This window comes from Quercus robur, chromosome 2 (assembly GCF_932294415.1).
Source record: "Quercus robur chromosome 2, dhQueRobu3.1, whole genome shotgun sequence".
NCBI lineage: Eukaryota > Viridiplantae > Streptophyta > Magnoliopsida > Fagales > Fagaceae > Quercus > Quercus robur.
Window position 1 is genome coordinate 20,040,766 of NC_065535.1, and position 121,896 is coordinate 20,162,661.

At 35.1% G+C, this 121,896-nt stretch overlaps 3 protein-coding genes and 1 non-coding gene across 5 annotated transcripts; 3 read left to right on the forward strand and 1 right to left on the reverse strand.

The window, feature by feature from the left end:
* Window positions 1-19,146: 19,146 nt before the first annotated feature.
* LOC126712807 (phospholipid hydroperoxide glutathione peroxidase 1, chloroplastic) lies at window positions 19,147-99,411 on the reverse strand. Of its 2 annotated transcripts, none has more exons than XM_050412282.1 (6): window positions 99,026-99,411; window positions 98,268-98,344; window positions 98,085-98,146; window positions 97,107-97,225; window positions 96,854-97,021; window positions 19,147-19,201 (listed from the first exon to the last, which is right to left on the reverse strand). In XM_050412282.1, exons 1-6 carry the CDS (start codon window positions 99,281-99,283, stop codon window positions 19,172-19,174), a joined length of 714 nt encoding a protein of 237 aa, XP_050268239.1. In that variant the 5' UTR covers window positions 99,284-99,411; the 3' UTR covers window positions 19,147-19,171. The 2 variants fall into 2 exon arrangements, with proteins under 2 accessions (XP_050268239.1, XP_050268238.1); XM_050412281.1 differs by lacking the exon at window positions 19,147-19,201 and adding an exon at window positions 92,514-92,712 and having other exon boundaries at window positions 99,026-99,408.
* Window positions 99,412-104,003: 4,592 nt separating this feature from the next.
* Window positions 104,004-110,437, forward strand: LOC126712808 (eukaryotic translation initiation factor-like). The gene is made up of 9 exons (XM_050412283.1): window positions 104,004-104,352; window positions 106,412-106,483; window positions 106,680-106,775; window positions 107,028-107,210; window positions 107,605-107,702; window positions 107,911-107,998; window positions 108,093-108,443; window positions 108,530-108,772; window positions 108,968-110,437. Exons 1-9 carry the CDS (start codon window positions 104,212-104,214, stop codon window positions 110,006-110,008), a joined length of 2,313 nt encoding a protein of 770 aa, XP_050268240.1. The 5' UTR covers window positions 104,004-104,211; the 3' UTR covers window positions 110,009-110,437.
* LOC126716247 (small nucleolar RNA snoR103) lies at window positions 105,109-105,212 on the forward strand. Its single transcript, XR_007652059.1, has one exon. It is a non-coding gene; the product is annotated as a small nucleolar RNA snoR103 (small nucleolar RNA).
* A 71-nt stretch (window positions 110,438-110,508) lies between the features above and the next one.
* Window positions 110,509-112,170, forward strand: LOC126712809 (pentatricopeptide repeat-containing protein At3g29230-like). Its single transcript, XM_050412284.1, has one exon. It carries the CDS (start codon window positions 110,527-110,529, stop codon window positions 112,060-112,062), a length of 1,536 nt encoding a protein of 511 aa, XP_050268241.1. The 5' UTR covers window positions 110,509-110,526; the 3' UTR covers window positions 112,063-112,170.
* Window positions 112,171-121,896: the final 9,726 nt, after the last annotated feature.

The following is a 121,896-nucleotide window of genomic DNA, read 5'->3' on the forward strand; positions in this document are numbered from 1 at the left end:
AGGTTGGAGTGGATTTACGCTTAGGTGCCATAGACACGACTAACGTAAACTAACAGAGAGGGAGAGAAAGAATGACAATCAGAAAAGTCCCAAACAGTTTCAAATATATCAAATATATTGAAAAGAAGTACGTATGTATGGGAAATGCATGAACATGGGATATGCAAAAGAAATTGCATCATGGGCTCAGCCCAATCCAAATCTATCAGCACACAAACATATAGCACACATCTAAATACATGGCAATACCATTATAATGCTAATGTGATGCAATGTATGAGGTTTTAAACACATTTAAGTGAAAACCCAACCCAAAATTTCAATGAAAGCTTATCAATTTTGAAAAACCCCAAATCCTAGGTTTCAAAACATGAAATGCATGAATGAGAAAGGATTAGAAGCTTAACAAGTGAAGAAAAACTTGAAAAACCTTGTAAAATCCTTGAGAACCAAGATTGGAGTGTTTTTGGGAGAGAAACAGAGAAGTATCGAGAGAGAGAGATCGATGGAAATGAGAATCGGATCGCGCAGAGGCCTTATATAGGAAAGCCAGTAAATCTTGACAGATGCAGGTATCGAGCGATCTGTCGAGGAGGTGTCGAGGAAATGCTCGTCGATAGCTGAGGTGTCGAGGAGGTATCGAGGATCAACTCATCAGAATTAAGAACAGAAGCTCGATCGATCCACCAGGTATCGAGAAGCTATCGAGCATACAGACCCATTCTCAGTCGATCCACCAAGTATCGAGATGTAGGCGAGATTGCGATAAGAAAAAGTTTTAGGAAGCTCGACAGATAGCTAGCTATCGAGGAGGTATTGAGGAGGTGTCGAGCCAGCTTTTAAAAAACAGTTTTTCGAGATGTGAAAAATACAGACATGAATGCAATCCAACATGCAACTCAACTAACGATCCAATCAACATATTAAGCTCTCAAAAACATCTCTCAAATGAAAATTTAAGCACATGGATCTCCAAAAACACACACACACACACACACTAAACAAGTCTAACCAATTTTATATTTCAAAAACAAGTTTAGACAGTTTAGTGAGCATACATTAATACATGTAAAACCTCGTGATGGCCAAATCACATTGTACCTGCACATGTATCAAGAATAGCAAAGAATATTGCGTGTTGTGTGTGAAAAAATATCGCAAGATTGCATAAATGTATGCATGTTATAACGATTTGAGAAATGAGAAAATCACTTTAACTCACACACAATCATAACTGCTTGATGGGGACTATCACCTTTGAGGTACATCCTATAACTTCTACATCTCCTAGAATACACACTTGCAATCATATTTAAAGCATTTTGATCTTTTTGCTTTTGATTTTTTTTTTGCATATTTTTCTTTTAAACATATCATGCATGGGCTTATTAGGGAGAGAAAAGAAATACCTAATGATATTTGACATTTAAATTTTTGCTATGCCTAAGCACACAAATGTCATTGACACTGCACTTTTGCTATGCCGAAGTATACAAGTGTCATATTATGATTGGCCAGCAACAGTGGTAAGATGGTTATTTATACCTTTCTCTCAGGATTTTTTAGTCCTTCCCGTCAAAAAGAGTGATTTGCGTGTTAAGTTTAAGAGACAACTTAATCGTACTCATCACAAACACGTGTCACAAAACTCACTTGCTTAGTTGTGCATAGAGATGCTCATCTAAGCTACAAATGATACAAAGTTTAGAAGACTTTGTTTCAATGGCCATCCAAGGTACACAAGTACCAAAGTACACAAAACACACTGTTTTTGTATTTTTCTGATTTTTCAATTTTTTATTTATTTTTATAAAGAAAAACAAAACAAAGCAAAAACTGAAAAAAAAAAACCAAACAAAAACATGTTAAACAAACAAAGCATAAAAACTAGACTGACTCAAAACATGAAAGCAAAACACATAAGTAATGCATACACAAAAACAAGAAGAGAGAGAGAAAAGTGACAGAATCACTTGGAGTCCTTTTCCTTCTATACCTTGGAAGAACCTTTCCGTCAAACAAATCCTTGAACTGGCGGTAAAGGGGAAGAATTAAAACCGTTCAAGTTCAAAAGGAACATGAGGGCTTTGAGAAGATCACCAAGGGGAGCGAGAGAGGATTGAAGCTGAATCTGGTTCCCAGATGCTATCATGCCGTTGCTCTGTTGAGTGGCAAGCCACTTGTAGCAATATGGTTGAGTATGACCGGCAGCTCCACAATGATGACAGAGATGCTGCTTCTTTTGTTTAGGCTTTTGAGAGTTAGCCTTCTTAACTCTAGGGTTTTTAACATCTTTCTTCTCAAACTTAGGGGGTGCTCCTAAGATAGATTTACCCTTGTCTAAGTTCTCACTAGCTAATTCAGTTTTAATCTCATTTTTCTCAGTTTTAACATTATTAGTAGGAGGAACAAAAACAGTAGTACTAGAAGAAGCAATATTAGAGGAAGAAAGACCATACCCTAAACCTATTCGATTTGAAGTAGATTTCTGAATGCTTAGCCTCTCATCCAGCTTTGCGCTTGAAGTCCTTTCCAGTTGAGCTCTGACTTGACATAGCTCTGCTTCAAGCTTTTTGGTATTCTCAGTCAAGAAATTGTTCTCAAACCTCAGTGCCCCAATAGTTTGATTAGCCTCATCAAACTTTGTGGAAAGCTCCTCACGATCAAGTTCTACATAACTGAGCTTCTTGGTGGTTAGCCTATACAGTTTCTCATGCTTCTCAAAAAGCTTGTACAGTTTCTCATAGGCTGTATGGATGTCATCTTGATCATCCATCTTCTCAAATTTGGATTCCACCAGTTCCTCTTCTTCAACCACATCTTCAACAATCCCATCAGTAGGATTAACCGTGGCCATGAAGGCATTAAAGATTCCGTCATCCTCATTGTCGGAATCATCCTTAGGCTCAGTATCACTCAAGGTAACAGCAAGTGCCTTGCTCTTTCCAATGCTCTTGAGGTATGTAGGACACTCATGCTTCATGTGACCGAAGCCTTGACACCTAAAGCACTTAGGTCCTGAGGGAACAGTGTACTGACCACCTTCCTTAGCATCATTCTTCCCTTTGTCTTAGCCTTTAAACTGAGAAGAATTAGATTGCCTGTGGTCCTTGTCGAAACCCTTTCCATTGGCGTTCTTCATAAATTTCTTGAACTGCTTGGTAATGTAGGACTTCATCTTGGAATCTTCATCATCAGAAGATTCATTTGTTTCACTGCTCTTGGCCTTCAGTGCCATACTCTTGCTTTTATCCGACTTGCCTATTCTTGTCAACCCTAGCTCGTAGGTCTGCAAGTTTCCAACTAGCTCAGTCAGAGGAATCTTGTCAATATCCTTTGATTCCTCTATTGCCGTAATCTTGGCATGAAATCTTTCGGGTAGAGATCTGAGCACTTTCCTCACAATCTTGGGTTCAGGAATGGTTTCCCCAAGATTGAAGGCTGAGTTCACTATGTCCTTTAGCTTGGCATAGAACTCATCGAAAGACTCATCCTCCTCCATCTTTATTTCTTCAAAACTTGTAGTGAGCCTCTGAAACTTTGAGTCCTTGACAGCCTCAGTACCCTTATAGGTTGTCTGGAGAATGGTCCAAGCCTCCTTGGCAGTTTCAGTTGAGGATATCTTCTTGAACTTCTCATTGGTGACAGCACTGAATAATGCATTCGATGCTCTGCTGTTGAAGTTTGCCGCCTTAATCTTGGCATCATCCCAGTCGGCTGGCGCTTCTGCAGGCTTAGTCCAGCCTATCTCCACAGCTTGCCACACTTTCTTATCTAAAGACTGCAAGAAAGCTCTCATGCGTACTTTCCAGTATGCATAGTTAGTGCCATCAAATAAAGGAGGTATGATTAATGACTATCCTCTATCCATGACAAACAGGGATCAATGGATCAATATAGCAAAGATTAAACCCTAATCAGAGTGTGCCCGCTCTGATACCACTTGATAGGCCACAAACTGAATGACCCCTTGTCACCTTGTGATAGAAATTAATTAATTAATTAGCAAAGTTATTAATTAATCAATTTATCATGCAAACGCATGGTAGCACAAACAAATTACCAATAAACTAATAATGCAGCAGAAAATAAATAACACGGTGATTTGTTTATGAATGGGGAAAACCTAACGGCAAATACCCCACTGGGTGATTTTCAGGTCATCACTCCTGAAACTCCACTATTATCACAACAAGCGGTTACAAGTAAAGGAATCCAAGTACCTTATCAACCTACAGTTGAACCCTTACCCCAATACCCAATTGGATTTGTTCTGTAGTGACAGTTCCCCTTTCAGATGCACGACTCCCAGTACGTGACTAACCAATTGCGTGGATCCCAGTACGCGACTTCAATCACCAACTAAGAAGGTTATTGGTTGCAAAGTTCTTCAGTTCATCCACACGATGAAGATCAAGAAGATACTTGGTCACAAAACCTTACGGTGCACATACACAGCAACTTCTTCAAAAGAAAGAGATGAACTAGGGTAAGAACTTCGTCTCCGGTCACAATTTGCTTGAACAGAGTTTGCTTAAAGCTTGTGCAACTTGTGAACACTTTGACGGCCCTTAAACTGATCCTTTTATATGTCTAGGGTTAGGAGAAAAGAAAGTCTAAAGACACATTCACGGATCCCAAGAAAATTAGATTGGAATTTTGACAATCTTAAATCTTGACAGATAGCAGGTGTCAAGCAGCTGTTGAGCAGGTGTCGAGCACACCGAATGAAGAACAGCTTCCTTAAGCTTGATAGATACAGCTGTCGAGCTTTAATGATTTTGAACTCTGAACTTGTTTTCTTGAACAGACTTGAAGGCTTTAATACTTGATCTTGAAATAAGGTTTCTTGAAGTAGTTAAAGACATCCTAAATCTACCCAAATACAAGTAAGGTGCGTTTTGTCAAAAGATAAGTCAGTTACATAAAATCATGACATATGTTTTTAACATGTGAAACACATATGTCTTAATAGAGTTTTTTATCCTGTTTATGTTATTTTGGTGGGAAAAGATAAAGACAAGGGAAAAGATATTGATGATTTATTTTATATTTTATCTTAATTGCTTAAATGATAAGGAAAAATGGTTAAAATTTTCAATTTATAAAAAATACAATTTCCTTTAAACTTGGGAATCTGGATACTCACCTGTTTTAAAGGAATCCACATTCCTACTGAGAGGAGTTTAAAGGGGGAATCCAGATTCTCTTGGCATTTGATTCCCTGGTGTGATTTGCAACCAAACATGAGAATTTTTAAACATTCTTGGGAATCTTAAAACATTACCCTGTACCAAATGTCACATAAAGGAAAGCATTCAGAATGATCACATCATTGATACCATATCATGATGGTTGGAAATAACAATATTATTATTCATGATTACTAGATGAATAATGAAATTGTGAATTAACAATTTAATAATTCAAATACCAAGTTTAAACTACAACAACACATATACAGAAGACTCCAAATATTAGAACATACTTCTTCTGCCATTTTCATTATTCAATCAAAACCAAAGTTTCAAAGATAATTCTAATTCAATTAAACCCAATACATGCATACACATGGTCGTAAATAATTCCAAAAATAAAAACAACAATCTCCAAAAGCCTCTACCTAATATAATCACTATTTTTTTTTTCTAGATTGTGCGTTCTTTAGTTTTTTTTTTTTTTTTTCCTTTTATGTTTCATCAAACTTTTTCTAATTAACCAAAATATCTCTCATATATGTTAACATTAAAGCTGATAAGAAAACTTTACATACCTTTTGTTTTGAAGGTACTCTAAGAACCAAAGTCAATGTAAGAGACTGTACAATAGAGTAGTGTTGGAAGAATAATCCCAAAAAAAAAAAAAAAAATTTAAAAGTATAATATAGAAATGAAAAGCTGAGTTGAAATTGTAACAAATAATCCCTAAAACAAACTATTTATAATCTAATATAGGGTTATGGATTCCTAATCAAATTTTGTTATATAATTTTTTTTTAAAGGATGAATATGTTGGTAGAGTCCATTTGATATAAAATTTAAATCCTATTGAAATTAAAAATTATATATATTTGTTGAGTCTCATTTGATATAATTATAGAGTCTAAATCCTATTGAAATTATAATTTCTAATCAACGTTAATATAAAAAAATGAAAAAAGAAGAGAAAAAAAACGTGATTGATAAATATAAGGAAATATGATAGATTAAAAAAAAAATTTCATCAACGTATAAATGATCACATTAATGGAGATATATTCCGTTTTTTCAGATAGATTTATATTAATGGAGTTATTATATAATTTGTTAGGATTATCTAAAAATTCCCTGATTAGGTGATAATTTAGGTTTCCTTTAAGTTTAGTGGTTATATGGCATCAAACAACTAAATTTAATTTTTTAAAAGAAATTTAATAAATTTTTTGCAATTTGATACTATAAAATCAAAATAATTAAATCAAATTAAAAAAATTCAAATAAAAAATGCTAATGTGGAAAATTATGGAGAGGTCAACCAAAAGTCAAAGACTTCGGTTTTATATAATAATAATAATAATATGATGATCCCATTGTTTTCCCAAATTTGATGATAATTCTAAAGTACTAAATATGCGTTGTAACGTTTATTTATTTATTTATTTTTCATTCCATTTTGTGGCCATTAAGTTAGTATATCCATAACTATTACTTTGTTTATGTTATGTTTGGTTTGATATCCTATTAATTTTTTTTTTTTTTTTTTTAATTTAGTGCTTTTGAATTGGCATATGTTTTGTATTACATTTTTCTTTTGATGTATTGTAATTGTAGGGTCTTGTTTTTCAGCCCAATACCACACGGTGGGTGGGATCTTGGACTAGCGGGCCCAATACAATGAATTTGTAGAGAGTGGGCTAAAAGGCTAGGCCTTGGTGAACAGACAGTCGTTAGTCATGGTGTTCCTTATGATCGTACGGAGGTGAACAGAGCTTATCCAAGAAGACTTTCTCCTCGGCACGGCTTGGGTGGCTCCGGTTCTTGGACCTGGTCCCAGTCCCCTTTCTGGACTGTTTCTTCCTCCTTTTATACTAGCTTTTTCCCTCCCCCCAACGTCCACATGTAGGTTCAGCTTTATAGGGTTGATACTTGTCCCATCAGCCCATACCCAAAGTGGTTGGGGGTGGTTGTAAAATCTGAAAAGTATGGCTTTGTCAGGTGCAGAGTACTTGATTGCAGTAATGGCAGCCTTTCCCTTATTCTTTGTTGTTTTAATACTTTTCTTGTTCGGTGAAATGACCCGGAATGTCATCACCAGGACCGAGTTGCTCCCTTTGCCCTCAGCTACATTTATGGTCCAGGAGGGTCCTTTCCATGACTGAGGAGGATCCTTCCCATGGCCAAGGGGTGGGCTTCCCGGTTTTATACCCCTCCACAATAGTCCCTTAAAATCCTGCTGTCCGGCTCCTCGGACGGAGAGGAGGGTTTTGGTGTCGTCGGGCCTATGTCACGGCTTGCCAAGTCTTGTCCTTTATTAATGTCGGAGCCTCTTCGTTTGCCAAGGGCACGTTCCTGGTTGTGAGACATTCCTTTAGTTTACCCATGCCGAGTCCCTGACGTTTCGGTACATGAGGCGCGCCTTCATTAGGGTCTCTTTATGAGGCGACGCAAATTCAACGGCTGAAGATTGCTTTGGAAATTGAGCGGGACTTATCTCGTTTGTAGTTTTTCTTGGAGATTTGTACAGATTAAATGCCACCAGGCTTAGCCCCATATAAGAAGCACGGTGGGAGGTCATTCCCTTTATTTGCAGACCCTTCAAGCCTCTTAAATTCCTAACCCTCCAATTGTGCCCAAAGTTCCCATTACCAATGTGACTAAGACTTAGGAGGTGACATGGTCAAGGCCAGAAGGAGGGTGAAGGGACCACACCCTCTTCAGAAGCCTTGGGTATCTTCGAGATTCAAAATGGCCACGTCAGGGTAAGGGAGACAAAGACTCAAGACATTTCTTCTCATCGATAGGGCAAGAAAGGAGCCTCTTCTTCCTTCAGCCAAAATCCGAAGCAAGTGGAGGTCGCATCAGATTTTTGGTGTGGCAGCACTGAGATTTCCCATCGTTGGTACCATCGTTCTCGCTCGATTGTTGCTAATACGATGCTTGATTGCGGTTAGAGCTGGTATGGGGATTGGCATCCCCGCTTCTTCCTCTCTTCCATCACTGGTGCCATCTAGACTTGCTTAGTCGCTGCTAGAGCAAGGTTGTGGACCAGGTGCCTCTGCTTCTTCTTCTCTTCTATTACTGGTGCCATCCAGACTTGCTTAGTCGTTGCTAGAGCAAAATTGAAGGATCTATCGTTCCCATGTATCCCTTTTTTTTTTTTTTTTTTTTTTTTTTTTTCTATAGTTAGCTTCTGGTATAGGCTTGTCTAAGCCCCTTTTTTATATGCTGTACTACTTCTTTGTCTAATAAAAGATGACTTTATCCCATTTCGCGTGTTCTTTCTTTTCTACAATAATTTTTTTGTGAATGGATGTTCTGGTGTCCTTTTCTTTTGAACAGTACTTAGGGCCGATGCCTTTGTTAGCAAAAAGTTATCACTTTAAACTCATCAAAACTGACAGGCACAACAATGCCGACTTCAAGTAGGTTAACCATATGAGACTAACTGGGATAACAGCTGAATGTTCTGTATTGCGTATGGAGTGATCACCCGAGGACGTGTAACCTAAAGTGAATTGTCCGAGGGGGTCGCCGGGCACTAGGGTGCTTTGCCACGTTTCAGATGATATTCATAGCCTTAACTTGTTTTGGGTATCCGGTCCGAGGACTGAGGCATGACTGCACCGAGTCTAAACACTTGGTTGTGTTAGTTTCCTTAGATCTGGGGGTCTGAGGATCGCGCAGGATTTCCATTCTGTCTAGGACTTAAGCCTTTCTTGATGTAGTTAGTTTCCCGTAGGTTTGAGTCCGAGGACCATGCAAGACCTTGGTTCTGTCCAACACTTGTATTTTCTAGTGACTAGTTTTCCCACAGGTTTGAGTCCGAGGACTATGCAAGACCTTGGTTCTATCTAGCACTTTCTTCTTGAAGTAGCTGGTTTCCCCATAGGTTTGAGTCCGAGGACTATGCAAGACCTTGGTTCTGTCCAACACTTGTATTTTCTAGTGACTAGTTTTCCCATAGGTTTGATTCCGAGGACCATGTAAGACCTTGGTTCTATCTAGAACTTGTATTTTCTAGTGACTAGTTTCCCTATAGGTTCAAGTCTGAGGACCATGCAAGACCTTGGTTTTGTCTAGCATTTTCTTTTTGAAGTAGTTGTTTTCTCCATAGGTTTGAGTCCGAGGACCATGCAAGACCTTGGTTCTATCTAGTTTTCCCATAGGTTTGAGTCTGAGGACCATGTAAGACCTTGATTCTATCCAACACTTATATTTTCTGGTGACTAGTTTCCCCATAGGTTTGAGTCCGAGGACCATGTAAGACCTTGGTTCTGTCCAACACTTATATTTTCTGGTAACTAGTTTCCCCATAGGTTTGAGTCTGAGGACCATGCAAGACCTTGGTTCTATCTAGTACTTTCTTCTTGAAGTAGTTGGTTTCCTCATAGGTTTGAGTCCGAGGACCATGCAAGACCTTGGTTCTGTCTAGCACTTTCTTCTTGAAGTAGTTGGTTTCCCCATAGGTTTGAGTTCGAGGACCATGCAAGACCTTGGTTCTGTCCAGCACTTTCTTCTTGAAGTAGTTGGTTTCCCCACAGGTTTGAGTCCGAGGACTATGCAAGACCTTGGTTCTGTCTAGCACTTTTTTCTTGAAGTAGCTGGTTTCCCCATAGGTTTGAGTCCGAGGACCATGCAAGACCTTGGTTCTATCTAGCACTTTCTTCTTGAAGTAGCTGGTTTCCCCATAGGTTTGAGTCCGAGGACCATGCAAGACCTTGGTTCTGTCCAACACTTATATTTTCTGGTGAATCGGGCTATTGGACTCGCGAGGATCAGCCCCTTGGCAAATGTGTGAGGCATAGACTTGATGTTAGAAGCCCCTAGAACTGCCCGTGCCATTGGCACTTCGAAGTGTAGCACTGAGTGGGGGCTGAGTTAGGGCAACAACCGCGTGCTGCTGGAAATGATGGAGAGGCTTTCGCATAGCTTGCACCACTACCAAAATTATTTCTTTCGAGGGACCCTTGTTGACAGGGGCTTGATCCTTCCATGACTAACCGCCGCCTGCACCAACGCACAAGCCTCCTCACAGACGACGCCAATTGTAGGGTCTGATTTTTCAGCCCAATACCACACGGTGGGCGGGATCTTGGACCAGCAGGCCCAATACAATGAATTGTAGAGAGTGGGCTAAAAGGCTAGGCCTTGGTGAACAGACAGTCGTTAGTCATGGTGTTCCTTATGATTGCACGGAGGTGAACAGAGCTTATCCAAGAAGACTTTCTCCTCGGCACGGCCTGGGTGGCTCCGGTTCTTGGACCTGGTCCCAGTCCCCTTTTTGGACTGCTTCTTCCTCCTTTTATACTAGCTTTTTCCCTCCTCTCAACGTCCACATGTAGGTTCAGCTTTATAGGGTTGGTACTTGTCCCATCAGCCCATACCCAAAGTGGTTGGGGGTGGTTGTAAAAGCCGAAAAGCATGGCTCTGTCAGGTACAGAGTACTTGATTACAGTAATGGCAGCCTTTCCTTTGTTCTTTGTCGTTTTAATACTTTTTCTGTTTGGCGAAATGACCCGGAATGTCATCACCAGGACCAAGTTGCTCCCTTTGCCCTCGGCTACATTTATGGCCGAGGAGGGTCCTTCCCATGGCCGAGGAGGATCCTTCCCATGGCCAAGGGGTGGGCCTTCCTTGGATCGGGCCTTGGGCCCAGCACGGACATCGACATGCGCTTCCTGATTTTATACCCCCCCCCCCACAGTAATGTTTCATGAGAAGACCTTATGAGAACAATTTTTATTTATTTGAATTTAGGTAAAATATTATGTGTTTAGTTTATTTAAAATAAAAAAATACGAGAAAATGTAAATAATTTAATGATATTGTGGATTTGGCTTAATTTAAATATTGAATAAAATAAGATAAGAAGAAAAATAGTAAAAATATAATATTTAACAATAAATACCAAATTATTCAAATCATGCTATGTAATAGAATAATGTTATATTCTTATATACCATCACTATAATGGAATAGGATAACATTTAACAATCAAATAGAACAAAAAAATATAACAACTTAAAACACAAAACTAAATCACATCAATAGAAAGTGTTGGGTTATAAATTGACCCCAGTTAATTAATTTAATTACTTAAATTGATTAATTATGTTAGATTACATGCAATATCGTGGAGGTATGAACAAATCACCAAATAATCTAGAGTGCAGTGTAAAGTAAATTAACACGGTGATTTGTTGACTAATGGGAAAAACTTCTCACAAGGCAAAACCTCACCGGGTGATTTTTAGGTCACCACTCCAAGAATTACTAATCAAAATCAAGAGATTACAAGTACAAGGAATATTACCACAAACCTAGTCTATCCCAAAGTACCTACCTATAGTAAAATCTTTATGTCAATCCCCAATTGATCTTGATTTTGTAGAGACTTCTTCCATCTACACGAATCCTAGTACGTGACTAACTCCCAGCAACTTTAAACTTGTTGTTTGATGCAAAGTTCTTCAATACACTTGTAGAGAATGAAGCACTTGGTCACAAAAATCTAAAGCGCATAATAATGAAGTAGCTTCACAATAAGTGTATAGATTCTCTAATTGAGTCTTTGTATCTTGTGATGTCTTTAAAATAAACCTTTTATGTACCATAAAATTTTAGTGAATGAAACCTTAGAAGTCCAAGTAATCATGGGCCAATAAGCTGATCTGGAAATTCTAGATTTGCGAAACTCGATAGATTAAGAGGTACCAACCTTGTATCGAGGTTCCTCATTAATTCTCGATAGAAGCTAGGTATTGAGTGGGTGTCGAGTTAGTGTCAAGGTCCCTTTTTTTTTTTAATCTTTTCTCACTTGTTTCTTTGTGTAGTCTTCATGTTTTCAATAATACCACTTGACATATCAACAAGACATACTTCATCAATGGCAAGTCTATAAATTTTTTTCAGGGTGGTCACTAAGAAATTTAAATTATAAAAAAATTTAATAAAGATATAACTTGAATATTTGCTAAACCTATGAGTTGAGTCACTAAGGAGAGCAAAATTGTTGTGACTGTTGTCGGGGATGTTTTTGCGACAAGGGCCGAAAATGCGAGAAAGGCCCAAATCTCCCCTTGAGTTCTTTAGAAGTGTTTATTTGTGGAGAATCAAGCCCAAAATTCCAAATGTATAATGAACAAAAGGATAATGGTGCTTTGACAAAAGAAAATCAAAATGCTAATAATGAAAGCGCAGAAAAAGCATAAAAACATAATAGGTCTGAAATTTCGACCCACAGTCACACAGAAGAAGAAATTGAGGAAGGTCATGAGGAAGAGAGGGAAGATTCCCCTGTACCCATATTTCCACCCCTAAGGTTCAGAATTGTGAGAATGTCTCTTGACTAAGTGGGTTTTTGCTCTCAAGTTTCAGCTCTATAGGGAAAACGTGGTTTAACAGGTTTGAAATTTCGACCCACAGTCACACAGAAGAGGAAATTGAGGGAGGTTGTGAGGAAGAGAGAGGAGGTTCCCTTGTACCCATATTTCCACCCCCAAGCTTCAGAATTGTGAGATTGTTGACTGGCTGAATGGGCTTTTGGTCTAAAGTTTTAGGTCTTTAGGTAGAACGTGGCCTCACCTTTTATGAGCTGAAGAGATAGTTTTATATTAAGTTTGGGGTGTTGCTCTTGACTGGTTTTTGAGTAGTGGAAGAGTTTTTTATCCCCTATGATACCAATTTGGTGTTTTGGCTTGGGTTGCTTTTGTTTAGGGAAGAGTTTGGTAAGCTTTTTACATAATTTTGGAAATAAAGGGGGTTTGCTCTAATTGGTTGCCTTTGGTCAGACATTTTAGACCATTGAAAGGCTCACCTAAGTGAGGCCTAGCAAATGGAGTTGGCCAATGAGAGCCAACTATGTTTTAAAGGTAAAAGTGGGTTAGGGCAGAAACTTTAGGCCACAGTCACCCAGAGCATAAAAGCTATTTTGGGGTGGAAATTTTGGATACAAGACCTCCTCCATGAGCTTAAGGTGCTACCAGTGTCCCTTGCCCACTTGGTAGCACGCATGGGCTAGGCTCATGCAAAAGGTTCAAAAGGAACCAACCCATACCCTCCAAACCACACTTTCTCAATTTCCCCCATATTGTCACATGGGCTTGGACCATGCTTAAAAGAATAAATAAAATATAATACATGAATCTAGTCCATAGGAAAGTCGAGCTTGGTTGAATCGGGCTTGTATGAAATGTGTCGCGAAAATGGGTATCAACAACTGTAAAGCCAAAAAGAGTATAATTGTCGTCACCATCAAGGAGAACTCAAAACCAAAATATTTTTCTTACTACCATATTTGAAGGAAAAATAAAATTAGAGATTATTTTTATTTAATAGGTTGAACAAGATACAAATTTGAATGATTAGTGATTTTTATCTTTTTGTTTATAATAGGCTTTTTATTGAATAATTTGTTCACTTATTGTTTGGTATTGTCTTGTTTTTGTTTGGTTTATACTTGTTGTTATTTGAGCTAATATTTGTTGTCGTTGTTTAATCTTTTTTTTTCCCCTTAATAAAAGGGATAAAGGATTATATTTGGGGGGCAAAATTAATTTCGAGTAATGTTATGTCTACAACATTTTTATAATAAATCTTATGTAAAAAGCTATTATTGGTGGGTAAAAAAATAATATTAGTATTAGGCCCAAATTAAAATTAGTAACAGTTTATCACATTGGATTTGTTGTTAAATTATTGTGAAAAATATTGTGAATGTAGCATTATTTTTATTTTTATTAAACCTTTTGTAATTCTCAAGTCAGGATGTTCAACATTTTTATTAGGGTAGTCACAATAGGTTAGTTTAGCATATAATTTTTTTTTGGCAAGTGTATATATACATTTTTTTTGCAAGTTAGAGTGGTCCTGTGACCACCCTGACTTGCATGTGGAGCCACCAGTGTACTTCATGATATTCTAGAATCCACTTAGAATTATTTAGATATAAGTAAAGTGCGTTTTGTCAAAGGATATGTCAACACATGAAAAATATGACCCTATTAGAAAGTTGAGTTTTAAAGAATACAAAAATTCATCAACTTAAAGTAAAGATGTGTTGAGGACTCTTTTTTCATGCCACATGGCATCATTTCATTAGTAACCCGTGCCACGTCAACATTATCATGGATTTTGGGTAAATCTCCTTTAAAGCCCAAAAGGCCCATATTTTATTCAACTATAAGGATTGGGCTCACATGGCCCACAAGATCTTCACTTCAAGAGGCGAATTCATGATCGACATTTCCTCTTCATCAACTGGGTTCATAAACCACGACATCATCAACATCAATATATGGATCAGGCTTAAGCAATGAATCAAAGCTCACGACCCATAATACCTATCTCATACTCATGGGAAGCAGCTTCTTCAATGAAAACCCATATTTACACAAAATGACATCAAAACCCAAGGTAAATCATCTCATTTTATGCTCATGAGTCTCTTTGGGAGGTGTTGTTTGGTGGGCCAAGAAGTTATGTTCGATAAAGCTCCAGCAGTTTAAAAATGATAAAAGAAACATGTTGCATGACATGTCTTCTTCAACTCCTTGAACTCTGGCGGGTCAGTGTGTAGCAAGCAACATCTAGTAAGCCTCTCTTATCACATAACACTTAAAATGATAAAAACTCTCCATTGCTCTTTGACTAAAACTTAATACTCATTATATATAATAAATACTCAAAAATTTTAGTAATCTAAATGCTAACCAAATAACTATTCATTCAATCTCCAGCTATTCATATACCAATTTAGAAACCTAATCATATTATTTCACATAAACTACATTTTTATTTAAGCTAAAATCCAACTCAAACATATGGCTAAATCTGATTGGTTATCTTTAATCTTCAAATATAAAATATTCATAATATCTTTAATACTCAGTTGCCATCTGACATAATTAGAACAAATATTCCCTTGTTAGCTGCCTGAGTAGAGCATTAAATACTCTTCCTGCTCACCAAGATTAAGTCACAACACAATGAGACCTTGACTAGATCTGTAAATCTTCCTTAACTATCAACCAAACATCTTTTTGCTTACTAAAAATGTATTATAATAGAATCATGGACCAAATATATAAATACCCAAAAAAGGAAACATTTCCAGCAAAACACCAGCAATGTATTCAGCAGAATTTACTACATACCTGTAAAGTAACCATCTAATAGTGGTTTTAACTTTTCTTATTTAGCTTGGCATGAGATAGAGTTGTTTTGTACATTTAGAAAACAAATGAAAAAAAAACCCTTTCTCACTTCAAGCTAAAAAAAGGTAATTCAAATATAGATAGAGTTGTTTTCTTTTAAAAAGCAATTCTATCTCCACCAAGCTAAATATAGGAAATAAAATGATAATTTTCCAACTCATTTTAAGGTTGTTACCAAATATTGGAAAATGAGATAATTTTCTAAAAAATAAAGCTTTTTGGGAAATGATTCATTTTCCAAAAATTTTAATGTTGCTTATTTCAATGGTTTTCCGCATTTTCTTGTGTCTAGTAGTATTTTAAAATAGTGGGTCAAAAGAAAACTATCTTTTAACTTCTCTTATTAACTTGTTGTAAAATAGAGTTGTTTTCCAAAAATATTTAGTGGAAAATAACTTTATCTCATCCCAACCTAATATACTACAAAGAGGAAGCCAAAAGATACATAAATCAACAATATCATTCTTGACAAAGAACTTAGAAAAAAGAAAAAGAAAAAGAAATTGGCGTCTCCAATTAGCTGCCTATCAATCTTGGTAATCCCTCTACTAGTCACCTCTCTCTTCTACCAAGTTTCTAATGCATATCGAGCCTTGATTGAAAGCATTTGCAAAAATTCCATGGCCTATGAGTTTTGCATGTCAGCTTTACTTGCAGACGGACGTAGTATTAGAGCTAGTCCAGCTTTCCTGGAACTCATTTCTATTGATTTAAACTTGAATGCAGTAGAAGCTGCCCTTAGGTGAATCCCAGATCTTCTTAAAACACTCACAAACCCACTGGATAAGACTCGAATTCAAAATTGCCAAGCCGATTTAGATTATGTACATGGGAAATTGAATGATGCAAACACGGCTACAGGGAAACACTCGTTTTTGGAAGCGAAAGATTTACTTATAGAAGAACTTATTAAAATTGGAGAATGTTATGATGAATACGATCGCCCTCCAAAACGTGAATCGCCAATATCAGATCTCACTTTCAAAATGGGGGGGCTAATTGATATTTCTTTCATTATAATTTCTATGTTAATGTTTTGGTAAGATATTGTCAACTTAATCTTATGTGATCTATAATAAAAATAGGTTTGCCAAGATCTTTGTAGCTTAATTGCAACTTCATGGTGTTATTATATATATATATATATATATATATATATATATAAACAAATAAAGACTTGCTTGTATTAATATTTACTAGCTTGTAACTCCGTGCATATGCACGGATACATTTAAAAATAACCATAATTACATATATATAATTTAGAATCTAATTAGATATAAACTCTTCTGTTTTTGCATTCAATATACTTAAAAAATACACATTAAGATGCATAGTATAATAATCTTACATATATAATTTAAATATTATTGATAGTCATTCTTATATATATATAAATATATTTTTTTTAACTCTTTAAAAAGTCTTGTAAGAATGTTATTAGGTAAAAAATGTAAATTGTTCATTTAAATTTTTTTTTTCTGTTAATTAATTGTAGACTCTTTGGTTTTTGTACACAATAACTCACTTGAATAGATATTCATGATATAGTCCCACATTTGATTCCAAAATTATAAATAAAATCATTCAAACTTTAAAATATAAAATCATTCAAACTCTCTCTTCCTCTAATTTTATATATCGTGTTAGATATATGATTATATTTTTTATGATTTATATATGTTGGACTCGTCGTTTTCTACTCTAAATTAACTCATTTAGTACAAGAATTAAAAAATTTCGATTAGATGGAACACGTGTCGTAAAATTAAACTCTAATTGAAATTTAATTTTTACATTGAACTAACTAACTTGGTTCAAAAATTTAAAAATTTGATTAGATGGGACACATGGCACAAAATTAGACTTTAATTGAATTCCAATGTAAAATCTAATTGGATTTTCTCTCAATTTTACTTATTAATATATATATATATATAGAGAGAGAGAGAGAGAGAGAGAGAGAGAGAGAGAGAGAGAGAGATGACTTATAAACTTGAATTGTTTTTAGTTCTACAAAAAAAAAAAAAAGACTCATAAATAGAAAATCATTCAAATATTATGTTTTTTATGGTTTACTTATATTGGACTTCTCATTTTTTTACACTAAATTAACTCATTTGGTATAAAAATTAAAAAATTTAGATTAGATGGGACACATGTTGCAAAAATAAACTCTAATTGAAATTCTTTTTACATTGAATTAACTCACTTGGCACAAAAATTAAAAAACTTAGATTAGATGAGACATGTGACGCAAAATTAGATTCTAATTGAATTCCAGTTTGAAATCTAATTGGATTTTCTCTCAGCTTTACCTATTATTATATATATAGATTTGTAATCATCTCTCTTTCTCTCAATCAATATGGTATTATTGCTTTCATAAAAAAAAAAAATGGTATTATTGCGTTATATTCAATACATCTTTGTGTTAATGTTATTTCTTTTTATTTTTATAATTTTCTTTATCTTTTTCACTTGTATACCATATTTTATCACATATATGTGATGAATTTAATTTTTATATATCATATATTTTAATTAGGAGTGACTTCTGTCAATATTGACTAAAAAAAAGGTGTCGTCCCTATTATATACAGGTAACATGGTCCCTACAATATTCATGCAAATGTTTAAAAAGATGGGCAAACATTTGTTAGAAATCTGAGGACTATGACTAACATCGTCTTGCCTTACTCTCAATTGCAATAATCATTGACATAGTACAAGCTACTTATGATTGAATCCCATTAATTCTTAAAAAACTCAAGGATCTAGTGGATAAGGAACAAACTAAGGTTTACTGCTCTGATTATCGTGATGCACTACAGAAATTCAAAGGTGCATACATGGCTTCAATTGCGAGGTCTTACTGGGAAGTGATAGATTGGGTTAGGGATGAAGCTAACAAAGCTATAGATTGTGAAGATATATATCGAAGGAGTCCCCCTATATGTGAATCATTGATAACAGGAGAGAATCAAAAAGTGATTAAGCTAGCAAAGATTACTTTGATTATCATTGGTACTCTCATTTCAACATAATGTATTTTCTTAGTCAGGTAATCCACAATAAAAATGGCTATCAATTCATATTATTTGTGTATTAGGACTAGGAGATCCAACCGTACAAATTCACTAAACTATAGTACTTTCTAATGGGTTCAAATTACACCTAGTGTAACTTTAAGGTATGTTGGACCACCAAAATTTTTTAAATTGAAAAATCTTCCATTGGATTACATTATCTTCGTATATTCTCTATGCTTGCCAAATTTTAAGATGATCAAAGATTAATAGCTATGTCATCAATCAATCATTTAAACTCAAGATTTTTTGTAAATTAAAATAATGCAAAAAGATGAGTTTATTGATTGAATAGTATATAGCATCCGATTGACATGAATTTTGACATGCATATTAAGAACAAATAGAACATGTAATCCAATGGTGAGATTTCTAAAATATGAATTCAATAACATGTTATTGGGTTGTGTAAGATTTCTTAAAATTACACCAAGCTAAATTAAAGATCTGAATTAAAGCAATTTTAACTAATAACACAGCAGAAATTTGGGGATAGGGAAAGGAAAGGAAGAAAGCAACTCTATAAATTGTAAGATATGTATATCACCAATAGTTCATAGAGAAAATACAACTATGAGAGGAATGACTAATCTAGATATCTACATATACCCATACATTCTTTTGCCCTTGATTCAGTAGATAATGCATGCATGCCTTTGCAGCTCTATGTTCATGCCGCGAGAAGCCTTTGGATATCCTTCTTATGCAATGAATTAGAGAAGCATACAACAATTCCTTCCAGTGCTCTTTACATATGACAGGACACACACTTATTATCAAAAACTAAACAACTGATTTGAAGTTTCCATGCCAATTAGTCTTAGAAACACAAAAAACCTTTATGTACACATGCCATCACATGATACCAATCATTTATTGGCCTTTGCATCTTAAAATCTCGCATAATATCATTGATATGTCACAAAAGAACAAAAGGTTTCAATTTCAGAACTGATTCTACTTAAGGGTGCTGCTTTGATAACTATGTTAGTGAATTAACTGCCTTTAGCATCAAAACAAACTCCCCCCCCCCCCCAAACAAAAAAAAGAGAAGAAGAAAATAAATCAATGGCGAGTAACAGCCTTAGTAAATGTAAACTAACCCAGAGAGTTTTGTGGTGGCATAAATCTCAATCTTGGTTGACTACATAAATTATGAAGTTCTAAATAATGTGTACTTTTGGATTGAAGGTTATTAATACTTCCAAACTTATACTTGGTAAACCACAATTCTAACACAAGTCAACAATTCATACAAGATCCCAAAAGGTTCATCCATTTACTAAAAGTCAACTTGGCAGAGTGAAATGTCATCAATAATCATATATTTTGAATGTGCAGTGAAAAGCAAATGTAACCACCTGACCTGACCATCATTTTAGGGATATGAAACCTTAATATATACTAGAATACTAATAAAATTTCCTCGGCCAATAAATTTGAGAAACCATTAGATGCAATTGAAACATATGTTTTTAAATTTAGTAAAACTCTTTTGTTAGGTTCTAAGTAATTAGGAACAAATGTATTAGAACTTCATTTTGTAATGTTGGCAAATCATGATCAAAACAGGTTTTAGTCTTGTTTTAGACTTACTCAAAGTGTGTTTATGTGTAATGTTGGAATCGAGTGTACTGCAGGATTTATTGGTTAAATCTGTCTGGCTCGATCGATCGAGAATTAGACTTGACTGATCGAAAGTCGTGCAGATTGTTTTTTCTGCAGAATTTCCAACTCAGCCTGAGCCCATTTGACGTGTAGGGTTTTATGTTTTGTCTTAAGTATAAAAGGGAAAACCCTAGCCACGTTTTTATGTTGCTCCTTATGCTATGTGTGTGAATCTTTTGTGAGATCAAGAGGTGTTTACCTTTACACATACTTAGGGTTTCCAAGATTCAAGATTATGTCAAGAACTTGGTGATTGATTCAATTGCTGCAATAAGAGCTTAAAGTTACACAAGCAGGAGTGCTTGTATTTGTTGGGAATTTAAGAAAGAAGTAGTCCGTGGACTCGAAGCTGTCATGTGGTCGTGGTAGTAAGTTTCCTACTCGAGGTAGCAATAGGATGTTAGTGGTCTAAGTTGCTATTGTGTAAACTTCAATTCTTTCCTAGTGGATTTAGTTTTACCTTGAGGATAGTTAGGTTAAATCCTCCCCAGGTTTTTACTGGTTTGGTTTCCTGGGTCATCATATCTTTATGTTCTTTATTTTCCGCACTTTACATTGATATGATATATTTGTGTTAACCTAGATCTGAAATTTGACTAAGTAATCACTTGGCTAATTTACTAGGTTAATTTGAGTGTGTTTTAAGGGGTCTAAAAACAAACAAGTGGCATCAGAGCAGATAGCTCTCTTGTTGTAGATCTTTTGATCTAAGAGCTAATCCTTGACCCCTGTTGTCATGGATACTTGGAAGATCTTATTGCTTATATGCCATCTTGTCTACTTGTTGATTTTGTCTCTTGTTGTTTTTGTTGAATCTTTCCTTGAGCATTTTGGTATAATTACTTGTGATGATAATTATGTGTGTTATACTGCTTTAATCGCTTTAAAGGCACGTGATTCTTGTCTTTGGTATTTGGATAGTGGTTGTTCCAAGCACATGACAGGAAATAAAGTTTTGTTCAAGACACTCTTTGAAGGAAAGATTGGGATAGTCACATTTGGAGATGGAAGCAAATCTGTGATCAGAGGCATTGGAACTGTGGACATTCCAGGGTTGCCTGTTTTTGAAGATATCTGGTATGTAGATGGGTTGAAGGCTAATTTACTTAGCATCAGTTAGATTTGTGATAATGGTTTGAATGTTCTTTTCACTAAGTACGAGTGTGAGATACTTGATAGAGGAGGTGACTGTATGTGTATTGGTGTAAGGACAGTTGACAACTGTTATGGTATAACACCAAGTATAAGCAACAAGTGTTTTAGTGCAAAAATCAATCAAGTTGACTTATAGCATCAACGGTTGGGACACGCAAGTCACAAGCAACTTGAGAAGATTTCTAAGTGTGATGTAGTTATTGGTTTGCCCAAATTTGAGAAGATAGAAAAGTGCATATGTGGACCATGTCAGATGGGTAAACAAGTGAAGTCCATGCATCCGTTTGTAACTGAGGTTCAAACTTCCAGACCTCTTGAGTTGTTGCACATTGATCTCATGGTCCTGCCAGAGTTCAGAGTTTGGGTGGAAAGAAGTATATTCTAGTTGTTGTAGACAATTTTACTAGATATACATGGGTTGTGCTTTTGAGAGATAAAGCTGAGGCTCCTGATAAGATGATACATTTGTGCAAGAAATTGCAAGTTGAGAAAGGTACTTTGATAGCCAGAATCAGAAGTGATCATGGAAGAGAAATTGAAAATACAAAGCTGGCTACCTTCTGCAATGATCAAGGCATGCATCAAGAGTTCTCATCTCCTAAGACACCACAACAGAATGGAATAGTGGAACGGAAGAATAGGGTTGTTCAGGAGATGGCACGTGTCATGCTACACAATAAAAAGATGCCCAAATCCTTCTGGGGAGAAGCAGTTAACATTGCTTGTCATACACTCAATCGAGTGTATTTCAAACCTGATTCCAAGCAAACTCCCGATGAACTCTGGAAAGGAAAGAAGCCTGTGGTAAAATATTTTAGGATATTTGGCAGTGACTGTTACATTCTATGAGATAGAGAGAACCTAGAAAAGTTTGATGCAAAGAGTGACAAGGGATACTTTCTAGGATACACTTCCACTAGTAGAGCATATAGAGTGTACAATCTGAGAACCAAAACAGTCATGGAATCTTCCAATGTTGTGATCAATGATGAATTAAGTTCTGAAAGTCTTTCAGAAAACAATTCTCTAGTTCAAGAAAGGAATATAGAAGTTGATGATTCATTTCCTGCTGATTATGTGGGAAAGCATAGTGAGGAAGAGTTGCTATTGTTGAATGATACAGTTTCAGTACCATCAAGTTTAGAACCATCCACACTGATTTATGAAACTTAACAAGAACAAAGTGAGCTTAGTCCTCCATCAGAACAGAAAGGTACCTCCACATCTCTAGTTAAAGGTCTATCTTCTAGAGTTAAGTTGAATCACCCTGCCACAAATATATTGGGTAGTCTAAATGATAACATGAGATTGAGATCAAAAGTCTTGAATGTGATTACTCACTCATGCTATCTATCCTAATTTGAACCAAAAAAGGTGGATGAAGCACTTCAAGATACTGATTGGGTTAATTCCATGCATGAAGAACTTCACTAATTTGTTCGGAATGATGTGTGAGAATTAGTTCCTAGACCTAAGGGAGTAAATGTGATTGGAATTAAGTGGATTTTTAAGAATAAGTCAGATGAACATGGTACAGTTATTAGAAATAAATCAAGACTTGTTGCTCAAGGGTACTCACAAGTGGAAGGGATTGATTTTGATGAGACCTTTGCACTGGTAGCAAGACTAGAATCCATTAGGATACTTTTGGCCATAGCAAGCCATCTGAATTTCAAGTTGTATCAAATGAATGTCAAGAGTGCTTTCTTGAATGGGATGTTGCAAGAAGAGGTATATGTTGAACAACCAAAGGGTTTTATTGATCCTCACAGACTGGATGATGTTCACAAGCTCTCAGGGCTTAGTATGATAGATTGACTGCATATCTCACTGAGCATGGATTCAAAAAGGGATTTGCAGATACTACTCTCTTCATAAGAAAGGATAAGAATGGTTTTGTTGTAGCTCAAATTTATGTTGATGATATTGTACTAATGATTCTCTTGCTCACTCTTTTGCAGATAAAATGAAGGCAATGTTTGAAGTGAGTATGATTAGTGAACTAACTTATTTCTTGGGATTGCAAGTGAAGCAAACGAACTCAGGAATCTACATTAACCATGCAAAGTATGCAAGAAATCTAGTTAAGAGATCTGGACTAGACAAGGCTGCCCATGCTAGAAAACCAAAGGTTGTAAATGCAAAATTAACTAATGATCCATTAGGTGAGTCGGTTGATGTTACATTATATAGAAGCATAATTGGATGTCTTTTGTATTTGACTACAAGTCGGCCTGATATTGCTTTTAGTGTTGGTGTCTGTTCTAGATTTCAATCTAATCCTAAGGTTTCACATTTGAATGCTGTTAAAAGAATCATAAAATATGTTGGTGGAATTTGTGATTATGGATTATTTTATAGCAAAGAGTCTAATCTGTCTCTTGCTGGATTTTCTGATTCTGATTGGACCAGTAATGCGGATGATAAAAAAAGCATCACTGGTGGGTGTTTTTATGTAGGAGCCAATTTTGTTCCTTGGATGAATAAAAAACAAAATTCTGTGTCTTTGTCTACTGTAGAGGCAGAATATATTGTTGTTGGAAGTTGTTGCTCACAGTTTCTTTGGATGAAAAAACTTTTGAGTGATTATGGGATATCACAAGATACCATGATTGTTTATTGTGATAATTCTAGTACTATTGATATCTCTAAGAACCCTGTTCAACACTCTAAGACTAAGCACATAGAGATTAGATATCACTTCATTAGAGATCTTGTTGAAAGAAAGATTGTGTCTCTTGAGTATATCCCTACTGAATGTCAGAATGCTGACATTTTCACCAAACCTCTTGATAGAAGTAAGTTTAAGTCACTTTGTCAAGTAATTGGTGTGATTCTGTGTCCCTGATCATCCTTAGCTTTCATGGTCCTTGTGCTTCATCGCTCTATTCTTAGTGACCATTCTTCTTTGTTTTTTTGTTTTGTTTTTTGTTTTATTTTGTTTTTGTTTTTCCTTGTTTTTTCTAGGATTTGCATTGCATAACACTCATGCATTTCTATCTAGGATTGATTTTGTTTCTTCTTTTCACAAAAAAAAAAAAAAAAAAGATAAAAGGAAGCAAGATGTGTTTTTGTATTATTTTCTTGGTTTTGAAAACAAGGTTGGTCAATTTATTTTCACATGACATGTTTTTGTACCTTGTTTAGCTTGGATGAGCTTATTTATTGCACCTTACTAGTTGAAGCCTTGTAGTGCATGTTGTGTGGGATGATATTTATAGTTTTTGATCACATGATCTTGATCTTAAAGTCACATACTTTTGATTGTTGGACTTGAACTTTTTGAGAAAGGATAAATAACCATCTAACCAGTGTTTACTAGCCAATCATGAACACCTTAGTGCATATCGTAAGATTTTGTGCTCGAGAAAGTGTAGCACATGCACAAAAAGAACATAAGGTGTAGCTTCAGTTTAAATGCTAAAATTGGTGTGTACATTATTGGGCTTTAATAACTTCACAATCAAATAAAATTGGTGTGTACATTATCCTGGCTATTATTGATAAGTTTCTGATCAAATAAAATTGGTGTGCATACTATGAGGCAAATCAAGAAACTCACATGATTGCAAGCTTTTATTCTAGGAGATGTGAGAGTTATATGATGTAACTCTTTAAGTGATAGTCTCTTTCAAATCTATGTGATGAATTTTGTAGAAATTGTGCTTGATTTATATTTTCATATCACCTCATATATATCTCAAGTTTTTGCTAGTTGCACACACTACACAAGTTACTCTTTGCTAAACTTTGTACATGTTATTGTGTGTGTTTTTGGTTTGACCAACCAAGTTTGAAAATTCCTTGAATCTTATGCAAAACAAGTTTAATGTTTGAGAATTTAAGTAGAATTGACTGAAAATCTTAATTTTAGGAAAACTAGGTTCAATTCATGTGTTTTTGAAAAGATTTCATCTCATACTCATGCATTTTATTCCTAAAATTCAATACTTTGAGGAGTTTCTGCATAAAATTGCTTTGTTTTTCAAACCTTTGATTTTTCCAGAATTTCGATCGATCAAAATTACGTTTAAAATTTTGGTTAGCCTTTATCTGTTTCAATCGGTGCTTGATTGCTAATGGATCAATCGAAGCATTTTCAATTGATCGAATCTATTTTTCGATCAATCGAAAATTGCGATGAGAGTTTTCTTAAAAACTTATGCTTTCACGTGTTTTTCACTATTTCAAACTTTTTCAAAACACTTTTCTCTCTCATTCGATCAGTCAAGGCGACCAAAGCAATTTTTTGTTGTTTTCCTCCAAAATTTTTGCAAGGTTTTTCTCCTCTAAGGCCTATAAGACCTTTTTACCCTTCCTTTTGCATTTATTTTCATGTTTCATGCATTGAATCATGCAATTTTGGGAAAATTTCAAACCAATGGATTTTTGGGATTTTTGATGATTTTAAGCTGTTTTTCTTAAAATTGATCAATGGGTTTTTGTTATAAAATGTTATATAACTGTTCTTGTTGGTTTAATTTGATCAATTTGGTGATTTGTGAGAAATTGAAAATTCTAGGGCTTGAATATACCTGAATTGGGAATATTGTTCAATTAGGTTTAAATTGATGAAATTGGCTTGTTGAATTGATTCATATGATCATTAGTTTGTGTTATTTATATTGTCTAATGATCAATTGGTCAATTTCTTTAAAATTGAACAAGTGGTTTTTCAAATTTTGGGGTTTTTGTTATAAACTCTATGCTTAAGCCAATTTTGTGATTTTAAACTTCAATTGAACTTATTCTCACTGCATTAGACCATGCATCATGCCATTATACTGTTCACGCATCATATAGATTGTTATTTCTATATTTTTTGTGCTAACTTGTAGTCTGCCCTTGGTTTTTCTCTTGTTTCTTTTTTTTGGTCCCTTTCTGTGTGTCCTTCCTATATGTCTAGGAAGACTAGAGCCAATAGGAAAGCTTCCTCTTCATCTTCTCTTTCCTTTGAGAGTGAGTGTTTCCTGAGTGAGAAACACCAAGAGACTTTTGAGAAGCTGAACCTTAAGAGAAACATTTGGGTTGAGAGAAAGGTTTTGTTAGATGAGCTTGATCCTGCCATTAGGCTAATTTTGAGCGTAAGGGCTGGCTACCATTGTTGGATATTGATCATCCATCTCCAGCTACCCTAATTAGAGAGTTCTACTCGAACCTCTCTATCCACGTCTATGATTCCAACACTTTAGTAAAGAGTTGGATATGAGGTGAATAGTACACCATTACTCCTTCGGTAGTGGCTGCTGCTCTTGGGGTACCTGTGGTCCAACATCCTGTCTACCCCTATGATGAGTCTCCACCCCTTGATGACATCATGTCGTACATCACTGGTTCTTCTATTCGGTGGGGTTCTGATCCTCAGATCACTACTGCTGAGCTCACTGAGGCTCATTATCTCTTCTATAGGATTGCCTGTCATTCCTTATGGCTTATCTCTCATCTGCACACCATTCATTTGGATCGTTGTGCATTTTTGTACGCTCTTGTTATTGATGCTCCTATTAGTTTCCCTCATCTGTTTCTTCGTTCTGTGAATGAGGTTTATAGGAGTTCTTCTACAAGGTGAAGAGTACACCATTACTCCTTCGGTAGTGGCTGCTGCTCTTGGGGTACCTGTGGTCTAGCATCTTGTCTACCCCTATGATGAGTCTCCACCCCTTGATGACATCATGTCATATAACATTGGGTCTTCTATCCGATGGGGTTCTGATTATCGGATAACTATTACTGAGCTCACCGAGACTCATTATCTCTTCTTTAGGATTGTTTGTCATTTCTTGTGGCCTATCTCTCATCTAAACACCATTCCTTTAGAGCGTTGTGCATTTTTGTATGCTCTTGTTACTGATGCTCCTATTAGTCTCCCTCATCTGTTTCTTCGTTCTGTGAATGAGGTTTATAGGAGTTCTTCTACTGCTCATGCTCTTTTCTTTCCTGTCTTTATCCATAGGATTTTGTTACATTTAGGGTTAGAGGATTTCCCCGCATTTGAGCCTGTTCACATAGTCACTCCTATAGGTGCCACCTTTCTTAGGCAGAGGGTTGCTCAGTTGAGAGCTAGCTCTAAATGTCCTAGGGTTGAGCCTTCCGGTGTTGCACCTCCTCCTCCCTCTTCTACAGGTGATACTATGGCTGAGGAGTCTATAGATTCTGCTGCTGCTGCTACTATTGTTCCTTCACCCTCTACCTCTGATGATTCAGACATTCAATGTATGTTGGAGACTGTCATGATCGTTCAGGCAGCTCATGGTTAGATTTTGGTGGACATGCTTGATGAGTTTCGTGCTTTGCGAGCGGATCTGGAGTATTTGAGACGGTCGCCTCCGCCACCTCCCTTTGATGATGGATTCTGATTGCCCTTTGGCATTTCGTTGCAAAAAGGCGGAGTACATTTGTAGAGGATTTTGTAGTTAGGGGGAGATTTTTGTATTTGTGGAGCTTGTGGAGCTATTAGATTGTATCTAGGTGCTTCATTGTGTATTTACATTTTTGGCTCTTGATGTAGTCATTGTTTTGATTGGATTATTCATGATACGGGGAGATACATTGATTATATATGTTTCTTGTTTCACATTGCTTATTAAGTTATATTTATGAGGTTGTTCATGATATATGTCTTTATTTTGTATTATGTGAAATCAAGAAGTTATTTATGTTTTACTTGTATTTTCCATACATGCGTTTATGCGTTTGTTGAGTGTTTCAGGAAATATACAGGTTGATTCAATCGTGCTGCTGTCTATACTTGCAACTGATAGATAATAGTTAGGTTGAATATGTTGTAATGGCCAATATTTGCTATTATGGGCTGTTCTTTGTAAACTTTGAGCTTTTTGTTAAGTTTGTGTTTTGTCACGGATTGCCAAAGGGGGAGTTTGTTAGGTTCTAAGTAATTAGGAACTAATGTATTAGAAATTCATTTTGTAATGTTAGGAAACCACAATCAAAACAGGTTTTAGTCTTGTTTTAGACTTGCTTAAAGTGTGTTTATGTGTAAAGTTGGAATCGAGTGTACTGTAGCAGTATGGTTGAATTTAATCAACCATATTGTTGGCTTTATTCCGTGCCAAATTTGCTTGTATTTCAGCAATTAGGAACCCTGTATTTAGGTGGGATTCTTGTAAGGGTAGTGAGTGAGATAGTGTGAAGAAATGCTCAAGAGTGTGCAAGAAAAACAGAGACTCGCTACTGTTTACAGAAATACAACCCAACATGTTTAACTGAACTCCACATCCATGAACATTAAAGGTAAACATAGTTGACAGCCATTGAAAACTTGCTTGATTTTGTTACACTAAAATATGCACTTGGATGTTAAGGATTAATTATAATAAATGCCTACAAATACTAGGAGACTTTATCAATGTTGTCCTGTTTATACTTGAAGAGTTTCCTCCATCTTCAATTTGATTGCTATGAATATGGAGAAAAAAGAAGAAACTTAAAATTTATGGGCATCTTTGGATACATACTCAGGAAGACATTTCTGAAAAGTACATAGACAGCCAGACACATCAATTATGGTTCAATTGGGTGTAAGTACCAACTTTTTAAAGATCTTTACAATAATTATAAACACATCTGGGAACTATCTCCAATTGCCACTGGATACCTTGAGTTTTGCACTTTTTATATATATGAGACAATTCTGAGTAATTTGCAGTCGTCAAACCACTGTGATTAAAAAAAAAAAATCCAGTTATATCACAAATTGAAATGACTGACATAGAGACAGGGATTTTCAATAGTTTAAACAAAAGAGTTTCAAAGCTGCATATCATCAATTAGGCGTGCATACCATTTTGAAGCAACATTGACAATCAAGAGAACCTTTCCCTTAAACTTGCTAAGAGAAACATCCTTCCCATCGATATCCTGCATCAACAACCTCCATGCATAAGCACGATATACTATTTTACACGTTCTTCCCGAAATTTAATTGTCCTAAATTTTTTTGAAGATATAACCAGCCCCCATGGGAGAGAGATAGAGCAGCCTATGAATCTTATAATTGTAAGTCCAAGCTAGAGTTCACAACACTATTTTCCTTTCTAAACAAACAACATTAGAAACCACATGTACGTATTCTTTTTTAAATCAATAAAGAAATTAGCAATGTAATGAATTGAATTCACTTTAAGTCATTGATACCAATTCACATATACACCCATCCAAAACAACTAGACTTTTTTGCCTAAAAAACACACACACACACACCAACTACTAGACTTTCGTTTCACAGTGAGCCAGCTATAAAGTTGGTTATTTCTTCCTTACTTGTCTAAGTGCACCAATTCAAAATTTTAGATATTTTCCATTTGTCACATCTATTCTATATATTACTAAGAGCTGAAGTAGCATTTATTATTGCTATGCTCCTATTGAGCCATATCAGCAGTTACGTCATTCATTTATATATATATATATATATATATATATATTTTTTTTTTTTCTTTATTTAAACTTTTCTTCCCCCTATTTTCAAAAAAAAAAAAAAAAAAAAAAAAAACTCTTCTTCTCCCTATTAGTTCACATACCTACTGTTACACTTCTTCCAACCTTTCACTTTCCTTTTTGCGTCTTTATCTCTTCACTACTTTACTGTTATACTTCCTTCCTTTTTTTTATATTTCGGCTCTTCTTCTACCCATTTTATTTTGTATAAATTTGATATTGTTTTCCCATTCAATCTATATTTTTTCTACACAAAACTGTGAGTACTCTATCTCTTTCTCTCTTGGTGAGTTTTTGTTTTTTCTTATAACTCTAATTAAGGTTGATGGTTTTTTTTTTTTTTTTTAATATGTGCTTTGGTATTTTGTGTGTGTGTGCTTTTTTTTTTAGAAAAAAAAAAAAAAAAAAACCCAACAGAAAGTCTTCTCTTTCCCTTTTATAGCTTTGATTGAATTTTAGTTTGCGTTAATATTTAATTTTTTTTGGAAACAGGAATTTGAATATGCCTACCAATTTTTTGAGTAATAAATTATTAAAAAGCCTATTATTTATTCCTTTACTTTCATTTTAATTTTGGCTAAGATAACATTGTAATTTTGTAATGAGTTTTGATTATTATGATAATTTCCTTATTCCTTAAGAGATGAGAAATTTGATTAATAAATTTGAAACATATAAAGTTTAGTTGTATATTAAGCAAATATAATACACTACAATAGAAGTTAGATGAATATGGTTCACCTTACAAAAAAATATTAGTCAAACATAAAAAAAATAATAATAAAATGATATATTTGTAGAGATAAAAAGATAAAAAAAATATTTGTAGAAATATATATATATTTTTTAAATAGACAATACTTAAAATAATGGTTACTTTTTATATATTACATTTCATTACATAATATTTATATTCTCACGCATTGCGTGGGTCTGCAATTAGTCTAATTAAATGCTTGAAACTCCTATACATACACACACATTCAATTACATGGCATAAATACTCTCAAATGTTTGTAATTCATTTGACACCCAATAATAAACCAAAACTCAAAAACCTCAAAGAAGAGTCAAAATTCAAACAATAACCATAGTTTTAAAACCAAAAAGAAAGAAAAAAAAAGTGAAAGGGAACAAGCAAAAAATGAGTTCTTTTGTTCCTCAAAACACTTAACTCTGACATTGAAATCATAGATAGTCTTCTCTATAGCGGCTTTGGTGTTGATTGAGAAAGAACGAGAATTGAGAAGAAAGGCGGACCTAGAATTTCAAGCTAGGGGGCCGAAGTGTAAGAAAAAAAAAATCCAAATAGGTATCCATACAGTATTAACAAAATATCAACCAAGATATATACACAAAATCATTGTTTCTTAATACACTAAGATGTATGTTAGGTTCTAAGGATTTAGGATCTAAATGTATTAGAACTTCAATGTGTAATGTTGGCAAACTATGATAAAAACTTAGAGTCTAGAATTAGGTTGCTCAAAGTATGCTTATTGTAAAGTTGGAATCGAGTAATTGCAGAAAATTACTGTTCACTTTCTGCAAGGCTCGATTGATCGAAAATTAGACTCGATCGATCGAAGCTTGTGCAGATTGTTTTTCTTTAGAATTTTCCAACTCAGCCCAAGCCCATATGACGTGTAGGGTTTTATGTTTTGCCTTAAGTATAAAAGGAAATACCTTAGCCATGTTTTATGGTTGTTGTTCATGCTGTGTGTATGAATCTCTTGTGAGATTTAGAGGTGTTTGCCTTTATACATACTTAGGGTTATCAAGATCAAAATTGATGTCGAGAGCTTGGTGATCGTTTCAGTTGCTGCATAAAGAGCTTAAAGAAAAACACAAGTGGGAGTACTTGTGGTTGCTGTGAATCTAAGAAAGAAGTAGTCCGTGGACTCGGAGTTGTCACGTGGTCATGGTAGTAAGTTTTCTACTTGAGATAGCAATAGGATGTTAGTGGTCTAAGTCGCTATTGTAAAACTTCAACTCTTTCATAGTAGATCTGTTTTACCTTGAGGGTAGCTAGGTTAAATCCTCCTCAGGTTTTTTACCGATTTGGTTTTCCTAGGTTATCATATCGTTGTATTCTTTATTTTTCGCACCGTTTCAATGATATGATTTACTTGTGTTAGCCTAGATCTGAATAATTTACCTAAGTTAATCACTTGGCTTAATAACTAGGTTAATCTGTTTGTGTTTAAGGGGTCTAAAAACGTACAATGTAATCATCTACCAACAAAGACAAAACAATACAAAATAATATTGTTTCTTAAGAGCATTAGATTTAATAATTAACAGTGAGTGTCATATGATGGATGGAATTACAAAAGACTAGGCAAACTTTCTCACTTTCTTTATCTGAGTTGGAGGTTAGTTGTCCTAATTTGGCTGTCAATATATACTTTTCCACAATGAAGAAGTTTTTCACTAACGTTGAAGTTATGGCGAGAACTTTTCATTCGAAGAGAGGCTTATCAAGTTAGGGATGCAGGTGATCATAAAACAATGCTTTTTATTTTTGAGTTAGAATGTGATGTAGAAAAGGTTCTTTGGTGTGAACCATGGTCTTTTGATTAGTCCCTGGTGTTATGATGGTGTTACTCCCTTGACAGATGACATTCAGTTTACTTTAACACAATTTTGGGTTCAAATCCATAATCTACTGATACCAAACTTGTCCTATAAGACTGCTGAAGAGATTAGTGTGGTTGCAATAAGGATTGCGAACGGAACCGTGGATTCAAAGTTATTTGCGGATCAACAACAATTTGGTCCATGCATGGATTAGGGATGGTTCTCCAAGAGGTAATTGTTATGGTCATATTTTATGTAATTGATTAATCCTTTAACAAAATGCACTTTACTTGTACTAAGGTAGATCTAAGTTGGGTTTAATACTTCAAGAAATATGTTGTTCAAAGCATATCAAGTGTTTGTATTGAAAGTCATGAAGATTGGTCCAAGAAAAAAGTGAAGAAAAGCCATTCATTAAGTCTCGACAAATAGCTCAATAGATGTTTGCTATCGAGACTTAATGTGCAGCTCAATAGATAGTTCAATAGAAGCTTGATCAATCGAGAACTACGATTTTCAGTTTTCCAGATTTGAATTTCAACCCAGGCTTATGGATTTGTTTAGGGTTTCTTTTCTCATAATCCTAGATATATATAAGGCTTATTATAAAAGCCGTCAAACACGAATACAGAGACCAAGAGACTTATTTTCTCTGTGAAAAACTGCTACATTTGTACGCTATTGGGTTTTGTAACCAAGTACTTCCAGACCTTCATTATTGATGAAGTGAAGAACTCTGCAGCCAACAACATCTGTATAAGTTGCTGGAGTTAGTCATGTACTCGGATCCATGCAAAGGGTTAGTTATAGGTTTGAGATTTGTGCATCAAGGGAAAGAAGGCTACTACAAGATCAAGTCCAATTGGGTATTGAGGTGAAGGTTCAACTGTAGGTTGGTATTTCAGGATATGTCAAGGTAGTTGGTAAGATTCTTTATACTTGTAAGCGCTTGATTGTTGATTAGTAGTGGATTATTGGGAGTGGTGACCTTAAAATCACCTGTTAGGGTTTTTGCCTTATCAGAGGCTTTTCCCACTTGTCAACAAATCACCGTGTCTAATTTATTTTTATACTGCACTTAGTTTATTTGGTGATTTGTTGGTGTCTTCATGATTTGCATGCAATTGAACCTAATTAATCAAATTGGGTAATTGAATTAATTATCCGGGATCAAGCTATCTCAACCCAACAATAATCAAAATTCAATGGCTAATGAGTTTGAGCAACCTATGAAGGCACCAACACCAGTGGACTTATCTGTTCAGGATTTGCATATTAGAAACAACTGGTGGAGGAGATGGCCATGATGGATAACCGTAGTGGGTTGCTCACAGGTAAGGTAAGGGAAGTTACTACTTTTTCGGGTTTCAAATTTGGAATTTTGAGGAGGTCTTGACAATGATATTCGTAGGGGCAGGAGGCCAAGAGGTTCTCTCTTTCTCAAATGGGAATCTTCCTAATCCAATTATAATGGTCTCTAATAATTCATCGTGAAAGTGGCAGCGGTTTCAGGAGTTCTTTACGCATCTACTGATAATTGCCCCACTATTTCTATTTCTTCTACTGTAGGCTCTTTTACTATGGGTAAGTCTTTGAGTGGTCCCAAAAAATCTGGGGATAATGGAAACAAAACCTTTCTCATGTCAAGCTAAAAAAAGGTAATTCAAATATAGATAGATTTTTTTTTTTTTTTTTTTTGAAAAACAATTCTATCTTCACCAAGCTAAATAAAAGGGAATTAAACCACAATTTTCCAACTCATTATTTTAAGGTTGTTACCAAATATTGGAAAATGAGATAATTTTCTAAAAACAATGCTTGTGTGGCGTTTGGTACGTGGTAATGTATTAAGATTCTCAGGCCTGTTTAAAAATTCTCATGTTTGGTTGCAAATCACGCTAGGGAATCAGAGATGTCAGGGAAATCTGGATTCACTCTTTAAACCCTCTCAGTAGGAATGCGGATTCCCTTTAAACTAGGTGGATATCCAAATTCCCAAACTTAAAGGAAATTGTATTTTTTATAAATTGAAAATTTTGAACCATTTTTCCTTATCATTTAAGCCATTAAGATAAAATATAAAACAAATCGTCAATATCTTTTCCCTGGTCTTTATCTTTTCCCGCCAAAATAACATAAATAGGATAAACAACTCTATTGATATATTCTTTAACAAAGTTCTATTTAGGTTTCACATGTGGGAAAAAAAAAAGGTTTGAAGGAGACCCTCCATTATTGCCAAGTATTCACTTTTGCTGTTGTGCGTGTGTGGCTCAACAAATTATTAATAGTTTATATTTTGTTTTTCATTATTTATTTAGAGGAAGATTTTTTTAAAGGACATGGTAGTTCATATTCAAATCGAAGGATAAAATGGGAAAAATAAATAATTCATTTAAGATTCCTGAGAATAAACTAAACATTATTATCACATTCCTATGAATCTTAAGAGATTCCCAATGAAACCAAACATTGGAATAGCTACATTCCTAAGCATCCAGATTGCAAGAAATTACATTCCTACGAATCTAGATGCCAGGGATAATGTGAATTCCCCCATACCAAACGCTACATTAGGGAAATGATTCATTTTCTAGAAATTTTATTGTTGTTTATTTCGATGGTTTTTTTTTTTTTTTTTTGGGTGTGTTTTCTTGTGTCTAGTAGTATTTAGAAATAATGGGTCAAAGGAAAATTATCTTTTAACTTCTCTTATTTAACTTGGCACAAAATAGAGTTGTTTTCCATGTCAACCTATCTTAGTGAAAAATAATTCTATTCATGCCAACCTTTATAGCTCTAGTGAAGGAGGTATTGTTCGATTGGCATTAGGATCACCTTCTCTCAGAAGTCCTAACAAGAAAATATAGTTAGAAGTCCCAACAAGCAAATTTAGTGTCTAATGGCTGATGCCTATGAGTCTTTGACAGTCTTAGTTACGAATTCCAATTATAGTTAGTGTCTCCATGATATAGTACTAATCCAAGAGGAAATTTCAAACCAAGCTTTGCATCCCAAGGTGGTTGCAGAAGAGACAATGTCTGATGATGGTGACATTAATGTTGTGAAAAAGCAACTGGGTTCTTGCGAAGGACCCAAGAACAGTTTGTTATGTTTGATCATGAAGACCAAAATTAAAATTTTTTTTTTTTTGGATATGTTTGGCGATGTGTTTGATAAATTAACCAATTAATTAAGTTAATTAACATGCAATACGCGCGGTAGCACAAATAAATCACAAACTAAGTTAAATGCAGCAAAAAATAAATTTGACACAGGTGATTTTTTTACGAATGGGGAAAACTATTGAGGCAAAACCCCATCGGGTGAATTTAAGGTCACCACTCCTGAGAATCCACTATTATTAAAATAAGCGGTTACAAGTAAAGGAATCCTAGTACCTTATACCGGCCTATAGTTGAACCCTTACCCCAATACCCAATTGGACTTGTAATGTAGCGGCAATCTCTCATTTCAATGCACGGCTCCTAGTATGTGACTAACTAATGATGCACGGATCCTAGTACGTGACTAACTCCACAACAACCCTTTGACTGTTGTAGTTGATTTGCAATAGCTTCCCATAGAAACACCAATAAGATCTTCAATGTTGGTGCAAGAGATTTTGCTTGGTTATAGAACCCAAAGGCGTACAAGAGATGCAGCAAGAACTCTTTCTTCTATAGGAGGAGGCTAGGTTTCAAAAAGAAAACCTTATGAAGCTCTCTAGGGTTAGGTGTTTCTTTTTCCACCTCCTTTTAAATAGGAGCTTAATGGGCTCTCCTATTCCAAATAGGTTTACACAAACCTTGGGTTTTCCTAGTCCAATAAGGATTATACAAACCCACAAACCTTGGGTTCTCCTAGTCCTATAAGGGTTATACAAACCCATAAACAAATAGCCTTTTAAAATAAAAATGTTACTGGCTATAGTCTAGATCCCGTAAGCTCGATAAATCGAGACATGTGTTGAGCTTTAATGAATCTCGACAGATCAAGCTTCTGCCGAGGAGGTCTCGAGACCTATAGATTGCACTTTTCTTGAACTGTTCTTGAGTAATCTTCATGTCTTCAATTTAACCACTTGTAATGATCATCTTGAACCTTCTTAGATTTACCCAAATAAAAGTAAAGTGCGTTGTGTCAAAGGATATGCCAATTGCATAAAATTATGTCCTTAATAGTGTTGAATAATTTGTGTCCTTGATTGTGTAGGATGGATTTTCTTTGGGAAGTCACAGACCCACCACGAGGTACTAACTCATGAGGTTGAGTCCTTGTTTTAATTGAAGCCTAATTTCATATCAAAATCGACTCTCCATTAATTCCAATAGTTGTAAGACATAGAAATTAGGGACCACACATGATATGATATTGAGTTAGCCTTGGTGTTGGGAAGTTGGATTCATTTTGGGTTGAAATTAAAGTCCATTTTCAAGAAGAAGCTGGATTCGTTTTGGGTTGCAAGCAAGCATGAAGAGAAGCAAAACCTTTCTCACGTCAAGCTAAAAAAAGTTAATTCAAATATAGATGGAGTTGTTTTCTTTTGAAAAACAATTCTATCTCCACCAAGCTAAATAAAGGGAATTAAACGATAATTTTCCAACTAATTTTAAGGTTGTTATCAAATATTGGAAAATGAGATAGTTTTTTTAAAATAATTATTTTTGATAAATAACTCATTTTCTAGAAATTTTAATGTTATTTATTTCGACAGTTTTTCGCGTTATCTTCTGTCTAGTAGCATCTAGAAATAATGAGTTAAACGAAAATTATCTTTTAACCTCCCTTATTTAACTTGACATGAAATAGAGTTGTTTTCGATGTCAACATACGCTTTGTTTGTTTCAGCAATGATGTTTTCTAGAAAACGAGTCATATTCTAAAAAGCATTTTCTATAAAACTATCTCATTTTCCAATGTTTGGTAGAAATAGAAACTTTAAATGAATTGAAAAACATCCTCCTAACTTCCCTTATTTAGCTTGCTATGAGATATAGTTGTTTTCCAAAAAAATTTAATGGAAAGCAATCTCTAACAATAAGTCATATTATTTATGTTGATCAAAGATAGTTTTCTTTTAACTCATCTTTTTTTATGCTACCAAAAACTAGAAAACACAGAAATCTATCTGTACACATGGTTTTCTATCGTGCCACCTAATATATTATAAATAGAAAACCAAAAGATACATGAACCAACAATATCAAACGGATTTTTCTCTTTCTTGTTACGTTTCCACACGTCTTTGACTCATTAAATTCTTTAAAAGCCACTTCTCAATTGAGTTGTTTTCCATACCAACAATATCATTCTTGACAAAGAACTAACAAAAGAAAAAGAAAATGGCATCTCCAATTAGTTGCCTATCAATCTTGGTTATCCCTCTACTAGTCACCTCTCTTTTCTACCATGTTTCTAATGCAGATCAAGCCCTTATTGAAAGCGTTTGCAAAAGGGCCACGAACAATTCGTTTTGCTTGTCAGCTTTATTATCAGACCCACAGAGTAGTACAGCTTCTCTATATTTGCTGGGAATTATTTCTATTGATTTGAACTTGAATGTATTCGAAGAAGCTGATAGTAAAATCCTAGATCTTCTTGACTGGGTCACAGACTCAGTGGATCATTCTCGACTTTCGAATTGCGAAACCAATATAACTCTTGCACACGAGAATTTGAAAGCTGCAAGAAACGCTGCGGGAGGACAATCTTATAAGGAAGAGGAAAATTTACTTTTGAATGTATATTCGTACGTTGGACATTGTAAGGCTCGATATTACGACCCCCCAGTACGTGTATCACCAATAGAAGATCTCACTTCCAAAATGATAGCCCTATTTGATATTTCTTCTCATATAATTGCAATGATAGATTCATCTTAAGATATTGTCAATATAATCTTATGTGATCTATAATAAAAATAGGCCTGCTAAGGTCGTTGTAACTCAATTGCTACCTCTTAGGGGTACTATATAAAAAATATAATCAATAAAGACATATTTGTATTAATATTTATTTGTAATCATCTCTCTTTCCCTCAATCAATATGGTATTATTGCATTATATTCAATACATATTTGTGTTAACATTATTTCAACCGTGGGTCACTTCCAGGTCAGTTTTGGCCTTGAAAACAACAGATTTTGAAGTTTTGATAAACTATAAAGTTTTATATCATTAAGTCCTTTTTCCGTGGCCACTAGAATCAAATCAATCCAATATCGGAGTAAAAAGATATGGCCAAAATACCAAAACTGGTCAAAATATTTCCATGCTAGGATTTTTTCTATCTTTGGCTCAAATGAATTTCTCTCTTTCCTTTTATGTTTCCACACATCTTTGACTCATTAAATTCTTTAAGGGTCCGTTTGGTTGGAGGGGTGGAAAAGTGGGAGGATAGAAAATTATTGGAGGATGGAAAAGTAGGAGGATAGAAAAGATTTTATTTTCTCTCATTTTTGTTTGGTTGGGAGTGGAAAAGTGGAGGGATGGAAAAAATGAGTTTGAAAATTTACTCATATACCATTGTTAAAGAATGATACCAAATTAAAAAAAAAAAAAAAAAGTGACAAATAACCACACAAAAAAGAGCAATCACCCAAAATTTTTTATAAAAATAAAAAAGTTCCAAAAAAAATCACATCCAGTAAAAATAAAAATAAACTATCATGCATAAGCCCTAAAAAATCAAAAGAAAAAAAAAATAGAAAAAAAAGAGAGGCAATGTTAATGCCCAAGAAAAAAGAAAAAAAAGTGACAACTAGCAACATGATTGCCCAGGAAAAAGAAAAAAAATGCAACTTAAACTGAGGGTATTTGTGTAAAGTGCATCTTTCAGCACTTTTCCCTCCTCATTTTCCTCCCAAATTGGGAGGATAAAAAAAGGAGGGCTCGGAGGGAAAATTTCCCTCCTATTTTCTGTCTCTCTTGTTTTCTCTCCTCAACCAAACTGTGGAAAATGCCATTTTCAACCCTATTTTCCTCTTCCTATTTTCTATCCTCGTTTTCATCCCAACCAAACATACTAAAAGCCACATCTCAATTGATCTTCACCCTTGGATTCTCTTGGTTTCATGTCTGCATGATTAGCTCGTTAGTTTTAATCTCCTACAAAAGAAATACATGAAATGAGATTATTTTAGAGAAACTAGAAAACTCTCATATTTATGTGTAAATGTGGGAATAAACTCAAAATAAATGTGATAATGCCTACCAAAAGTAAGATAATATTGTACTTTTAAGCTACTATCAGACGGACAAACATTTGTAAGAAATTTGAGGACTACAACTAATATCGTCTTGTCTCACTCTCAATTGCAATAACTGTTGACATAGTACAAGCTACATATGATTGAATCCCATAAATTCTTAAAAAAACTCACAGATCCAGTGGATAAGGAACAAACTAAGGTTTACTTCTCTAATTATCGTGATCCACTACAGAAATTCGAAGGTCCATTCATGGCTTCGATTGCAAGGTCTTATTGGGAAGTGATAGATTAGGTTAGGCATGGAGCTAACAAAGCTATAAATTGTGAAGATATATACCGAAGGATTCCCTTTATATGTGAATCATTGGTAACAGGAGATTAAACTAGCAAAAATTACTTTGATTATCATTGATCCTTTCATTTCAACATAATGTATCTACTTTGTTAGGTAATCCACAATAAAAATGGTTATCAATTCATATTATTTGTGTATTAGGACTAGGTGATCCAACTGTAAAAGTCCACTGAATTATAGTACTTTATAATGGGTTCAAGTTACACCTAGTGTAACTTTGCCAAGGAAATTTTTACGATAAGGGCCAAAAATGCGAGAAAGTGCCAAATCTCCCCTTGGGTTCTTCAAAATTTATTATTTTTGGTGAGTGTTAAGCCCAAAATTCACAATTGTTAGACCATATGTGATTCACTTGTTAGGAACATATGTCACTATTTTATGTAATTGGCTAATCCTTTGACAAAACGTACTTTACTTGTATTTGGGTAGATCTAGGATGTGTTCAATACTTCAAGAAATCTTATTTCAAGTTCAAGTGTTAAAGCCATGCAAGTCTGTCCAAGAATCAAGTGAGAAAGTACTGAATTTTAAAGCTCGATAGCTGCTTGACACCTCTTCACACTTGGCTTATCTGTCGAGCTCTTCAGTTGCTTCATATCACAATCCCGACACCTCTCGATAGCTAGGTCGATTGATCGAGCAAATTTCTGTCCCCTTGACACCTCCTCGATCGATTGAGAATTACAAAATTTAGATTTTCAGATCTGATTTTCGGCCCATGTTGACATGTATGTGTAGGGTTTCTTTTCTCACAACCCTAGACATATATAAGGTTTATTTCAGAGGCCGCCACATAAGAGAATACAAGGATAACATGTGCAAAAGGTGACCGGTGCCTTATTCTCTTTGAAAGAAGCTATTGCGTCTTTGCGCCTTAGGGTTTTGTAACCAAGTGCTTCTTGATCTTCATTGTTGATGAAGTGAAGAGGTTTGTAGCCAACATCTTCTTCTAGTTGGTGTGTTAGTCACATACTGGGAGTCGTGCATCATTGGTTAGTCACGTACTGGGATACGTGCAAAAAGGGTAGCGTTCATATATTGAAGAGTTCAGAGGTTCTGAAGCGGTAAAAGGTTTCTGCTGTGAGTTCATCTATGGGGAGTGTAGAGTCTAGGGACAAAGGTTTTGTACTAGATCTGAAACTTCTCTTTATTATAGTGAATTGCTTTTTGGGAAGGTTTTCCCCCAGGTTTTTTTATTGTGAAACTAGTTTGTTTCATTGGTTTTCCTGGGTCATCATATCTTGTCTTATTTATTTTTCCGCTGCATGTTTTTGACATGATATTGATGTTACTTTGTTTTAACAAGTTTTATTCATAATAAATCTAATTAACAACTTGGGTTTAAAACTTGTTAATTCTATCAACCGGGGTCTAAATTTCCCAACAAGTGGTATCAGAGCGGGTACACTTTAATTGGATTAATTTCTTGAGTGTGATCCTTGACCCCTATTGTCATGGATCGTGGACAATCTCTTTTGATTCCTCCTTTATTTGATGGAACTAATTATGCGTACTGGAAAGTTCGTATGAAAGTTTTTTTGCAGGCTCTAGGTGAACAGGTATGGCAAGCTATTGAAGTTGGTTGGATTAAGCCAAAGGAAGCGCCCGTGGATTGGAATGATGCGAAAATCATAGTGGCAAATTTCAACAGTAAGGCCTTGAATGCTTTGTTTTATGGGGTGACAAATGAGGAATTCAAGAAAATATCATCCACAGAAGTTGCTAAGGAAGCATGGACCATTCTTGAGACCACCTATGAAAGTACCAAGGCAGTAAAGACTGTGAAGTTTCAAAGACTCACTAGTAGTTTTGAAGAAATAAGGATGGAAGAGGATGAGACATTTGATGATTTCTATGCTAAACTCAAGAATATTGTAAATTCTACTTTCAATCTTGGAGAATCTACAGCGAAATCCAAAATTGTTAGAAAAATCCTTAGGTCCTTACTTGAAAGATTCCATGCCAAGATCACTGCCATTGAGAAAGTGAAGGACATTGATCAACTTCCTTTGATTGACCTTGTAAGGAACCTTCAAACCTATGAGATGGGATTAGGCTCAATGGGAAAAGGTGGAAAGAGTAAAAACTTGGCTCTTAAGGGTATAGAGGAAGAGATTGAGGACTCTAAAGATGAAGATGAAGATGAAGATAAGGATGAGGATCTAACTTTCGTAACTGATGAGATTATCAAGCTTCTTCAATTTAGGAAAAAGGATAAGGGTAAACCTCCTAGGAAATCTAAATCCTCAAGGAAGGGCAAGAATGAGAAACCCCTCATCAAATGCCATGAGTGCAAAGGTTTTGGTCATAGGAGGATAGAGTGCCCAAACTACCTTATGAAGGAAAAGTTCAAGGAGTCAAAAGATAAAGGATTGGTTGCTACCTGGAGTGATGCTAAGAATGACTCTTCTGATGAGTATGTGGGTGAATGTAATCACGTTATGGCCTTTGTTGCCTCAACTGATAAGGTGATTGTGGAGAGTGCTAGTGACAGTGAGGATTTTTCTGATGATGAAGTACCCAAGAAGATGACCCTTTAGGAAGCCTATGATAAGCTATGCACTGAATTTATAAAATCTGAGAATACTTCTCATATTTGTAGAAAAAAGCTTAATGAGGTAAAAACTGAAAAAACTGATCTGTTAGTCAAACAAGATGAGACTACAAGGTTAGTTGAGACACTTGTTATGGAGAACACCTCATTAGAAGAGAAGGTTAAGAATCTCGAGGTTGAGCTTAGTTAAGCTAGAACTCAAATAGAGAGGATGTCTAGTGCAAAGTTTGATGAGGTATTGAGTGCTCAAAAGCCTAGTTCTGATAAAATTGGCTTAGGATATGCTGTTTCCTCCAGCCCCTCCTCTTCCACGGCTTTTGGATCAAGGACAATCTTTGTGCCACAATTTGAGATAGGTGATAAAGGTATGAAATCCAAAACTGTTTTGGCTAATTCTAAATCCTTTGTTAGACATCATGTTTGTCACCATTGTGGTGTTTCTGGACACATTCGTCCTAATTGCTTTAAGTTGTATCCTCATAAGTAATTTTCCAAATGGTCACAGGCTTCCTCTTAAGGACCTACACCTTTGTTTGGAGAGTTTTTTAACTCACTTTTAGGAGAATTTTAATTCTTCTATATCCTTTAGTAGACATACTAGGGCACGTGCCTATTCATCTTCACGGCCAAAGACTCGTGCTGTGTATGTGAGAAAGGAGCTTAAGACTTAATTATTTTTTTTTGTTTGTCCTCTGCTTTAATTATTTCTATCTAAAGTAGGACTCCCTTTGCTTGATTTCTTATCTGCTTTTGGAATCATGCTTTCATACATCTACACCTTTCTATCATGCCTTCATGCATATGCATATTTCTTTCATGCTTTCATGTTGTTTGTTTGTTTTTATTTGGTTGTTTAGTCTTTATTTCGTTTGTTTTTCAAAATAAAAAGATAAAAATTAGAAAAATACAAAAACAATGTGTGTTTTGTGTACATTGGTACTTGTGTGCTTTGGATAGCCATTGAAACAAAGTTCTTTAAACTTTGTGTCTTTTGTAGCTTAGATGAGCATCTCTATGTACAACTAAGCAAGTGAGCTTTGTGGCTCGTGTTTGTGATGAGTAAGATTCAGTAATCTCTTGTACTTAACATTCGTATCACTCTTTTTGACGGGAAGGACTAGAAAATCCTAAGAGAAAGGCATAAATAACCATCTCACCACTGTTACCCGACAATCATGAAATGACATCTGTATGCTTCGGCATAGCAAAAGTGAGATGTCAATGACATTTGTGTGCTTCAGCATAGCAAAATTGGAAAGTCAAATGCCTAACATAATTAGGTATTTCTTTTTTATCTCTTATATGCACATGCATGATTTGCTTAAAAAGAAAAATATGTAAAGAAAAATAAAAATCAAAAAGATCAAAATGTTTTATATACGATTGCAAGCGTGTATTCTAGGAGATGTGGGAGTTATAGGATGTACCTCGAAGGTGATAGTTCCCATCAAACAGTTATGATTGTGTGTGAGTTAAAGTGATTTTCTCATATCTCAAATCGTCATAATTAGTTGATACTTATGCAATCTTGCGATGTTTTTCACACACAACACGCAATATTCTTTGCTACTCTTGATACATGTGCAGGTACAATGTGATTTGGCTATCACAAGGTTTTACATGTGTTAATGTATGCTCACTAAACTGTTTTGACTTGTTTTTGAAATATAAAATTGGTTAGACTTGTTTAGCGTGTGTGTGTTTTGGGATCTATGTGCATAACATTTTTCTTATTGAGAGATTTTTTTTTCACATGTTTTGCATCCTTCTATTATCTTGTCATCTGTAGTATCTTGTTTCATTACATTCATGCATTTATATGGATTTCTTGTGCCCCCTTGATCATTTTTATGTCTCTCGAGTAAAGCTTTCTAGTTTCTTGCACCCTTTGTCAATCATAACAAAAAAGGGGAGAAATTGTGGAGACTTTATGATTTTTTTTTCTTTTTTCTAAGATTCTACATGTTAGGGGGAGAAATACATGCCTCTGTAAGGGGGAGATGTGTTTCATCTTGATAGGGGGAGTGCTTACCCCCTTCTTCTTGTACATCGATCTTGTGACCATGTTTACATACATTGTACTTTTTCTTCTTTATATGTTTATGTTTCTTTCATCTACCCTTACATGTGTTATTTCTTTTCTTTCTTTATACACATGTTTCTTATATATTGTATGCAATTTATTATTTCTGTTTCACACAAAGATGCCTTGATGTGTTTTATTTAAAATGTTTCAGAAATACAGGTTGTCAAAGTCTACTTGCCATAAACTCTCTTCTTGCAAAGTTTTTCAAGAGTTTGGGTTAGGATAGATTTTATTGTATTCAACAAGTGAATATGAGTTAAGTGATTTATGACTTCTCTCATATATTCATTTGTTTGTTGTAGTTTTGTCACGGATTGCCAAAGGGGGAGATTGTTTGGACATATGTGATTCACTTGTTAGGAACATATGTCACTATTTTATGTGATTGGCTAATCCTTTAACAGGACGCACTTTACTTGTATTTAGGTAGATCTAGGGTGTGTTTAATACTTCAAGAAACCTTGTTTCAAGTTTAAGTGTTAAAGCCATGCAAGTTTGTCCAAGAATCAAGTGAGAAAGTGCTGAATTTTAAAACTCGATAGGTGCTAGACACCTCTTCACACTTGACTTATCTGTTGAGCTCTTCAGTTGCTTCTAATCGTAATCTTGACACCTCTCGATAGCTAGGTCAATTGATCGAGCAAATTTCTGTCCCCTCGACACCTGCTCGACACCTCCTCGATTGATCGAGAATTACGAAATTCAGATTTCCAGATCTGATTTTCGGCCCATGCTGACATGTATGTGTAGGGTTTCTTTTCTTACAACCCTAGACATATATAAGGCTTATTTCAGAGGCCGTCACATAAGAGAATACAGGGAGAACATATGAAAGAGGTGACCGATGCCTTATTCTCTCCGAAAGAAGCTACTGCGTCTTTCCGCCTAAGGGTTTTGTAACCAAGTGCTTCTTGATCTTCATTGTTGATGAAGTGAAGAGCTTTGCAACCAACATCTTCTTCTAGTTGGTGTGTTAGTCACATACTGGGAGTCATGCATCATTAGTTAGTCACGTACTGGGATCTATGCAAAAAGGGTGGCGTTTATATATTGAAGTGTTCAGAGGTTTTGAAGCAGTAAAAGGCTTCTGTTGTGAGTTCATCTACGGGGATTGTAGAGTCTAGGGACAAATGTTTTGTACTAGATCTGAAACTTCTCTTTACTCTAGTGAATTGCTTTTCGGAAAGGTTTCCCCCTAGGTTTTTTACTGTGAAACTAGTTTGTTTCATTGGTTTTCCTAGGTCATCATATCTTGTCTTATTTATTTTTCCGCTGCATGGTTTTGACATGATATTGATGTTTGTTTGTTTTAACAATTTTTATTCATAATAAATCTAATTAACAACTTGGGTTTAAAACTTGTTAATTCTATCAATCGAGGTCTTAATTTCCCAACAACAATGTATAGCAAACAAAGGCTAATGGTGTTTTAACAAGAGAGAAATCAAAATGCCAATAACAAAAATGCTGAAAAATGACTAGAAACACGGTAGGTTCAAAACTTCAACCTGGAGTCAGCGAGAAAATAAAATTGAGAGAGGTTGTGAGGAAGAGAGGGAATGTTCCCATGTACCAATATTTCCACCCCCAAACTTCGGAATTGTGAGAATGTTAGTTGGCATAATGTGCTTTTGCTCTAAAGTTTCAGCTCTAAGGGTAAAACACGGTTGGTTCTTTTTCCTCTAGTTTTGTATCTAAATAGGAGTTCATATATTGAGTTTTAAGGTACTCTATGTGATTGGTTTTTGGTCAATAGAAGAGGTTTTGAACCCCAAAGTGCTAAGTTGACTTTTGGTTCAGATTTGCTTTAGTTAGGTAAAAGAGTAGCTTACTTTATGCATGTTAGGATATATGTGAATCATGTTAGGAACATATGTCATTTAGAATTGGCTAATCCTATGACAAAACACACTTTACTTGTAATTGGGTAGATCTAGGATGTGTTTAATACTTTAAGGAATAAGAGTTTAAGTCCAAGTGTTAAAGCCATGCAAACCTATCCAAGAAGAAAGTGAAGAAGTGCTGGATTTTAAAGCTTGACAGCTAGCTCAACAGATAGCATCTATCGAGGTTTAAAGGCTTGTTTAGACCGATGCTCGATAGCTGCTCGATAGATAACCTATCTATCGAGAATTACAAAAATCAGTTTTTCAGATCTGATTTCACACTAATCCGTATATACATGTTTAGGCTTTCTTTTCTCAAAACCCTAAACATATATAAGGATTATTTTAAGGGCTATTACAGCTGATGCAAGTGAGTGTAACTTGATGCAAATGTTTTTCACAAGCATATTGTGACCGAAGACATATGCCCTAGTTCATCTTTCTCTTGAAGAAGCTGTTGCATTCGTACGCTTTAGGGTTTTATAACCAAAAAGTTTCGTGATCTTTATTGTGTTGATGAACTAAGGAACTTTGCAGCCAACAACCTTCTCAAGTTGGTGGTTAGTCACGTATTTGGATCCGTGCATCAATAGATTAGTCACGTACTGGGAGCCATGCATTGAAAAGGAGAGATTGTCTACAAAACAAGTCCAATTGGGTATTGGGGTAAGGGTTCAACTGTAGGTTGGTATAAGGTACTGAGATTCCTTTACTTGTAACCACTTGTTGTGATAATAGTGGATTCTCGGGAGTGGTGACCTTAAAATCATCCGGTGGGATTTTGCCTTAGAGGTTTTCCCCATTCGTAAACAAATCACCATGTCAACTTTATTTTCTGCTGCATATTAACTTAGTTGGTGATTTGTTCGTGCTATCATGCGTATTGCATGTTAATTGAATTAATTAATTAACTTGGCTAATTAATTGGTTAATTTATGACAAGGTGTCAATATATTCTTGGCCTATCAATGCATAATTTAGGAAAGATTTGACAAAGCCCCCGTTGGCTCCTAATTTTTAGTTGTTTCATACTCTTGGGAGGCTCACCTAAGTGAGGGCTAGCAGTTGGAGTTGGCCTATGAGAGCCATATATTTTTAAAGGGAAAAATGGGTTCGAGCAAAAACTTTGGGTCCTAGTCACCCAGAGTATAAAAACTCTTTTGGGTTAGAAATTTTAGATACAAGACCTCCTCCATGAGCCCGAGGAGCTACTAGTGTCCCATACCCACTTGGTAGCACACATGGTCTAGTCTAATACAAAAGCTCCAAAAGAAACCGACCCAAACCCTCCAAACCATATTTTATCAATTTCTCCCAATATGTCACATGGGATTGGACCATGCTTAAAAGATTAAAATATAATATAATACATGAATTGGGCCCTTAAAGAAGTTGAGCTTGGTTGAATCAGCCTCGTAAAGAATGTGAGGCAAAAATGAGTATTAACATCAACCCCAATGGCGAAGCCAGAAATTTATCTTTAGGGGGGCCATGTATAATTTTTTTTTTTGATGGAATAATTTTTTTTTTTTTTAGTAATGTACAATACTTCATAACTCAATATGTACTATAAGCAACAGCTAAATGCATGTTAATATAGTAGCATATATGGTATATGTAAGGTTGAATTTATTCAACCATCTAATTGGCTTTATTCCGTGCCAAATTTGCTTGTAATTCAGCATTTAGTAACCCTGTATTTAGGTGGGTTTGTTGTAAGGGTAGTGAATGAGATAGAGTGAAGTTTGCTCAAGAGTGTGCAAGAAAACAGAGACTCGCGGCTGGGACTCGCGGGTGGACTCGCGGCTGCAAGCCGCCAGAAGCTGCACACGTGCCAAGCATGCTGGAAGATGAACAGTCATGCTAGCTGGAGCACTACAGGACAAAACAGGACAACTGGCCATACGGTTAACTCGCGACTGGATCTCGCGACTTGGTCAAGCCGCGAGGTCAAGCCGCGAGCCACCCCTGTTTTGTAAAACCTGACGTTTCACATTCCTCTCCCACTCCAGTATAAATACCCCTTTTACCCACGATTGAAAGAGAGCTTCCAGAGAGAATTTTGAGAGAGAAACCCTAAAGAAAAACCAGATTGTTTCACCCACAATCTCTACCTTAGAGTCTCTTCAAATTCCTCAACTCTCTTTCTCTCCATTGTCAAATCCTTGAGAGGCATTATACCAAACCTGGTTCTCATCATCATCATCACTGTGAGACAGTCGTTTGGATTTCTGAGAAGCAGTTAGAAAGGAACCAATCTTCATTGGTTGATGCTATGGTATAGTAGCGGAATCCGGGAAGCTAGAAAAGAAAAAGGTTCGGCGCAACCTCGTTGGAGCAAGAAGCTTGGAGGGCTTAGGTACATCGGGTAGATTAGGCTTGGAGGGTCTATTGCTGTTCATGTATCCCAACTACATTTTCTAGTGGATTATTGACCGCTTGGAGGGCGGCGGAGAGGTTTTACGCCGAGGGCTTCGGTTTCCTCTTCGATAACACATCGTGTGTTGTCCTTGTGTTTGCATCTCTCTTCCCTTTATCTTTGCCTTTTATTTTCTGCTGTGGATGTGATTTATAATTGGCTTAGATTGATTTCCAATTCTGTTTATAGCTTATGTTCATTTTCCGCACACTAGTTGTTTGTCATAAAGCTTGAATTGGTTATTTTGTTTTTGGGGGTCTAAACGTTCAACGGTGTTTATACACGTCTTTGAACTTTCACTTGGTATCAGAGCGGGTACACTTGTTGTGGTTTAAATACCTAAGTGTGATCCTTGACCCCTTGTGTTTATTTGCCATGGATTGTGCTTTGTATGCCTCTTTGCATGATTTGGTTGGTGATGAATGTAACATGCCACATGTTTGTGAAAATGCCTCTATGAGTGTTAATCCTCATAAGTGTGATGACATGTTATTTGAATCCATGGGTGTTGTTGACAAACTCTTGAAGAAAAATGCTAAGAAGTTTCAAAAGAATTTGAGCAAGTTATTTTGTGAAAATGATGATTTGATTGCTAAGCTCAATGAATCCAACAAATTGGTTGAGAAATATAAAAAACTTGCTGAAATTTCTCTTGAAAAGCTGAAAGAGTTTGAATGTTTGAATATGGACTTGGATGCTAAACTTGTTTTGTCTAACAAACTTGTTGATGATCTTAAATGTGAAAATGAATCTCTTAAGATGCATGCCAAGTGTTTGATTGCTGAACCCATTGATAAAATGGATGATAATATTTGTTGCAATCATGTTGTGGTACCCGATTTTGTGCCTAGTGTGTGTTCTACCTTAAAGGACAAATCGACGTACATTCCTCCACATAAAAGAAATCAAAAGGTGGAGAGAAAGACTGTTAAGTCAAAACCTTCGTTTAGGTCTCAACCTAAGGCTTTGGATGGATCTAAGTTTATTCCAACTTGCCACCATTGTGGTGTGATTGGTCATATAAGACCTCAATGTCATAAGTTGAAAAGGGAACAAAACCATGTTGCTAGATCCATTCCCAAAAAGCCTAGTGGACCTAAACACATTGTTTGTCACCATTGTGGTGCCCTTGGTCATCTAAGACCTCAATGCTCCAAGTTTCATGCTTTTAAAAGAATTAAAAGAAAAGAGAAACTTGAGCTTCATGGAAGTTGTGCTAAAAAGAATAAACCGGTTTTGAGTGAAAATAACATGTTGTTAAAGAAAATGTTTAATGCTCTTAACTCCTTGACTATGTGCATCTCCGGTTCTCATTCTTCTAACCCTCGTCTCACTTCTCTTGAGACACTCATTCCAAACAATCGTTTCGTTTGGATGAGGAAGGGTTCCTATGGTTGAGCTTTTGCTCTTTTGGTCCTTGATCTAATTCTTTCGATCTTTGTAGGACCCTTCATGCATTAAATGTCATATCATCATGCATTTTGTGCATCTTGCATTTATTTGTATGCATTGTTTCGTTTTTTATCTTACTTTTATGTTTCTATTTTGTGTGAGTAAAAATCCAAAACCACATAAAAAGTGAAAAATTCAAAAAATTTGATCTTATTTGTTTGAGCACATATCACATGTGAGTTTGGCCTTGTACCTTTGTACAAATGGCTTTGTGCATTTTCGAGCTTAGCTTGTTATTTTTGCACTTATATCTTTGTGGGAAAAATCTTGACATCTTTGTGTGATTGTTGTAAATTGATCTTCAAGCTTGTCATGAATGATTAGTCAATAGTCATGTTGGTTTTGATACATGCGTAGACTTGTGCTTATATCTCTTTCCACTCTTTTATTTTTATTGCTTAAAGAGCTCAATAAATGTAAATCTCAAAATGAAAAGAGATAATGAGCTGCAAAAGCCATCGCACATACTAGTATTCGACTAGGAAAAAGGGAAAGCGACTTATATGAAAATGTATGATGCCCAAAAAGCCAAAGGCTTGTTCTTCAAAGTGAAATATCAAAAATTTCAGGCATTAATCTCAAAAATGAGATGTATTGCTCAAAATGAGTTGTATTGATTCAAAATGATCAAATGATATGAATTGTAAGAAGCCAAATGAAAAGCTTCAATCTTATGTAATCATTTTCTTGTGGGAGGTCATATATGTTCACTTCTATAATTGAGATAGACCACTTGACTTAGTACTAGTTGTGTATGACTTGATTGAATTGATCATTGAAGCTTCACTCTAGACTAAGGACTATTCCACATTTGATACACACACATAACACACTTGCCTTATGTTCAATGAATGTCTTATTCATTTGTTAGATTGTACTTGTCTAAATGTGATGTGTGTGTGCTCAATCTTATATGGATTAATCCAAAAATATTTTTGATCATTTTATATGTTTTTGGAAGTGATTTTTATCACTTTTTGTGTTTATGTTTAGTGCTTACTTTGTTTTCAATGTTTAAACATGTTCTGGTTTGAAAAACAAGTGTCAGAATTTTTGGCCACTCATTTTGGCTACTTGCGTGAGCTGCCAGCAAGCTGCCAGTTTTGGCTACTCGGTTTGGCGGCTTGCAAGCCGCGAGTTCATACAGAAAGGTTTTGCGGCTCACTCGCAACTCGCCAGTCGCGAGTCGCCCAGAATCAGCTTTTTAAAGAGCTTTTTCGTGGGAAACTTGTTTTAAACCTCTCCCATCCTCTCTAAAACCCCTCTTTCAATATTTTTACATCAAAACCCAACCAATTTGAATGGTTTTTCAATCCATTATCATCTCTAAGGTAATTATAAACTCTTTTCATTGATTTTGATCCTTAGATTATGTTTTGGAGAGTTTTGTGCTCTTGGTCGGGATTTTCATCATAGGGGTTGGGAAAACTTATTTTTTGTCAATTTTCTTCATGGGATTGGTTTCTTTTGTTGATATGCATTGGTTGTTGGCCTCTTGTGGCAGAAAGAACATGTATTAAGGGTGGATTTCATGATGTTCATGCATTATTTCACATTTTTGTTCATAGTGTGCATGCTAGGTGTTTAATAAAATGCCTCTTAGACATTTTCTCGCTTGTTTGGACTCCGATGAGTGCCAAACTTTGGGATTTCTCATGTTTCCTCATTAGGAACATGTTTGGTTCTTTGGTTGTGTATTTTAACACACTTTGCCCCATATGTGCATTTTTCATGCATTGGTCATGCATGCACTTAGCCACCTCTTGCACACACCTTTGCTACCCTTGTCATGCATTGGTCTTGACCTTGTTGTTTCATCCTAGCTTGTCATGTTTACCTTATGCTTTGTAGCATGTTACTTTGTCTTAGCTTTGAGTTTCATTTTCTCATTCATCTTGCACCCCTCATGCATCATTATCATTGTTCGTTCTTTCATCTCTTGCCCTCTTTTCTCCTTGACCCTTTGTCTATTCCTGACAAAAAGGGGGAGAGTATACTCTAGAGAGTATTCCGGAGTGTTTTGTCATTTCTATATGACTCTTGTTATGACTCTTGTGCACATCCTTAGGGGGAGAAATTCTATTTCTCGTGCACATTTGTAGGGGGAGAGATTTTCCATAGTGGAGATGCATATACCAAGGGGGAGAAGACATTGTGTTAACTAGAAAACTTTGTTATGTTTGTTTTCTTGTTGGTTTTATGGTGCTTTGAGTTATGCTTTGTTGTTCTCATTGCATCATGTTTGTGCTTTGGACATGCATATATCCCTATGCTATTGTGCTTCTTTGAATGCATGTTCGTATGATCATTTGCTTTGCTATGTGATCATTGTAGTCATTTCTATATGACTGTTTTGGTGTATGATCAAGTTGCTCACATGTTTCATATCATGTTTACTTGATCACAATTTACTTGTTACATTATACTTGTTCTTTTATTACTTGCTTTACCTTGAGGGTCTAATGTGTTTTGTGCAAGTGTTTCAGGTTACAAGTATATATGTTCTAAGTGCATCACAGCTTCTCATCATTTTGAAGGGGAGAAACTTTAAGCACTTTTAGTTTATATTGTTTAAGTTTTTATTCAATATAATGTGGTTTGTACCCATGTGCTTTTGTAAGCTTTTAGGATTAATGTTTTTATGCATAATTTGTAGGCTTTATGATATGTACCTTGCTTAATGCAGCCTTTATGCTATGTTGAAATCAGTACTTTAATCTAAATGTTCTGCATTTTGGTTTATGTACTGTCACTCTTGTGCCCTTGTAGGATTGTTCCTAGATGCATATGCCTTGTGTGTTATGCATTGGTTGAGTGTTGAGCATACAAGTGTCTTGCCTTGTGCTTGTTAACTTGTATGTCCTTGTATTCATTCCAAGTGTGAATGAGCACTGTGATCACTACCTTGTGGTGTTCACTTGGTTGATCAAGCCATGGTATGTTTATTAACTCCATCTTTGCTTGATCACATATTGCTTGTTTCATATGCATTTATAATTTTCTGCTTACGATGATCATGGTGTATTGTTGTGTTTCAGGAGTATTATGTTCATATGATTCAAGTGCTTCACAGCTTCTAGAGTTAGGTGTGAGTGAGTTTTGTTCAACTGTTCCCAACTCACATGTTAAGTCTAGAGTCTGTTTTAGGGTTTTGTCACGGAATAGCCAAAGGGGGAGATTGTAAGGTTGAATTTATTCAACTATCTAATTGGCTTTATTCCGTGCCAAATTTGCTTGTAATTCAGCATTTAGTAACCCTGTATTTAGGTGGGTTTGTTGTAAGGGTAGTGAGTGAGATAGAGTGAAGTTTGCTCAAGAGTGTGCAAGAAAACAGAGACTCGCGGCTGGGACTCGCGGGTGGACTCGCGGCTGCAAGCCGCCAGAAGCTGCACACGTGCCAAACATGCTGGAAGATGAACAGTCATGCTAGCTGGAGCACTACAGGACAAAACAGGACAACTGGCCATACGGTTAACTCGCGACTGGATCTCGCGACTTGGTCAAGCTGCGAGGTCAAGCCGCGAGCCACCCCTGTTTTGTAAAACCTGACGTTTCACATTCCTCTCCCACTCCAGTATAAATACCCATTTTACCCACGATTGAAAGAGAGCTTCCAGAGAGAATTTTGAGAGAGAAACCTTAAAGAAAAACCAGATTGTTTCACCCACAATCTCTACCTTAGAGTCTCTTCAAATTCCTCAACTCTCTTCCTCTCCATTGTCAAATCCTTGAGAGGCATTATACCAAATCTGGTTCTCATCATCATCATCACTGTGAGACAGTTGTTTGGATTTCTGGGAAGCAGTTAGGAAGGAACCAATCTTCATTGGTTGATGCTATGGTATAGTAGCGGAATCCGGAAAGCTAGAAAAGAAAAAGGTTCGACACAACCTCGTTGGAGCAAGAAGCTTGGAGGGCTTAGGTACATCGGGTAGATTAGGCTTGGAGGGTCTATTGATGTTCATGTATCCCAACTACATTTTCTAGTGGATTATTGACCGCTTGGAGGGCGGCGGAGAGGTTTTACGCCGAGGGCTTCGGTTTCCTCTTCGATAACGCATCGTGTGTTGTCCTTGTGTTTGCATCTCTCTTCCCTTTATCTTTGCCTTTTATTTTCTGCTGTGGATGTGATTTATAATTGGCTTAGATTGATTTCCAATTCTGTTTATAGCTTATGTTCATTTTCCGCACACTAGTTGTTTGTCATAAAGCTTGAATTGGTTATTTTGTTTTTGGGGGTCTAAACGTTCAAGGGTGTTTATACACGTCTTTGAACTTTCAGTATATTTTAATCAAACTAATCAAGTACATTTGTAAATTATAATGCCATACAGTATATAATATATTGATGATTATAATAACAAATAATATATTATAAGGAAATCAAAACAAAGCAAATGAAAAATAAAGGAACACAGGAGCACAACATAGGGGTAAGGGGCCTACAGAAGCTTTAAGCTTGTCTTTCACTATTTTTTTTTCTAGTCTAGTCACACAGAACTTTTACTTTTTATATTGTAAACACAAAATTGCAGCAGTGGGAAAAGGAAAAGAACTAAAAGGACAAAAGAAGAAGAAGGCAAATGCCAACGTAGACAGAGAGAGAAAGTCACCTATGAGAGCACTAAGAGCAAAATGTTCTGCAAAATGTGTGGGGGACTTGGTGGTGTGGCAAATCAACAAAACTTCTGACCTTTCAATTTTTCTATTGTTGTGGCACAAGTAAGCCCTAGATGTGTTAGGATGAAAATTAGAATTTTTTTCCCTTTTATTTGCTAAGGTAATTGTTAAAATACATACGTGTTCATTTTAAAGATGTTAAATGTTTAATTATTGTAATTTTTTGACATATATATATTTATGAACTGTATTCTATTTAAATGAAAGTTATGTTTATTTTTAGACTTTCTTAAATATATATATATATATATATATATATATATATATATATGTATATTATTGGGTATAGGGGGCCAAAATGATAAGGTTCATTTACAAATTTTCAAATTATTTAGGATAATTCCAAAAAAAATTAATTTTTTTCAAAATTTGGGGGGGGGGGGGGGGCACCAAGAGCCCCCTCAGTCCTGCTGATCATCCGCCACTGATCAACCCCTCGAGCACGCGTGACGCTTGTAGCATGCGTGTGAGTAGATGTTTCCCATTACCTGAAAATGTTGCAAGTTTGAGAATTAGTTTACCCAAATGCACCATTTTTTTTTTGGTTGGGAAGATATGGGTCGAGGAAGCCCATTTGTAGAAGTATCATGGCTCGTGGAGTCCACTTGTAGAAAGGTCACCGATTGAAGAAACCCAAGAAGAGTTGTGTAGTAACCAACTGAAGTTGTGTTTTGCCAACTTCAAGCTTCATGTCCAATTACCAATTTGGCCGATAGGCTTTCACATATAAGAATTATATTATCTATACTATTATTTAAGGGGTTTCTCGTTTGGACCAGATTTTTTTTGTTCTGAAACACCCCTACATCCTTATGTTTATGTAGAAACAAAACTAAAGGACAATCCAATAAAAATATAACTCTAACTTCTACTAAAACATTGCCTAAAAAATAGGGCCACTCTCTTGTTGATTTCAAATTTATTTATCCACTTATAAATTAGATTCTCAAAATAAAAATTATATATATAAAATAAAAAAACATAGATTTTTTTTTGCTATGACCACTAAAAAAAAAAAAAAAGCCTCATTGCACGCGCGAAGCGGGTGTGATGAAGCTAGTTCTTATATTACTTTTCTTTAGATAACCTATAGCCTCCACGCCCTTTTCCCTTTGTTTTTTATTTTTCTTTAGCTTTGCGTTTGTAATTTTGTATTGCTTTTTCTTTGTCAATGCAGCTTGTTAAAAACTGGGCTGGCTCATTAGAGGCCCAAAGTATAATGTGGACCTAATGGTTCTTGGTCGCATAGGTGTCTGAGTAATACCAAAACAAATGGGTGGCTCGCTCATTCGTTAACACTAGTGAGTGGTGGGCCCACTTATGTTCCTCTATTTTAAAGCTCTGGTGAAGGAGGTTTTGTTCGTTTGGCATTAGGATCACCTTCTCTCAGAAGTCCCAACAAGCAAATATAGTCAGAAGTCCCAACAAGCAAATTTAGTGTCTAACGGCTGATGCCTACGAGTCTTTGACAGTCTCAATTATGAATTCCAATTATAGTTTAGTGTCTCCATGATATATTACAAATCCAAGCTTTGCATCCTAAGGTGGTTGCAGAAGAGACACTGTCTGATGATGGTGACACTAATGTTGTGAAATAGCAACCGGGTTCTTGTGAAGGACCCAAGAACAGTTTGTTATGTTTGATCATGAAGACCAAAATTAAAATTTTTTTTTCTTTGGATATGTTTGGTGATGTGTTGAATAATTTGTGTCCTTGATTGTGTAGGATGGATTTTCTTTGGGAAGTCACAGACCCAGAGCGAGGTACCAACTCATGAGGTTGAGTCCTTGTTTTAATTAAAGCCTAATTTCATGTCAAAATTGACTCCCCATTGATTCCAATAGTTGCAAGACATAGAAATCAGCGTCCACACTTGATATGATATTGAGTTAGCCTTGGAGTTGGGAATAGAACAAGTAATATGCTTGGCTAACAATTCGAGGAAGCACAATGAAAGCTCGGCTTGGGTCCATATGAGAAGATTATGATGAAAGTGAGGCTATCTTGCATCTCTATGTAAATTGGATTGCATTGAGCATGTGTCAATTTATGAGCTGCTTGCTTATTGGCCAATTTGTTGATATTGTGTTCGCTAGAAAATATTTCTAATGAAGCCGTAACCATGAGCGCTAAGCGATATTTCTGGCCGCCTTAGGATAGTGCATTTGAGATGGAATGAAGCGAAGATATCACTTGTCAATGTAGTATAGAGATAAGGCGTAGCCATTATGTGGTTGTCAGCCCCTTATATCGTGTTTTTGAGACAAACATAAATGGAAGTTACAGTCACAAGTAGTTGCTTTGTGCTTGTTGTAATGATGAAGAAATAGTTGGTTGAGACACCATTGGGATGGACGTTAACATTAAGACACTTGAAGGTGTTATTGATTGTCCGGCTTTGAAAATAGGGTTCTTGGTTACTATGAAAGGGCGAGAGAGGCGCCCTCAGTGGCGGGTTCTTGGTGACTATGAAAGGGCAGGAGGGGCGCACTTAGTGGCTTTCCCTCTCTTCGCTCCAAGCATTATGCATTAAAACGTGATGTTTTTAAAGCTGAAGAAGGTAGTCGAGTGTTGAAATGCTTAGGAACTTACACATATGCAAGAAATGTCATGTTTAGAGTATTATCATTGCTTGTTTGGCCTTTTTACCATTGTAAAGCATCAAGTGTTGAGACTATTGCATAAGGCATGTTTTCCATAGCTTTGTTACTAGAGAGTGTTGGCGAAATCGAGATTGGTGATTCCATAAATTATCTATTCTTTGATCATGCTTAGAGTACTTCTCGTTTAGTACAAAGATGCTTATGTTTGTGGCAATGCTTAGGCTGCTTGTGGCAATGTTACAAGCATTATTCCTTCTATATAGTTGTCAATGAACTCGATGCTTTGCATGAGCATCAGCTCCATTTGTTTGAGTGCCAACATTGTTGCCAACCCCTTTTCATGCTAATAGGTATTGTTGAGTGTGTTGCATTATTGTATTACGTAGAATAAGTGTACTTTGGGAGAAACGCCATTGTTGAGCACGTATAATAATAACTCACTTAGTAAGTCACATATTTTCTTCATTTTTTATAGAGTATAATAGTATATTGAGTGCGTTATACTATGGTTTCTTGTAGGATGACTTCAGTATAGACAATCGTGGTGCCACCATTGGGATTTTCATTCAAAAGTCCAATATGCCAAAGCATCACCTTCTAGGGAGTACAGTACCCACTTAATCTAATCCATTAATTTATTGGTGTTCTAATCTTGACCATTCATTTAATTTCAGTAGATACCGGTTATTAGTAGAACAGGTTACATATATAAACAAAAAAGAAAAAAAAGAAGAAGAAGCAGAATTTTCTTTTGCACTCGCACGCTCCTTTCTCGTCTTCTAACTCTTCTTCCACACCCTCCTCCCTTCCAAAACAGTCGCTAGAAACCTAAACAGTGACTAAACAAAACCCTCTCTTTCTACGCTTCTTCTCTTCCAAATCAGCCTCAGTAAACCTAGACGGCTACTAAGGAAGACTCATAAAAGAAGAAATTGAGCCTTTCAATTTCGGTCGCTCTCTGGCATTGAATCCGTCAAACAGGTTTCCCTTTCTCTATTTCTCCTAGGGGTGGCAAAGTAAGTACAAACCCATTTGCCTACCCACTCTAATTAACCCAAACCCACCCAATTATTAGTTGGGTTAAATGGGCATCAACCTAATTAGACCCAATAATTATTGGGTTTTAACTAAAAAGCCATTGAACCCCATTGAACCCAAATACAATATACCCAAATTCAACCCAACCCTTTCCAAAAAAAAAAAAAAAAAAAACTAGCCCTCAAACATTTTAGTGTTCCACAGGGTTTTCATTTTCCCTCATTTTCTAGGCCTCCAATTATGTTTTAGTTGGAGAACCAGTAATCTTTTTTCTTTCTTTCTATTGACCATTTGCACTGTTTGGTCTCTGAGAAATGATCTGGCCACTGTTTAGTCGATCGATCATGCTTCAGAGCTTGGTTCCACAATCTCCAGTATCTAACATGAATCCGAAGCACGTGGACCGCGACGACAGCTCCGGTGACGAAACCACCACAGCAACGAAGTGTAGAAATCTCTTTGACGAAGCCTTTGTTTCTGGCGAGAAAACGCTCATCAAAGAACTACACTGCGACGAGAACGAGTCGAGTGCGTCTTCATGGAAAATCTCGACGACGCCACTGATCTCCCCCTCGAAATCGCCAAGCTCTCCTCTCCCTACGCTTCTTCGCCGCAGACTATAGGCGCGTTCTTCGCTCACGCGCTCCTCTGTTTAGTTGCTGAGAAAGTGGAGGTAATGGAAGGAAAATGATGTTTGCTTAATTTTAATGTTGGTGTTTTACTGGCATTTGAATAATGAGAGATCTGGATTTCTCATTTTTTTTTTTTTTCTCTTCCTATTTTCTCTATCATATTATCGGCAACCAAACGCGGAATAGAGGTTTTGTCTTCTTTTATTTTTTTTTTCATTTTTTCTCAGCAACCAAACAGTGGACCATTTTCCTACTGCTGAGCTATTAATGTGTTTATAGGCATTTTGGTAATTTTGATAATTGGGTAATTGGGTGGATTGGGGTTTACTCATTATAATTGGGTTGGGTTGGGTTGAGTTTGAGTTAGAAGCAATTAGTTAAATGGGTTTTAATGGGTGAATGAGTTTTATATACCCAACCCAATTATGCCCACCCCGAATCCACCCATTTGACACCCTAATTTCTCCTATTATAATTCTCTATTTTAGTCTACTTGATAAAAGTCTGATTTTGGGCGAAGAAAGTAACGAGAGAATTTGTGGTTACCTGAATATTTATTTTTTTCTATACCCAATATTGAAGAAATCTGATATTTGCTTTACTCTGCTTGATAAAGAATTTGTGGTTACTTGGTCTATTCACAAGATATTTGCTTTACTTTATTTAATTAATTGAACTAGGTAGGTGTGTATCTTAAGTTATATGGCCTCAATTGTATCGTTTGTGGCTATATGGATAATGTGCTGCTGGTTTCATTCCTTTTAATTAATATACATATAAATTATCCAAATCTACTGTAATCAGTATAACTAAGCTGCCTGAATTTTGTTTAACAATTAGTAGTTTAAACCCTACGCAGAGGTTAGGTTAAGTGCCTGCATTCAATGTCTGTTGTATTTCAAATATATTAGATTGTGCAGTTTATTACTCTTACAGATCCTTATTTACTACTGTTCTTGATCCACATTTTCCAAACTTGGTTCCTCTAAAATATCCATTTCTTTTACACTACGTTCCGGTTTTGTTTCACCTTTTAATTGTAGTTCCTCCATATCTTAATTTTTTAGAATCCAATTCTTCAAGTATATTTCTACAATTTCTGTCATCTTATATTGAGATTTAACATGTTTCCCACTTTTAGTTCCCGCCCCTTCTCCATTTTTTCTAGTGAATTTATATACGTGTAGATTTGGACAACTTTACTACCATAAAGAGGAACCAAAAATATAACACCTTTAATTCCTTTGTCTTTTTGTGACCCTTTTTCTTCCTTTTAGCCTTGGATTTTCCCTGTCCTTGTCTTGCCCCACCTCCTCCTTTGTGAGTACCCTTCTTGTCACTAAGATCAAGTGCTAACAACAACACTTCTGTTGCAGCCTTAGACCTCTCTTCAACATCTTTGTAAGCCAAATCCTCTAGGCGTGCCTATAAAAAAAATAATACTACTCTAAAAACATTAAATAATAGAAAGGAAAGGAGGTAACTATATAGAATTTTCAACAAAATTGCAAGGAGAATCCAACACAAACTTACATTAATGACTTCAGCAGGGGCACCATAATTGATCGGTAGTCATAAGCAGTTACTGAATCAATTTTCTTCCCTGTCTGCTGCATAGCAATAGAAGTTGTCCTGATTATAGCATTCAATTTGTAAAGCTACCACAACAAACATACTAAGATTCAATCATCCTATAGAATATAACATTTCATCAAGCAACATATTTAATATATTACAACAAAAAACTTGGAAAATTTCACATGATCAAAAGTTTGGCTATAAAAATTTGCTAAAGTTGGTTTGTGAACTGCCCTCATCTAGCTTGAAGAAGTTCTACATATTATTCGATTTCACACAATTTTTTTTTCAAATTCTACAAGACTTGTGAGTGAATTCAGTGTGATTTTTTGAATGATTGAGGAACAATATGCTTGTGAAGCCTTGTACTCTCAAATTTTGTTTTTATAGTTCTTATATCATAAGTAATGAGAAGAGAAAATTAGTTTTTTGATATTGAATTTGTAATTCTGAAGGGTGAGGAAAGGGATCCAGCAAAAACATTTCTTGTTTGCATGCTTCACTCTTGCTAGGATTGCTTGTAATTGTTATATTTCTTCCATGCCTAAGTGGGAAAAGGGAAAATGTCTTTGCAAACATAATAGGTGAATGGCACAGCTACCTTTATAGGATTGGTTGCAACATGGTTATCAATGTGTGGTTCTCTATGTGATCTAATACCTTTGCATCTGGTTTAGTTCTAGCCACCAAAAATTAGTTCTAATCTATTGCTATTGGTTGTTGTCATTTTAATTTAATTTTTTTTAACAGTTTTCATATTTCAGTCATGATTGCGGCATTTATGTTATTAAACACATGTATACACATATTTTCAACACCAATTTACATTTTTTGGTAATATATTTCTTGGAAGTAAATTTTCTAGTTGTCACATAATTTTTTTAAACCACTTCTTTATCAATAGTGTCTAATTTTTGTAGGAGAATTGGTCGAAACGTTTACGATACAAGTTGGCATCAAATTTAGTGCTTTCAATGGAGAAGGAACAATGTTCCAAAATTATAGAAAATGCTTCAACGGAAAAGGAACAACAATCCAAAATTATAGAAAATGCTAAAAAAATTCCACCACATGATTATTTTTGATCACCCAAATGACAGTGGTTTGTATAAAATGATGAATGAGAGATTTTTTATGATTTAGTGAATTGTCTTATACCTAGAAAAAATGACTTCTCATGTAAGATAATCTTTTTGCATGAATGTGCATGATTGTCCATAATATCTAGATCAATTATGAATGTCCTCTCCATTGATAATAATTATGATGGAACAATAAAATTTATTTTTAGTTATATGATAAATTCATAATTTGCAAGTCCAAGTTGTTACCAATAGCAAATTTTTAGTTTTTTATGATGACAGATTTTTAGTCATTATCTTGTCAATTGGGTTACCAATGGCTTTTTCATTATCTCAAGTAATTATTTGTGGTACTAAATATATTAGTTAAGACAAACCTCCCACACACATGCATATATTTATGCATGTGTGTGTGTGTATACTAGATAGTTTTTTTTTACAAATAACTTGTCATCTTTTATATTACAATAAGTATACAACAAAATACAACAATTAAATGACAAAAGAAAATTTTAAAAGTTCCACTGAGACTTTTAGGGGCGGAAAGCAAGTACAGTGGTTATATAAAATTTTTATTGTTATTTTGGTCTTGCAAATAAAGGTTTCAAGGTCATTTTAGTCTTTTTTTTTTTTTTTTTTTGGTTTCGATGGCATCAAGGTTATTTTGTTTCTAAGGGTATTTTGGTAATTTTTGAGGGTTTTGAGGGGTATTTTGGTCATTTTTTTAGGTTTCAAGGACATTTCGGTCAGTTTTTAAGTTTCAAGTACATTATAGACATTTTTTAGATCCTAAAGGTATTTTAGTCACTTTTTAGGTTACAAGGTCATTTTAGTCATTTTTTAGATTTCAAGGTCATTTTAGTCATTTTTAGGTTATAAGAGTATTTCGATCACTTTCTAGGTTTGATAGGCCAAAATCGAATTGACCCATTGTGATAAATTAACCAATTAATTTAACCAAGTGAATAAATTAAGTTAATTAACATGCAAATGTGTGGTAGCACAAACAAATCACCAATAAACTAATTATGCAGCGGAAAATAAATAACACGATGATTTGTTTACGAATGGGGATAATCTAACGGTAAAAACCCCATCGGGTGATTTTCAGGTCATCATTCCCAAAACTCCACTATTATCACAAAAAGCGGTTACAAGAAAATGAATCCAAAGTACCTTACCAACCTACAGTTGAATCCTTACCCCAATACCCAATTGGACTTGCTCTATAGTGACAGTTTCCCTTTTTGATGCACGACTCCCAAGTACGTGACTAACCAATTGCACGAATCCCAGTACGCGACTTCAATCACCAACTAAGAAGGTTGTTGGCTGCAAAGTTCTTCAATTCATCCACACGATGAAGATCAAGAAGATACTTGGTCACAAAACCCTACGGTGCACATATATAGCAACTTCTTCAAGAGAAAGAGGTGAACTAGGGCAAGAACTTCGTCTTCGGTAACAACTTGCTTGAACAGAGTTTGCTCAATGCTTGTGCAACTTGTGAACTCTTTGACGACTCTTAAAACAATCATTTTATGTGTCTAAGGTTAGAAGAAAAGAAGGCCCAAAGACACATTCACGGATTCCAAGAAAAACAGATTAGAAATTTTGTTTTTGTAAACCTTGACAGATCGAAGCTGTCGAGCATCTGTCGAGCTAGCTGTCGAGCCACGGGGCTGAAACAGCTTCTTAAACCTTGACACATGCTAGCTGTCGAGCTTTAGTAACTCTGCACTTTCAGCTTGTTTTCTTGGACAGACTTGAAGGCTTCAACACTTGATCTTGAAACATGGTTTCTTGAAGTATTTAAACACATCATAAATCTACCCAAATACAAGTAAAGTGTGTTTTGTCAAAGGATAAGCCAATTGTTAGGATTAGTGCCCTTAAATCCTATTGTTTGATGCTATATGTATGACATGATGTATGACTTAATATTGTAATTAATAAAGCTGTTTTATTATTATTTGAAATAATGGTAACATGAATATTCGGACATTATCATATAGTCCATGAGATGCATAGTATGTGGTTTATGTGAAAAGTCACAAAAGATATAAATCACAAGTTCTTTGTAAACTCAAAATATAAATCGTAGTCGGTGATGAAATTAGGCGTTTCATCTGCAAAGACTATAACATATCAACTAAGATGATTTATCTTGATCATGGAAGTGGTGAATTCTAGTTGATATGTTGATATGTTTTAAGAGTTAAGACATATTGAACTGGACCGCTATGAGATTTATTATTCTCGTAATGACTGTCAATTGAATAATAAATCTCACGAATTATATTTGTCACGCCCCGAACCCAAAAAGAGCTAGGCACGTGACAACAGCCACACACTTATAAAGTTTACACTCTACAAGTGTGTAAGGCCCTCTTAAACAATTAAATAATTATCCTTAAGAAAAATTTCATCAATAAATTTTTGAAATATCCTCAATAAAGAAATTCTCAAAAGATCTCCAAATAATAATCTTCTGACATCAAATAAAAATAAACTAAATCCTTTAAGTCTGAAGGATTACACAAATGGTAATCTTAAAACATAAAAGTTCAAAACTTATTCCATTAATTTCCTAAACTTCACTCATGCGCACATCCCAGCGGAAGCCCAAACATATGCTACTCTTCCTGATCAAAATCTGAAAGGAGAAAGAGGGGGAGGGGGGGGTGAGTTGACAACTCAATAAGTAACCAAAATCCAATTAAGTTCTATCCAACAATAGATCTATGAAGTAATAAGATGTAATATGAATCTTCAAAAATTATACTATGCTATGGGTTTTCAAAAATAACTAAAGAAATTTCATAGTCTTAAAATAATGAGTTGCAAATAGATCATATACTTTAATCTTACAAATATATCATAGATGGTTTAGGAAGTAGTCAGTTTTTTCATATATCAAAAGTTATAACTCACAATAGGTTCTAAAAATACATAAGCAATTTTAAAGATTCAAATTAGTTCAAATACTAAATCGTAATTCATATTTTTAACAATCTTATGACTATGGTCACGCTATATCCCCGTGACTGGGCATCAGAGTACCAATAAATAACCCCCATTGGCTGGGTATCAGAATACCAATGAATAACCCCCATTGGCTGGGTATCAAAGTACCAATGAATAACCCCTATTGGTTTGGGTATCAGAATACCAATGAATGACTCCCATTGGTTGGGTATCAGAATACCAATGAATAACCCCCATTGGTTTGGGTATCAAAATTAATTCATAGTCAATTTATCCATAATCATATATAATCATATTTTCAGTATTCAAATATATTTATGATATTTCTATATTCTGTACTTTAACTCAATATAGTTAAAGGAACAATTAAATAAATAAATCATATATTCAATGCTCATATTTATTTGTGAAATTTCTCTATTCTTTACTTGAAATCAGTAATACAATAGAAATAAATAGTAACAACTGTAAACAATTTTTAGTAGTTAAAATATGAAAATAAAACCCATTAGGATAAGGTTACTTACCTCCAAAAGAAACTTTTCCCTAACACTTCTTCTAAAATCCTTAAATATCATCTAGAACAATTTTCAAATATTTTTACTCAATAATTATATAATTTAAAAAAAAAAACTTATAACGATACCCAATCAATAAAGAGACCACTAAAATATCCAATAATTTCACTCTATTATCTCAAAATAAAATTCATTTATTCAATATATATATATATATATATTCTACTGCCACTAACAAGCCTAGGATAGCTAATATCATTTAGTGTCCAAAGCCTATACAGCCATCTATAGTTGTACACGTGTTCTTCCCTTTCTTTCTTTTTTTTTCTTTTTTTTTTTTTTATCCCTTCCTATTGCCACTGCCGCCTCTAGTTTTCCTATGCATGAAGACAAATCTCTGACACAAGATTTTATTGACTCTATTCTTCCCCTACCAAGTTAATAAACAAATAATAATAATATAATAGAAAGAAACTGACATTCCTTCTTTGCGTCAAGCATTTTTTTTTTTTTCCATCAATTAGATTCAATTCCTTTAAGAAAATTTTGTAGAACGCACCATGCGGCCATGGCTAAACAAAGTCTCACTATTGACCAAAATACTCATATAAGAAAATATTCTAATACCGTATAAAGTCTAAATTTAACAAAAGAATAAGATTTCTTAAACTTTTACCTCAAGAGTGTAGTCAAGTCTTCTCTACTTCAGTCCTTTGAGAAGTCTTCTCTCTCAAAACATCTGTTAGTATACGCTGACTTAAAATTAGACTATATAAACTAGGGTTTCAACCTTATTTTCTAAAAAACCCCTTAGTAATATTAATTATAAAAGTTGACCCCATAACAAATTTACTTAAATACCCCTCCTTTTATTTTATTTTATTTTATTTTTTTTCCGGGTATTACATTCTCCCCCACTTAAAAGAAGTTTAGTCCTCTAAACTTGACATACCTAAGTCCTCAAAAAGATATGGGTATTTCTCCTTCATTTCATCTTCTAACTCCCATGTAGCCTCTCTCACAGACTGGTTCCTCCATTGAACCTTGACATAATGTATGGTACGACGCTTCAACTCTTGCTCCTTCTTGTCCACAATATTAACTGGTTGCTCTTCATAAGTTAAATCATCTCTTAACTTTAGAGGCTCATATTGTACTACATGACTGGGGTCTGGAATATATTTCCTCAACATTGAGACATGGAAAACATTATGTACCCCTGATAAGGAAGGTGGTAAGGCAAGCCTATAAGCAACTTTACCCATCCTCTCCAAGACTTCAAAAGGTCCTACAAAACGAGGGCTCAGCTTACCTCGAAAACCAAATCTCATAACTCCTTTGGTAGGTGAAATCCTCAAGAACACATGATCACCCACTTGGAACTCTAATTTCCTTCTTCTAACATCTGCATAACTCTTCTGCCTACTCTGAGCTGTTTGGAGCCGCTCTTTAATCACTTGAATTTTATCTATTGTTTGCTGTACAATCTCAGGACCCAACAATCTTCTTTCTCCAACATCATCCCAACATATAGGGGACCTACACTTCCTGCCATACAAAGCCTCATATGGTGCTGCTTTAATACTTGCTTGGTAGCTATTATTATATGCAAACTCCACCAAAGGTAGATGCTCATCCCATGAACCTTTGAAATCAATTACACAAGCTCTCAACATATCTTCCAATGTTTGTATAGTTCTTTCTGAAAGTCCATCTGTTTGAGGGTGAAAGGTTGTGCTAAAACTTCAAGAGTTTATGTTAATATTGTAACGACCCAAGGAAAAACGCTAGCCACATCTGCGCTATACCTCAAAAGGACTAGTCACAATTAAGGCTTCTTGTAATTGTTAATAAAGCCCAGTTCAACCCAGTAAATACCCGATGTGGGACTCATCACACCCCCACACACATCACAAAATCAATCAAATTAGGGTATCACAATCTCCCCCACTTAAATCCCTAACGTCCTCGTTAGGGCCCACTTTGTAGGGTAGTGTCTCTGAGCCCACACAGGATTACTGAGCCGGCTCTGATACCATATGTAACGACCCAAGAAAAAGCGTTAGCCACATCTGCGCTATACTTCAAAAGGACTAGTCACAATTGAGGCTCCTTGTAGTTGTTAATAAAGCCCAGTTCAACCTAGTTAATACCCGATGTGGGACTCATCACACACCCACACACATCACACAATCAATCAAATTGGGGTATCACAATTTGTGTGGGTGTGTGATGAGTCCCACATCAGGTATTAACTGGGTTGAACTGGGTTTTATTAACAACTACAAGAAGCCTCAATTGTGACTAGTCCTTTTGAAGTATAGCGCAGATGTGACTAGCGCTTTTCCTTGGGTCATTACATATGGTATCAGAGCCGGCTCGGTAATCCTGTGTGGGCTCAGAGACACTACCCCACAAAGTGGGCCCTAACGAGGACGTTAGGGATTTAAGTGGGGGAGATTGTGATACCCTAATTTGATTGATTGTATGATGTGTGTGGGTGTGTGATGAGTCCCACATCGGGTATTTACTGAGTAGATCTGGGCTTTAATTAACAACTACAAGGAGCCTTAATTGTGACTAGTCTTTTTGAGGTATAGCGCAGATGTGGCTAGCGCTTTTCCTTGGGTCGTTACAATATTAACATAAACTCTTAATCCTGAGAGAATAATGGACCTGATGATGAGGTGTATGTTGCTTTGATATATTAGGAGTGAGATCTAAAGTTACGATCAAAACCTCAGTATGTTGAACAGCCACATTTAGTGTTGATGGAACATATATTCTCAAGATGGAATTCATAGTCTCTTAATGGAGATATAAAATATTCCCTTAAGATAAGTTTAATGGGTTTAGTTATTCAAAGAGTTAGGCTTAACCACTTTAGTAAAAAATTACTAAAGTATATATTTATGAAATTGGATTTCATAAATATATGGTGAATAACTTAAAAGGATTAAACCGGGTACTCAAGGATTGAGATGTAGTAATTTACAAAATGGCAGTCTACATTTATGATTTTGTATTACTACAAATATTTTATGAAGGGGTTGCATGTACAATAAAGTCTTGGGATATGATTTATAGATAAGATCTATAGTGCAACTATATTTATATAGTGGTATTAAATATAGTTAATGATAATTTTGGCCTTGTCAAGAGTTGGCAGAAAAGTCCAAGGCCCAATGGAGCTAGTGTCTTATTGGTCCCTTTTAGTCCCACTCCAAGCCACATACTAGAGCTCAATTGGAAAGGCCCAAAAGGCTAATCCAATTAGATAATCAGTTATTAAGAGAGAAACATACAGATTTTTAAGAATGAACAACTTGTATGAAATGGTGTATGTGAGTGTTGGACACTCTTTGATTCTCTCTTGAACAAATTCACATTACTGATTGAGAGACCACACATCTTGGGCATTAGTGGAATTGAAGTGAAGATTAAAAGTATTTCCAAGTATTTACAATCTTTGTTTTGAAATTCAACACACCAAGGTACACTCTCTTGTTCTCATATTATGAAATTTACATAGCACATGTTATCAATTTCGAATGAAGTAGATCCGTTAATTTTCCGCTGCGCATATGCATATTTCCATCACCAATTACATAAAATAGTGACATATATTCCTAACAAGTGAATCTCATATGTCCTAACAAGGTTTAGGGTTATTTCAGTCATTTTATTGGTTCTAAGTATATTTCGGTCATTTTTTATGTTCTAAAGATATCCTAGTATTTTTTGGGAGTTTTGGGGGTATTTTGGTCACATGTGATGTTAGTACCACCCAATGTGAGGTCAAATGTGAGAAAACAAATAAGGGAACCAATGAATGTGATAAAAGTATGGTCACATGTGATGTTAGTACTATCCATTTTGATATCGATACTGCCCAATGTGATGATGGTACTATGCATTGTGAGATTGGTACCATCAAATATGAGAAAAAAAAAGGAACCACCTAATGTGATAAAAGAACTATCAAATGTGATGTTGGAATTACACAATATGAGAATAGAACCGTCAAATGTAAGAAAAAAGTAAAGGAACCACCAAATGTGAGAAAGAACTGTCACATGTGATGTTGGAACTGCACAATGTGAGGATGTAATCGTCAAATGTGAGAAAAAAAGTAGGGGAACCACCAAATGTGAGAAAAGAACAGTCACATATGATGTTGGAACTGCACAATGTGAGGATGGAACCGTCAAATGTGAGAAAAAAAGTAAGAGAACCACCAAATGTGAGAAAAGAACTGTCACATGTGATGTTGGAACTACATAATGTGAGGATGGAACTGTCAAATATGAAAAAAAAAAAGTAATGGAACCACCAAATGTGACAAAAGAACTGTCACACGTGATGTTGGAACTGTACAATGTGATGATGGAACAGTCAAATGTGAGAAAAAAAGTAATGGAACCACTAAATGTGACAAAAGAATTGTCACATATGATGTTGAAACTGTACAATGTGAGGATAGAACTTTTAGATGTGAGAAAAAAGTAACCTGGTATAGCAGGTTACCTACTAGTGGGTACCGTACCCCCCTTTTTTTTAGGGGGGGTACCATAGAATTACCCTTGGTATGTGTTAATGTGTTAAGATTCTCAAGAATATTTAAAGATTCCCATGTTTGGTTACAAATCATGCTAGGGAATCAGATGTTAGGGGAAACTGAATTCACCCTTTAAACCCCTCTCAGTAGGAATACAGATTCCTTTTAAACCAGGTGGATATCTAGATTCCCAAGCTTAAAGGAAAATGTATTTTATATAAATTGACAATTTTGACCATTTTTCCTTATCATTTAAGCAATTAAGATAAAATATAAAACAAATTATCACTATTTTTTCCCTTGTCTTTATCTTTTCTCACCAAAATAACATAAATAGGATAGACAACTCTATTGATATATTCTTTAACAAAGTTCTATTTAGGTTTCATGTGTGGGAAAAAAAAAGTTTGAAGGGGACCCTCCATTATTACCAAGTATTCACTTTTGTTGTTATGTGTGTATTGCTCAACAAATTATTAATAGTTTATATTTTGTTTTTCATTATTTATTTAGAGGAATTTTTTTTTAAAGGACTTGGCAGTTCATACTCAAATTGAAGGATAAAATGGGAAAAATAAATAATTCATTTAAGATTCCTGGAAATAAACCAAACATTATTATCTCACATTCCTATGAATCTTAAGATATTCCCAATGAAACCAAACATAGGAATAGCTACATTCTTAGGCATCCAGATTACAAGGAATTACATTCCTATGAATTTAGATGTCAGGGGTAATGTGGATCCCCTCGTACCAAACGCCACATTAGAGAAATGATTCATTTTCCAAAAGTTTTATTGTAGTTTATTTCGATGATTTTTTTTTTTTTTTTTTGTGTCTAGTAGTATTTAGAAATAATGGATCGAAGGAAAATTATCTTTTAACTTCTCTTATTTAACTTGGCACGAAATAGAGTTGTTTTCCATGTCAACCTATCTTAGTGAAAAATAATTCTATTCATGTCAACCTTTATAGCTCTAGTGAAGGAGGTATTGTTCGTTTGGCATTAAGATCACCTTCTCTCAAAAGTCCTAACAAGCAGATATGGTCAGAAGTCTCAACAAGCAAATTTAGTGTCTAATGGTTTATGCCTATGAGTCTTTGACAGTCTCAATTATGAATTCCGATTATAGTTAGTGTCTCCTTGATATATTACTAATCCAAGAGGAAATTTCAAACCAAGCTTTGCATCCCAAGGTGGTTGTAGAAGAGACAATGTTTGATGATGGTGACACCAATGTTGTGAAAGAGCAATTGGGTTCTTGCAAAGGACCCAAGAACAATTTGTTATGTTTTATCATGAAGACCAAATTTTTTTTTTTTTGCTTTGGATATGTTCGGCGATGTATTGAATAATTTGTGCCCTTGACTGCGTAGGATGGATTTTCTTTGGGAAGTCATAGACCCACCAAGAGGTACTAACTCATGAGGTTGAGTCCTTGTTTTATTGAAGCCTAATTTCATATCAAAATCGACTCCCCATTAATTCCAATAGTTGTAAGACATAGAAATCAGGGACCACACATGATATGATATTGAGTTAGCCATGGTGTTGGGAAGTTGGATTGTTAGGACATATGTGATTTAATGTTAGGAACATATGTTAATATAGAATTGGCTAATCATTTGACAAAACGCACTTTATTTATAATTGGGTAGATCTAGGATGTGTTTAATGCTTCAAGGAACAAAGTTTCAAGATTAAGTGTTAAAGCCATGCAAGTCTATTCAAGAAACAAGTAAAGAAGTGCTGGATTTTAAAACTCAACAGTTAGCTCGACAGATAAGCTATCTATCGAGGTTTATGAAATTCAGTTTTTCAGAGCTGATTTCAATCCAATCCGTGAATACATGTTTGGGCTTTCTTTTCTTACAACCTTAAACATATATAAGGATTATTTTAAGGGCCGTCAAAGGTGGCACAAGTGTGAAACAAAGTTGTGTTCATGCAAATTGTGACCGGAGACAGAATTTGTCCTAGTTCATCTTTCTCTTAAAGAAGCTGTTGTGTTTGTACATCGTAGGATTTTGTAACCAAGGAGCTTCATGATTTTCATCGTGTGATGAACTAAAGAACTTCGTAGCCAACATCTTTCTCAAGTTTGTGAGTAAACTGTGTACTGGGATCCGCACATCAAATTGGTTAGTCATGTACTAGGAGTCGTGCATTACAAGGAGAGATTGATACTACAGAATAAGTCCAATTGGATATTGGGGTAAGGATTCAACTATAGGTTGGTATAAGGTACTGAGATTCCTTTACTTGTAACCACTTGTTATAATAATAGTGAATTCTCGAGAGTGGTAACCTTAAAATCATCAGGTGGGGTTTTTACTGTATAGGTTTTCCCTATTCGTAAACAAATCACCATGTTAATTTAATTTCCGCTGCATTTAGTTATTTGGTGATTTGTTTGTGCTACCACGCTTATTGCATGCAAATTGAATTAATTAATTAACATGACTAATTAATTGGTTAATTCATCACAAGGGGTCAATACTTTCTTGGCCTATCAAGTGGTATCAGAGCAGGCACACTCTAATTAGGTTTTAATCTTTGCTGTGTGATCCATTGACCCCTGTTTTCATGGCTGCAACCGGCTTGAAGAGATCTTTGTTTTCATATACATCTTGTTTTTCTAATCTCTACTTGTTTGAGTGTATAAGAAAATGCAAGTCTGAAAGTTATTTGAATGCTATTATGATGACTATTGGAAAAGATCTTAGCTTGACAAAGAAGAAACTAGATTGTCTCAGAATGAAAATGTGCAAAGGAGTTCGTCTAAAAAGAGTGAAAGTTAAAGGCTTTGTTAAAAAAAGGCAGATGAGAGAAAACACCATTTCCATTGATCTGTCGTCTAAGCACGAAGTGTGCTTCATGATGAAGTCCGCATTTAAGGTTATGAACATGTGTTTGTGGTACCTTGACAGTGGCTGCTCAAGACACATGATTAGAAACGGATCTCTCTTCAAGGTTTTCAAGTCTAAGAAATGTGGTAATGTCACTTTTGGTGGTGGGAGCAAATCATAGATTAAAGGAAAGGGAATCATCTCTCTACTTGGACTGCCAAACATTGCAAATGTGCTATATGTAGAAGGTCTGAAAGTGAACTTGCTAAGCATAAGTCAGATATGTGATCAAGACTTCATGGTACTATTCTCAAAAGGAAAATGTCTTGTCATGAATGAGCCTAGGAAGAAACTCATAAGTGGTGTTCGTATACTAGACAATTGTTATGGTTTGGTTCCTGATGCCAATATTGTGTGCAATAGCATTCGTTTACCAAATGAAGATCTATGGCACCAAAGGATGGGACATGCTAGTTACAAACATCTTTCAATAGTATCTAAGCATGAGTTAGTCTTAGGGATACTAAAACTCAGTAGAGTGAACAATGTGATGTGTGGACCATGTCAGCTTGGAAAACAGACGAAAGTTAAACATCCAGGCACTCAAACATCCACTTCATCCAGACCATTGGAGCTACTGCATCTGGATCTCATTGGTCCAACCAGAACTGAGTCTCTTAGTGGGAAAAGATACATCATGGTTGTGGTAGATGACTGTAAGGTTGAATTTAATCAACCATTTTATTGGCTTTATTCCATGCCAATTTGCTTGTAATTCAACACTTAGAAACCCTGTATTTAGGTGGGAATCATGTAAGGGTAGTGTGTGAGAGAGTGTGAAGAAATGCTCAAGACTGTGCATTGAAGTAGGGACTCGCGACTGGATCTCGCAGGTGGCTCGCGATTGGCAAGTCGCCAGATGATGCAAACGAGTGAATCATGCAGAGAAGCTAAACTGTCATGCAGCTGTAGCACTATAGGACAAAAAGTCTAGACTGGCCATTCAGTTAGCTTGCAGCTTGAACTCGTGACTCAGTCAAGTCGCTAGGCCAAGTTGCTAGCTAGCTCTGTTTTGAAAAACTGACTCTTCGCATTCCATTCTCACACAAGTATAAATATCCCTTATACCCACGAAATGTAGAGAGCTTCCAGAGAGAATTTTGAGAGAGAAACCCTGGAGAAAAACAAGATTAACTCATCCACAATCTTTATATAGTGACTCTTCAAATTTCTCAACTCTCACCCTCTCCATTGTTACATCCTTGAGAGGTACATTAGCCAAAACCTTTTCTCAACATACCCATATCTGTGAGAAGGCTTTTTGGTGCTTGGAAAGCAGTTAGGAAGGGACCAATTGATATTGGTTGATACTATGGGCTATAGTGGAATCCGGTAAGCTAGAGAAGACAAAGGTTCGGCGTAATCTCGTTAGAGTAGGAGCTTGGAGGGCTTAGATACACTGCGTAGATTAGGCTTGTAAGGTCTTCTGCTGTTCATGTATATCCCAACTTGATTCTCTAGTGGATTATTTACTGCTTGGAGGGCGGCGAAGAGGTTTTACACCTAGAATTTCGGTTTCCTCTTCAATAACACATCGCTATATTGTCTTTGTGTTTGCATCTCTCTTTCCTTAATCTTTGCCATTTAATTTATGTTGTGGTTATGATTTTATTTGGTTTAGATTATTTTATCAATTCTGTGTTTAGCTTATGTTCATATTCCGCACATACATTGTTTGATAATAAGCTTGAATTGGTAATTTGTAAATTGGGGGTCTAAATGTTCAAGGTATTTTACACACTATTTGAACATTCAATGACTTCACTAGGTACACTTGGGTCATCCTTCTACGATCCAAGTCTGAAGCTCCTGAGCACATTGAAGCCTTGTGTACAAAATTGCAGAATGAGAAGAGCCTGAAGATTGATTGAATTCGAAGTGATCATGGTAAAGAATTTGAGAACTCATACATGGAGTTCTTTTGCACGAGATCAGGTATATCTCAAGAATTCTCTGCTCCTATTACTCCTCAGCAGAATGGTGTAGTAGAAAGAAAGAACAGGGTTATTCAAGAGATGGCTAGAGCCATGTTGCATAACAATGGTGTGGCTAGAAACTTGTAGGAAGAAGTTGTTAACACTGCTTGTCATACTGTTAATAGGGTATATTTTAGACTCGGTACCAAAAAGACTCCATATGAGTTATGGAAGGGAAGGAAGCCAAATGTTAAGTATTTCAAAATTTTTGAAAGTACTTGTTTCATTATCAAGGATAGAGAGAATGTGAGAAAATTGTACTCCCGAAGCGATGAAGAAATATTTCTGGGATACTCCTCTACAAGCAAGGCTTATCGGGTATACAACAAAAGAACCAATAAGGTAATGGAAACCATGAATGTTGTTATCGATGAATCTTCAAAATTTGAGGAAATCCCTAAAGAAATTCCTCCTTCCGAGCCCAAGGAAGTTCAAGAAATTATTAAACAAGAGCCCGCAACTCTAAGTACTCCCGGTACTCCAAGTGTTGTAGAAGATTCAGTAGACATATCTACTTCATCTGATTCTGAATCCCATAAAGAGAAATGACCTTCCTCAAGAATCAAATTGAATCATCCTCCTGAAATTATTGTGGGAAACATGAATGAACTTACACTAATGAAGCGTACAATTGATAAATGTATTGCTAACTTTGTGTCTTATTCTTGTTATTTTTCACAAATTGAACCCACTAAAGTTGAGGAAGCTCTTCAGGATGAAAGCTAGGTTGAAGCAATGCACAATGAACTGCTTCAATTTCAAAGGAATGATGTCTGGACTCTAGTACCTAAATCGGAGGGTGAGCACATCATTGGCACAAAGTGGATATTTTGCAATAAGACTGATGATGAGGGTAATGTGATCCGCAACAAGGCTCGTTTTGTAGCTCAAGGATACTTTCAGATGGAAGGAGTAGACTATGATGAGACATTTGCTCCAATAGCCCGTATGGAGTCCATTAGAATTCTCCTAGCCCTAGCATGCCACTTGAAGTTCAAGTTTTACCAAATGGACGTAAAGATTGCCTTCTTAAATGGATTCCTTAAGGAATATGTCTATGTGGCTCAACTAAAAGAATTCAATGACCCACACTTTCCAGATCATGTATTGTACCTCAAAAAGGTACTTTATGGTTTAAAGCAAGTCCCCAAAGCTTGGTATGATTGATTCACACAATATTTGGTGTCATATGGGTTCACGAGAGGAAAAGCTTATCAAACTCTCTTCATCAAAAGGGAAGAAGGTAAGCTAATAGTTGCTCAAGTCTATGTTGATGATATCATCTTTGGGTTGACAAATGATGAACTTGCTTATAGTTTCTCAAAGCTCATGCAGGCCAAGTTCGAGATGAGCATGATTGGAGAGCTGACTCACTTCCTTGGGTTACAGATTTGTCAGCAAAAGTCAGGTATATTCATATCTCAATCTAAATATGCTAAGAACTTTGTGAAAAAGTTTGGTTTGGAATCTACTAGTTCTGTTAGAACCCCTATGAGCCCAAATGTTAAACTCACTGTTAATGTGTTAGGTAAGAATGTTGATACATCTCTATATAGAAGCATAATAGGTAGTCTTCTTTACCGTATTGCTAGTAGACCTGACATTAGTTACAGTGTATGAGTGTGTGCTAGATATCAGGTTAATCCCAAAGAGTCTCATATGATTGCTTTAAAAAGAATCATAAAGTATGTCAAAACCACTACCGATTTTGGTGTGTGGTATAGCAAAGACACAAATGATGTCTTAGCTGGGTACTCTGACGCAGACTGTGCTGGGAATGCTAATGATAGAAAGAGTACTTCGGGGGGTTGTTTTTATGTGGGTAATAATCTTATCTCCTGGATGAGCAAAAAGAAGAATTCCATCACATTATCCATTGCAGAGGCTAGGTACATCGTTGTTGGTAGTTGTTGCACCCAACTTCTATGGATGCAAAAACTCCTTCATGATTACGGTATTTGTCAAAAGCATCTCACTATCTACTGTGACAATACCAGTGCCATCAATATCCATAAGAACCCGATTCAAAATTCTCGAACTATACACATAGAGATTTGACGTCACTTCATTCGGGAGCTTGTCAAACATGGTACTCTTACTCTTGAGTTCATTCACACTGATGATCAAAAGGCTGATTTGTTCACCAAACCTCTTGATAGCAAACAGTTTGAATTCCTTCGCCAAAACATTAGTGTTATCTCCATGGATTAATCTCCTCTTCTCCTTCTTCTTCCTCATGCATTTCCATCTAGTTTTATGTATTGCTTTGCTTAACATGTTTTTGTTTGTTTATTTTTCAGTTTTATTTTATCTTGCCTTTCATAAAAATAAAAATTAAAAATTAAAAAATCAGAAAAATACAAAAACAGTGTGTGTATGTGTACATTGGTACTTGTGTACCTTGGATGACCATTGAAACAAAGTTTTCTAAACTTTGTATCATTTGTAGCTTAGATGAGCATCTCTATGTACAACTAAGCAAATGAGCTTTGTGGCTCATGTTTATGATGAGTAAGATTAAGTAATCTCTTGTACTTAACACTCGTATCACTCTTTTTGATGAGAATGACTAAAAAACCCTAAGAGAAAGGCATAAATAACCATCTCACCATTATTGTCCGCCAATCATGAAATGACATTTGTATGCTTCGGCATGGCAAAAGTGGAATGTCAAATGCTTAACATCATTGGATATTTCTTTTCTATCTCTTATAGGCTCATGCATGGTTTGCTCAAAAGAAAAATATGCAAAGAAAAATAAAATGCAAAAAGAATCAAAATGCTTTATATATGATTGCAAGCATGTATTCTAGGAGATGTGGGAGTTATAGGATGTACCTAAAAGGTGATAGTCCCCATCAAACAGTTATGATTGTGTGTGAGTTAAAGTGATTTTCTCATATCTCAAATAGTCATAACATGTAGACACTTATGCAATCTTGCGATATTTTTCACACGCAATATTCTTTGCTACTTTTGATACATGTGTAGGTACAATGTGATTTGGCCATCACAAGGAATACATGTGTTAATGTATGCTCACTAAACTGTCATAACTTGTTTTTTAAATAGAAAATTGGTTAGACTTGTTTAGTGTGTGTGTGTGTTTTGGATCTATGTGCTTGACATTTTTTCTTGTTGAAAGATAATTTTGAGAGCTTAAAATGTTGTTTGGATCTTTGGTTGTATAGCATGCTTAATTGCATTCATGTCTGTGTTTTTCCTTTCTTGAAAAACTGTTTTTAAGCAATCTTGACAGCTGCTGGACACCTCTCGAAAGCTAGGCTATCTATTAAGCCCTTTCAGCTTCTTTTTATTGCATTCTCGATAGCTTGTCAACAGCTACTTGATCCATCAAGAAACTTTCTGGATGCTAGCTAGATGTTCGATAGCTTCTCGATCCATCGAGATCCTTTTAATGTGGACACCTTTCGACAGATCCTTGACAGCAATTTCACGTGTTTTAAATCTCGACACCTCTCGATCTGTCGAGCTTTATGGTTTTCTATATATACCGTTTAACGCGATTTTCTCTCATTCTCCCCAATCTCTCTCGATAGATCCTGTCTCTTCACCTCCCAAAACCTTTCTCTTTCACTCTAAACTTCTTTCCCAAGTGATTTTCGGCCTAGATCTTGTTCTTCTTCACTGGTAAGGGTCCTTAATCCTTCATTCTTCATACACTTCATGCATTAGACCTAGGTTTTTGGGTTTTTGAAATCCTTCATTCTTCATGCATTTCATGCATTAGACCTAGGTTTTTGGGTTTTTGAAATTTTTTTGGGGTTTTTCGAAATGATGAAGTTTTGGTGAAATTTTTGGGATATGTTTTGTGTAAATGATCCTAAATGTTCATGCATTGCATCACATTTGCATTTTAACTATATGTTCATGCATTTTAGATGTGTGATTACTATGTTAAATTGTTGTGTGCTAGTAGGTTTGGATTGAGCTAAGCCCATGATGTTTTTAAGTTTGCATGTCACATGTTCATGCACTTTCATGCATATGTACCTTCAATTCTTTATATTCTTTTATATTGATTTGTTTGGTGCTTTTCTGTGTGTCTCTCTCTCTCTCTTTCTTGCATTAGTTTGATCTATGGCACCCAAACGCAAATCCACTCTGTCCTAGAACGCTCTTCGTTTTGAGGCATCCACTTCTTCTGACTCCACTCCTTCTCATGTATAGTTCTGTGATGATAAAGCCCAGAAGGACTTTTCGGAGAACTTTTCTCGACGAGGCATTCATTTGGAACGCCAAGTCATCCTATCGGATTTTTTCGATACTGACCTTCCCACTGTCATCTATAGGCAAGGTTGGAAGTCACTGTGTAGCATCCCGATCACCTGTCATTTCGTAATCATACAGGAGTTTTACTCCAACATGCACGGATTCGACACTTCTATACCTCATTTTGTCACTCGTGTTTGAGGTACGCGCATTGTAGTTACTCCGGATATTGTATTCGAGGTACTACATGTTCCTAGGGTAGCACATCCTGACTACCCTCGCTGCAAATTTCTGAGGACTGTGTCCAAAGATGAACTCTCGTCTCTATTTTGTAAGACACCCTCATCTTAGGGTGACTGTCAAAACACCCCTTGCTCGGGCTTTGCAAAAGGTTCGAGATTCCTTAACATGGTGATGACATTCATTCTTCATCCTTTGTCTTATTATAACTCTATTATAGAGCCTTGTGCTCGATTTTTGTTATCCCTCTTAGAGGACATTTCTATTGACTTCCCTTCTCATTTTATTCTATCCCTTATAGATGTCTATAGGGATACGGTGACTCGTGATAAGCTCATTTTTCCTTCCGCTATCACGAGGTTTTTTTGCCATTTTTCTGTATCCTTTCCAGCTTAGACCGAGACAGCCCCGGATCGAGACGGTGACTCCTCCAGCTTCTACTGCTCCATCCACCTCTGCTCCTTCATCTTCTATGGGTGAAGTGACTCTCAAGGCCATCATGGCACAACTTGTGCGCATGAATGCTCGCCTTGACACATCTCAGTGATGAGTTATGTCAAATGAACACCCATGTTGGTTGTATTGCATGATGACAAGTTGCTATGGGTGGTTTCACTGCTTATACCTCTCCATCTCCACTGGCTTCAGAGGATGAATGTGATGATGGCTCCAGCAGTGATGATGCTGATGAGGACGATGATGTTAGCTCGCCCAGCGATGACGAGATGTCTACTTGATGTACTTACCCTTTGTCACTCATGACAAAAAGGGACAGTAGTTTTGATATGAGAGTAGTCATATACATAGGGGGAGAGTTAGCATAGGAGATTTTTGTGATAAGGGGAGTGTCTATGAAGGATGTAGTGAGGTTTTTATGTATTTTCTTTTCTTTCTTTTACATTTACCTCATGTATATTGGTCTTTGACCATTTGACATACATTGTACTTACATTTGGTTTATATCAAATATTGTATGTTATTTACCTATCTTTACATGTGTTGTTTCTTTTCTCTCTTTATGCACGTAATTCTTATATATTGTATGCAATCTATTATTTCTATGTCACACTAAGATATCGTGATGAGCTTTGTTTAAAGTGTTTCAGAAATACAAGTTGTGAAAGTCTTCTTGCCATAAACTCTTTTCTTGCAAAGTTTTTCAAGAATTTGTGTTAAGATAGATTTTATTGTATTCAACAAATGAGTATAAGTTGAGTGATTTATGACTTCTCTCATATGTTTATTTGTTTGTTGTGGTTTTGTAACGGATTGCCAAAGGGAGAGATTGTTAGGATATATGTGATTTAATATTAGGAACATATGTCAATATAGAATTGGCTAATCCTTTCACAAAACGTACTTTACTTGTAATTGGGTAGATCTAGGATGTGTTTAATGCTTCAAGGAATAAGGTTTCAAGATTAAGTGTTAAAGCAATGCAAGTCTGTCCAAAAAACAAGTGAAGAAGTGCTGGATTTTAAAGCTCGACAGCTAGTATCTATCGAGATTTAAAAAGTTGTTGAAGCCCGATGCTCGACAACTAGCTCGACAGATAAGCTATCTATCGAGGTTTATGAAATTCAGTTTTTCAGAGCTGATTTCAATCCAATCCATGAATACATGTTTGGACTTTCTTTTCTCACAACCCTAAATATATATAAGAATTGTTTTAAGGGTCATCAAAGGTGGTGCAAATGTGAAGCAAAGTTGTGTTCATGAAAATTGTGACCGGAGATAGAATTTGCCCTAGTTCATCTTTCTTTTGAAGAAGCTATTGTGTTTATACACCGTAGGGTTTTGTAACCAAGGAGCTTTGTGATCTTCATTGTGTGATGAACTAAAGAACTTTGCAGCCAACATCTTTCTCAAGTTGGTGAGTAAGCCGTGTACTGGGATTTGCGCATCGAATTGATTAGTCACGTACTGGGAGCCGTGCATTACAATGAGAGATTGTCACTACAAAATAAGTCCAATTAGGTATTGGGGTAAGGGTTCAACTATAGGTTGGTATAAGGTACTGAGATTCCTTTACTTGTAACCACTTGTTGTGATAATAATGAATTCTCAGGAGTGGTGACCTTAAAATCACTCGGTGGGGTTTTTGCCGTGTAGGTTTTCCCCATTCATAAACAAATCACCATGTCAATTTAATTTCCACAGTATTTAGTTATTTGGTGATTTGTTTGTGCTACCACGCTTATTGCATGCAAATTGAATTAATTAATTAACTTGGCTAATTAATTGATTAATTCATCATATGGTGTCAATACTTTCTTAGCCTATGAGGATTCATTTTGGGTTGCAATTAAAGTCCATTTTCAAGAAGAAGTTGGATTCATTTTGGGTTGCAAGCAAGCATGAAGAGAAGCAAAACCTTTTTCACTTCAAGCTAAAAAAAGTTAATTCAAATATAGATAGAGTTGTTTTCTTTTGAAAAACAATTCTATCTCCACCAAGCTAAATAAAGGGAAACTCATTTTAAGGTTGTTATCAAATATTGGAAAATGAGATAGTTTTTTAAAAATAATGTTTTTTGATAAATGATTCATTTTCTAGAAATTTTAATGTTGTTTATTTCGACGGCTTTTCGTGTTATCTTTTGTCTAGTAGTATCTAGAAATAATGGGCCAAACGAAAATTATCTTTTAACATCCCTTATTTAACTTGGCATGAAATAGAGTTGTTTTCCATGTTAACATACACTCTGTTTGTTTCAGCAATGATGTTTTCTAGAAAACGAGTCATTTTCTAAAAATCATTTTCTATAAAACTATTTCAGTTTCCAATGCTTGGTAGAAACTTTAAATGAATTGAAAAACATCCTCATAACTTCCCTTATTTAGCTTGCTGTGAAATATAGTTGCTTTCCAAAAATATTTAATGGAAAACAATCTCTAACAATAAGTCATACTTTTTATGTTGATCAAAGATAGTTTTCCTTTAACTCATCTATTTTTATGGTATCAAACACTGGAAAACACAGAAATCTATCTGTACACATGGTTTTCTATCGTGCCAACCTAATATATTATAAATAGAAAACCAAAAGATACATGAACTAACAATATCAAATGAATTTTTCTCTTTCCTTTTATGTTTCGACACGTCTTTGACTCATTAAATTCTTTAAAAGCCACTTCTCAATTGATCTTCACCCTTGGGTCATTAAGGGCCAAAAATGCGAGAAAGTGCCAAATCTCCCCTTGGGTTCTTCAGAATTTATTATTTCTAGAGAGTTTCAAGCCCAAAATTCACGATGCATGTATAGCAAACAAAGGCTAATGGTGCTTTAACAAGGGAGAAATCAAAATGCCAATAACAAAAATGCTGAAAAATGACTAGAAACACAATAGGTTCAAAACTTCAACCAGGAATTAGCGAGAAAATGAAATTGAGAGAGGTTGTGAGGAAGAGAGGGAATGTTCCCATGTACCCATATTTCCACCCCCAAACTTTGAAATTGTGAGAATGTTAGCTGGCATAAAGTGCTTTTGCTCTAAAGTTTCAGCTCTAAGGGTAAAACGTGGTTGGTTCTTTTTTCCTCCAGTTTTGAATCTAAATAGGGGTTTATATATTGAGTTTTAAGGTACTCTAAGTGATTTGTTTTTGGTCAATAGAAGAGGTTTTGAACCCCAAAGTGCTAAGTTGATTTTTGGTTCAGATTTGCTTTAGTTAGGTAAAAGGGTAGCTTACTTTATGCATAATTTAGGAAAGATTTGACTAAGCCCCCATTGGCTCCTAATTTTTAGTTGTTTCAAACTCTTGAGAGGCTCACTTAAGTGAGGGCTAGCAGTTGGAGTTGGCCTATGAGAGCCATATATTTTTAAAGGAAAAAATGGGTTCGGGCAAAAACTTTAGGTCACAGTCACCTAGAGCATAAAAGCTCTTTTGGGGTGGAAATTTTAGATACAAGGCCTCCTTCATGAGCTCGAGGTGCTACCAATGTCTCTTACCCACTTGGTAGCACGCATGGTCTGGGCTAATGCAAAAGGTCCAAAAAAAACCAACCTATACCCTCCAAACCACATTTTATCAATTTCTCCCAATATGTCACATGGGATTGGACCATGCTTAAAAGATTAAAATATAATATAATACATGAATTGGGCCCTCAAAGAAATCGAGATTGGTTGAATCAGGCTTGTAAAGAATGTGAGGTGAAAATGAGAATTAACATCAACCCCAATGGTGAAGCCAGAAATTTATCTTTGGGGGGGCCATGTATAAAATATTTTTTGAGTAATTTACAATACTTCATAACTCAATATGTACTATAAGCAACAACTAAATGCATGTTAATATAGTAGAATATATGGTATATTTTAATCAAACTAATCAAGTACATTTGTAAATTATAATGCCATATGGTATATAATATATTATTTATTATAATAACAAATAATATATTATAAGGAAATCAAAACAAAGCAAATGAAATATAAAGGAAAACAAGAGCACATAGGGGTGAAGGGCCCACAGAAGGTTTAAGCTTGTCTTTCACTATTTTTTGTCTTGTCTAATCACACAGAACTTTTACTTTTTATATTGTAAACACAAAATTGTAGTAGTGGGAAAAGGAAAAGAACTAAACAGACAAAAGAAGAAGAAGGCCAATGCCAACGAAGACAGAGAGAGACAATCACCTGTGAGAGCACTAAGAGCAAAATTTTCTGCAAAATGTGTAGGGGACTTGGTGGTGTGGCGAATCAACAAAACTTCTGACCTTTCACCTTTCAATTTTTCTATTGTTGTAGCACAAGTAAGCCCTAGATGTGTTGGGATGAAAATTAGATTTTTCTTTTTCCCTTTCATTTGCTGAGGTAATTGTTAAAATACCTACGTGTTCATTTTAAAGATGTTAAATGTTTAATTATTGTAATTTTTTGACATATATATTTATGAATTGTATTCTATTTAAATGAATGTTATGTTTATTTTTAGACTTTCTTAAATATATATATATATATATATATATGTATATTATTGGGTATGGGGGGCCAAAATGATAAGGTTCATTTAAAAATTTTCAAATTATTTAGGATAATTCAAAAAAAATTAATTTTTTTTCAAAATTTTGTTGGGGGGGGGGGGGGGGGGGGGGCGCCAAGGCCCCCCTCAGTCCTACTGATCATCTGCCACTGCTCAACCCCTCGAGCATGCATGATGCTTGCAGCATGTGTGTGAGTAGATGTTTCCCATTACTTGAAAATGTTGCAAGTTTGAGAATAAGTTTACCCAAATGCTCCATTTTTTTTTTGGTTAAGAAGATATGGGTCAAGGAAGCCCATTTGTAGAAGTATCATGACTCGTGGAGTCCACCTGTAGAAAGGTCACCGATTGAAAAAACCCAAAAAGAGTTGTGTAGTAACCAACTGAAGTTGTGTTTTGCCAGCTTCAAGCTTCATGTCCATGTATCAATTCAACCGATAGGCTTTCACATATAAGAATTATATTATCTATACTACTATTTAAAGGGCTTCACTGTTTGAATCGGGTTTTTTTTTTTTTTTTGTTCTAAAATACCCCTACATCCCTATGTTTAAGTAGAAACAAAACTAAAGGACAATCCGGTAAAAATACAACCCTAACTTCCACTAAAACATTGCTTAAAAAATAGGGTCACTCTCTTGTTGATTTTTAAATTTATTTATCAACTTTTAAATTAGATTCTCAAAATAAAAATTATATATAAAAAATAAAATAAAAACATAGATTTTTTTTTTTTTTTTGCTACGACCACTAAAAAAAAAGCCTCATTGCACGTGCGAAGCGCGTATGATGAAACTAGTTCTTATATTACTTTTCTTTAGATAACTTATAGCCTCCACGCCATTTTCCCTTCATTTTTTATTTTTCTTTAGGTTTGCATTTGTAATTTTGTATAGCCTTTTCTTTGTCAATGCAGCTTGTTAAAAATTGGGCTGGCTCATTTGTTAACAACTAGGCTGGCTCATTAGAGGCCTATAGCATAATGTGGACCTAATGGTTCTTGGATGCGTAGAAGTCTGAATAATACCAAAACAAATGGGTGGCTCGCTCATTCGTTGACACTAGTAAGTGGTGGGCCCACTTATGTTCCTCTACTTTATAGCTCTGGTGAAGGAAGTATTGTTCGTTTGGCATTAGGATCACCTTCTCTCAGAAGTCCCAACAAGCAAATATAGTCAGAACTCAGAAGTCCTAACAAGTAAATTTAGTGTCTGACGACTGATGCCTATGAGTCTTTGACAGTCTCAATTACGAATTCGACGAATTCCAATTATAGTTTAGTGTCTCCACGATATATTACTAATCCAAGCTTTGCATCTCTAGGTGGTTGCAGAAGAGACAACATCTGATGGTGACACTAATGTTGTGAAAGAGCAACCAGGTTCTTGTGAAGGACCCAAGAACAGTTTGTTATGTTTGATCATGAAGACCAAAATTAAAAAAAATTTTCTTTGGATATGTTTGGCAATGTGTTGAATAATTTGTGTCCTTGATTGTGTAGGCTGGATTTTCTTTGGGAAGTCACAGACCCAAAGCAAGGTACCAACTCATGAGGTTGAGTCCTTGTTTTAATTGAAGCCTAATTTCATGTCAAAATCGACTCCCCATTGATTCCAATAGTTGCAAGACATAGAAATCAGCGACCACACCTGATATGATATTGAGTTAGCCTTGGTGTTGGAAATAGAATAAGTAATATGCTTGGCTAACAATTCGAGGAAGCAAAGTGAAAGCTCGGCTTGGGTCCATATGAGAAGAATATGATGAACGAGAGGCTATCTTGCATCTCTATGTAAATTGGACTGCATCGAGCATGTGTCAATTTATGAGCTGCTTGCTTATTGACCAATTTGATGATATTGTGTTAGCTAGAAAATCTTTCTGATGAAGCCGTAACCATGAGCGCTAAGCGATATTTCTGGCTGGCTCAGGATAGTGCATTTGAGATGGAATGAAGTGAAGATATCACTTGTCAATGTAGTACAGAGATAAGGCATAGCCACTATGTGGGCTGTCAACCCCTTATATCGTGGTTTTGAGAAAAATGTAAATGGAAGTTAGGGTCACAAGAAGTTGCTTTGTGCCTGTTGTAATGATGAAGAAATAGTTGGTTGAGACACCATTGGGATGGGTGTTAACATTAAGACACATGAAGGTGTTATTGATTGTGCGGGACTGAAAACAGGGTTGTTGGTGACTACGAAAGGGTAGGAGGGGCGCACTCAACAGCTTTCCCTCTCTTCGCTCCAAGCATTATGCATTAAAACGTGATGTTTTTAAAGCTGAAAAGGGTAGTCGAGTGTTGAAATGCTTAGGAACTTACACATATGCAAGAAATATCATGTTTAGAGTATTATCATTGCTTGTTTGGCCTCTTCACCATTGTAAAGCATCGAGTGTTGAGACTATTGCATAAGGCATGTTTTCCATAGCTTTGTTACTAGAGTGTTGGCGAAGCCGAGATTGGTGATTCCATAAAGCATCTATTCTTTGATCATGCTTAGAGTACTTCTCGTTCAGTACAAAGATGCTTATGTTTGTGGCAATGCTTAGGCTGCTTGTGGCAATATTACAGGCATTATTCCTTCTATATAATTGTCGATGAACTCGATGCTTTGCACAGGTATCAGCTCCGTTTGTTTGAGTGCCAACATTACTGCCAACCCCTTTTCATGCCAATAGGGATTGTTGAGTGCGTTGCATTGTCGTATTACGTAGAATAAGTGTACTTTGGGAGATAAGCCATTGCTGAGCACGTATAATAGTATATCACTTAGTAAGTCACATATTTTCTTCATTTTTTATAGAGTATAATAGTATACTGAGTGCGTTATACTATGGTTTCTTGTAGGATGACTTTGGTATAGACAATTGCGGTGCTGCCATTGGGATTTTCATTCAAAAGTCCAATCTCATTGCCAAAGCATCACCTTCTAAGGTTGAAGTTAATGCAAACAACAACATAAAGTTGCAATAGATGGTACCATGGCTATCATTAGTAACTTTGAACCCTTTTTGGTCCATTTCTTGTTGGCGTCGAACATTTGATGAACTTGCCATCTTGCTGTTTGTGGTTACTTTAACTTTCTCTATTGAGAGACAACATTTGATTAAGCTATAGATTGTGAAGATATATACTGAAGGAGTCCCTCTATATGTGAATCATCGGTAACAGAAGAGAATCATAAACTGATTAAGTTAGCAAAAATTACTTTGATTATCATTGATCCTCTCATTTCAACATAATGTATTTGCTTAGTCAAGTAATCCACAATATAAATGGTTATCAATTCATATTAGTTGTGTATTATGACTATGAGATCCATCCGTACAAATTCACAAAACTATAGTACTTTTTAATGGGTTCAAGTTACACCTAGTGTAACTTTAAGGTATGTTACACCAAAATTTTTTTAATTGAAAAATTTACTGTTGGATTATATTATTTTCGTATATTCTCTATGCTTGCCAAATTTTAAGATGATCAAAGATCAATAACTATGTCATCAATCAATCATTTAAATTCAAGATTTTTATAATTTAAAATAATGCATAAAATATGAATTTATTGATTGAATGGTATATAGCATCTAATTGACATGAAAATTGACATGCATATTAAGAACAAATAGAACATGTAATCCAATGGTGAGATTTCTCAAATATGAATTCAATAACATATTATTGGGTTGTGTAAGATTTCTTAAAATTACACCAAGTTGAATTAAAGATCTAAATTAAAGCAATTTTTACTAATAAAACAGCAGAAAATTGGGGGTCGGGAAAGGAAAGGAAGAAACCAACTCTGTAAATTTTAAGTATATCACCAATAACTCGTAGAGAAAATACAACTATGAGATGAACAACTAATCTAGATATCTATTCTCATACATTCTTTTGCCTGATTCAACAGAAAATGCATGCATGCCTTTGCAGCTCTATGTTCATGCCGCGAGGAGCCTTTAGATATCCTTCTAAAATAATTTATACAATGAATCAGAGAAGCATACAACAATTCCTTCTAGTGCTCTTTACATATGATAGGACACACTCATTAGCTAAAACTAAACAATTGATTTGAAGTTTCCATGCCAATTAGTCTCAGAAACACAAAAAAACATTTATATACACATGCCATCACATGATACCAATTATTCATTGGCCTTTGCATCTTAAAATCTCACATAGTATCATTGATATGTCACAAAAGAACAAAAGGTTTCAATTTTAGAACTAGTTCTACTTAAGGGTGCTGCTTTGATAACTATGTCAGTAAATTAACTGCCTTTAGCATCAAAACAAACTCCACACCCCCCCCCCCCCAAAAAAACCCCAACAAAAAAAAAAAAAAAAAAAAAGAAAATAAATCAATGGCAAGTAACACACACCTCCACTGCCTTGTCGATACATGGATCAAGTGAGGCTTTAAAGTTCAACTTGCGTCTTTTGAAAATCATATTTTTTTGGTTAGAGATAGAAACTTGGAGCTTGAATTCTGAGATAGATCAATTGCAAGTGAGTGTTTCAAATGAAATAGCTTTGGATATTATTGCAAGTCTTGATCTTTTTTGAGTCCCCCTTTCTTTTTCATTTCTTTTGTTTCTTGAATTTGTTGAAACCTTGAGAACTCGAGTTAGTTGTAATGTGTTATATGGAATACTATCTTGGAAACATATTCTCCTGTATTTCACTTTTGTAGATAGCTCACTTATGTATAGAGTAGCTCTTATTTAGTGGTATTTCTTGAAACTTTGAGCTTGTGCTGTCATGGTTAGTAGATACAATTTGTATTTTGTACAAAGAAACACATATATGATGTCTCAACATATAATTTGGAATTTTGGAATGAAAAGAATGATTTGTACCTCAATGATGTGAATTGTTTGTATGGTGTACCATGTGAATAGATTTGCATCTCTACTTAATAGGCTTTAAGCACGTTTTGCTTGTGATTGAGTAGCATAGTTTTGAAAACTCATGATCGCATCACCACATGAGAATGACTCGCCTATGTATTGATGAGTTGTGTACATCATTTTGAGAACGACTTGTTTCGACAAGATGTGAATACTTTGTCAATTTGGATATCTTGCCTTGACTAGTTTAGTGTATACTTGGAAGTGACTTTTGTTTGATATGTCATTACATTTGCTTGGGCAAGTTAGTAGACACGTGGTTGCTACGTTATTGCGGACAGGTATTGGTGCAATGTGCATCTTGCAGTTTGTGCACCGTTTTTTTAGCGCTCTATTGATGGGCATATTTTAGTTTCACAAACAACTCGTATATGTTGAAACTTGTCTTGCCGCTTGGTAGTAGACTTATACTTGACATGTGTTAGGTTGCTATTTCATTAGTTTCAACAAGCCCCCACATATGGGCTGTGTTGCAAGTCATGGTGCACTTGTGTGTCACCATTTTATAGAGGCTGATTGTGTTCTCATAGACAGTGGCTTGTATTGAGATCACATTTTGAAGATATCACATTCTTTCATATAGCGACTTATAGAATGCACAGTTTTGGCATTTTCTTGAGGAGGAGTTTTATCCTTGCGTATAACGAATTATCATGTGGCAATAAGGTATGGATTTGTTGCGACGACTTTCCCATATTTTGAGGGATGGTTTTGCGACAACTTTCCCATATTTTGAGGGATGGTTATGTCCACGCATATAGTGGATCATCATACTTGAACTATAAGAAAATTTTGGCTTTTCCTACCTTGTTGGGGGTGTTTCACCCTTGCAAGTAGGGATTTTGCCACGTATGAATAATATGACATCTTGTTAGCTTCCTAATCATTTGGTAGGGCTTGCCTTGGAGGATGCATTGGCTTTCCTACCTTGTCGAGGGCTAGTTATGCCTCGCAAGTAGGGGTATCGCCATAATGAAACGTATTATTGGCTTCCTAACCATTTGATAAGGCTTACCATTGTGGGAGTATGTGATTGACTTTCCTTAACTTATTAAGAGTATTTTCACTCTTGTGCAGAGGCATTGCCATAAGAATAAATTATAGGTTTTCCATTGGGAGAAAGCATTGGCTTTCCCTACCTTATTGAAGGCATTGCACCTTCGCATGTAAGGTTCTCACCATATTTGGATAATAAGATAGTTCGTAGGCTTCTTAATGTTTCATAGTGCTTGACTCTGAAAATTGGTATGAGCGAGATATATTGTTGTCGCTTATGATCTTCTACGAGATGCCAAAACACCGACTGATATACTCCTTGATGGAGTTGCCTATAGCCATTCCCATTGCTTTCTTGAGTGGAGTTTCTTCCGCCCACTTATTAAATTACTTAGTGGCAGCAAAGTCCCAAATGTATTCGTTCAAGGGCGAATGGATAGGTTCGATGAGATTAAGCCTCAAAGTGTGGAACGCTTTAGACTTTACCTCACTCGTGGCCAGAGATAGTTTGAAATATCTTGGAGAGGATCTCTAGGCTTAGTAACATAAGGGCTTAAGTGAGGAATGGTGGGAGTCACTAACTTAGGCCTAGCTAGCAACTCAAAATAGGCCAAGGTTCCATCTGATAGGCCCAGATCTTTAGTAGGTCCCTTGATTTGCTGCACCTTATCACATGACAAATTATTGACCACACCTGCCTTGATGATCCCCAAAAACTCAACACCATAATCAGGATGAATATCAAGTGATTGAAGGGATGATTTTTCAACCACCACATTATCACCACATGGATTCTTGCCCACTAGATTATCAAATTTCTGAAGATCACGATCAATTTCCTGCAACTTAGCCAAAAAAGGATCACCACCTTCAAACTGGATCGAATTTTTCACTCCAAAATTTGATTCAAAAACGTGGACTTCCCAACAAAGTATCTCCTTTAGACACAGAAGCATAAGCTGGAATTTGGCCTCCATTAAGGAATGACTCAACATGAGGAGTGGACTTGGAGGAAACTTGATCCCAACCAACTATTGGGTTAGTACCCAATACTGAAGATTGATTGGGAGAGATAATCTTCCTCATTAGTGGCTCCATCATGAGTATCCATTGCCATATTTGGATGATTCACCTCCGGGGGAGTGTGGCCAACATCCTCCACTCTCAAGGTTGAGCCACCACCTTTCTCGATTGTCTTCCTCCTTAAAAACTGTCAATTTTATTGTAATAACTAGGGACAAAAACCATAGGTTTGTTATAGGATCTTTACAAGGACGCATGTAAACTTTGCCCATATTGTCTCTGGTCAGGAGACAGGGTACCTTTGCTTTGAATCTATAGCACATAATCATTATCATCATGGTCTAGGCAACTACACCAATAACAGATATTAGGCAGTCGTTCATACTTGAAACTAACCCAAACCTTGTTCCCATTCTCCAAAGTCACAAACCTTGTTCCCATTCTCCAAAGTCACCACACGACCTCGGCATAGAGGCAAGGAAACATCCAGAGTAACCCTGCATAAAACTACCTCCCTCCTTATTAGCACATCCCGTGGATCAACACACTAGCTCAATAGTATCACAAATACTTTCAGCAACAGTAAGGATTACTGAAAACAAACAAAACAATGTGGTCCTCAAGACTACGAATCTTAAAGCCATTGGTTGATCGCCAAAGCTACCTAAAAGTTCTAGCCACCACATCCATGTTTAAGACATGTTTCGTCAACAACTTGACAGCTATAATAAACTCAGAAGAATGAAATTGATTTCTAAGGGTGAAGCCTACACCTTCTCTTTCGTTGAGAGAAAAGTTGCTCTAGTTGAGAGAAAGGTTGCTCTAGTTTTTTGTTAAGTTCTCCATGAAAGAAAAAATAAAAAACTACTGTTTCCCAATAAAACCACGAAGAAAGAACCCATAAGCTCAAGAGACATGCTTGTTGCCTCTGGAGGACTAAACACCTTCAAGATAAATGAGACAAAACAATTCTACAGCCTAAGAGAAGATGGTTGAAAACCAGTCTTTCATAGAAACTAAGAGACAAACACTTGTTAGTTTATTATTTGTTCATAACATACTACATCTATGAAACTGTACTAAGTTTTATTCAACTTTAAATTTCACTTTTCAGCCTCACAAATAAGGCAAGTTAATACAAACCCCAAGAGAGTCACTTGCTGTAGATTTAAATTAAATCAATTTTTACTAATAACACAGTAGAAAATTAGGGGTCGGGAAAGGAAAGGAAAAAACCAACTCTATAAATTGTAAGTGTACATATATATCACCAATAACTCACAGAAAATACAACTATGAGATGAACGACTAATCCAGATATCTACATATTCCCATACATTCTTTTGCCCTTGATTCAGCAGATAATGCATGCATGCCTTTGCAACTCTATGTTCATGCCGCGAGGAGCCTTTGGATATCCTTCTGAAATAATTTATGCAATGAATCAGAGAAGCATACAACAATTCCTTCCAATGCTCTTTACATATGACAGGATACACACTCATTATCAAAAACTAAACAATTGATCTAAAGTTTCCATGCCAATTAGTCTCAGAAACACAAAAAAACCTTTATGTACACATGCCATCACATGATACCAATGATTCATTGGCCTTTGTATCTTAAACTCTCACATAGTACCATTGATATGTCACAAAAGAACGAAAGGTTTCAATTTCAGAACTGATTCTACCTAAGGGTGCTGCTTTGATAACTATGTAAGTGAATTAACTACCTTTAGCATCAAAACAAACTCCCCCCCCCCCCCCCCAAAAAAAACAAAACAAAAAAAAAAAAAAAAAAAAGTAGAGGAAATTAAATCAATGGCGAGTAACGGCCTTATTAAATGTAAACTAACCAGAGAGTTTTGTAGTGGCTTAAATCTCAATCTTGGTTGACTACATAAATTATAAAGTTCTGAATAATGTGTACTTATGGATTGAAGGTTATTAATACTTCGAAACTTATACCTGGTAAACAACAATTCTAGCAAAAGTCAACAATTCATACAAGATCCCAAAAGGTTCATCCATTTACTAAAAGTCAACTTGGAGGAGTGAAATGCCATCAATAATCATATATTTTGAATGGATTGCAGTGAAGAGCAAATGTAAACACTTGACCATCATATTAGGGGTATGAAACCTTAATATATACTAGAATACTAATAAAATTTCCTCAGCCAGTAAATTTGGGAAACCATTAGATGCATTTGAAACATGTTATGTAACGCAGGAGCATAACCAAAAGTTATCTTAATATTTCATTTTATATTTTCAGTGGATAATTTCAGATTGTAACGTAGTTATTTGTTTAGTTTGGATTGGTATTTGAGTTTGGTTAGGATTAGTAGTTTATCATTATCATTTGTTTAGGATTATTGGATTAGTATTTGAGATTGTTTAGGATTATCAAATTAGTATTTGAAATTGTTTATGATTTGTTTAAGAGAGTTTATCCTTATCTTTGTGATTCTTGGAAGCTGCATATAAAGTTCCAGATGATTTCTTTTGTAGGACAGACTATTATTATTATTATTATTATTGAGATTATTTACAAAGATTGCATCTTATTTGTTTGGTGGTGATTCCAAACATCTTAGGTGGGAAGCCTAAGGTTCTTCAATAGGACTAATCTAGGTGAGAAGCCTAGGTTGTCCTACATCAACTTGGTATTAGAGCCCAACCCGATCACCCCTTTCAGCAACCCAAAATCACGACTGACAACCCACTGTCATACTCACCACCAGAAAACAAAAAACAAAAAAAACAAAAAAACAAAAATTTCAGATCCACAACTTCAACCTAACAGATTAAGAACAAGAGAGTTGAAAGCCAACACCATGCCGCCGATCCCACCAATGGAATGACACCATTGCACAACCCACTGCTGAAACACTGCCCGCCGCCATGCCACTTCACAAAGCATTGCGATCTGACTCAACAGCTGTGATCTCCACCTTCGAGTGCCGCTGATAGTCATCGCCGACAAGCCCATGCCGCCTCTTTGCTGTCAACTCCAGCGATGTTTTGTGATTGCTCCGCCGCTTCTTCTCTTTTAGTTTTCCTTTGTTTCTAGTTTCTTTTAGGTCTCGTTTGGGATGAGGGAATGGAATAGAATAAAAAGGAATGAAAAGAATAATGTTAGAATATTCTTCCATTCCCTTGTTTGGGAGTTTAAGTGGAAGAGAATGGAATGAGTAGGAGAGAACACTCATTCCTCTCTATTCCCTTAAAACCTCAAATTTTCATTCCCCCCGAAATTGGGAGGAATGAGAGGAAATGAAATTAGATTTAATGATTTTTTTAACTAAAACTCTCAAAATACTCTTATATATTCAACCATTTATTTTAAAATAAGGGTCTAATAGTAATATTGTCATAAAATAATTCCATTACATTCCCTCCATGTTGCTCTCAAACAAAATTACTTACATTCTATTCATTTTCATTTATTTCCATTCCTTTATTTTAAAACATCCAATAAGGTTACTTAATTCCATTCCATTCTTTTCCATTCATTTTCCTTACTTAAATACATTCCATTCCATTCCATTCTTTTCTATTCCCTTATGATCATTCCATTTCATTCCCTTATGAACTCCCAAACAGAGCCTTAGTTTCAGTGTTAAATGTTTCAGTTTGCCGTGTTACTGCTTGACACTAGCAAATTTTAGTTTTATATTGTAGTCTTTCTTTATTGTATTTCAAAAAAAAAAAGTCAAAAGGCAGAAAAGTTCCAGCAGACACTAGAGTTCAATTACAAGTCACGCTTATCAAGCCCCACATAATGATCAGTACAGAGCACCAGCCAAAGCCCAGATTACCAAGCCCATGTTCATTTCAGATTGTTGAAATTCCATTCCAGTGAATCATGGTAATCTCAGAAGCACCAATATTTGATGGACGTCCAAATCCATGGACCTTCATTAATTGGTTAGATGAGATGGATCAATTCTTTGATCAAATATGTTTGCCAGATGCTAATAAGGTTAGGTTTGCTAGGTTGAAATTGAGAAGTAGAGCTAGAGACTTTTGGCGTAGTATTGAGAATAATCTCAAAGGAAGGAGCAAGCTTGCCATAACTAATTGGAATGAAATGAAACAAATACTTAGAGAGAAATATGTTCCCCAATGCTATCAAGAGAATTATCAACATCAATCCTCTCCTGGGACTTTTCTACACCACAGATACAGTATTCAGCAAGGAAACACCTCATCCTTCCATCAAGAACTCACTGCCATAGCTCAAGACTTAAGAAAAATAATGGTTTTGCGAGACTCTTCTACTCAGAAAAAAGGATGCTCAGGTTCCACCAAAGACTAATGTTGAAATAGAGATACAAGTGCTAATAGATGATGTTTCAACATTCATGCAGCAAGAAGAACCTATTATAGAGTCTACACAAGAAGAGAAATTTCAACAAGTGAGCGAAGATTTAGAGGGTGCACTTGATGTGGAGGTTGATTCTGATGAAAGTGGTATTGAGCCCTTCATGATCCATAAGGTTGAGAAACATCTACAGGTTGTTGAAGTCCAAAAGTTTGATACTATGATTCAAGATAAAATTGTGCCTGTTCAACACATTGATTTTGTATTTCCAGAGGAGTTCTATGGTGTCATGGAATTGAAGGTTATTCTACTCTCAGTGCTTCCTAGGGTGATTTCTGATCTGAAGGAAGTATTAAGCACCAAAGTCTTAATTCTTCATCACTACAAAACTTGAGGTCGAGTTTTCTTAAACCAGGGGAGTATAATGCAGGAGTATAACCAAAAGTTATTTCAATATTTCATTTTATATTTTCAGTGGATAATTTCATATTGTAACGTAGTTATTTGTTTAGTTTGGATTGGTATTTGAGTTTGGTTAGGATTAGTAGTTTATCATTATCATTTGTTTAGGATTATTGGATTAGTATTTGAGATTGTTTAAGATTATCAGATTAGTATTTGAAATTTTTTATGATTTGTTTAGGAGAGTTTATCCTTATCTTTGTGATTCGTGGAAGCTGCATATAAAGCTCCAAATGATTTCTTTCATAGGACAGACTATTATTATTATTGAGATTATTTGCAGAGATTGCATCTTATTTGTTTGGTGGTGATTCCAAACACCTTAGGTGGGAAGCCTAAGGTTCTTTGGTAGGACTAATCTAGGTGGGAAGCCTAGGTTGTCCTACATCATTATGTTTTTAAATTTAGTAACACTCTTTTTCAAAGCTCTAAGTGTCAATAAGCAGGTGATCTAAAAAAGATGGTAGCTCTCATGTTAACCTCCAAACATGACCTAGTTTGAAAATTTTTCATTTTATATATCTCTTTTTTTTTTCTTTTTTTCATTTTTTCTGATAAACCATTTTATATTTCCTTCTTGTATTATGAAAGTGTGTCATTTGGCCATATCTCCAAAGAAATTACACTAGTTTTTTTAACAGTTAGGAGACTTGGTATGTTTCAAATACGCTAAACAGATTCATCACCATTGTTATTTCAACCGGTATATAAATAACAAGGAACTTCCAAAACTTCTGAACCGAATGCAAAGAAAAAGGGAAAACAATACCTCAATTTGAAAAGGTGATGTTGTTGGTGGGTATCTTTCAACAACTTTACCATTTTTGTCCACCAAGAACTTTTCAAAATTCCACTTTATAAGATCACCTAAAAACCCTCCAGCACTCGATTTCAGGAACTGGTAAACTGGAGCTGTACTTGGCCCATTGACATCAACCTGTTGTGCACAATTTATGGTATCTGAGTACTGCTCTCTGCACATTATGTTATATATATAGAGAAGAACAATGCATTTGACACACCTTATCAAAAATTGGGAATTCTGCTTTAAACCTTGTACAAGCAAACTGCTTGATTTCTGGGTTTGATCCAGGTTCTTGCCCACCAAACTGATTGCAAGGGAAAGCTAGAATCTCCAATCCTGCAATGAGAAAACAATTTAGGAGTACTATATTTATGAGAAAAACAATTTCTTCCTTAAAAATTTTCCATGTGTGTCAAAGAAAAGATCAATAGGATTTATCAATAATCAACACAAAATCCTTTTTTTTTCTTCTGGAACTTCTCATATGCATTACATCGAAATGACTTATGTTGTCCTAAGTTTGAATAAAACGATGATTGATCAGATATACCCGAAAGATATCATAGATTTGCAGGACCAATAAAATTTATCACAACTATCATCTTGTAGTTGTGGACCATGTGTTGGCTGTGTATGAGATATATAGTAGCAATATTATGATGAATATATAGTTCATGCCTCGCAGTACATGTACCAAAATGCAGCAATGGAACAGGGAGGGTTGATGCCACGATGACTTGATGGCATATTTTTATGACAACTCGATACAGAAATACAACCCAACATGTTTAACTGAACTCCACATACATGAACATTAAAGGTAAACATAGTTGACAGCCACTGAAAACTTGCTTGATTTTGTTATACTAAAATATGCACCTGGATGTTAAGGATTAATAAAAATAAATGCCTACAAATACTAGGAGACTTTATCAATGTTGTCCTGTTTATTCTTGAAACTTTAGAGTTTCCTCCATCTTCAATTTGATTGCTATGAATATGGAGAAAAAAAGAAGAAACTTAAAATTTATGGGCGTCTTTGGATACATACTCAGGAAGACATTTTCTGATAAGTTAAACATAAACAGCCAGACACATCAATTATGGTTCAATTGGGTGTAAGTACCAATTTTTCAAAGATCTTTACAATAATTATAAATACATCGGGGAACTATCTCCAATTGCCATTGTATACCTTGAGTTTTGTACTTCTCATATATATGAGACAGTTCTGAGTAATTTCCAGTCGTCAAACCACTGTGATTAAAAAAAAATCCAGTTATATCACAAATTGGAATGACTGACATAGAGACAGGGATTTTCAATAGTTTAAACAAAAGAATTTCAAAGCTGCAAATCATCAATTAGGCGTACATACCATTTTGAAGCAACATTGACAATCAATAGAACCTTTCCCTTAAACTTGCTAAGAGAAACATCCTTCCCATCGATATCCTGCATCAACAACCTCCATGCATAAGCACGATATACTATTTTACACGTTCTTCCCGAAATTCAATTGTCCTAAATTTTTTTGAAGATATAAGCAGTCCCCATGGGAGAGAGATAGAGCAGCCTATGAATCTTATAATTGTAAGTCCAAGCTAAAGTTCACAACACTATTTTCCTTTCTAAACAAACAACATTAGAAACCACATGTACATATTCTTTTTTAAATCAATAAAGAAATTAGCAATGTAATGACAATTGAATTCACTTCAAGTCATTGATACCAATTCACATATACACCCATCCAAAACAACTAGACTTTTTTGCCTAAAAAACACACACACCAACTACTAGACTTTCGTTTCTCAGCGAGCCAGCTATAAAGTTGGCTATTTCTTCCTTACTTGTCCAAGTGCACTAATTCAAACATTTAGATATTTTCCTTTTGTCACATCTAATTAAATGCTTGAAACTCCTATATACACACACCCATTCAATTACATGGCATAAATACTCTCAAATGCTTGTAATTCATTCAACACCCAATACCCATAAGCCAGAACTCAAAAACATCAAAGAAGAGTCCAGATTCAAACAATAACCATAATTTAAAACTACAAAGAAAGAAAAAAGTGAAAGGGAACAAACAAAAAATGAGTTCTTTATTGTTCCTCAAAACACTTTTACTTTGACATTGAAATCATAGATAGTCTTCTCTGTAGCGGCTCTGGCGTTGACTGAGAAAGAACGAGAATTGAGAAGAAACCCAGGAAAAGTTGAGGATTGCAAGGAGAACCCATGTTGAGAAATGGCTGATTTGGAGGACCGAAATGAGGTTTTGATGGATGGGATCGATAAGGCAATTGAAGTCCATTTTGGAGAAGTTGGAATCATTTTGGGTTGCAAGCAAGCATGAAGAGAAGCAGAGAAAGGCATGGAAGCCATTTTTTGTCTGTTTGTTTTGGTTTGGAACTTTGGCTTTGGAGTTCGGAGTTGCACAACGTAATCAATCAAGGAGCTTGCTACTTGCTAGTTAGTTGAATGTAAATCGTGGACTCCAGAGTCCCGTAGCTACTTCAGTGGAGCTTGTGCTTACACGTGGTATTTTATATGTCATCTCCCACATGGGTCACATTGTATAAACAAAATTCGAAGCAATCTAAAATTTTATGGTTGACTAAGACATTTGCAGCCAATCTTACTTCCATAAAAAATGGACTAGTATTTTATTCTACCGATAAAAAATACAGTTATTAAAAGCGAATATTTTAAGTTGAAACACTATAAAAACAATTATGAGTAATGTTATATATACTAACTTTTTCACAATTTTTTTATAACCAACTTGATATAGTTTTAGCATTTTTCTAATAATTATTAGAAAGCAAAAGTGTGAAGTTAGTGGTAGGTCTATGTTAGAATTATTAAGAATTTTTCACATCAGTAGTTTATGAGAATGTTGTAAAATAATTTGTGCATGTAGCATTACTCAAACTTTATTTATCTTATTAATTGGGAAGATAATATGTAAAATTCAATTATCTAAATGTCCATAAATTTAAGATTTTATTATAACTAAAATTATATTATTAATTAAAGTGAGTTTGGGTTAGGGGTTAGCGCAACTAGTAAAGTTTATTATTATAAAATAAGAGACTAAAATTCAATCTTCACTTACACTAAAAATCAATTGATGCTGATGAGTGACGATAAAGAGCAATGCAAATGATAAAATACAATTTTCTTTTAAAGTTTGAGATTGTTTAATTTTTGTCCATTACAATTCAACATTTTCATTTTGCCCTATATGTTTAATTTGTTTTCATATTGACCATTGCATTGTTTGATCTTGTTTTCATATTTGTCCTTTCTGTTTCAAAATTTTCATTTTCATGTAGAATCAAACTAATTACTGAATCAAATATAAAGGGTTAAACATAAAATTGAATCATACATGCAAAATGAAAATTTTGAAATATAAAGGCCAAAAATGAAAACAAAGTCAGACATAAAGGGCCAAGTAGAAAACTAAATAAAACATTAAAGGCCAAAATGAAATTTTGAAAACATAAAAGGCCAAAACAAAAATAACTCCAAAATTTAAGGAGCAAAAATGTATTTTAGTCTAACTAAGAAATTAGATTATCATATTTTTCGTTACTGTAAATTTTATTGATGTTGTTAGATCATTAACAACTATGTCAAATTTTTTTTTTTTTTCTTTTTTTGAGAAATAATTACAACATGCTACTAACCGCGCAGCTCGAACATTTTCCCCCCTAGACCCCCAAGCACTTTGTGCATGGGGAGGTGCCAATTCAGTTACAAGGCCTTTGACAACTACGTCAAATTTCAAGAGATCTAAAACTATGATGAATTTCACATGTACGTCAACACATGATTAAATAACTATGAGACTTAGTTTGATTCCTTGCTTCAATTTTCTCAATTTACACATAATTATCTATAGGAATCGTTTCTCTCTCTTGACTCTCTTTAATATATACTTTATATTCAATCACTATGATGAGAAAAACTAAAGATATTTGTTATAGGTATAGAGAGAAAACTAAATTATTTGTTCAATTTATCTCTACTTGCCCATCAAAGTAAGAATTACTTAAGAAATTACTTCTCTATTAACCAATAGTCAAGGATATGTAATTAAGTCCTTATCAAATATCTAACTTCACATTTACATTATCAAATAGAAGTGAATAAAATTCTCTATAAAAAAATAAAATAAAATAAAATAAAAAAGAAGAAGAAGTGAATACTATTTTGAAGCAACATGACCACCTTATCATTATTACTACTGAATGTTTTCATGCATAAACATGGGTTACAATCTCATTTTGTTAATGTTTAAGTCTTTGGTTGGTATCTACAAAGAGTAAAATTCAAAGGGAGAACCAATATAATGGCCATAATAATGGAAACAGGAAAGGCAAAGCGATGGAAGATTGGCAAACATTGATTATTGTGGCAGGCACATACAGATAGATGAGTACATTTGGGGGGGGGGGGGGGGATTGGATTTGTGGCGAAGTCTAGAAAAGGCCTAAGAATTTTTGTCCGCAGTATTAGTTGCATATTGTGATAGTAAGAAAAATATTAAGTTCCTATTTGTGAGGGAGGTTATGAATCAAGCAAGAAAGATGGGTTTGCAAAAATTAGATTTTGTTAATCACTTCAAAGGAAATTGAGAGCCTAATTACTTGTAGTTTCTAATCTGTGGCAATGTGTAACTATATTGTAGGACATAGGAGATATGGGGCATAAAGGGGTGAGAACATGTGTTTTCATTATTCTAAAAAATTTTAAGGCATGTTTGGTAGATTCTAAGAGCATCTCTAGCAATGTAGTCAAATTTTCACATTATTTGGAGAGCAAACATTTTTACCTACTTACTTTTCAAATACATTTTTCAACCGACTCTTTATTTTTTCTCTCTATCCCATTTTAAATATTATTACTTCATTAATTTTTTAATATTTAATCTTGAATATGTTTTTCTTTCTAATATCTCCCCACAAACCCGATTTCTTCCCAAACCAAACTCTACCTATAGTCCCACACAAACTTGAGAGAGAGAGAGAGAGAGAGGAAATCAATTGACAGCATGCTTCCATTGCCACTATCATCCTTGCCTTCTGTTGTTGTGCTCATCCACCGTCCAAGATCGTTGCTCCATAACTTCTCCACATAACTCCACTACCTAGATCAAAATTCTCCCCTCCGCTCTAATGGCCTTCCTCCCATCCCCCTCTTTCTTTGTTTTTATTTTTTATTTTGCCTTAAGCCCAAGTCAAAAGAAAAATGGAAGGTCACCGTTTTGTTATGAGAAAAGTTTTAGAGAGAGAGAGAGAGAGGGAGAGGAGTTAAGGTGCACAAAGAAATTATTTTTCAGGGGAAACCCTATAGAGCTTGGCCTAGAGCCAATTGATGAGATAGTGAGGGACTGACAAAGAATTAACCAAGCTAAGGTCAGTAGCCAAGAGATGTTAGTGCCTTTGGGGAACCTGCTATCGAATGCTATTTGGCGTCTAAATAAGTTTCAAGAGAATTCTTAGAAGGAATGATGATTCCTTGGTGTAAGGACACGATTTTAGTTGACCCAATCCTGGGTGGTCAAGTCTTTGCCCAAAAAGTCCCACACAATGAATTTTTGTAGAGTGTGAGCTAAAGAACTTGGTTCCAGTTGGCTTAAACGGTTCGTTGCATGGGCTCAGGAGATATAGAAACAAGAATGAAGAAAGTGGATGTGAAGGGGGAAATTTTATTCATGGGCATACATTCGTACAGTGAAATTTTGCTCCTCTGTTCCTTCTCTCCTTTTTTCCTCCGTCCCCCTCTCTTGGGGGACTCTTACATATTATATAGGCCCTCTTTTATCATCTGGGTCTTACACTTGTTGATCATCCAAACCCCTACTTGAGCACCTGTCCCATCAGACACCCTTATTAGTTCTTTGTGAGTTGCAGTGATTAAGGTAGCACTGTTCAGGGGTCTTCTCTTCATTAATGCGGCCAGGAGAGTAGCTGTGGTGCATTTAATGTGGTGGTGGTAGCCTTTGCTGGGATATTTTAGGTCTCCTTTCTTTTTACGTGTTTGGAAGGGAGGACTACAGTAGCTGAGACGCACCTTTGACTTGGATTTTGGAACGTCTGAGGAGGAATTACTCCTCGGACGTGTTCTCTTTGATCCAGTGGGCCTGAGCAAGGATTCTGGGCTGCGACATCTCCTCGGACAGAATGGTCCTCGGACGGGCTCAGGGCCCAGCCAACCTATTATTCTGGGCCGGTCCCCACACTTAGGATTCTAACGAAAATGGAAATGCATGTAAATTGGTGAAACAATAATGATTAAAATCCCATTAAAGAAATACTATAAAAGAGGAAGGAAGACAGGGAAGAGGGGGATTTTTTTTGGCTATTAGAGAAAACAAGAGGAAAAACATAGGGAGGAGAGGGAGAAACACAAAAGGAAGGGATTGTGAGCAATAAGAAAGGAAGAATAACTGTGAGAAGGTGAGGTTTATAGGTTTAGAGGTTATCAAAAAAAGATACATCTTGGACTATCTAGTTGTTGCTTGGAGTCCTACCCGTAAGATTGCTAGAAAACCCACAAATAAATAAATTGAGAGCCCAAATCCTTCGCTCAGTCACCTAGTCACGGAAGGTTTAGGGTTCACAATAATAATGTAATATTTATTCCTATGGTATCTCAAAAAAAAGAAGTCATTTAGTAATTTTTTAATGTTTTATTACATGGAACAGTAATTTTTTATGAATAGCTATTATTTAAAATGTAAAATAATTATTCTTTTTTAAAAGAGTTGTAAATTTGTAATAATTATTTATTAGTAAGTGTAAGAATATCTAAAATTAATATAATTTCAAATATACAAAATTTTGATATTCTAATAGTAATTATATATTTTTTTTAAAAATCATAAAAATACCTATTTTTCTCATAAAAATTATATTTTTTCTTTGAATTTTATTTCTTAAAGTTTCATAATTTTGATTTTATCCCATGAGATTATATTTTGTTTTGTTTAGTTCACCCAATAAAATGGCTACCTAATTTTCATTACGTAACATGTTATCATTTGATTGGACGAACTGAAAACCGGCAATAAAAAGGATTTTTCCTGTAGCAGAAGTGTCTTTCTTCCTCCTCATTGCAGCTGGATTGTGTGAGAGAGAGAGATAAGCAGACCCCAAAAAAGAAAAAAAGCTCTATCTCTATCTTTTACAAATAATAATAATAATAATAATATCTTTATCTCTCTCTCAATCGGACGGCTATAATTATCTCATCCTCTTCCTGTGTCCCCCTTCCAGAAAACGTTTCGAAGTCACGGAGTTATGCAGGCGGATCAGACGGTGATAAGCTTGAGACCAGGCGGCGGCGGTCTACGTGGCACCAGATTCCTCCTCCCTCGCTTCGACTCTTCTTCTTCTTTTTCCTCCGATGTTCAGTCTCTCCGTCTCGCTCCCACACTCAAGGTCCCCTCCCTCCTCTCCAAAACCCTAACTTTTTACATACACTACACACACTTGCTCTTTTTTCACATCTATGTTTGATTTTATATATATATATATATATATATATACGTGGATTCATGCATTGTTTCATTTTACAGATCCGAGGTTATGATTTTTTTTTTTTCGTTGTTTAAGGTGTCACAAAATCTGAGACCAGTTTCAAAATTTATGGGTTTTTTTTTTTTTTTTTGTCAGATCCAGAAAGTAATTCAGTGTTTTATGTTTAGTGTTGTTTTGATGTAGTGTGTAGTCAGACTCAGAGGTTGTCTTGTCTCTGTTATATTGAATTAAGTAATGGAGTTGTAGCAATTACCTTAGCTAAACCTTAAACCTCTCAAATTCAAATTCATTTCACTTTGATTTCGAATTATTAATCACGTTTTAAAAAAAAAAAAAAAAATACTTATTAATGTCTTGTTACATTTGAAATCTCTAAGATTGGGCCTAATTTTGACGCTTTTTTTTTTCTTTTCATTATTTATTTTATACCTCAGATTGTAGTGTATTGTGATTTGAAATTTCTCTTATTCATCAAAAAAAGTGTATTGTGATTTCAATGTAAAACTTTTTCCCAACATATTTCACAATTGCCAAGGTGACAAGTTGTGAATGGTAGATGATATTGTGATGTATGTTACTCATAAAACATAGCAAATCATGGATTCTTTAAATTATATGCAATTTTAAAATTCGGTTGTCCCAATTCTTAGCTGGGCACTCAAGTGTGTGTACCTGCTGTAAATATGGACAAACAGCGATATGTGGGTTTAGGTGGGCATGCAATGAGCAAATCATGCCCATGAAGAAACTACATTACATGGAGAGTTTCAGGCATCATTAAGAACACTAAAGTACTAAGCATAATACGCACATAATCTTCCCAAAATTGTAGTTGATTTTTAGATCTTTATTTTCTTAAATCTTAATACAATTTATGTTGATAGAATTACTTACCAAGAGTTGTAGATTCTTCAGTGTTATGAGTCTAAAGGGGTAGAATAATTGAGCTATTCCAGTATGAGGGCTGTTTTGAAATATCCATTCAGTTTGGTCCAATGAATATTGCTAGAATAAATGATAGTTTACTGTTTACCTTTGTAGTGCCATGATTGGTCATACATAATTGGGAAAAATTTGTAAAATAATATTACTTTAATAATTATTATTTAAATTGGCACTGTTTTGAAACTATTTGGGTATCAGTTTTTTCACTTAAAATATAGTGGAGTCATCTTAATCATGAAATTGTGTTCCAAAACACAATTAAAAAGTAAAAAGCTAGATCCCCAAATAACTTCAAAACAATGCCAATATAAATAATTAATATTAAAACTATATTATTTTGCAAATTTTGCCTACATATGTGGAATTTTACAATGAATTAGCATGGGTGCATTCTTTTAGTCTTGCATTTTACAAGATTGTTATTATTGATTCTTGAGGAAAGTTGCTTTCTGGAATGAAATAATCATGCAAGTCAAATTTGGTACTTGACAGCGTAATCTATTTGTTATTGTATATTAAACCTGTCTTCTAGCTTTACTTGATTTTTACTTGTCAATAGTCACAACTTATCTTTGTATGTTCAGATTTGGAGTTATACTGGACTTCTAGTTAAAATCTGCAATTATCTATTTATTTTTCATGAAATGTGAATAAAGGATGTTTTATCTGCCAGTTTGTATGCAATTAGATGAGTCACTTGTATGCCTATTGAAGTGGCTCTCTATACTGATGCTCTGTTCTGTTCCAAACTTGTATTTTTAAAGCTTAGATGTGATTTACATCTTGTATACATCCTGTGTACTTGATGTTCATTTTTCTTCTAATGCAACTTATTACTTATCAAAATAAAGTTCTAGATTTTCCATAGGGTTATAATAAACTTTCATGCCATTTTCACTCTTTGTTTGTTTGCCTGTATGTATGTTTTTTCTGGCATATTGCTATATGATGAGTCATTAGAAAACTGCATGGTCTACATAATGACTTTGAATTGCTGTGTTGTAACTTGTAATAGAGTGGAGAGTTGCAGTTTGAAGATCGTGATCATGTCCGGTACACCCGAGACCAACTGTTGCAGCTTAGGGAGGTACTTGTCACAATGATTATCCTACTAGTTTCTATAACTTCAATTAGCAGAAGACAAAAATTTGGTAAATTCTTTTAATGTGTTACTTTATAGGAAACTCAGCTGCTGACCATCATGTATGACTAACAGTCATTAAGGTTTTCCAGTGGATTTGATGGTACTTGTATGTAATTATTACATCTTACTTCTTGCCTAGGTTGCTGCTATCCCTGAAGATATTTTGAAGATCAAACAAGAAATTGAAGCTGAGTTAGCTGGCGAGGATCAAACTTGGGTTCATTCAGATGCCAATGTGAGTTTAGCAAAAATTTTCTGATATCATTATAGTTTGTTTTATTAGTTCTTTACTTCTTTATGGTTGGAAAAATTGTCTGTATGGACCGTCATTTCTGTTGCAGAGAAAAATGTACATCTTATTATTTTTTTCAAACAAGTTTGCTTGTGTGTTGGACTTATTTTTTGTGATATTTCACTATTTTGTCTCCTTTCTTTATTCGTAGCTGTTGGGAACTATAATATTTATTTATTCTTTAATCTTCTTTAGTTGCAACCTCAATCCCAAAGTCGTTATTCTGAGTCAGACAACCGTGACTGGCGTGGCCGTTCTGCTCAGCTCCCTGCCTCTGGAGAGGAGAGACCCTGGGAAGCAATTCGAGATAATAAGGAATATTCTAACCAATTTGAGTCAAGGCCACAGGAATTGAACAATGGCCAATATATCCAAGGGGTAACTTCTTACATATTCTTCTTCTTCTTCTTCTTTTGTTTGCTCTATAGCAGAGAAATGTGTTTGTGTGACTGTGTTCCTTTTCCTGATCTTCTGATGTAAACTGTTTATAGAACTTAATAACCTATGGAGTATGGACATGAGCTACTTCTTTATGTGGAATATTACTTCATCAATTTTGCTAAATTTGTGATGGGGGCCCAATGATATGGGATATTGGATATCCAAGATTGATAGTGTAGAATCAAGCTCTATTATTTGGTCCCATCTTAACCCTTTTTTTTTTGTTTTTCATGTTTTGTGGAGTTCTTGAAGTGAAGTTGAATTTTAAACTTAGTTTTATCTTAATACTTGACTTTCAGTTAGCATCATTCTGACCTCTTGTGCTAATCAGGCTGGACCTGCTCCTACCCTAGTCAAGGCTGAAGTGCCATGGTCTGTTCAAAGAGGGACTCTCTCTGAGAAAGAACGTGTCTTGAAGACTGTGAAAGGGTAATTGATCCTCTAGTCACCATACTAGTCATATGCTTCTATGATTTATGACATTATCTTAAAATTGTTGCAAGGAAGTAAATATGGGTTATTTGCTTGAATTCTCCAATTAGTGGAAATTGTTCATGTGTAATTTTTTGGAACTGCTTGAAATGCTATATGGATGTGTCATGACATTTTTTTTTTGCATTTATGTATTCTTTTTCAGTATACTGAACAAATTGACCCCAGAGAAGTTTGATGTTCTGAAGGGTCAGCTGATTGACTCTGGAATTACTACCCCAGACATTTTAAAGGTTCTAATTGAACAAGTCTAAAATTCTTTCTTTTGCGAAGTTATTTGTCATTTTATACAGTTTAATGAATTTGAGGGTTACATTTATATTGCAGGATGTCATCTCTCTGATATTTGATAAGGCTGTGCTGGAGCCCACATTTTGTCCCATGTATGCTCTTTTATGTTATGACCTTAATGAGAAGCTTCCTCCATTCCCATCTGATGAGCCTGGTGGGAAAGATATCACTTTTAAGCGAGTGCTCTTGAATAATTGCCAGGAGGCGTTTGAAGGTGCTGAGAGCCTGAGGGCAGAAATCAGGCAGATGGCAGCCCCCGAGCAAGAAATGGAACGCAGGGATAAAGAACGGTTGATTAAGCTGCGAACTCTAGGAAACATACGCCTTATCGGGGAGCTTTTGAAGCAGAGGATGGTGCCTGAAAAGATAGTCCACCATATTGTTCAGGTCCTTTTGGAGTTCTTTCATTTGGTATTGCCTTTTTCTTACTGCAATTGGAATGCTTCCTAAAAGCATTGTTGTGCATTGTATAGGAGCTTTTGGGACAAGAAGGTAAAACATGCCCAGCAGAGGAGAATGTTGAGGCAATATGTCAATTTTTTAACACCATTGGCAAGCAGCTGGATGAGAGCCCAAAATCTCGGCGGGTCAATGATAATTATTTCGGCAGGTTGAAGGAGCTGACAACAAACCCTCAACTTCTTCCACGATTAAGGTTCATGGTCCGTGATGTTCTTGATTTGAGGGCTAACAACTGGATCCCCAGACGTGAAGAGGTTAATTTTCCATTTCTTGTCAACACTATTTCTTCTCTTCTTCTTCCTTTTTTTTTTTTTTTTTTCTTTGGTGGTGGTGGGGGTTGAAGCGAGGGCTTGTTTCCAGCATGTTGCTGATGCGAGCATTTTCAATTTATTTTTTGTGTTTTAAGATTTTAATTTTTAATTTTCCTTATAATTTCTCTAATTTGGCAGGTGAAAGCCAAAACCATCACCGAAATCCATTCGGAGGCAGAGAAGAATCTAGGGTTGCGTCCTGGTGCTACTGCATTCATGAGAAATGGCCGTAATACAGGGGCACTTGGGGGTATGAGCCCTGTAGATTTCCCCCCTAACAGACCGGGTTCTGGGGGTATAATGCCTGGAATGCCTGGGACAAGGAAAATGCCTGGAATGCCTGGGCTTGATACTTACAATTGGGAGGTTCCTCGATCCCGATCAATGCCAAGGTCTAATGGTTCTGCTCCGATCCCGTCTGCCAGACACGTTCAGCCGCCTTTGATCGGCAAAACACCCACCCTCAATTCAAAGTTTTTACCACAAGGTAGTGGTGGTATTGTTGCTGGTAAAACAAGTGCCTTGTTGCAGGGTGGTGGTACACCTGTCGAACCAAGTTCTCTTTCAGGAATCAAACCTGTTACTCAAAACCCTAAGCCTGTAACTCCTGCTGCTGCATCAGTGGTACCTTCTCCTGAGAAGCCAATGGCTCCTGCTACAGGATCAATTCCTGTCAATTTTCATAGGAAAACTGTTTCCCTTTTGGAGGAATATTTCAGTGTTAGAATGCTTGATGAAGCACTACAATGTGTGGAGGAGCTAAAAGCCCCTGCTTATCACTCTGAGGTTGTTAAAGAAGCAATTTCCCTTGCACTAGAAAAGAGCCCACCATGTGTGGAACCCATCATAAAGCTTCTTGAGTACTTGCTCAATAAAAATGTCTTAACTGCTAGAGATATAGGAACTGGATGCCTTCTTTATGGCTCAATGCTGGATGACATTGGCATTGATTTGCCAAAAGCACCAAATAACTTTGGCGAGGTTCTTGGGCAATTGGTTCTGGCTGGGGGTTTAGACTTCAAGGTTATAAAGGAAGTTCTGAAGAAGGTGGAAGATGATAGCTTTCAGACAGTGATCTTTGGTGCTGCTATGAGAATCATTACTTCAAGCCCTTCTGGGCAACAGGTGGTGGCAGTGCAGGGAGCTGATGTTCAGGATTGTGAGAGTTTGCTCCCTTGATTCAATTCAGTTTTACACGGTCGTCATGGGAAGCTGCCCGGCATTTTGTGAATTGCAGAATGCAGATATTGAAGAGTAGCTAATTTTGCTTTGCATACTTTTTTTTGAAAAAATTTCTACCCCTATCATTAAATTAGGGAACTGAAATTTTATTGAGTTGTATATTTTTTTGGGGTTCCATGATGAGTTTGTTTATTAAGTGAGAAACAAAATACCTTTGTATTTTGCTCGAGATCTGGCTAATTCTTTTGTTGGATGTTCGAGATAAACAGTGTCATATGTGACCCAGTTGCATTAAATTTTGAATTCATATGTACCAAGTACTTTCTTTTTGTAACTGGCCACTTTGTCAGACCCAAATTTTCTCTATGGATGACGAAGACAGTTTTGTCTTTAGCTTCAATAAACGTCCACCTTATCTTTTGAGAATCTTTTATAGTATTGTTTGAAGATTTTCTTTCACACTTGCCATATTAAAAAGCTTTCATGGTTTTTGACATTGTAAAGGTTAACTTTTAATGGCTTTCTTGGCCTACAACTTCATTTGCCTGTCACCAGTGCTTGATGACTCACGAAGTTGGAATAAGAATATTAAAAAGCAAGTGCTCAAGGGTAATGTAGAGAAAGCAATTCTAACATATATAAATATGCAGGAACTTGGTTACCAAGCTGATAACTATACGTTTCCCATTTTACTGAAGGCAGCTGGGAATCATTCTAGTTCTTGTATTGGGTTTGCACTCCACGGTTTGACGATAAAAACGGGATTCTGTGGTCATGCTTTTGTCCAAACTGCCTTACTGAACATGTATTCATCTCTTGGTTTCATTGATGATGCTTGTAAAGTGTTTGAGAAGATGCCTGTGAAAGATGTGGTTGCTTGGAATTCAATGTTAGATGCATACACGTCTAGTGGCCGGATGGATAATGCAACAGAGCTTTTTGATTCGATGCCTTTGAAGGACCTTTCATCTTTCAATATCATGGTCTCCGGTTATGGAAGCGTAGGAAGAATAATACCTGCTAGAAGTATCTTTGATAAAATTCCTACCAAAGATACCGTCTCTTGGAACTCAATAATACTGGCATATACTAATGCCGGAGATATGGTTGAAGCACAAAAATTATTCAACGAGATGCCAGCAAAAGATGTCATAACATGGAATACAATGGTAAGGGGCTACATACACAATCAACTTTACGCCATGGCTGCTGATTTGTTTGAAGAAATGCAGGCTGCAAATGTAAAGCCTGATTTTCTAACGATGACTAGTGTTTTGTCTGCCTGTGCTCATCTGGGGTCACTTGAAAGAGGCACTAAAGCGCACATTTATGCAAAAAATCAGTGTCTTGACTCAAGTCCTCATGTCACAACAGCATTAATAGTCATGTATGCCAAGTGTGGAAGCATACTGAACGCCTTAGAGGTATTCTATAAGTCCCAATTTAAAGATATTTACTGTTGGAATGCCATAATTTCTGCACTCTCTCTGCACGGCTATGGATCTGATGCTCTTGAACTTTTTGACAAAATGGTAGAGAGCTGCATAATGCCTGATGACATTACCTTCATTGGCCTGCTTAGTGCCTGTAGCCATGCAGGCTTGGTGGAAGATGGATGCAAATTATTCAATAGCATGGAAAAGGCCTTTGGAATCACTCCCAAGAGAGAGCATTATGGGTGCATGGTTGATCTTCTGGGTAGAGCCAAGCTTCTTAACCAAGCATTTCAACTCATACAAGCCATGCCATTTGAACCGGGGCAGTCCATCTTGGGTGCTTTGCTTAGTGCCTGTGTCACTAATCGTGACCTTGACATGGGAGAGAAAGTAATGAAGCTATATTTTGACAGTACTAGTCAATTGAGTGATGGAGAGTTTATGATGTTTGCTAACTTGTATGCATCATGTGGTAAATGGGAGGAAGCTAAGATGTGGAGAGAAAAGATGAATGACTCGGGCATTGCTAAGACTGCTGGGTGCAGTATTGTCGAGCTTAATGGGAGATTTCACCAGTTTTTGGCTGGGGAAATTGGCATTGACTTAAAGCCTTGAACGGGGTACATGTGCTGTAGCTGCAATAGTAATGAATTTTGTGCTAATTGAGTATAGATATATTACTTATTGTTACTTGTATTGATTTATGTGGTCCATTGGGTTGAACTGTGAGAGCTTTATTTGTTTGTATTGACATGATTTTCAACGATTAGGTATCTACTTAAGATCTTTTTTTTTAACCTTGAGAGGGGAATCACCATAATATATAAGTAGGGAGGTTGGTCAATTGGTCAAATGCATGTAGCGTCCTTATTAGAACAGCCTTTTTTTTTCATTTTGCTGTGAAAATTTAGAGATGGGAAGATTTACCGTAGAGAAAACACTAGGATAAAGTTAATTATGAAGAGGAAATTTACCGGGACTGTCAAAGGGGGTGTACTAGAAAAGTAGATGTAGAAGTTTCAAAGTTCTTTAAGCAGAAAACGTTAAAAGGTTTGACAATTTTGTAATAAAGAGTTTAAGGAATCTTTTTTTTTTTTTTGATGAGAGTTTAAGGAATCTTAAAAAACTGAAAACAACTTTAATACTAAAATTGAAATTATAGCTCTACAATTCAGACTGTTAACACTTTATAAATCTGTCCATTTGTCATTGTTGGAGGTAGAGGTTTATGTAGAATGTTTTTGCAATAAGCTTTATTTATTTATTTTTTTTTTGCTGAATGCAATAAGCTTTAAAGTTCTCGATGCGTAAAGCATGAACAATAAATTATTGTTTAAAGGCTCAAAATTACGACTTTAGTCTTAAAACTATTTATAACCAACTTTCAAGATCCCCTAAAAACTCTTTAGTGAACTTATTAAAAAAAGAAAAGAAATTTGGGCAATTTTAACTAAAAGAACTTTAAGCCTTTTAAAACACGATTGCATCCTTCCAAAAGAAAAACCAAACAAACTCATAAATAGAAGTGTTATACTATTAAAGATCTATCGTTATTGTTCTACTTACTTCCTACTAGGGTTGTCCATATCCAACCGAACCCAATGAAATTGTTCGACTTGAATCCATCTGATCCAAATTTTGACTGATTTGATCAGTATGGCATTTGACGGAGGTTCTGTGAGATGAAAATCCGACAAAGTCGGTTTGAATCTTGGTTTTGGAATTTTTTTTTCCATTTGGCCTTAAATTTTTAACAATATCGTTAGTGGTGATTTTTGCAAAACAATGTGGAAAAATAGTATCTCGAGTTTCTAAAGCTCAAGTTTCATGATAGAACTTACAGAGCTGGCAAACATAAATTATCCACGTGGAATCCACATAGAACTCGAGTTTATAATACTCAAGTTCCTCTGTTTTTCAATTCTGCGTTCTCCTCTGTTTTTCAGTTTTGCTTCTTTGTTTTTCAGATTTGCATTCTCAACTCCAAATCTCTGTTTAGATTGTTTTGCGTTCTTCGGATCAGCGTTTTCCAGTTCAGATTGTTTTACGTTCTCCACTCCAAATCTCTGTTTTTCTTCTTCAAATATGTGTTTTTCAAATCGTATTTTTCAAATCGTGTTCTTCTTCCTTCGGATCTGGTACTTCAGTTATTCAGATTTTCATATACTTCTCGAGTCTAAGAAACTCAAGTTCTTCATGGATAAATTACTCCATCTCAGTACTAGAACTCAAGTCTTTGAGGCTCGATTTCGTCACCGAACTTGAGTTTCAAAGACTCAAGATGCTAGTTTCCTAAATGATTTCAAAACCTTGCTAACTAACGATATTCTCTCCCAAAATTATGCTAGCCTGCAAATTACCTCCTTAGTTTTGGCTTCTCTTAACCTGTTGAAGCCGATCCAACTGATATCCCCCTTTTTCTTCCTTTTCCATCAAATTCTTTGTCCAAATCTGGCAGGGATCTTGAGAACTCTAACCAGATATGGAGGAGATCTTGAGATCACCAACTAGATTTGGTAGAGATTTGGATATCATCGACTAGATGAAGTAGAGATCTTGAGTTCTTTGACAAGATCCAACAAAGATCTCCTTTTCACGTTGTTTTACTGACTCCGAATGACATTCAACAATTGCCTATTGAGACTCAAGCTATTTGAATTACCGTTCCTTCCGAGTTGACAATGGGTTCCATTCTTCCCCAATCGAAGTGATTGGTTTGAGTTTGAATTGAGCACAAACCATGAAACCAAACCTAGAACAACTAGTGGACACCCATACTTCCTAGTTCCTACAATATTGTCAAATTGGAGTGTCATTATTCAATATTTAACTTTGTGAAGTCATCTTTTATTTATTTACTAGTATTATTTCCGTGCGATGCATGGCGTTGAAGAAGATTTATATGTAAGCTACTTTTTTAAATAAATAAATAAATAAGTAAATAGTTTTAGTAAAAAAAATTGCATTAAATTCTTATTATTTAGAGTTTAGACTTTAACTTAAATGGGTGCTTATTGTTTTGCTTCTTTTTAATAAACTTCCTTTGGCAAAATATCTTGTATGCAAATTCAAAAGCAAAAAACAATAAGTAAGATGAATTCATTAGATTAAAACGTAAGCATAAGTTGCCTCTTGGGGGAAAAAAAGTGAAAAAAAATACAACATGAGATGTATTGTGTGGGATTTAAATCATTTAATTATAGGAATGACTTTAATGGTTAAATTAAACAATTGTTTAAATATTATCCCTTAATTTGAGGAAATATATCATAATAAATAATATAAAATTAATTTATTAGTTAGTTATTCTTAAAATGTTGATAACAGACTTTTGGTCGGAACAAAAGTCAAAAAGTGTTTTTTTTTTTTTTTTTTTAAGAAAGAAAACATGGGTTGTTGTTTGGAGTTTAAGTTTAGAATTTTTTATAATAGACTTTTAGTTTGAATAGAATTTAACTTTGTTGAAATATTTAAGTTTAGAAAATTTTGATAATAGACTTTTAGTTTAAATAGAATTTAAATTTACTGAAGTTTAAATGATAAAGTTCTAACTAAATTAAATAATTGTTAAATATTATCCCTTAATTTGAGGAAATATATCCTAACAAATAATATGAAATTAATTTACAAAATAGTGAGAGTAGCCACTTGGCGCAACCACAGCTTCTAAGTCCAATTTTCATTGTATAGTATAGTATATGATTATTTGTTCCTAAAATGTTGATAATAGCCTTTTAGTTGGTGTAGAAGTTAAAAGGTGGCTTTTTTTTTTTTTTTTTTTTTTTTATAATAGAATTTTAGTTTGAATAGAATTTATATTTGTTGAAATATTCAAGTTTAGAAATTTTTAATAATAGACTTTTAATTTGAATGAAATTTAAATTTATTGAAGTTTAAATGATAGAGTTTTATCTAAATTAAACAATTGTTAAATATTATCCCTTAATTTGAAGAAATATAACATAACAAATAATATAAAACTAATTTACAAATTAATTGTTCTTAAAATGTTGATAATAGACTTTTAGTCAAAGTAGAAGTCAAAACATGGGTTTTTTTTTTTTTAGAAAGAAAACATGGGTTGTTGTTTGAGATTTAAGTTTAGAATTTTTTATAATAGACTTTTGGTTTGAATAGAATTTAAATTTGTTAAAATTTAAATCATAAAGTTTTACCGAAATTAAACAATTGTTAAATATTATCCCTTAATTTGAGGAAATATATCCTAACAAATATTATAAAATTAATTTATTAATTAGTGAGATTAGCCATTTGGCGCAACCACGACTTCTAAATCCGACTTTTACCTATACTATCTATAAGAGTATTCCCTTCTTTGGATTGGACTTTTATGTGATTTAGAAATACTCATAAATCATGTGTTTAACAAGGAAAAAACTTGATGACAACCCGGTAAAAATATATTTCAAATTCCACTTAAAATGCCTACAAAATAGAACACTCTCCTACTAATCCATGTCTTTAAAAAAAAAAAAAACTTATCTAAAATTTATATAAAAAAAAAATTCTCAATCCACTTTGTATATTTCCTTCCAGACCACGTTCCAACCCCTTTTTTTTTTTACTTTACTAAGACTCACCAATTTATTTTATTTAATTATTTGGGTTGTGTCATAATCTAAAAATTGAGATGAATGGAAAATTACGACATTAGACCAAAAACAAAAAAGTCTCATCACACGCATAAAGCACGTGTGATGAGGCTATATAATTTGTTACACCACCACCCAATAACTTGTTATAGAATTCATATTTTGAAAATCCCACCGTTGAATTACAATGCATTATATGTTTTTAACATTTATTCTAATTTTCATGTCAATTGGATGTTATAATTTACTATTCGATCCATAAACTTATCTTTTATGCATTATTTTAAATTACAAAAACTTGAATTTAAACAATTGATTAATGACATGATTATTAATTTTTTATCACCTTGAAATTTTGCAAGCATAGAGAATATATGAAGACAATGTAACCTAACAAATTTGTCAAAATTCGCATCTAATCAAAAAAAAAAATGAGTGGTATAATATTACTTAAAATTACACCAAGTGTAATTCTATAACATTGAATGATATATATATATATATATATATATTTTTTAATCTAGCAAAGAGGCTAGTACTTCAGACAAGGAATTATAGAATTACTAGAGTCAAAAGAACAAAGACCATTAGAGCATCTGCCCTGGGCATGCCAAATGGCATATGTAGGAGTTTTTTTTTTTTACCATGTTCACACAAAAACCAAGCTCCATCCGGACTTCTAAAAATCAACTATTGCAAATTTTTTTTGCAATAATGTTATAGTGCAATTCTACCTTTAGAATTGCACTGTAGCACAATTCTAAAACAAAAAAGAACTAATATTTTATTGTGTCAATTCCTCTTTTTGTCTCACGTCTCTCTCTTCGTCTCTCAATCTTTGATTCTCTCTCTCCTTTCAGTCCTCACTCACTCCCTCTCTTCAGACTCAAAACTCCATAGCCACCACACCATGGCCTAACCCACTATCACTGGTCATGGCAAACCACCACCCACTCATTATTTCTCTTTTCTCTCTCGTTGCAGATCAATGTGGTGGTGTGGAGATCAGCGTTTGGCGCAGAAATCGGTGTTTGGGTGTGGTGTGGAGATCGGCATTGGGCTGTGGGTTTGCCGTGGGTTTTGTTTAGGTTTGCTATGGGTTTTGTTTGGGTTTGGACCAGCGTGGGTGATCGATGTTTGGGTATGGTGCAAAGATCAGCGTTGGGCTGTGGGTTTGCCGTGGGTTTTGTTTGGGTTTGTCGTGTTTGGATTTCTGTAGGTGGTTTTTGGACGGTGATTTCTGTCGAGTTTGGTTTCAGTGGAAGAGGTAAAAATTAGAGAGAGGAGAGAGATGGGAGAGAATAGACATAGTTTTGGAATATATTATTTTATTGGGTAGATATATTATTTTAATGAGTAGAATAGGAAAATAAAAGTTTGAATGTTGGAAGTATTGAAAAATGATATGGTATAAATGATAAAATGAGTTTTTAGATGATAAAATAGAATTTTTTGTAAATACCAAATGCAAACGATCTTAAACAAGGAATTAGAGAATTATCGTTGAGTGAAACATCTATCTTCAAGTCTACGGACATTGTCCTTACTATTTCTTTGGGAATTGTGAATTGTGACTAATTTACTCTTCCCAAATGAACCAAGACAAGAATTTGGAGCTAAACTAAACTATTAAACGCCAAGCCAAGGTACATATGAACCTAGGCCTATGTTGTTACTTGTTACTCCACCTCCACTAGATACCTCATCCCCAGAAGGGAACGAAAAATAAAGTTTTGAAGGAAATATTTAATGAAGGATTTTGACAGCTTAGAAAGATTATGTCTTTTACCAAATAAAAAAAAAAAGATTATGTCTTGTTTGGTACAGCTCCATAACCAATATAGATCTGAAAAGAAGAAGAAAAAAATGTCCACACAAAAAAGAGGAAATAATTTCTGAGTACTTCTGATGCCTCATACATTATGTGTTAGACAATGACCATTTGCTTGTCGCTTTTACATAAACTTGTTATTTTTTCTCCACCACTTACAGTCTGTCACGTGAACAATTGTTGTGCAAGTTATGTCATTTTACGTAATCTTAGAATTTTTCATAATATACCTTTCAATACTCAGAAATTTGTAATTAAAAAAGAAAAGAAAGTAGAAAGTATCAATAGAGAGACAAAGAGATCATGTACAGGTTACTCAAGAGTCAAGAGTGGGTTGCACTAATGATTGATGATATAAATCTGATGGTTTGATGGGCATTATTTTTGATAGGGGACAGGTCAATTTGCTTAAGCGATTGGCACACAGATCTCCAATTTTTTAATTAAGCTTTTCTAACAGAATTCAAGTATCTGATTGATCTTTCTCTATACACCTTTCATTATAAAATTGCTTCTAAAGATTTGGTTCAATGTACAAGATGATTTCATGCTCCTTTGACTGTAAATATTGAACCCACACGCTTATACACACACATAGAGGGAGAAAGATTCCTTGCTAAAGAATTAGGTACTTTCCAATTGTTTTATCATAATCTTCACTCATATATTATAAACTAACAAGTTGTATTAAAAAAACTAACAAGCTGTGATGTATAATACCAACACAAAGTAGATCTTATCCTTATTGAACCAAAGTTAAACTTTAACACCAACTTTTTTTACCCATTATAGAAAAGCAATAGTTAAATATAATTTTCCAATTACTTTAAGGCCTAATAAGGTTTGTCCCTAGGATTAAACTATTCTTTCTATACTCTCATGGCCTTAAATGAAAGCTATCCAAAAACAACCATTCTTATCGCTACCATCATCTCCAAGAAGAAATGTGTGTATACCAACTATACCCGCCTACCAAAGTTGAAAATCCCAACCGAAATTTATTGTAGAAAAAAGTGTAGAAAAATGAAAAACCATTTTGGCATTTATGGATTCCTTCAAAATTCACAATGCTTTGGTCTTTGTTTTAAAAAAATAATAGTAGTACTATATTGCTACATTATCAATCTTCTATCATTACTTTCTTATATTATCCTTTTTTTTTTAATAGATTAAACTTTTATTATAAGAGGATTAGATTGTTTAAGAGTTCTTAGAAAACTCCATGCACTAGAGTTTCTTTAAGCTTAACGGCACTAATAGAATGCATGAGTTAGATGCTTCCACGTCACTCACATTTAAAAAGTAATATTGAAGAAGTGGTAACCAAAAATCATCTTATTTTCTTCTCAAAAAAAAAAAAAATCCTCTTATTTTGACTATATTTAGAGAAAAGATTTTGTACACCTATGTTACACCCTCTTTCACATAAATGTGATTTTTTATGTAGACTGCAGTAAAAGAGTATTGATTCTATTGAATAATAATAATTTTTAAAATTTTCTTTAGAAAGAGGATAGAATGGGGATAGAATTTTGTTAGTCAAATTTTGTCCTACCTTGTCCCTGAGTGTGTATAGATATATTTATTTAATTTATATAATCTTCTTAATTTTTTTTTGGATAAGATAATCTTCTTAATTTATACATATTCTATTATCATCAATAAATCTCTCTCTCTTCTTAATTTAGTGCTAATATCACATTCTTAGGGAAGACAATATGCCTCCATCACAATCGTTCCTATTCCTGCCTTGCACTGGTTCTTGTGCCGTCTTAATAAGGTAAGGATAGGGCACTCATGGTTCGCCCCACCCTGTGATGTTGAAATTCTTAACTATGTTTATTATTTATTGAGGCTATCTACAAAATTCTATCATTGTTGAAATTCTCTCCTAATTTTTCTTAATTTCCAAGTCCATACTCAAATTACAAAATCTTTAATTTGCAAGCAACACGGTAATCAAGATTAATTTGCAATGTCCATCCTATCATTCAAAATTAGTTTTAAATTCAACAAATTAGTGGGAACATTAATATGTCAAAATTAATTTATTAATTCTCATTATATGCAAATCAACCCACTAATTTGTTAATTTTAATATTGATTTTAGATCATGGGGTTCGCAATGCAAATTAATTTGAAACAGAAGGCTGAACACAATTTTATTTATTTATTTATTTTTTTTTAGTTAGGGTGAACATTAATACATTATCACTAATGATCCCATAATTCCAGATAAAAACTATAATTAATTCAACACGTCAAATTTTCTCCCAAAAAAAAAAAATCAACACTTTAACTAAGTTTCAATCTTTAATACCATCGCACACTCTTGGCATGGTGATTACTCTACAAGTATAAGTACTTGTGGGGTGTGGTGGGGGACAAGGGTCGGGGTTCAAATTTCTAGGAGAGAGCTTCATGTACATATATATTTAGATTAAGTTAAAGTAGAATTTCTATTGTATAAAAAAAATAAAAAATCTTCACAGACAAGCACGATGTCAAGGAGATTTTTTTTAAATTTTTTTTTTTTTTTTTTTCATTTAACAATTACAACAACAAGGGTGGGGGAATCAAATCCTAATTCTCCTCGTGAATAATAGCAAGTAATGCTACTGATCGAGAGCTACAGAACTCTTGACTTCAATTACAGTTTGATCTCATTAAAAAAATATACTGGAAATTTGGGATTATAATGTATAACACAATTTATAAGAGTTTGATTCTCATAATAATTTCTTGCTAATGTAAAGATGATTAGAAGAAACAACAAACATCAAAACATACAATAGGAGATATTAATGAAACTAGAGGGGAAAATCCTGTAAGTGTAAGGAGGTGGGGTTGGCAGTTTTAGAATGTTTGTAACACATTATTATGCATTAAGCACGTGTGATCCATCCATTTCACACTCACCCTTTGGAATAAGGGAGCTTTATGTCTTAGAGTTTCTCAAGAAATCCAAAAGATCTAACTAGAATATTTTTTTTTTATATAATTTTATATACATATTTCCAACTACAAGCTTGCCATGGCCAGCACATTATAATCTTCATTCATTCTTTCATTTTATTTATTTTTTCAGTTGATTTGATTATAGTTTAAGAAATGAATTTGGGACTTTTACATACCTAACATTTGGATTTGGTAATGATTGTCAACCAAACTGAAATTTTTTTTTTTATAAGCATGCATGTTACCCGTGTGTGCTTGCAATATTTTGCTTTGTCACATAAATATTTATTGCAATCTTCTTAAGGACTACTTGAACCTTTAATATACAATACACTCAGTGGAGATAGGGCAAGAATCCTACAATTGGGAGGTCATATTAGAAAGGAATAAGTTGTATATGACTCAGGATTTGAAGGCTACATCTTATACTTTAATACATAAATATTTGGAGACTCTTTTGTATATATATATATATATATATATATATATATATATATATATATATATTTTAAAGAATAAGCTTTGAACGTAAGGCCTATTTTTAAAAGCATTTCACCAAAGTAGCTCCGTGACTCCGTCCATGCAAACCCACCTACTACATCTACATGTTCACAAAATATTAGCGAAAAGTACATGATGATACATTGATAATTAAGATTTTTCCCTACTCAACAATTTATTATAATTCCCTTTTTTTTTTTTGGTTTTGTTTTGTTTTATTTTTTATTTATTTATTTACAGCAGTGTATGCCGACTCTCCAATTACAAGGGTTTCGCAAAATTTTTCATAGCATGGTAAGTCTAGATAAATACCAATAAACTTGTCAAATCAGCTTTTGTAAAAAAATGTTGTAAAATTTATTGGGTATGCAATATTACTCTTTTAACTCCATAGACTTTAAGGTTTGAAACTCGGATGCCATGTACTGCCTGGAATAAATCCATGTAATACAAATTTACTAATACCTCACAATCTCTTCTTGCTTGTGTTGGTACTTTGGTCCAGAAGCTAATAAAAGTTATTTACGGGATCATTTAATTGCATGT

Bases quoted from the DNA above. Each gene is read 5' to 3' on its own strand.
- LOC126712807 (XM_050412282.1), bottom strand. From the start codon at position 99,283: ATGGCTTCCATGCCTTTCTCTGCTTCTCTTCATGCTTGCTTGCAACCC. The intron at 98,147-98,267 runs GTATGTACGCCT...TTTTAATCACAG, and splicing joins GTCAATGTTGCTTCAAAATG to TGGTTTGACGACTGGAAATT. The intron at 97,226-98,084 runs GTATACAATGGC...TTCTCATTGCAG, and splicing joins TGAGAAGTACAAAACTCAAG to GATTGGAGATTCTAGCTTTC.
- LOC126712808 (XM_050412283.1), top strand. From the start codon at position 104,212: ATGCAGGCGGATCAGACGGTGATAAGCTTGAGACCAGGCGGCGGCGGT. The intron at 107,211-107,604 runs GTAACTTCTTAC...TGTGCTAATCAG, and splicing joins ATGGCCAATATATCCAAGGG to GCTGGACCTGCTCCTACCCT. The intron at 108,444-108,529 runs GTCCTTTTGGAG...TGCATTGTATAG, and splicing joins TAGTCCACCATATTGTTCAG to GAGCTTTTGGGACAAGAAGG.
- LOC126712809 (XM_050412284.1), top strand. From the start codon at position 110,527: ATGGCTTTCTTGGCCTACAACTTCATTTGCCTGTCACCAGTGCTTGAT.